This window comes from Chironomus tepperi, unplaced genomic scaffold (genome assembly GCF_022539635.2).
Source record: "Chironomus tepperi strain 1889 unplaced genomic scaffold, CSIRO-AGI_Ctep_v1 contig_85, whole genome shotgun sequence".
NCBI lineage: Eukaryota > Metazoa > Arthropoda > Insecta > Diptera > Chironomidae > Chironomus > Chironomus tepperi.
The window spans coordinates 5,282,725-5,408,446 of NW_027226207.1; the positions used below are offsets into that span (position 1 = coordinate 5,282,725).

Sequence of the window (125,722 nt, forward strand, 5' to 3'; positions counted from 1 at the left end):
GTAAAGCGAGAGACGAAAAAAAAAAGATGAAAGCAATAAGAATAAGTAACTTAATAAGAAGTTTTCATTCCCTTAGCTTCCATTCCCAGAAGTGTAAACAAAAAAGTTTTGCTCTTTCTTATGCTAGATGTGCTTACTTTTCTTATACTGAAGTTGATAAAAATTAAAAAGAGAAGATTGGGAAGAAATTTTTCTATTTTTCTGGAAGTTTAAGAATTGTTATGAATCAGGGATGCAGTTAGGGGTAAGCAAAAGACGCATACATATGGCTGTTTAGGTCACACACTTCGAAATCTTACTTTGTATAGTGTTGTAGCTGGAGGTGGGATACAAGCTTGTTTTACCGCTCTTGGCTGGTAACCATAAAAGAAAATGCGTTCAGGTGCTCTAAAAGCAACATGGCGTAGGGCGATAATGAATGAATGCTAGCATTGAAGACAGATGGAAAGCCTTTTGTAGCAACTTAGGCTGTAACAACCTAGGCAACCTAGAGTATGGTTCCAGTAAGTATTTAAGTAAGCAAAAGAAGTACAACAGTTCTGTAAGGACGGTTATTTGTCATATTTTAGGTTAAGAAGCCAAAAAAAAAAACACCTACATATTTTCTAAAATCCTATTTTTGGAAATGAGATTCGAACTCACATTATTATGAAGATCGCGAGCGCAATTCTCAATCTTAATTAAATTTGTATCAAATATTGCCAATTTTCACTATATAAATAAACATTAATATTACTAGTATCAACAACCAAACTTCATCTCTGACATCCAGCAACAGCTAAACTTTCTCATTCCATTTTTTAATTGAAAATGATACAAAAGAAATTATAAAAGAAAAATCCAGCAATTCAATATCTCAATTAATGTTACACTTTATAAACAATGACTGTGTATTAAACACAACATTAGTAGATTGGAAAATTAAACAATAACAGCAAATGTAGTTACATTAAAAAGCTCAAAAGTAAAGCTTTCATTGTTGAGTAAACACAAGACTCAGCAGTGCTTATTCTTCTCTGTTCACAAACAGTGCACTTATTTTTAAACTCAAATTACACTTAAAACTACTTACTCACAACACAAATATGCATATAAAAATTGCACATGATAAAGTTATATAACAAGTGGGGAAAAAAATTGGAATAAAGAAGGAAGGATTGGGGGTTGATTTGGATGTTGTGTGATGGTTTTGAGGGGGTTTGAAGGATTAAGGGATGATTGGTAAGTCAGGACCCATGCTGGATATATTTGGCATGTGGTTCATGGCATTGCCCAAAAATGTGGCGACACACTCGTGTACCGTGACACATAGGTTGTCCACCACTGGGTTATGAAGTGAAATGAGTCATAAAAATAGAAGTCAAGGATATTTAACTTGTTTTTGAACATTTTAATTAGTCCAGAATATTTTTTTTTTTTGAGCTTACAAAACGATTGAAATGGCGTTTATGATTCAGGATCCTCCCACTTGTCCTTTAAACCAGGAATAGGATGAAATCTTTGATAAAAATCCTAAAAAAAACTCTAAAAGGGGCATCAAACTACACTCGTAAATGTATTAAAGCTCCCTTAAAGCAGTGGTGTACAACCTGTCTTGGCACTTTGGTGTGTCTTGGCACTTTGGTGTGCCATGTTGGACGACAAAGTGTACATTACCTCCAAAGTCACCCCATTTATGCAACAAGAAAGACGAAAGAATGGCAAAAAAAATTCAAACAGAAGAAAAAAAAAATCCTTTGCATAAATTTTCATTAATTTCAGCCATGCATAATTTTGCAACAATTCTCAATGCTGGTGCGCTTTTGAAAAAAAAAAATTCATTTCTTCAAGTAGAAAATAATCAAGTTGCTAGATTCCTACTCTTTTTTTTTGTGTACATGCAACAACAAACTTGTTGATCTAATTCGTTCCACTTCTTTTTTATATTTGTTGCTGTTTCATATGCAATCGTCATCAAACAAACAACAAAACTATGCTGAGAATAGAAAAGTTTCTTATTTGTGAATAAATATAAATACATTAAAATGTATGTAGATACGGCATATAAGTTGAAGATTTGAAGTTGAAGAAAATAGTTTTGGAAAAATATTTCCTCGAGGAAAACGGAAGGGCGATTTAAATGAAATTTCTTGTTTTTTTTTCCTAACTAAAAATTGCAATCGGAATGAAAAAAAAAAAACAAAAGTTTTCTTTTATTCCTTTGTGCACAAAGTTGCATGTAGACACACATTTGTGACCCGAGTCATTCTATAAGGCTGTGTTAAGGTTGAATATAGAGTTAGAATCTAAATGGTGAGATCAGCTTCGAAACTTGGCCAATGATGGCAGGGTCGGTATAGCAATAATTAGGTATTGAAGGACTAAACTATTCCATTACTTGGCCACTTCGACTAATTAAGGGGTATGAAACTACGCAACTATCAATTGTTGTCAAGCTTGCAAGATGTACTTAACTAATTACTTTGCTGACCATGCAGATTATCTGCGATCCATGGCTTCTCTCAGTTGACGTCTAAAGCAGGCTCTATCATTGGCTGAGTTTTGCCAATTGTCAATACCAAACGGTTCGATGTCACTATCAACAGCCTTAGTCTTTAGGTCGACTTTGTGCTATTTTGCAATCTACTAAAGCATGTACAAGCTGTAAAACTGTTGGGAGTGCGTAACTTATATATGGACCTTTGTTGTACAGTGGAATAACCCTCGATAGCTCAGTAGTAACAGCATGCGATCGATAATCGTATGACGTGGGTTCGAGTCCCACTCGGAATCTGTAATTCCAGAATTATAGTTTTTCTGTCAGATCAACAATAACTGATCAAATCAAAATACAAAATCTTAAAGCCAAACAAACCAGCTCCAAAACTAAATCACAATAAGGGAATTCAATCGTAAATTACAAATTTATAGACTAATTTCCCCTCACAATCATACAAATTAAAGGCATTAATCTCCACAAATAATCTCTCAAATGTGTCGCTCGGGACACTAACATAACCACAATGAAGAAAACATTTCTTTTTTTTTTCAAACAAGGAAAAGCGGGAAAAAGTTTTGCACATTGCGGAAAAACCGCAAGCTTTTTAGCGCATTTTTGAAACTTGTTTTCAAAAAGGTAGCTTAATAAATCACTTTGTCTGTTCGGCTGACGATAAAAACTTTTTATCTAGACATCGTAGAGAGCTCGGAATGGTTTTAAAAGATCAGTTCCATAAAGTTATTGCGGCCACGGGCATTTAAAAGTTTCAAATCAACGCATAAATGCTATAATTAACAATTTTTCATTTTCATATATAACAACAACAAAAACAACAACACGTTTTTTCATTGTTTTGCAGTGTTTTTCAATGTTCTTCGATGTTTTAACAGTGTTTGCTTAAAGAAGTTTGAATTTTTTTTTTGACCGTTATGAGATTTAAATTATGAAAATCCGTTAAATTATGAAATTCTTAAAAATCTAGTAGGATGACTTGGAATTTACTGGACCTTGTTTTGCGGGTCTGGAAGTGACTTGGATCCTACTGAATCTTGTTTTGTGGATCTGGAAGTGACCTAGATCATACTGGATCTTGTTTTGTGGATCTGGAAGTTAATTTTTAATCAATTGCTGATCGCTGGGACAAAAATGCGCTTAAGTCCCTCGATCAATAACACGAGGACTTTTGTAATTTTTTTTGAAAAGGAACAAAAATGAAATGGAGAGAAAGGGAAACATAATCAGCAAAAAAAAAGAAAATAAAGTTTTCATAGAAAATAAAATATCATAAGGAGGAAATCTACATATTTTCCTATTTATTTCTCTCGTTTAAAAAAAAGTTTTTCCTTACCGCACAAACAAATTTTCCACTTCCAATTTTCTTTTTTTTTTTATCGCATAAAATTATATTTTTTTTCTTTCTTTCGTTTCGTCGGATAAAAATTAAACTTTTTATTACTTTTTTACTATACTGAGAAGCTCAACCCAGTCTCACAATTGTGAAAACTCTCATATGTGTGGAATAAGTAGCAAAATATATAAAAAAAAAGTATTTAAAAAGAAATTGAGATGAAATCAATGAACACATCACATGACATGGTGGAAGTGGATGGAAGGGAATGAAAAAAAGTTTTTGCCACATTCTTATAACGTTTGCGAAAAAATAAAAAATAAAAAACTTGTAATTGAAAAATTTTTCAACTTCTGTTGCTTAAATTCACTTTTTTTTTGCTCGTTCTGCTTTTGTATGTATACAGTAATAATAATCTTATGGGATTGACGTAGTCTGCGCGAGGAAAATTTTCTATTGAAATTATTCGATTGTAAGCATAAAAATAAAGAGCTTGGAGTTTTCTTTTTTTTTTTTGAAAAAGTTATGCTGCTAGTTTTGGCAAAAAAAGAAGTGGAATGAAATTATTCAACAAAAACTACTAAATTGGGAATGAAATGTGAAAATAATGCAAGTTGGTTATGGCTAGGAAATGGAATTTCTAAGGAAATTCATTAAAAATCGTTAAAAATTTGAATTTTTAAAAACCGGTAGAAAATTTGAATTTTTGGAAATTGTTAAAATTTTGAAAATTTTTGAATCGTGACAAATTTTGAAAATCGTAAAAACGTTAACTTTTTGGAAACTGTTAAAAATTTGAATTTTTGAAAATCAGTAAGAAATTTGAATCTTTGAAAATCGTTAAAAATTTGAATTTTTAAAACTAGTAATGAAGCGGATCACGCTTCATGGGAATATTCACACCATACGTAGATCAGAAAACTGTATCTGTGCAAGAATTAAAAACACAACTTGAACAAAATAATTGATTTATGAAATAAATGTGATAAATAATTATTACTTATAGAGTAACTAAAATTATTTAAATGAATGAACTGTTTCCGAACCATTTCTCTACTCACGGCAACATATATTCATAGATATGCAGTTTCTAGTGCTTGGGAAAATTTTCACGCCTTCACTCGCTTCGCTCCGTTCAGGTCGCAAAAATTTGTGAGCTTCGCTCAACCAAGTCCGAACTGAGTTCGAACAATTAATGTTCGAGCTTCGCTCGAACCGTCTAACTACTCACGGCAACATATATTCATAGATATCCAGTTTCTGGTGCTTGGGAAAATTTTCACGCCTTCACTCGCTTCGCTCCGTCACTATACGAGCCGGGCTGAGCTTTGCTCGCCCGACTTGGGCAGATTACAGTACTTTTATAGATCACTATACGAGCCGGGCTGAGCTTCGCTCGCCCGACTTGGGTAGATTGCAGTACATTTATAGATCACTATACGAGCCAGGCTGAGCTTCGCTCGCCCGACTTGGGTAGATTGCAGTACATTTATAGATCACTATACGAGCCGCTGGGTAGATTACTGTACTTTTATAGATCACTAAACCTTAAAGTCTAGTAGGATCCTTACAACTTCCAGACACATAAAATCAAGATCCATACAACTTCTAGACCCATAAAAATAAGATCCAGTAAGGTCCAGTTCACTTCCAGGCTATCAAAATGAGATCCAGTAGGATCCATATAACTTCCAGACCCATAAAAATAAGATCCAGTAAGATCCAGTTCACTTCCACACCATTAAAATGAGATCCAGTAGGATCCATACAACTTCCAAACCAAAAAAAAACAAGATGCAGTAGGATCCAGTTCACTTCCAGACCATTGAAATGAGATCCAGTAGGATCCATACAACTTCCAGATACATAAAAACAAGATCCAGTAGGATCCAGTTCACTTCCAGACCATTAAAATGAGATCCAGTAAGATTTAGTTCACTTTATTTTTTTGTTTGTTTACAAAAATGTATTTTGCAATAATCGACTATAATTTGGACCAAAAAAAGACAGTTTTTTACATCTTGTGCCTCAATGGAAGCATCTTATGGCTCCAAAAACAATACAGTTCTTGCCATACCCATTCCCTACCAGAAGCAAAAAACCCGAAGTCTTAGTATTGAGTTTGAAGAGAGATATCGTGCTGATTAACTAACTAACTAACTAACTAACTAACTAACTAAATAACAGAAAGTGTTTTTTTGCGATTTCTCGGCACAGGAAGCACCAATCAAGATGCGGTTTTCACTGTTGGATTGGTATTTTCAGGCACAGACTTTCCACCATTGGAAATATTTGTCAATTCTGTAAGCCTGATGCAGCAAATTAAAAAAACTGAAATTTCAAAATACCAAAAGCAATATATTCACCCAAATTGAAAATTTGGTGTGAATATGAAAACCGTTAGAAATTTGAATTTTTAGAAACCGTTAATAATTTGTAGTTTTGGAAATCGTTAAATATTTGAATTTTTGAAAACCGTTCTCAATACAAATCTATTGCCAATTCTTTCCATGATCCTGCCTATGTTTGCATTAAATTACATTCCCAAAAAAATCCTTTTTTCAATCCACAATACCCAAATTTTCATCCAACATCCTTATCCCATTCAAATCAAATGTTTATTCCCAATTCAATGAAATGGAAATCTAAATTTAGCATCCAACTGGAATCCTATCTCCCACAACCACGGACCTCACTTATGTTTCCAATTCAATATTCCCAATATTAGCCACTTATGATGATACACAAGATAGCCGATTACGAAAATCTTGAAGCAATAAAATTTGTAATTCCATTCTTTAAATACCTCACTTGAGAATGTATCAACCCTTATCAATGTATACATTCACACAAAAACCAAACAGGCGGAAAATATGAAAAGCAGGAAGTTATTTTTTAAAAGTTTTCCTTTTTTTTTTCACTTCCACAAGCAGTAATTTTTTATTTTGTCGGCTTAAAAAACAATGAAGATGGAAATGTGAAAGTTTTTGCTGTTTTTCAGCTACGAATAATAAAGTTTTAATATCTCAAATGTCCGTTGATTATAGAATGGCAAGGACAAGGATATGAGGCTTAACTATTGTAGTCAAAAAAAAAAACTTCATAGTCGATTAAAATGCCATAACTGGAATTGATAAAAAAGAAGTCCCCAGTGACTAAGCCAGGGGTGGGCAACCTGTGTGACGCGGTACACCTTAGTGGTAAGCCTCAATTGACATCCACATGTCATACGGTTCATTGCATTTCCAAGAAATGTTGATGAGTCGCGACACACATGTTGTGCAACACTGGACTAAACTTTAATAGAATTCCATGTCATACCTCAAAAATATGTTTTATTTCTGTGTCTAGAAGTTAAAAGAAGAATAAATTTTGAGTGACATTTCGTAATTCACTTTTATTTACTTTTGTTCTATTTTTTTCCTATACAAAAAAAAGTTTCAATTCTGACAGCCTGTCATGCTTTCTCCTCCTTTTCGGATCTAAAATATACTTCATTTTTTTTTTTTGTTCATGTAAATATTAATACTGCTGTAGTCTCAAATTACATCACACTACAATGAAAGAAGTTTTGGATTGTTAACAGTTGTTTATTGTCTGAACGCATATTTTTATTACAAAAGGCTGAATTTTTTTTTTTTGTGGATTTTTTATACGTGTGAAATTTTTATGACGTTTCCTAGTGCACCCTTATTTTTATGATATTCTAATACAGGAAGTGACTGTGATATCTTCCCTGCAAATTGCTTGTTTAGAATTAAGAAGTAACTGTTTCTAGAGGTGCTCTAATCTAAGAATCGTGGTGAAATGGCATCAATGAAGCGTTGGTCTTAGGTGCATACAGGTGCATACAGTTTTGAGGTATTTGGCACATAGTCACGTCTTATGATGTACTTGTGTCTTTGAAATGTCCAGAGCTTGAAAATGGTTTGGGTCCCAGTATAAACTGTAAAGTCACATTCTAAAATATGTGGTACAACAGATTGTTGATCTCAGTGTATCCCCAGCTTATAAGGTTTGGTCCTTCAAGCATTATTTATATAGAGTCTTTTAAAGTATTACAAGCTTTATGCTACGTGAGACATGCTACATATTGCATGCGGCAGACGACTAACGAAGTTCCGACGGTTTAACGGTTTCATCGGTGTGCCATCGACCAAAGGATAGATACTAAACTATAATAACTCTTGTGATTAAAGAAATAATGAGAATTAAACTTTTGTCAGGTTCGTAATTATACGTAATTTACATTGTTCTACCACAAACACGTTGTATTCAATGCACAGAAGCTGTTTAGCTGAATGTCAAGTCAGCAAAGCTTTTCTACATCTACATTCCAAAATGATCCATTTAATCCACAACTCTCTGACGAAACAGATCCAATCAACCTTGAAAATCACACAAAAAAAATCCAATTCTTCATATTCCCAACTGAAAAGAATCTCTAGAACAAAAAAAAATATAATACAATATACCATAGTAACTGCTGTTCTTCATCAACCTGCTTCTATTTAACAAATCTATTCCTGCGGTTTTGTCTCGAGGGAAAATGCTGAACACAAAAAAAAAAATCATTTTTCCAATGCCAAACTTTAACTGCTTCATAGGTTATGAGGCAATTGTGGTGGAAAAAAAAATAAATTTCCTCGACAAGATGAAGTCAAACTAGTTTTTTTGGGGGTAATGAGAAAAGGTGTGAGGAAGTAGTCGGCATGAATGAATAGAATACACTACAATTAAAATATTCCATACAACAGTGATTTGTTAATTAAAAACTTTAAACTTTATATTTTTTTCCATCTCACTCAAATGTGGTTCTATGGATATAATAAATATGTACGTAAAAGTTGTTGTTCATGTGTGTCTATGTCTATGTCTATGTATAGAGTATTGGATCGAAGTAAAACAACTAAAATTGTGGCTTTCAGACAATCATTTGGATTCATTTAGTTTTTTTGATTTATTTTACGTTGAAGCTGTGCAAACATAATCAAAATAACCAACCTCAGAAAATTGCTTGCTACCCTCCTCTCAAAACATACTTGATTCTACGATCTATTGTTGCTTTATTGTGTATACATTTTTCGCTACTCTATAGGGTTTTTTTTTTGTTCTATTTATCAGTGGTGGACAACCTTTTAGTTTTTGTTGCACACCTTAGTCGTTAGGCTCGACCGAAACCGTACAAAGACAAACAGTTCGTGGCGCTAGTGTGCCGTGACACGTAGGTTGTCCACCATGGCTCTATATAAGTTGTGGATCTCTTGGTCATAAGTTTCGACTGAAACTGTATATGGCAAACTGTTCACGACATTTCCGAAAATTTTTGTCGTCACACTAGTCTCGGTACGCAGATGGACAACTGTTGATCAATGTCAGTCTAAATCAGTGGTAGACATCCTACGTGTCACGGTTGTGTTCATGACATTTCCGAATATTTTTGACGTCATACTAGTGTACCGCAGCACACAAGTTGGCCACAATTGCTCTATCTCAGTGGTCTTTCTCAGGACAATCTGGGTGCTACGGTACACTAGTGTGTCGCCAGAAATTAATGAAAATGCCCAATACTCTATATTTTTTGTGGTTTCGATCAACGCTGGTGGTAATATGTGTACAGCTAACAATACTAGGTTGTCCACCACTGCCCTATATAAACGTTATTTAGCCTCGTTTACCTTTGTATTGTTACCTATTGTTATTATTTGTCGAACGAAATTTTTTGAGCATATAAGGGGTTGAGGCTTATATAGAAGAAGAATCAAAAAATCCTCTCCTTATTTTCTCTCGATTGTTTAATCATGCCGGCCCAGGCGATACAGAAATGAGAGTTAGTGAATTATGTATTTAATAAACTAACCCCTTCAATTTATTTATTTATCACCTGGGTTGAAGTTATGCATTATGTACGAAACACAATACAAATAATAAATATGAATTATAAATATTACTTTAGGGTCAGTTCTATAGGTACTTTTTTTTGCCTGCTATCGCTCGCAGCAATAACAATTGATTTTCAATTCATTACGTAGAAGCAAACTTTAATTAAAAATTATGAGCACATGGACCATACATGCAATATGCAATATAAAGAGTATCAGTTAAATTTATTAAATGGCTATGAATGAATGCAAAATATATGAATATTATTTTTTTTTTTTGTCGATATTGGAATGAAAAGTTGAATGTGAAAAACTTGAAAAAAATGTCTGATGCAAAAAATATTAAAAAATTTGATAAATGTAGGGATGAAATTTTGGAGGTATTCACACCTTAAAGGCAATATTGCTCTAGGAGTCATATTGACTCCAATCAACTATCATCTTCATCCATTTTTACTCCATCCAAGATTTAGCAAGCGACAAATCAAACTTCGAGTCACATCTAAGTAACTTACTTCCTTTGCGGCCATAAAGATCAATTTTGATATTTGTCCACTCATGTATTTTAAGGGATTTAATTTGGAAGGGTTTTAAGGATTTATGGACATTCAATCTCTATCGACAGTTGATTCCAAGGATCTTGGACACTTTAATTGGATCTTCAATCCATTTCTTGCTAACAAATGTTCAGCAACACAAAGCCATCTGTTCTCTGATACATTTCTGTGTTGCTCGACATCTAAGTAAGATTGATCAAAATTGATCTTTGTTAAGTAAGGAGGTTTTCAAGCCTTAACCCCCTAGATCAGTGGTAGGCAACCTGTGTGCCGCGCCACACTACTGTGTTGGAAATGCCATAAGCCGAATGTTGTGTATGATTTTAATCGAGGCTCATGACAAATGTTGATGATTATGTTACAGAATAATGGACTTATTTCAAAATAGAAGATGAGCAATTCGACTGTCCCTCATAGTTCGCCCAACGCTGCAGGCCTGCAGTTTTGAACGAGCCCTAGAAATAAGTAAATGGCCCCTAAGAATTGCACCAAATTTTGACAGCACAGTTCATGGTGTGAACACAAAGTACTCAAGAACTGCGCAATTTTAGAATAATTTATTATTATTATAATATATAATGTTCTGAAATTCACATTTATGCATATATATGGAATATTCATTCAGAATGAGCAGCTCAAGACGCATTTTCTTCCAGGTACGTAAGCATTTAATTTCTTCAGGATATTATCGTGACTTTTGATAGGAATTACTCAACCTTAAGAATAACATTTAAAAGAACCTTTAAATCTCCTTCCATTAAATTCTAATAAAAAATTTCAATCCAAATATTTTTGATGGATTTTTAAAAACAGCCTCAAGGCAAGCACACGGCCAGAAATTTTGTTTATTCTCTCAAACATGCCCACAAGAATCTCTTTTTTTATATTAAATTAAATTAGACATAAAATTTAATCTGCTCTAATAAAAAAAGGAAATTTCAAGAAACCAACATCAATAACCCAAGGCGTTCATCAAGCCAAAATGAGCAGATTCATCTTAAATAAACAAGCTAACGAAAAATATTTCAATTTTCGATAATGTGGTGTAATTTATTGTAAATCTATAATGGCTTTTATGTATGCTTGTTACATGTTCATTAAAACCACTTTTTGAATGTTCCACACTGGTGCTTCACACCACTCAGTAAATGTGCTGTTTAGCAATAATAACAATAGATTCTATGTGAATTTTTTGTTAAGTCTTAATTCCCCTCGAGATGAAGAATTTTTCAATTCAATACCCAGTAAAATTAATGTTATTTGAAATTAATCATTGGAAATAGACGCAAAAATCAGACAAGGAAGAATTAAATGTTATTTCATGCTCATCGGATGTTGGGGAATTGTCTTTTGTCTATTTAAAGTTCTTAAGAATTTGAATTTTAATTTCATTCCTATGCACATTTAAAATTTATTTCTCATCCTTGAATAATTTTTATCCTTAAAATTTAATTAAGTGAAGATTGTTGGGGGTTGTTTGTGAGTGATGTCAACTTGAAATTGAGAATTGTGAGGCTGAATTGGTGAGTTGTATCGAAAAGATGGGTTGGATCAACAAATTGTGAGGTAATTGTTTGAAGAGCCTCCAAAATGGAGTTTTGCTGACTGTGTCACAGGGAACACTTTATGTACCAACCATAGAGCATTCATCTGCTTCAACTTCATCAGTTGAATTGACTCCCTGAAAAATTTGAATCAACTTAGAGCTCTAACTCTGCCCGAATAGCACACCGTCTTCACTTGGGCACCGTTGCGTCACCGTATTAATAATAAGATGCAAAGCTGCTCTGATGACATCGGAACAGCATATTTCTGCCCATAAACGGTTATATTATAATTCGTTGACAAGTTATTGTCCAGTCAACGAATTGTAAGCCAGTAATGGAGCCAGTTTCAGGTTACATCTATGGGAGGTCATGGATCACAATTGATCTGTTCAACCCGCGAAGAAAGTAAGTTTTCGGCAAAAACATTCGGTTCGTTACTCTGTGCTTCTCTGACTAAGTACATTTCAGTTCATTATTTCCCATTTTTATGGCTTTTGACTTTTGTCAGACGTCATTCACTAACAACTCCCTAAGAAATTTGAGATTAATTTTTTTTGTTCCTTCCTTGCGATTCTTTTTTGTTTCTTTCTATAATATCAAGAAGATGGCAAAGAGAGCGGATTTACTGATTTATTGTCATGGCCACTGTATGTATGTACTTACATAGAACTGAAAAATCCTGCCAAGCTGTATACTTAAATGCTTATAATGAAAATTAATTTTAAATAGAAGCAAAAAGAATGTAAAGCACTAGAAAAACCCCAACAACGCATAATAGAATATAATTTACGTTTTTTCAAACATTAAGTACATATTTTTTAGAGCCCCAACCATGTGACAGAACAGGCGAGATCTAGTTTTAATGCTTTTTATTTATATTTCATCTTATAGCCTGAAGTGGGTCAAGTATGCTTCAGTTATCACGCAAAAATTTTACAATATAAACAGAAGTCAGTCCTTCCATGACATGAGAAGGACTTGATGTACATTGCAGTGTAAAATGAATGTTTACGGAAGGGATGGTTAGCAATTGACGTAGCATCTAATAGAAAAATCATCAAAATGTGTCAAATAGCTTCATACTTGCAGACGGGAGATTAATGGAACTGACCACTAAGAGATATGATACTAAGGAACAAGCTATAGCCTCACAACTATCAAATCCAACCTCATCTCCAGCATATTAGACGTAACATCCGAATATCCCATAAGTAACCTAAAAAATGTTACGAAACAGTCACCATAGCAGCAATAATACAATGCAGCAGTTTAGATTAAAAGTCTCATATTTCAGATTGTTGTTGGCTGCAGCAGGAACTCAAAAATAATTTTCATTGTATGTCATTACTTGTTTTTGTTGTACATGCTTTGTTCTCTATACTTTTTTTTTCGATTGTTCTCTGATAGTAGATTACTTTTGCTACTGTTGTCGAGCATGTGATGGAACTACGTACAAATGCACTTAATATATACAGCACTTTATTACGAAAGGACATTACAGTATTTAGTGCTTCTCTACTGATCGTTGAGCTACACACAAAAATATTTTTGCAGTTGTATGAACTTAGTCCTTCGAACTTTATTATGAACTCAAGGTGATTCAATCTGTTGGGGATGAACTGATGGTATTTTGGTATTGGAAAATGATATTTGAAGTTCAAAAGTTCAGCATTAATCTTGTTGGACTTAAATGAATGATAAATGTCGATAATGGGAGTTTTGGTTTGATTTTTGAATTTTAGAGGATGTAGATTGGATATTTTGGGTGATTTAAGCTCATTTGGCAATAATTGGATATTCCTTGTTACCACTCATAACTTACCACATCACCAAGGATGTCCACCACTGTTCTAAAGCATTTTCAAAATGCTAAGCTAACGAAAGACTAATGGCAAAAGTTTAACAATATTTCAACATTACAAAGGCTGATAAAATTAGAAACGGAACTGTTACTTAATGAAGTTTAAGCGAGCATCAAAGCCACTTTGTACCGAAAAACCAAAAAGTTATCTCAACAAAGGCATGGAGAACAACATGAATTTCATCAAGTGCAATAACAGCATTGATACAATGACTTTATGCAGTGAGTGGATGTATATAACACGAAAAAGTCATAACAGCAGTAAACTAATGCTGTAAAGTTAGGAACAAAGCGCTTTTTTATGTAAAATTTTAAGGTTTATTGAATCGAATAGGCAAGTCGGTTAATTGATTTAAAATCCGGCATCAGGTTGACTTTACTCTAGCATGACATTGAATCAGGCACTAAGTTTGAGTCACGCCAGCTTTGAGCTTTGAGCATTCTTATTTCTTCATGATGAATGCTCAAATCCTTGCTTCAACAAGCTTCTTTCTTCCCACCATTTATCAAATCGATCAATATATTCTTTGGACATACTGTTCTTGTGATCACCGATGATTCCCTTTCTGATAAAATTGTCACTATCACCTTCCTTACCATCTATAAATTTTTGAAAGTTTCCAATGGTTTTCTTATTATTTGTTGCCATATTTGCTGCGAAAAGTTTGAGATGAAAGTTTTATATTAAAAATTTAAATAAAATACAAAGAATTATCTTAGTTCATGCTTGATTCCGAATTTCCGTCAAGCTCAAACTTTGCACAAAGCATAATATACTCACTCTTCATATTCTCAAATGAAAGATGTTCCTTCAATTTCTGTAAATTTTCACTCGAAACGGATTTACCCAAAAATTTAGCAATCATCAAAATTGTACCCTCAAGATCAGCACACATCGTCTCATAGGTGATGTAGATGATATTCTCATAATTGGGAAGATTTAAATAGTTTTGAACTGATTCTCTATATGGACCAAATAAGATCGTATCATTCAAGAAACAATCAAAATATTCATTAATATCCAGATTATATTTCACATCTATTAAGTTCTTAAAGTGATAGTTTGATATTGCTACATCCTTAACTTCTCTGGATATGTAAATTATTTTAGGCTTTTTTGTCCACACTTGATCAGGTAGAAGTTGAACGGGTAAATGAGATTTTAAGATTCTTGGACTTGGCATTTCATCCAAAGAAGAATATAAGGTATTGTCATGAAAAGGAAGGTCGGCAATGGATGACTAAATTAAAATGGAAAATTAGTTTAAAATCAAAATTAACAATTTTAGACTTACTCAAAGTTTGGACATCGAACCTCCGAATCATGCTTCAAAGCAGTCTCAAAATCACAATCATTTGCAATAAGCCACGCCATTTCTTGAGTCCGTGTTGTTCCTGAACGTTGAAATCCAACAACAAATATGTCATCCTCGCGAACCTCAAAATCCTTGTAATCGTGGATGAAAAAATTGAATTCTGGATAAAAATAAGTTTCGGGAAAGTTCTTCCATTTCTCATCTGTACTTTTCACGATCATAAAGGGCTGCTTTTTTGAAGATACTTGTTGGAATCGCTTTTCAAAATTATTGGAATTTAATGTAATTAAGCGACGATGCATTTTTGATTTGATTTTCATGTCTGCATCGAATATTACAAATAGGAAATTTTCAATGATTATTCCGATCATCTGTAAAAAACAGTGGCTTATCCAGTATGGGGTCAATCTCTTCTTTTTACAAAATGTTTAAAAACTTACATCAAAAAGCTTCGATATATTTGGATTAAAATATCCACGAAATTTTATTAAACTGCTCCATTCTTCCAAATTAGGTCCGCAAAACACTGATACTTTTACATTCTTGAATTTGATGCATAACCATTTTTTGTACGATTTATTGAAGAGTTTGCTGTTGAGGCTAATCTCTGCGAATGACTATAAGGAATTCGTTTTAAATTCAAAAATTTGTTTCAGCGCTCGAAGTTGACTTGAGTCGGATTTACTCGGATGTTGTGTGGAAGAGTCGACTCGACTCCATATAAAATTCAAGTCGACTTCGAGCTCTGGTTTATTTAAAATAATTTTCAGTTCTCACCAATTCAACATTTCTCCATTTTATATTGAAATCGTGAACAGATGCACTTAATAACTTCACTGCTCCTAAGTTTATCTTTATTCCATAAAGGTTTTCCAATAAATATGTAAATACTCTTGGAATCAATCTGAAATTGACATTTTTTAAGATTAATTAATCCAGATTTGACAATCGACTGTCTTCGGCCAATATTTATCTTCTACAATCGGCAGTCAACGGCTGCTTGCCAGCTTCCCGTGAAAGAAGTCTCCTGTCATTGATGGCGGCCAGTCACCGTTGACTGCTGATGGTAGATGATATTCGAGGAACATTTGCCGCTTGCTTTAGGTCAATTGCCAACTCTGTCGAGTTTAATAATATGTAATTTTTCCTACCGGCACTTACTTTATAATAGCTAAATAAGTAACTAAAATATTTAAGAAAACGTTAAGGTAGTTCATGATTGTGCCATGAATGAATATGAACTGAACACAAATAATGAAATTTGGATCGCACAAAAAAGTCTGGAAATTCAAAAACTAAAAAGAAAAATTTTCAATTTCAATATAATATTTGTACAGCTGCAGCGCAAGCATAATATCAAATTTATTTATATAACAGGTAAATAGCGTTACGAATTTTCGTACTTAACACCACATACTTACTTGCATACTTACTTTGCTGGCCTACCAGATCAATTGATCCATGTTTCGTTTACCAAAGCAACCAGTCAATTTAACTTTCTTCACAATACAGCTACAACAGACAATCCAACAAATTAAGTTGGGTACACGAGAGTGCAACTTTTTAATTTATAACGATAATCTTCCTTACAGTTTTTGTTTTGCAATAATATTACAGTCAAGTCAAACATTGTTTTCAATTTTTAGTGCCAACATTCTTCCTTTTTATGTTTATCAACGTACATAAACAACATTGTCCCTTTTTTGCAATATATACTCGCAGGATATGTGAATATCACTAGAATAGCTGACAATATTAAAACTACAAATTATAAACTCGAGACAATAAATTTCATACGTAAAGAATGCAAAACTCGTCTCTGTACAGTCTACAGTTCTTTATTGCCCTTTTAACTCTATCTCACTCTCGCATTTTATCATTTCATTTCTTATGCTCGCTTTTTACTTCCTACACAACATCCGGAATTCATGAAAATTCCTTCATATCCAAATGGGGGGATCGTTTGTTTGTTACGATTTAGGAAGGACTGTTGACTACTCGACGCCTGGTCATAATATACTGTCTTTTATTTGGTAAACGACACATACGATCTATAAGGTCTAGAATGTATAAGCTGGCTGGTAATTAATTTCATTTATTGATGGCATTCTTGATGTAAGTTGTATTGTCTTTGTTTAATAAAGGAACTGCATGATGAGGTCTATTGGCGCACCAATGTATTAGAGTAGCAATGGTGTAGACAACAGGTTTACCATTGAAGAATTGAAGAGTAAGTCAGGAGGTAAGTCAGGAGATAAGTTATGGTTGAGGTTTGTATACCTGTGGAAGATCGGATGTGCCGCAATTCTGCGAACGTCAAGGTCGCCGTCACATATACGTCGACTAATATACTCACTTTTTACGGACAGGAGGATGGGATAAAGCAGGGGTTAAATTTGATTCAAGCAATTAAAATTCTGGGAATTTCAATATTCTGTAACGTAATAAGTGAACAGTCCCAAACGACACAACAGAATCACTGGGACAACACTACGTCGCCATGAGGATCTTATTTTGGACGGACTATTTACTTCATCTTTTCGATAACTACACAATGTTATCCTTAGGAAAGGAACATGCAACTCTCGATATTTTGTTGTTCATTTACATGACAACCAAACAACTCCCAACAGTTCCTTTTTCATTTTTATCCATCTTCCGAAAAATAAAATCATTGTAGTCAACTTTTAATGTCAGTATATCCGTGCATATACAGTACAGAGACGAAGCAAGAGACATATTTTAATTTAATTATCCGTTAGGAATTTTTTAATAGAACTTTGAAGGATTTATATCCATTTTTGTAGCTATGATAATATTTTATGAATGTCGCATTAATTTATATTTCTAGCATATCCGCAAATAAATATATTTTTTGGATCATAAATCGAGATGAGAGAGTTCCGCAAAATATTTTTTGATATCCCATCGGTATGATTGTCATCTACGTCATCCGGTAGCTTTTTTTTCCAAGGGAACGAAGCTTTTATTGTGCTGAAGAGCTTATCGGTGTGTGTGAATCGTCGTATCCTGATTAGTCACATTCATCCTCTTTCCTGCTTATGAATTAAGGTCAAAAAAATGTTCAACTTTAATTATTTAGCATAACCTTTAACGCCAACTCATCACTGAGAATTTCATCCTCATAACTTTTTATATATATTCTAAAATATATATGTATATGCAAGGCAACAACCTGTTGTATATAGCAATTAAGTTCACCTATATTTATGCTATATATTGTACATAAAAAAAAAGTTTTTGGGCTCGGCATCCCAATTAAATTTTATTAAATCAGCATTTTATTGTACTCTCGGCTTCTCTTCCTTACCTTGTGTATTAAGTCCACAGAATTATATTCATGAGTATCAAGTTGCTATGCTTTTAATTTATATATTTTTTTAAATCCAAAATTTCTGGGTAACATGAGCTTAATGTGAGATAATTGGAATATTATCGGATAAACTTGGATTTTTTCATCATTTTTAAGGTTTCAATTAGGTTTTGTTTTTGAAAAGTTTAGGTATGTTTTGCTTATTTCAGGGTATTTGCCAAGTATTTGTTTACTTTTCGGATTTTAAATCATGAATTATTTTGTTTTTTGTAAAAGCAGCATCCTTGAATGTGGATTAATTGTTAAGGACATTTGTATATAGTGTCAAACAGGATTGTAACGTAAGTAGAACAGGAGAAATTCATCGGAATATAGTGTCAAGCATTGTACCGTAATTCGGAACTTCGTTCGGCACTTAAATGTTATTCGTTGACATTTGCTTTTTCAATACCCGAGCGACACAATGCACAGTGCACTGAATTTTTCACGTTTAAAATGGGTCAAGAGCACATCAGCGTAACTTTGCGTCTTTCCGTTAATACGACGAGGTAGCGATGCCTTAGTGGACACGATGTGCTGTTCAGGATAGCATCTTTGTTAGTCTGAATGTATATACCTAGAAAATGCTCTTTGCTAGGGAAACTTATAGATCTGAACAGCAAACGGATCCTTTTGAGATTCATACTTGACAGTGACTGGGATTTTAAGATTTGGTGGGAATCGAACCTATAATTAACATCTGATTTATAAACAATTGAAATCATGACTTCAAAGTTGCGATTCCAAGGTGTATTTAATTAGGTATTGTAGAAACTATGCCTTTACATTGCCATCCGTCTTATTAATGCTGAATAAAAGACACAATTCCTTTTCCAAATTCTTACCCATATAACTTACCCAAAATCAAATTCTCACTAAATCTTGAATGCATATTATCCTCATCATTACACCTTCCAATTACTAATCCATTCTAATCCTTAGACACCTACCTTAAAAGCATCTCACTGCAACATGCAATAATTTTCTATCACCAATTTTCTATTGTTTCATTACATAATGTTGATAAAATAGAGCACAACCCATGCATGCACTAATAAATAATTTCAGGAAGTCATGGTGAACAAAATTAATGTCATAAGGAGATGGGTAGGAATTAAGACAGAAAAGCTACCAAGTATGCAATTAAAAGATGTTTCATGAAAAATGAGTTGTTATTGAACAACAGATGATAAAAATTAATTTTCATAACAACAATATATAGATGCTGACCAGCATAGGAAGAAGATGGTTTAATGGATGCATAAAATTTGAGAAATGATAGAAGATAAAGGGATAAATTATAGTGTAATTTCCTCCTCATCACTATAACAATTTTTATGTATGTACATGTATGTATGTATGTGACCATAAAAATTAATCATTGGAAGCATAATATTTATGTTATTACGGATTTTAATTAAAAAATAACAAATTGGGTTAGTAAAGTGTGACTTTTTTTTTATTCAGGTTAAAGTCAACCATACCTCCTTCCATTTTATGATGTTTACATAACGTCATTTATGCAATGACTGGTCAGATTTTTTCACCATACATCATCATCATCATCGGTCGTCATGAAAAAAAGGGGTTATGGATGCATGTATATGGATTTCTATTTCCATTTCCTCAAGGTTGCTTGAAAGTGAAACCTTTCAACATTATTATTTAAACTTCCTCCGCATATCCACAATTTTTTGTGTGTGCTTGATTAAAAATAGAATGTTGTGCATGGATTTTTGAGAATTGGGAGGTGTGTTTGAGGCTGTTTGTCATGAAGGACTGGAGGTTAGTGACATTTGTACGTCAATATTGTGCGAATCAATAGCATAATTGAATGAAAATGTTCAGTTGGTGTTACTACAGTGGCAAAATATAGAAAATCATATTTTTGCAGTACATAAGGATCATGTTGAGGTATTTTTACATTTATATGACTTTTGACCTTTAATAAGGTGACTTTAAGAGCATCTAGGTGATATACATTCAAATCTTGTCTAAATTGGGTCCAAATCATCATTTCAATTGAAGGCAGAACTCGGATTTTGTGGATTTTGGAAAAGTTGAGTCAAGTCGACCCGACTCCATACAAGCTAAGAGTCATTTTCCTATCAAGGACTTCCTAAGCAACCTTCAATTGATTGCTAAGTGGACGTAGTTTAGTTTAAATGGTATTGACTGCTTTGACGCCTCATTGACAGCATTTATGAACTACTTTTTGAGTACTGAACATATAATGATCAGCACATAGCCTTTAATAACAAGATTATGTCACTTAATATCCCGAAAATTCAAATATCTTCTACACCAGGGTTTCATGCATCTCAAACATGTTGAATTAACAAAGTAGGACGAGTCAGCTGTCCAAAACCTTCCATTCTCCTCAAAAATGCGCCCTAAACACCAAAACTAAATCCTCTATCAATTCTCCTGCACTCGTATACGAAAATGTGCCAAAAAAGCCACTTCCGGATTTCGTTTCTCTCCTTATTCACTCATTCTCATTTTAAGCCACAACCGAATGTTGTTAGAATCGCACGTATGAAGACACAGATATGAAAAAATATGAAATATAAACTATCATTCGTCATTCACAATTACCAAACAACTTCTTACGCCTTTAAACTGTCTATCAAAAATGTTTTCTTCATGCTTGCGGTAGATATAGTAACAGGAAGCAGGAAAGACGAATCATTTCTCGCAATATGATGGAATTTAGGTAGTTCATGTATGTTTTGTATATTTGACTTAAGTTTCTGTTAGGCAAAAAGGATTTCGTGTACACAAAAAATTAAGGAAAAAGTTGAAGAAAAATTTCTTTTTCGTCCCTTTTTTTCCCCAACCCCCGCATGCCATAACTATTTGTACATGCTCCGATGTTAGAGGAATTAGAATTTATAGTCCCTTATAGCAATTTAACTAATAAAGTGAACAGTGCTCTTTTCCATTCCTTTTAATTTCCTTTCCTCATCCATAAAAGCAGTGGATTTTCTTCCTCATCCTTCAACTTGCCTATTTATTTCTACATTGTGTGCACCCACAGCATCAGGCTCATTCCAGCGTGATGAAAAAAAGAAATATTTCTGATCCCCAAAAAAATGTCACTTTCCTTTCTCTTTTTTTGCTTTAATCTCCTGTACATTTTTTTGGTGCTGGATTTAGTTTTTCCATTTCGAAGGTCATTTGCCACATGAATGTCTATCCGTCCATTTAGAAAGAAGAAGTGAAAAATTTTTCTAAACAAGATAAAAGGATTTTTGAAGGGTAGGAAAGAATTTTATGCATGAACATTCCTTACTTGGATATTAAATTTTTAGGAGGGGTCGTTCGTAAATGACGTCAGTTGGCTAAGTGATGAGGATAGGGTTTAAGGAACTTGAATTCAGTTTAGAGGGTTGTGTTTGGTACTAAGGTTCAGATTAGAGAGTTTATGCTTGTTTAATAGATTTTAGCTTAAGCTATACTTCCTTGACATGAGCCTGGGTATGAAAAATGACAGTTCCTTACACCAGTATTGCAAACTTGCTTCGCACAGACAGTTTGGCGTATTACGAGCTTCCAAGTGTCCCAATTGGATTGAAGCTAATGGTCATCAACTTAGACGTAGTCTAGAGCTCCTCAGTGTCATCCATCATGCCATCCCTTACCTGACATCACTCACAAATCATCCCCAACATCCTCGTCTCCCTTCATTCCGACAAAACAAAGCCCATAAAATATCCTTTAGAGAGTAAAATTTTCATTCTCATTCCAATTTTTTTTGGTAGAAAATTCTTTCATCCTCTACATCCCGTGATTTAGCAAGAACAAAGGGAAAAGAAATAAAGAAAAGGATCGTCGAAAACCAAAATGATAGGTCATGTGAAATGAATAAATCTCACACTTATGCTTTATTTTTTTACTGCCTCAAAGAATCTCTTTTTATTCCATTTTATTTAGCATTGGAGTTGTATGGTTATGACGTTAGCATTCCAGTAAGGAAGGGGGTTTGGTCAACTGGGTGACACTTCGTTATAAGAAGTTGGTTGAATTGTGTGAAAAGGAATTTAAGTGGATAGGTCTGTATTTGAAAAGTTTGTCACAACACGCATGATTGCAGTAGTTCTTAGAACTAGGGATCACTTACTTCCTTGGCAAAGGGCAAATTCCTATTTCCATGCGCCTAAGCATTTGAAGTCGATTCCATACCTGAAAACCTCTGGTCATTCAGGATATGCAGCATTTTAGCTATACCGTCCTCTCCTACACATCTTCGTAAGACAGACTTGCCAACTTGAATCATATCTAATCAGCCAATAAGTGACCTTCATCCAGCCCATTAGAGTCCACAGACGTCACTAACAAACAATCCAATTTAAAAAAAAAAAGTTAGGAAAATGACAGTAGCAAAAAAAACAGTCACTTCATAGCTTAAACGATGATAACCATTGTAATGGTTTGTGGACATGAGAAGATGAGATATGTGGCATGTTATGAAGTGAGCACATAATTATAATTAAAGAATTTTTATGGTAAGATAATGCCTTTCATTTTTTTATATTTAAACATTCCTGTGGAAATTTTCATTTAAATGCTTAAATTTTTATGAGTCATAAAAGTATGTGGATAAAGGATTGTTTGTGCTGTAGTCAGTCAAAATGGACACAATGTATTCTAAATTGTGAGTTTATTTTAATTGTAATTTGTTGTGAAATTGACAGTCCTCGACCACCGGAAGTTGTCAGCTACTTGTGCCTTGTCATAGCCTATTAATGAGTATTGACAGTCTGCAATATGAAGTTAAATCTGAGCAATGATGTCATTATCATCTGAAATCCCTGTCAAATCTCTTATTCTGCTTGCAAATTGTACTTCTACCTGCATCTACCACCAATCCCCATTCCTGCTCATCCCAATACACTTCCAAATTCATTAAAGACACAAAATACTTCAAGAATAATTTTCATTCCATAATTGTTGGTCAAGATGTGGACAAAATCTCCCATTACTTCTCCTTCTCTCTTACTTATGTAATGTATTAAATTCCATCCTCCCATATCATCCAAATTTAGATTTCTAAGTGTCCTCATCACATCATTTATGACATCCAATTTCATAATTTAATAACTAGATAGAAGAAAATGTTCTGTGTGAAGTACATTAACCCAGAAAAAAAAACTTAAATTGCTTTTCTGGTAAGTAAATATGTTTGGGTGCATATGACCTTATATCTTTATACAGTCATAAGTATAAAAGAAATGGAAGCAGCACCTAGTGACACAAGAAAAAAAGAGTATTATCTTAAATATCATTTAGCACATACTGGGATAATTTTGTGTCACATGTTTTAACACATCAGCTTTTACGAATTATGGTTACTGTACCACACATTGAGAGGAAAGGATTAGAGATGTACACTTAAAGGAGTCGAGTGAAAAAGATGTGATGGAAATGGTAAGGAAAGCTGTTTGTTGGGTGGGTATGATTGAGTTCATTTTAAGCGCATATCTTTCGGTCGATGAATTTTGTCAAGATGTTAAGTTATCAAAGGAGTTAGAATTGGAACTAAACTACTTTTTTTGTGGACTTAATGTAAACAGATAAAAGTGGAACACAGAATTTAAAATGGACTCACAGTTTGTTTGGAGAAGTTGACACAAGACGACTCGATTTTGTAGAAAATTCAATCTTCAAGCTCAGCTTGGAACTCAACAGTACGATGCCACAAATTCCATATTTCTCAAACAACAAAAATGGAATTCGACAACATGATACCACAAATTCCATTTTTAATCAATTTTACAATGATAACAGCAGTCACGATGCCATCAGGACACCTTCTCATTTTACTGTCAATGCAGCAACGTAGCAGAGCCCTAGTAACTACAATGAGCTTCTCAGGCAAGTACATTTTTATCGGTGATAAGCACAGCCTCAGCTGAGATTGTTTGACAGTGTAGCATTTGATATTGGCAATTAGCAAAAGAGCCAGCTTCAGACGCCAACTAAGAAAGCACATGGATCACAGTTGATCCAAATGGTACAGCATGCCCTCGCAAACAAGCAGTCTTTAGGTACAATAGCTTGAATTATTAACCACAAATTGCTTGACACCCTCAAAATTCCAGCTATATGGGGTGGATGCTCCCCTTTGACATTCTCTAGTGTTAAAACAACGTCCAAATGAAGAAAGGCTTACTTCCCCATAAATACATAAGCATAAAGAGTCAGTCAGTTAGTTTTTTTTCTTTATTTTTATGAATTTTCAGATATGAGTAGGATAGAACAGCAACAAAAAAAATATTATTATATTAAATGAATGTTGGGGATCTTTGTAATAGATTCAGAATGGTGCTAGCTGGATGGCAGCATCAGTAGAAATGAAAAGATTTATCATTAAACCCCATTTTGCTGTTATTTAATAAATGAAAAGGGATCTTTATTCATTTTTTGTTCTACTTCCTTTTTTTTCTTCACTTCCCATTAAGCTTTACTTTTTTTGTGGATAGAATAAGATATCTAATTTTTATATCATCTTGAAGTGGGCTTGAAGAGATTTTCATCCTCATGGGATAAGCCATTTTGCGCCATTGTTAGTTACAATGTTGGAAAAGTGAGGATTTTTTTTTTTGCTGCTGCCTTCCTTTACATTTTTTTTCTATGTCCATATTACAATTGTAATGAGAGAAAGCGTAACATAAAATTTAATTGATTCACTCAACGCTCATCTCATTTGCCTTTTTTGTTCTGTTCCATCTTCGTCGTTAAATCGGAAGGAAGAACTTTTTTTTTTCTTCACTTCCTTTTTGTATTACTGCTGAAAATGGTCCTCTTAAAAAAATTATGATAAAATCTTGTTTTATAATATTAAAAAAATAATTTGGCATGAGAATTGTACACAGAAAATATCTTTTGAGAATTTATGGATGGTGAAGGAGGAATTACAATATGAAAATTGTTGGGTTGTCCATGGAGTATTTTGTTGGTTCATAAAGATTCTTTTGTTGGATATGAGACATTAGTTAGGTGAGGACGTTGACTAACATCTATGCAGAGTATACTTCAACATTCCATATCTAATTCAATCTGACGAGGATCTAGCTGGGCTTCCTAATTTGAAGAATCAAGTGAGTTCTTGAAGATTCATCTAAAGTTGGAATTAGATTCTTGTAATGTCCTTTCAACGGTTTATCATTGTAAGCCTAGTGTTAAGGTGAATACAGTAAATGAACCATTTATATACAGTAGCGTGCAAAAGTTTGAAAACACCTTAATTTTTTCAGTTTTTTGGCTATATCTTTTACAATAACGTCTAATATTAACTGAAATTTTTACTAATTATGCTTCTTAATTAGTTAAATAAATAAAATAACAAAACTTAAACTTTAATTGTAACGGTTTTCAAAAATTCAGATTTTATTAAAATCACTGCCGTGCAAAAGTTTGAAAACAGTATAATTTCTTTCAAAAAATTAGTAAAAGAAAGACAAAATTGTCATTTTTGCGTATTAATTGTGCTTAATTATAAGAGATAGTTTAGTTTTTGATATATTAGAAGTAAGAAAAATATGGGAAAGACAAAGGAATTGTCAGAAGTTATAAAAAAGTTGGTGATAAAAGCTGTTCAGGATAAAATTGCTTATCGAAAGATTTCTGAGCTCTATAACATCTCAAAACCAGGAATTAGTCTGCTTTATAAGAGATTTCGGCAAGAGAATACAGTTGAGAACAATCCACGTTCAGGAAGACCAAGTATAATGAGTTAAAAGTCTGAAAGAATGTTGGTAAGATACAGTAAGAACGATCCTCAAAATTCTGCAGTTCAATTAAATCAAATAATGAGCAAATATCATGGAGTAAATTGCAGTGTTGACACCGTTAAACGTCGCCTACGTAAGAACAATTTATTTGGAAGACGTCCAGTTAAGAAACCACTGATATCTGCTAAGAACCGAAAAGCCAGAGTTCAATTTGCGAAGGAACACTTAAACTGGACTGCAAAAGAATGGTCGAAAGCTCTTTTTAGTGATGAATCGAAATTTATGTTATTTGGCTCTGATGGTGTGAAGTTCGTGCGACGTCCAGCAGGTACTCGTTTTGATTCTAAATACCAACTTCCAACTGTAAAACATGGTGGAGGTAACGTGATGATTTGAGGCTGCTTTAGCCGTGATTGTATTGGTCCTATTCACCGCATAGAAGGCATAATGGATCAGCAGGTATATTTGGACATTATGAAGGACGTAATGTTACCTCATGCGAAGAATAAAATGCCTCGTGGCTGGATATACCAGCAAGACAATGACCCAAAGCATACTGCAAAATCTGTAAAACAGTTCTTTACAATTAAAAAAGTCAGACTACTCGATTGGCCTTCACAAAGTCCTGACATTAATCCAATTAAGCATTTGTGGGAGCAGACTAATTCCTGGTTTTGAGATGTTATAGAGCTCAGAAATCTTTCGATAAGCAATTTTATCCTGAACAGCTTTTATCACCAACTTTTTTATAACTTCTGACAATTCCTTTGTCTTTCCCATATTTTTCTCACTTCTAATATATCAAAAACTAAACTATCTCTTATAATTAAGCACAATTAATACGCAAAAATGACAATTTTGTCTTTTTTTTACTAATTTTTTGAAAGAAATTATACTGTTTTCAAACTTTTGCACGGCAGTGATTTTAATAAAATCTGAATTTTTGAAAACCGTTACAGTTAAAGTTTAAGTTTTGTTATTTTATTTATTTAACTAATTAAGAAGCATAATTAGTAAAAATTTCAGTTAATATTAGACGTTATTGTAAAAGATATAGCCAAAAAACTGAAAAAATTAAGGTGTTTTCAAACTTTTGCACGCTACTGTATATACACTTTCTTATAGTCGAGTAACCTCTGCTAACTCAGAAGTAGAAGCATTCGATTGGAAATTGTAGAACATTAGTTAGAGTATCATTCGAGATCCGTTATTCTGAATCATATTTTTCTGTCATATCAACAGATTTTAAATCAGTTGTATATATAATAATATACAGCACATTCAGCAATGTATCCATTCAAATCCAGGTTCAAGTCTCCAAAGAACACTTTGTCATCCCTAGTGATTAGCCGAAGTCTTGGTTTCGGCTACTATTCGAGATCGATACCACGACTACAAGGAAACCCTTTAGGGTTTGACAGCATGCGTCCACTTACATACATGTTTTAGCATATACATGCGGATAGCATATACATGTAAATGTAATTACAGCGAATCCTAGAATTATACAAAGTCTCGACAAGTTTCGAAACCGATACTGAGAAACCTTAATCTCAATCTCAAGAAATCTTAAGCACAGTCTCTAGAAGTCTTAGTTTCAGTGTCAATAATCTTAGTCTCAGTCTCGCAAAGTCTTAGTCCTCGGTCAGTCGTACCCAATTCCATTCTATTTCTTTCTCTATAATATTCCCTTTCGTTACTGCATCGCTTAGAAAATATGCATGAACATCTGATTACATAATATCCTTAGTTACTAGGACAAAAAGTTGAACAATTTAAATATTCAACTGGATTCTCATCTAACAACAAAGCCATTCCTACTATTATGTTACAAGCAATATTACATCATATTTCACAAAAAAAAATTTATCTTCTGTAAAAGTTCAAAAATTTTTCTTAAAGCAAGAACGTGAAGTATGAAACTCAAGAAGCATCATCGCATAAAATTATTGTAAGCATACTCATTCTGAAGAATCTAAAAAGAAAGTCTATAGCTTCATACTACAAAAAATAAAGAATATGAAAATGAAATAAAATATTTTTCCAGAATATTGAAGCATTCTTTGATAGTCTTCAATACTTTTTCAAGAAAATTCTTTCTTTTTTTCCCTTTTTTTGCGCAGATAAAAAATGCTTGCAATAATCATAATTTGAGATGATGAAAAATTTTCTCATGCTTCAGCAAGTTATTTAAACTTTTTGAGTCCATTTGTATAGGAATTGATGTTATTGGCTGTGTTTTGTCTGTTTGTCGTATTTTCTGTTGGTCACTGTACCCGATCGGCAAATCCGGTTGTTTTCACCAAGTGGCAGCCACTTGGCTTTAAGTATACTGCCACCTCGTCGCCGTGGTGGCAACATTTCAATATGTGCCGATCGGGGTAGTGTCTGAGAAGAGTCGAATCTAGTCTCGAGTGGGTATCGAACTATTTATATCCGAATCTGTCAGTTCAAGAGTATGGTCTCTGTGGCCCAATGGTTAGGCAAGCAATCAGATGTCTGTATTACTCTTTTGTGGATACGTAGGTTCGATTCCCACCTGAGATCAATCCGACCAATCATTTTATAGAATGTTAACGATTTACACAATGCTCACGACATTTCAGATTGCCTAACTACCTCCCCGTTGTAGAACTTTCAGGAACAATCCAGAATTTACTTGGTCAAGAGTTAGTCGTGTCTTAATAGAATCCACTAGTTCAAGAGTGTCCATAGAATCAATTAAAGGACTGTTGTGAACTGTTTAGTCTACCAAGGGTCAATAAAGTCAAGTAAGAGACTATAATGTCAGTCAGACAGTCTACACAAAGTCAAATTTCCTTCTCCGAGTAATAAAATTGGGGTAATGGTTGCTAAGTGACCCACCTAGGGTATTATGAAAGACCAACAATATCGAAGATGCCCAAGAAAGAGTACTCAATATCCAGAAGAAGGCTTCAATGCTAAAGTATTCGCTTTTAATCCTTATACCCCAAGACTTTACTTCCAATTCTCTTTTTTCATAAAAGAAAAGAAAAAGAAGGATGAAAAACTTCTGATTTCTTTTACCTCTCTATCGCTTTATCTTGTAGATTGTTAGATGTGCTTAGTTATTTTTTTTTCTGCTGTACACAGCTTCTTAGTGGCATGTTTTTTGCAACTCACAGAAATAGTTTTCTATCTACTAGATTAAAATTGAAGGAAAAAAAAGGAAGGAATGTTGCAGCTGAAAATTATTTGCATAATTTTTTTTTTGTTCCTTCATCCTCAAGAGAAAGTTGATGATCCACTGCAAAAACCGTAAAGATAAATTTTATTTAATGACGCATTTTTCATTCAGACATAAAACAGTCATAGAACTTCCCTCCAGATGAGTTGCGGTTATTCATGAATTTAATTTCATCATACCTGATGTAAATTTTCTTATTATTCCAATCATCAAGTGCTAACGGGCAAATTAAGCAACAAAGTATGCTAACTTTTCAAGTTTTTCATCCCGTCTTATTTGCTAGAAATTCACTTAATTTTTGAATAAAATATATTACAAAGTAGATGCATGCGATACTCTATTATGCACAACAAAATTACATTCCAAGAATATCTCAACAAAACTCATCGTCAAGTGCATCATAAACTTTCCCTTGAGCCACTGCCATGGTGATGAATACAACACCGTTGTAGTGCTAAGTACAATTATTCTTTTTTCCGGACAGAGTTGATGTCGGGATGTATTGCTGATCTAGATTGAGTTTGGTTCAGAGTTGTGGATGGCATGGATGACATGGAAACATCTGGTTCCGATAATAGTTCAAGATTTGAGACATTTGAACTTAGTTCACCGTGATACTTTGTTAGCCTTGATGCAAAGTCATCAAGATTCAATATACCCAAATCTCAAGGATGTCAAGACACAAAAGTCATATTCCCATCCAGAAGCCTTAATCCAGACAATGTCTTTGTAATAGAAATAATGTCTAAACAACCATAATCATTATTAATGTCAGTGATCTTTGTCGTGTCTTAACATCGAGACTAACACCACTGCCTGCACAATAGCATCAAACCATTCATTCCAGAAATATCTCATTCTCGTTCCACGTCTTAAATTTCCACACTTATTGTGTTGTTGATACTTAAAATCTATTTGTGCATATTCATATATGAATTTTCTTGAATATTTTTCCAGCACAAGCTACTCACATTTCGTTGTATCGTACATTCACATAAAACTTCCTTATGCCTTGTACTTAATTTATTGAAAAAGACAATAAGCACACACATGCAGAGTGAAACATGGAACCGTATGCAACTTTTTGTTCATAACAATTTCCTTGAAAGACACAAGGAAGAACAAGCAAATGAAGACAATTTTCTATGCTATATTCATTAAATATTATTCAAACGAGTTGAAGCATGTTCTTTAATATATATTTAATTGTCTAATGCATGTTATTCATACATTTTATGAGGATATGAATGTATGTGCGGTTCCTAAGGAACTATCTCTTCGTTTTTTGTTCCATCACATATGAATATGAAAGTTCTTTAGATTCATTTCCTTTAAAAGAATTTTAAAGGATAATGGAACATTGTGCTAAAGATTGATTGCTACAGTCTGGCTATTGATTTGGTTTTGTTATCAACAATCTTCAACGGACAATCATGTTACAGTCATGTGGCAACCATGAAGCAGTCATGTGGCAATAGTGTCACTATCATGTGGCAATCATGTCATTGCTATGTGTCAACCATGTCGCAGTCATGTGTAAATTATTTCGCAGTCATGTGGCAATCATGTCGCTGAAATATGGCAACCATGTCACAATCATGTGGCACTCATGAGACTGCCACTTGGTTCTATCTATATGTGCAGATCGGGAAATAACTGTAAATGACCCAGTTTCCATGCAAATTAACGGTTGGATTTATACAAGGATCACCACTCAAAACATCAAAGCTTTGTGTTAATTTGATGAATTTTTACTCATTAAAAACACAAATTTAAAAGCTAAAAGAACTCATGCGTTATCAAGTATAGCTTCAGAATTTTATAGAACTCTAGCTCTACTTCAGAGCAAAACAGTCTAAAATCAAGGTTAGCAATTGCAAAACTGCGCCCATAAACCAAGTTTCATCATCAAAATTCCAAAACTCGTCTTGTTTTTTTTTTGTACTTCCAATTTTGCTTATCCACCCACTATATATAGTACTTGCCATTTTATTTATTTGTCACAAGCTATATAAAAGGATTAAATTGTATGATGATATTCATAAGACAAGTTTCCGCATTCACTCACTCTCTCTCTACACAGATATTATCTTATTCCTTTATCCATCTCTCTTGACTCTATACGTTCTGCATACATACATATAGTTGCTCTTCTTGATTGCTATCATCGTCATCTTATAAGAGAGTTATAAAGATAAGTACAAGCAGGGATTTTGAAAAGGAAGGAATTCTCTATGGGCAGGGATGTAGTTGGGAGATGGTTTCTGGATTATACCAAGGTTGTCCCTGTTATAAGCTCAGATGATGCCAACAATAGCTCAATTATGAATAGGTTAGGCGAGGACACCGACATGGCTAATTTATATCCAAGAAACTGTCATATACTCTAGAATTGGTAGCCCATACCCAAGAAACAAGTTCCATCAATCTCATATTGAGATAAGAGTTAGTCCTTATGCTAGACTAGATCAGCGTTGCTCTACTAAGGCTGCATTAACCTACCAACCCTTCTTCATACTCCCCTGAATACCTCCCAAGCCTTTATGTGTGGTTAAAAGTGATACTACAAGGAAGAAAAAAGGAAGAAATGATGCATCAACGAATATGAAAATGAGTAAAGGAATAATAATAAGAACGATAATAATAATTAGAGTAAAAGCAATTAAATGAAAGAAGAAAATTTTCCCTTTGAGCTCAAGTATAAGATCATGAAACAGCAATGACAATCTTTCTTTTATAACGTTGATACGTAAAGCTCTTACTATGCTGCACATGTACGTATAGTTAAAGGAAAATGAGGGTAAGGTGTGTGCTATTAAAAGGCATGAAAGTTTAAGACTTTGATTTTACGGCAATTAAAATGAAAATTATTAGACATTTCAAAGTACAAAGGAGACAAAATACCTCAAAAAGTGAGAGGAAATTATTTTTAATGGAAAGTGCATTGAGGTGAATGGAAGGATGATAATTAGAAATTTTTTTTATTTTGACATTCGTGCATGAAGAATATTTAAAAATTTATTTTTAATTACAATTTATGTGAACGTTAATTTTTCATATAACTTTGAAATGAGGAAATGTTAATGATAATTCTTTTTTGTTGTTTCGCATGTTTATATGCTTAAACATTAATAAAGTTCATAATGTGATATGTGAGTTGGAAAGGTTGAACTTTTAAGTATTAGGGATTTTGACGCATATTTTGGAGCTTATTTAATGTTTGTGAATATTTAACACAACTTACTTGAAATGGAAGCAATGTTATGAGTTTTGTGCGTCTCCTTTTCATATCGACAGCACTCTACGAACTCATTAAAGAGTGATACAAATTTCCGGTTCTGTTGTCTAATCTTTCGGTCACGGAGCCCTTGTTCTCACTGAGAAATGGCAGATCAGCTTGTATATGGCTCGATACCCACAATTCTACTCTACTCTTACACCACACATCTAAAAATGGATCGAACTCAGCTAGTGGTGTCATCAGGGCAACATTGTACCCTAATACGACAGCTAAGGCATCTTTTCGAAAGTGATGTGCTTTTTGGAAAGTATTCACGAATCTGAGGACAACTCCTACATTTGTACATCTAAATTTGTTCAACATTTGCTATCAATTCTCGCGAAACACCGAAGTCGCGAAACACCGAATATCGCGAAACACCGAATAAACTCGCGAAACACCGAATAAACCACAACATAAATTAAAGCAAAACAATTTCAAAATAAAATCAAAAACTAAGTGATGAATGCGATAAGCCAGAATCCTTTAAAAATTTAAATACAAATAAAATGTATCCAAACTTTGTACATAATTAAGTTAAAAATTTAATGAATAAAAAGTTTATTTTAAAAAAAAAAAAAACTTATTTGCTATCAATTCAACCCCAATTTCTTAGATCTTCAAAAATCCATAAAGAGACAAAATGACATCAACATCAAATGATAATTGCGTCATAAAAAATGTAAAAATTATTCCTGCATAAGACCCGAATGAAAAATCATTAAAAATTTACTCGCTTTTGACTTTAATAAGATTATCCTTGAACATTTAAAAAAATTGTAGCATAAATGAACACAACAGACAGAGAGCAGCAAAAAAAGCGAATAGTAAAATGTAAAAAGGATATTAAGGGATAAAAAAAAATAACTAAAAGGACGAGAATCGCTTTACATTAAATGTTTTGAAAAAAAATGTATAAAATAACGAGAGAACCAGATTAAATCGTTCGCTTATGCATGCTATGGCTTTGTGAGAGATTCTCATGCTTTGTCAAATAGAAAGATCTAATAAAAGTTGTCTATTTTTCGGAAAGGTACATAAAAAGTTACATCTCTGTATGATTTTTTATATCCATTATTATAAAAAATATTGTATGTCGACCAGTAAGGAAGAGAGGAAGGAAAAAGGTAATATAAATATGTAGCAGCATACACAAAACAAAAAAGAGTAACAAGCAGACAGAAGGAATTAAAAATTATGCTGTATGTAAGTCGTAGAATCAAATTTTTTAGAGCAAAACGAAATGAAAGTTTATTTTTTAGATATTATTCCTTAATCCTTTTATGCCTAATTTAAAGCATTTTCTATTTTAATTCTGACTATGAATATCCCACCATCGGAATCATATTCAAGGCAGCCAGTCACTCAGGAAGGATGTTAATGTCTGAAATGCGGATTAAAAATTATATTCTCTTCTGCCTCAGCATCGGACCGATTCATTTCTTTCATACTCCTTTCTCTCTATTAAACTGACACAAAAGGGTGGCGTATGTATAGATTTAGTGCTGTTGTCTAGATGGATGAGATGCTGCTGGTCGTAATTTGTCTGATTGTTTATGATCGTAACTGGGAGTTAATGTACTTGATGTTTATTCTTTGGAGTTTAAAAGCAGACTCAATTTTTGTATGAAAAGGGGTTTTCAACTATGTACAATAAATATTATTCAAATCTAAAATAAACATTAAAAAAGTAGATCAATTCAGAACCATGTCCTGCAGTATACTTCCTAAAATGTGTCCTATTCAACCCTACTTTCAATCTGTTGATCTTGATGGCTTCATATGCAATCCATCTCGATATCAACAGATGCGTCTTACTTCCATTAATTCCTCAAACCTATACTCATTTAAACTAGCTGCAATCACAGTATGAGCCATAAAATAAATGAAGAGTAAGTGCGGCATGTGTTTGTGTGTTTATTTAAAGTTTTAATTTTTTTTCCATCTTTTCTTTCCTTCCTTTTATTTCGCTATAATAAAATCAGTTAATGATACATGATTTGCCATTTAATGTAGTGTTGTGCAATCGAGCGCAAGGCCATAAAAGGGGTTTAGAGAATATCTCTTATTTTATTTTTTATGATAATCGGAAATTGTTATGTATTTGTTCCTCTTTTTTAAAAAGGGACAATCCTTACTTATTTTAAAAAAAATCTACTATTATAACTAGTTTAACAAATTTAAATGTAGCTTAATGCTAAAAAGACGAACAAAAAAAAATTCAACTAATGGACTTTACTCGTCATGCATTCGCTCGTATCCCTCTTACATTCACTTATTCACTCCTTTTTGAGAAAATATTTACTTAAAAACTTAATAAATTTTCATAATAATGTAAAAAGATTTAGACTGAACATAAAATTGGCACAGAACATTCACATCTGACATGCATACATACAATCTGGATGACTGAATAAAAGTATCATAATGAATTGTTCACAAAATAATTTTAAATTCGTGGTATTAAAAACTACAATTATCGTTAAATGTTAATGATGTCTCCTAGTGGAAGAAGCGTACTTTCTGGGTTGGCTGGCAGTTTCATACTGCAATATCAATGTCAATCTGAACTGCACAACATTCACACAAACACGCTATTAAGGAGAGTGAGCATACAATGTGCCATTAAAAAGTAGAACACAATACGATATAAAGTAAGAATATAAGCCGTAACGTAAACATTATAAATTGAATCTAATTAATTAATGAATGTTGATTCATAAGTCGGTACAAGATATTTAATGTTAATGAATGCATCTTCGCCACCGTATTTTTCGAGTACTTGAAGGGTTTCGTCAATTAAATCGCCCAAATTTAAGTTATTCTTTTGTGCGTAGTCGATACAATCGCCAAGATTAACTAGAAAAGCAACAACAAAAAAAAGAAAGAAAAATGGAATTAGTTTTAATTGACGTGATGATAATGTTAACTGTTATTGACTGGGAATGTTGACACATTGAATTAAATTATTTACGATTATTGGAATAGTCTCGAATTACAAGTGTGTAGAGAAATCGAGAAGTATACAGCATATGGTACCAATATGACCTCCCGTTTAATCCTTTAATTATAATTTTTTTTGCTCTCTTCCATTTCTCTTTCCAGTAATTTCACAGACACATCACATGTGCCAATATTCTGTGTTTTTTTTTGCGCTAGAATAAATACAGACACACACGACTTACTGTTTCTCGTTTTATATGCATTAAATATAGGCAACAGCTGCCGATAGAATGGAACCATTGCTGGACCGACAAGATCTGACGCAGTGACCAACTGTTGAATTACTTTCATAATTGTGCACATGACTTCAATATTCTTCGTATTAAGTGCATTTTTAATTGGAATTATTAATTGCGGTATAATCGGAAAGATTTTATCGCCTCCATTAGACAAAAGATCCTGTACACCTTGACGCGCGAACGTTTTATAGGGATGTTGTGTTTCCGATAATCCATCAAAGAACAACGGCAGGTATAATGTGTAATCGAGCTTATCTATATCAACAGTCCATGATATTTTCTCGCCACCAATTAGATATTCCATTTTTATGGGCAAATCACCTCGATCGTAATACATACGAAATGATGTGGCTGGTTTCGAGAAGTTGTGTCGATCGATAATGACTGAAATTAGAAGGAAGGAGGTTTTAGTTTATATTCCTGAAGGTTTTGTTTTAGATTCTAATAATATGACAAGAGCTTAGTCAAGCTACCCCTCAATCAATTTAAAACACTAGCAAATCAGCAATAATGATTATTAAACTAAATATTGACAGTAATTCCGCAACAAAATAACAGCACACAAAGGAACTAAATTCCATGTCACAGCAAAAAATCAATTATTCTCCTAACAAAGAAAACGAGCCATTTAATCCACAATATTAAACAACTACTTACACTTTTTGGCAAATTTAGGTTCCAACACGAGGGTATTCTTTTGCAGCGATTGAATCGAGAATGGTGGAACAATCTAAATTAAAAAAAGATAAAATCACAAATTTTTGTCAATAAACATTTAATAATCACATCAATTTTTACTCTTTTTGAGCAATTTGCTGTGTACGGTCTCCGATGTAATGTGTATTTTGCACCACTTCCTTTTTTGAGGAAATTCGATGAAGCTGACATTGCAATTTGTGTAGCACAGATTAATTGGCAATGGAATTTAATTTAAAAAATTTTGATACACAAATTGCTGCTAAAAAAGTCCACTGAAAAATTCTTTTATCAACAAAATTGTTGTTTTGTTCCTTAGCAACACTAAAAATAGGATCATTTGTTCATTTTTTGGGGGATTTGACGATTAGAATTTACATGACAAATTTCGGTACATAAAATTTTAATAAGCACTTTTGTCACGTATTTTAATCATTAAATTTTACATACCTAGTCCTCATTTAAAAAGACAATTTATTAGCAAAAGGTATTGCCTTTTTGAAAATGTGAGGGTAAGCATACAGCGACATCTACATGTCAAAGCTTTGTTGCTTCCTTTTATTTAAATCTTAACGATTTTATCCTCGGTAGTCTAGTGGTGAGTATCTAACTCTAATTAAAACTATCTCTTTCCATTTGCGTATTTAGACTTTATTTCTAATCATCAAAAATAATTTTAATTAAGAAAATGATTTCTACAAACTCAAAACTTACAGTCGATCATTAATTTCACATACATGATTATAAAAAAGTTTATCGAGTTGCTTAAACTACCATCAATCTTGGTGCAATGTTCATTGCCATCAGTTCTTGGAACAATAATTTTGCAGCATAAGGGAGTTTAACTTGGGAAATCTGTAAGAAAAGTTCAACGTGTTAATGCATGACTTCACATGTAATCTTCCATAAATCTTCTTACCTGTGTCTTATTCTTGCATCCTTTACACTCGAATGTATTATTACGGAGATTTGCAATAGCTATCAAACCACAAAAGTTACAAACATGTATACGATAAGGATCTGATACTTCGAATAAACGTTCACGTAAGAATTGTGCTGCACCATGAGATATTTGACAATCACGTTCCATCTCACCGAAACGTAAACCACCATCACGAGCACGACCTTCCATAGGTTGTCGGACGAGAATCTGTACTGGACCACGAGCTCTCGAGTGAATCTTGTCATCTACCATATGCTTAAGACGTTGATAGTATGTTGGACCTGTAAAAGCAATAAATCTTCAATTAATATAAATAATTCTAAAATTGATTAGATAAGATAAATTTACCTAAGAAAACTTGAGCATTGATTTTACGTCCAGTATGTCCATTATACATGACTTCATTTCCTCTCAAATGGTAACCATATTCTTGTAAGAATGTCGAAATTTTCTGTACATTGACAGCATCATTAAATGGTGTTGCATCACCAATTTCTCCCTTATTCGATCCCAATTTTCCTTGAATGCACTCAATTAAATGCCCAATTGTCATACGAGATGGAATAGCGTGAGGATTAATAATAATATCAGGTGTAAGTCCTTCACATGTGAATGGCATATCCTCTTGTCTATATTGAATACCGCAAGTACCTTTCTGTCCGTGACGAGAAGCAAATTTATCTCCAATTTGTGGAATTCTTACTGAACGTACACGAATCTTACAAAACTTATATCCTTCACTATTTAATGTCAACATGACTTGATCGACAATACCAGTTTCTGAATTACGTAAGAATGTCGATGCGTCTCTTTTTGTGAATTTTGCAGTTGTTCCTTCCAAGTCATCATCATTTTCTGGTAAAGTAATAGTCTTTCCAATAACAACATCATCACCAGATACACGAAGACCCGGTGCAATAATTCCATCATCATCCAATTTGTCATATAAAGCATTTCTCATACCTTGACATGTTTGTCGATTTGGCTTTTCAAATTGCTCTTCCTGATCGCCAATACGTTTGCATTCAGAATCTTTATATGAACGGTAGAAAACTGACCGGAAGAATCCTCGTTCGACAGCTGATGCATTCAAAATAACAGAATCTTCTTGATTGTATCCAGTATAACAAAGGATAGCAACAATTGAATTAATTCCAGCAGGTAATTCACGGAAACGTAGATATTCCATAGAACGTGTTGTGACTAATGGTTTCATTGGATAATAAAGGACGTGTGCAAGTGTGTCCATTCTAACGTGGAAATTTGTAATATAGACTCCCATAGCTTGCTTACCCATAGCACTTTGATAAGTATTACGTGGAGATTGATTATGATCAGGAAATGGAATAATTGATGCACAAACGCCAAGAATCATAGCTGGATGAATTTCACAATGTGTATATGTTGTACAATATGCAAGTTCCTTTTCTTGTTTTAAATCACTTACAGTCATTGCAATCATAACTGTTTCTTCTTCTAATGTATCAATATATTCAACAACACCACTAGCAACTAATACTTGCCAACCATAATTTGTCTCATAACGTTCCTTCAAATTGTCAATGTGACTACGTTTCAATAAAAGACTTCCATTTTCAACAATAAGAAGTGGACGACAAATACGTCCAGCATCTGTATAGATACGAATTTCACGATCACGAATGTCACGAATCATGGATACTTCTGATACAATGATATCCATCTGACGACGCAATTTTCTTAAAGTTGACATCAATTGTTCTGGATCACGATGAATACCAACCCAGCATCCATTGACGAAAATTTTTGTGGCATCAGCGATGGCTGAAGGTGCAATTTCCTCAAGATTTTCCATGGACCATTCTTCCAAGAACTCCAAAATAGGCACAGGTTGTGAACCGACGGAAATATAAGCCATCAAAGCAAGATTCTTGACCAAACCGACAGCAGCACCTTCAGGTGTCTCTGCAGGACATAACATTCCCCATAAAGTATTGTGTAATTGACGAGGTTTAGCTAATTTTCCATCACGTCCAATTGGAGAGTTGACACGACGTAAATGAGATAATGTTGATGCAAAAGTCAAACGATTTAAGACCTGAGATACTCCAGCACGAGCCTGATGAGCTTTCTTTTGATCTCCCCAATTTCCTGTAGCCAAACTATATCTTAATCCATCAGTAATGATTTTTGTCTTTATAGCTAATTCAAGATTAAAGTCCTTTCCACGATCAATAAACTTTTGAGCATACATTCGTACTTCCTTCATTAAATTTTTGAATAATCCTCTGAATAAAAATGCTAAAAGTGGACCAGCAAGATCCAAACGTTTATTTCCGTAGTGATCACGATCGTCCAACTCACGACGTCCAAGAGATGCCAATAATAATCGATGGACCATATATCCGAGGAAATAAGCTTTCTTTGTCTCACAGAAATCAGATATACCGACATGAGGCAACATTTCTCTTTGTAAAATTTCCTTTGCATACTTTATACGCTTTTCTTTTGTTACACCAGGACGAGCACCACGAGAACCGATGAAATTAAGAGCAACATTCTGTTCTTGTACTACGAAAGCTTCATCTAAAGAAGGCTTGACCATTTCCATCATTTCTGGATCATCAAAATCATAAATAATATGTTCAAGAATATCTCGGTCAGCGACGAAACCAAGAGCACGGAAAACAATCATAATTGGAATTTCTTGTTTGATGTATGGCAAAATAGCAATAATTCTCTGTCCAATTGCTGATCTTTTTGCATTACTTCCTCCACGAGCAAACATATTCACCCATAAAGTTGATGTTGGACGTGAACTGTGCTCTAAACATGATCTAATTTCAGCTTTATATGCATACTTTCCATCCTTCATACTGAAAACGTAGACAGTATTTGTTGCCATTTTCTCTTGGGCAATTAATACTTTTTCTGATCCGTTAATGATGAAATAACCGCCAGGATCCAATGGACATTCGTTTAATTCTGTCAAATCACGATCAGATAAGTTATTGAGGAGGCAATAAGCTGATCGAAGCATAATTGGAATCTTTCCAATAAAAGTCTTTTGATGTTGTGTCTCAACTGGTTTTCCTGTTTCTATATGCTTTGTTTTAGTGATATCTACATAAAGTGGTGCTGAATATGTTAAATTTCTTAAACGAGCTTGATTTGGCATCATAGGACTTGGTGCACCGTCTTTCTCCCAATGAGTCGGTTTGGAAAGGTAAATTTGTTCGAATTTAAGGACATATCTAGGCTGAAAATGAAAATTACTTTGTTAATATGCAAAATAATTAATAACTTAAGTAATCCAACATACTGGATTCTCAATTTCTCCAGATATATGCTGAGCTTCTGCTTGTAATTCAATAGCCGGAGATTCAGCGACTATACTTTGCACAGACATCTGAATGAATTCATCGAAACTGTCCAATTGCTGTCTGACAAGACCTTTGTCGTCAAAATAGGCGTTAATAACAATCCAGCAAGCTTCTTGCCATAATTCATCCGAAATCTCTTGATCTTCTTCATCATTGTATGCTACAAAAAAATGGAAGCGGAAAACAAATTTCAACTTTTTATGAAATTTCATTGAAATAATGCTTTTCCTTACCATCGTCGTTGTCATACATCTTTACTAGGTCCTTATATTACTGTTTATATTGAATTAATTTACTTAAAAGCTCTAAAAACTACTAAAATTAAATATTTTTCTTGATGACTTTCTAAATGTGTTTGTAACAATCGGCAATCGAAGCAACAACATGGAATTGAGATTCAAAAAAATACGTTAAGAAAGTAACTATTTTTTGTTTATGAGATTTCACAATTTATAACTTATTTAAAGAGTTTCTGAAGATGAGAATTGCTCAGTAATAGAATTAGTCGTGCAACTGATAAGATCTAAATAGCAGTCATCAAGGAATATTGCATAAAATAATTAAATACTATTTTTCAAGAAATTAAAATAACGGTAAGTAAAAATTTAAATTTTTCATTCGAAAATCAGGGAATGTTTTCCGAAACAAGAAGTCTTAAAATAAAAAGATTTCATTGAGTGGTGAAAGATGTGAAAATTTGTTAACTTAACTAAATTATTAAATCAATTAATATATGTGAGCGTGTTAAAAGACATTCAAAGATAAAGAAAAACGTGAAGTATTGTCCAAAATAAGCTTATAAAGCATTTAAAAATTAGAAAAATTTTGTGGAAGTCTTTTTGTTAATTAAAGTACATAAATCTACGTTAAAAAGTTATTAAATCATCACAAATAGAACAGGTAAGTCGATAATAATGTATTAGAAAGTCTAATTAATTGGAAAATAGTGAGACTTTTGAGTTAATAGTAAATCACGTAGTCACATTCTGTATTTCATTATGAGTTGTCCATTTTGCATGTCTAATTCCTTATTTTAATACTTTTACTCAGCAAAACTCACTTTAACCTTGATGTGAACTTTCGATTTGCTTGATAAGCATTAAATACTCTAAAAATATTATAATACTTTCATTAGAGATTGTACAAAAATTAAGGAATGTCCAATGAATCATCATGAAATCCAGAATACTTTTCTTCTTCCTACCTTTCCAAATACTCCATAATAATTTGTTATAAAATCATAAAATGCCCTTATAACATAGTCCATTTATCCTAAAAACGCATTAAAAATCAATAATTATTTTAATTCACAGATTATCATTAAGTATGGACGATCCGACGCTAAAGATTCAAACCTTCCGACCTACGTGGGAAGAGTTCAAAGATTTTAAAAATTACATCAAATATATCGAGTCACAAGGAGCTCATCGGGCTGGACTTGCAAAAGTAAGTAAATCCAAAAATTCTCAAAAAGTCTTAAAAAGTTTCACAACTCTTTAAAAACATCAACAATAACAAGCCTAGTCATGACAACAAATCTTCGGAAATGTTCGGCTATGCCATGTGCGTTTTCGGGTCGTTCGGGTTTTGATGTTCGAAAAACCTATTTTTGCAAAAATGGCATTTAAATTATTAATTATAGTAGATTTATAGTCTAATTAAATTTTTTAAATGATTTTTATCACAAAAAAATCAAAAAACATGAAAAAAATTAAAAACACAGAACTTATCATACATATATAGCTTGCACGAGTTTTCTCCATACAAGCGTCGATGTCGCGTCGGATTTATATTTTCGTTTGAATTATGCTTTATTCTCGTTTTCTCGTTATTCTCTTGCTAAAATTAATTAATTTTGTTGATATTGAGATTTTTTGATGCCAATTTATAGAATTGTATACTAAAAATTCCGACGTTCAGCTGTGCCGGTTGAAATCAGCTGTTTTGGGTCATTGACCTAATTTTCTTTGTTTTTGTCCATTTGTTTGCATTATTTTTGGACATGGACGTAAAATTTGATGAAATTTCGCAAAGGTTACTTAAATTAACTATTTTTGTTGGATTTTTATGATTTTTAGTCCAAAAATTTTAATATCAATTTTCCGACATGGGATATGTCCATGAATCACGTCACTAGTGATTTTGACGATTTTCTACATGAAAACTCATTTTAACTAAATTTTTCCAACTTTTCATCTAAAAATCTTTCAAAAAATTCACAAAAGAAAATTTCTAAATTTTAAGAAAATTTTATTCACTTTTTTCCGTGCAGCCAACACAGTCCCCATATTATTTTTTTCCGTACTCATGTACACATAAGCAAGATGTCTACCGCGACAAGCTATGTGTAGCATACTACATTGCAGTCTATTTTTTACTCATACTACATTTCATTCCATTTTCTCATTTTAGATTATACCACCGAAAGAGTTTGTTCCTCGTAAGCAAGGCTATTCAGATTTGACGAAACTAAAAGTGACTATAAAGAAGCCATTATGTCAAGTTGTGGCTAAAGTAAAAGGCAAAGGAGATGGCGTTTATCAGCAAGTTAATGTTCCAATGAAGTCAATGACTGTTACAGATTTTAAGAATCTTGCAAATTCACCCAAGTATTGTACACCACCACATAGAAGCTATGCTGAATTAGAGCAAATTTATTGGAGTCGAATGACATCACATTTTGGTATTTATGGTGCTGATGTTTGTGGCTCAATTACAGATCCAGATTATGAATATTGGAATATTAATAAATTAGATACAATCTTAGATTATGTTGGAAAGGATTATGACATTTCTATTGACGGTGTCAATACAGCATATTTGTATTTCGGTATGTGGAAGACAACATTCGGTTGGCATACTGAAGATATGGATTTATATAGTATTAATTTACTACATTTTGGTGCACCAAAAAGTTGGTACACAATTCCTCCATGTTATGGACGTAAATTTGAGAAATTGACTGTTGCATTATTTGAAAAGTCTCATGAGATTTGTCCTGCATTTTTGCGTCATAAAATGACAGCAATTCATCCAAAATGGCTTGATGACTATGATATACCATACGACAGAATTACACAAGAGGCTGGCGAAATTATGATTACTTTCCCATATGGATATCATGCTGGTTTCAATCATGGATTTAATTGTGCTGAATCAACAAATTTTACAACAGAACGTTGGATTGAATATGGCAAGCATGCAGTTTTATGTCATTGTTGTCCAGATTCAGTTAAATTTCCAATGGACACATTTGTTCAGCGATTCCAGCCATCAATTTTTGAAGATTGGAAATCAGGCAAATTAAAGACTCCACATCCAGAATATGCTGCTAATTTGGCTGATAATAATAAGCCTACATACAGTCATAAAATGTCATTTGTCGAACGTAATCCTGATTTGGATATTCAGTTTATTTTGGACAATCCACATGTGTCTGATGAAATTAAAGAGGATATTCGTGCAACTTATTTTGTGTCTGCTGAAGATGAAGTTGCAGGCATGGAAGCTGATTATGATGAACGTGAAGCAGCAAAGCGTAAGATGATAATTGATGATTTATCAAGCGAGGAAGAAAGTGAAGATGAAAGACCAAAACGTGGCAAGAGAAAGAAGCACGATTCAGACTATGATGATGACTGGTTCGAATCTAAAGGACATAAACTTGTCACACAAGATGGTAAAGTTAAGAAGCTAGGAAGACCACCAGGTAGACGAGGCAGGCCACCAGCAAACAGAAAAGAAAAGGAAAAGTCAGACTCACCAGTCACAACTAAGGAACGTGATCCATTAAGTACTTCGAAGGCACTACCTAAGCCTGTTGCTAAAAAGCCAGTTCAAAAAGAAATTCCAAAATCTAATGGAACTCCTTTAAACAAGCCGTTGACGGCGAAACCAGTAAACAATATTAATAAGGAGAGTCCAAAGACGATTAATGGAAGCAATGGCAACAATGCAAAAGGTAAGAATCGTAAATATAATTCAAATTAAATTTGGCAGTTAAAAGAATTTGTCAGTTCCTGAAATATTTATTCAAAATTGGAAATTATTTAAATATTCAGCATCAAAATAAAAATTTAATTTATTTTCTACTTTTCCAATTGAATTTTCTGCGGTACGGAGTAGGAACAGCCAAAAAGAAGGTCAAGCGTTGCTCAGCAAAATCAACTAACATCTGAAGAATCGAAAGTTCGCAATAATTGTGTACAAAGTTTTGATCATCAATTGAATTAAGCAATAAAATTGCAACTGTACAGAATATATAATATTTTAAGGTATTGAATTTTTGATTCTTCAGATAAATTAGTTATTTTGATAATTTTTTTGTCGCTGAGCAATGCTTGAATTATAATTTTCGTATGCTGTATTGTTTCCATAGCTTCAAGCTTTGTTAATTTGACATTAGTAGTTTGCATGACCTTGAAATGATTTCAAATCAGTTTAAAATAATAATGCTTACATTTTCAGTTACAGTAATTGAAAAGTCAGATAAAAAAGGAACAGTAATGTCGGGAAAGCCATTGGACATACAATTACCCCAGCCTAAAATACCCACAATACCTATAGTCAATGCTTCTCGTGGTCCATCTTATAATGATGCATTTGCACAGTTCCTACAGTCTAGTTCAAAGCCTAAAACTCCTGAAAATGTAAAGACTAATATTTTGAGGAAGGAACCAGCTGTTCAGCATACGAGTGTCATTCAGCAAGCTCCAACTAAACCAATTTCACCACAAGTGATGCGAAATCAACAAAAGAATAATCTTGACATGATTTTGGAGCAACAATTACTTCAACAGCAGCAGATACAACAATATCAGCAATACCAAATGCAGCAACAAAATAGTTATGTTGTGGATCAGAATCAGAGGGTTAAGACAGAAAGGATACCACAGAATTTACAAAATCAAGGATATGCCGTACAAGAAAATACAGTTTTAGCACAGGACGGTGAACAGCAGAAGCTTTATTATACAATATTAGACTCGAATGCACCGACATTAAACGATGTATGGAGGATGGGTAATGGACAATATTACGGACAGCAACAGCAAAGTTTTTAAATATAATTTAAGTTGATCTTAATGGATTTATGTGCAAATCCGATAAAAATGCACCGATAAGAACTGTACATATTAATTTTATTTGCTTAACTTTTTAATATTTATAGTGTTTAATTCGTATTTGTATCTGTCAAAAAAATACAATAACTATGACTATAAATTATAAGTTTCATGATTTTTGAAGATAAATTAATTAAAAATAAAAGTCTTTAAGAACGTACACGTGAGTTGAGTTTTAATTCTACTATCTAAAGAAGGTCTAAGCATAGAGGAAAAAAGTAAATAAATTCTATAAAACGTTGATCAGAGTAATTGTATTATATGGATCTGAGACCTGGAACACAACGGCTGCAGATGAAGAAGCGCTTGGTGTCTTCGAGAGACGTGTATTGAGAACGATTTATGGTCCCATCAAAGATGGCGATGAATTTAGAAGCAGATATAATAATGAATTTTGTGAGTTATTTAAAGAGGCTGATATAGTTCAGTTCTGCGAATAAATCTGTTAAAATGGGCTGGTTATTTCAAAAGAAGAACAGATGATGCCTCAACTGGTGTCTTTCTGGATGAAAAGAGATTTCGAGATAGGAAGTAAGTAAGAAATTACATTCAAGAATTCAGGAAAGAAAAAAGAACTAACCCCAATATCTCTTCCACACCTCCGTTACACGATGTACGTCATGAATCGTACATCTTCTTACATACAAAATGTTTCCTCCTTAATTCACATTAGTCAACCACAAATACAGGTGTACAAAGCTAATTAATCGACACACAATGTTGTTATCAGCAACACGAAAGCCTTCATTCATATCGCATTGCATTTTATCAAGCAGCGCTGTATTATCTATGTTTTTTTTTTTGTATCGACACATTCATTTGAGATTTAGTTTTCGAATAGGTCGGTTCGCAATGCCTAAAATTCGTCCATTATCAGAAGCTTTACAAAAAGTAGCAATTGAAGAATTAAATGAAGTTCCAGAAAGAATACAAGATGATATAGAAGCAATACGATCGTGGATTAAGAAAATGCCACATTTAAAATCCCGCGATGACGATCAATTCATTATCACTTTTCTTCGTGGCTGTAAGTTTAGCCTTGAAAAAGCTAAAAAGAAAATTGAAAGTTTTTATAGAGTCCGAGCTGAAACTCCTGAATTTTTTGCAAATCGGGATGTTTGTGATAAGACACTGAGTGAAATTATGAACTTTGGATTTATCATCCCAATGCCTGTAGACGAAAATAAGCCTGAACCGCGAGTTGTCTTAACTCAACTAGGAGATTACGATCCAAATAAATATACATTTGTGGATATCATGAAAGTGACTTACTTCTTTGGAGATTTGTAAGTCATTTACTTCTTTTTTAATGATAAGCACAAAGATAATTTATAATTTAATTTTAGATCAATGTTCGAGTCTGATGTGACCATTGTTATAGGAACAATCAATGTTGTTGATTTACGTGGCTGTGGTATGAATTTGCTGACTCAAGTCACTCCAACATTAATCAAAAAATTGTCTGGATTATTGGAACCATTCCCAGTTCGTGTTAAGGCAATACATTTAGTATATCCACCAAAGGCACTTGATATGGCATTCAGCATTCTAAATAGTGTGTGTCATGAAAAGCTTAGAAATCGAATTTATGTCCATGACAACTTTGAAAAAATGTATGAGCAACTACCACATTTAAAGCATCATTTACCATCGGATTTAGGTGGAACAAATTCATCTTTAGATAAAATTAGAGTAGATTTGAAAAATCTGGCAATGGATAGACGTGAATGGTTCCTTGATGATGAAAAGCAATTCCGTTATATTCCACCAAAAGACTCTGAAAATTCAAACGGCCTTTTTGGTGTTGGAGGAAGTTTTCGTTCATTAAACATTGATTAGTCATTGTGATAACAAGTATATAAGATTACTTTGCCATATTTTTATCATTAATAAAAATGTCGATTATAATCAAATACTCTTACTTGTTGTAGTAGACACTTACTTAGGGATAACTATGTATATAAAAGCTTCAGACATCTTATCATTTGCACTAAAATTCAGTATCTTTAATTAATTTTATCAATTTTTTTTATTTCGTGTATTTGGAAATTGATTTAATTCAGGGATGTAGTCAGGTAGCTAGTTTATTATAAAGCGTGAATCTATAACTTGAGTATACCTAGTATTAGAGTGCACCTAGCAGTATACATTTAGTACTAGAGTGTACCTAGTAGACTTCATATAGGGCCCGACTGCACCCTGTAGTAGACTACATCTAGGACTCGACTGCACCCTGCAGGAGACTGCATCTAGAACTAAATCACACCTAGTATTAGGATTGGCCCCGTACTAGACTACACCTAGTTGTATACTACATCTAGGACTAGAATACACCAGAACTTGCTTACTGTATAACAAGTAAGGATTTTTGCTACGCCACTGGATTTATCTCAGACAAATTCTCATTACACTCCTGCACTTATTTGTTTACAAGCTAACATATTCGGCTTCAGTTTACTAGTTTCATACACCTTCCTAACCTAAAACACTTTCTAAGTTTACCAAATCTAATGAATCATCATCAATCTTTTACTATCGAAATTCCCCAATTAGTAATCCAATTATTCACTTAGATTTCTTTATCAAACGATTGCTTAACAACAAATGATATGATTAAGGCAGATGTTCTGTCAGAAATAATTAATCAGCCTATGCCTAATCTGATTCACTAAAAAGTGAACTTTGATCAATAATTTGCAGTAAAAGGTAAATGAAACTTGAGTAAAATTACGAGAAATAAAAGAGTTTATAAACAAAACTTCCATGATTCTTAGAAGTATATTCGCACAGACACAGCTATACACGTTATCTTATCTTATCAAAAAAAGTACTTAGAAATAATACGAATCAAACAGAAATAAGAAATTTGTTCAGATAATTATTGATATCTTATACTATACATTTGATGAAAAAAATCGCTTAACTCGTGAGTATAATAATAAATTTTGAAGAGGAAAGATGCAGTCTAGCATACGTAAAATATCACAGTCATTGCAATTTAAAGCTATACAAGAATTAAATGAAAATCCTAAAAATATTGCGCACGAAATTGAGGAGCTTAAAAAATGGGTACAACGAACACCGCATCTAAATGCAAGAACAGATGATCAATTTTTACTAACATTTCTGCGCGGATCAAAACATAATTTGCTAAAGGCAAAGACTAAAATTGAAATGTTTTACACGTGCCGAACGGCTATGCCTGAAATAATGGTTAATAGAGATCCATTGGATCCACATTTGAGAGAAGTTATCAGATTAGGGTGAGCATTAAATGATGTTAATTTTAATTGAATATTAACAATCATAAAATTAGTGTTGGATTGCCACTTCCATTGACTGAGACACCTGATAGTGGTCGAATAATTTTAATTCGTCCTGGTAGTTACGATGCCACAAGATACAGCATTATTGATATTATGAAGGTAAGTAAGTCATATAATTCAAGTGCACATTGTTATTAAGTACAATTATGTAGGTAGCAAATATGATTTGCGATATCTTACTGATCGAGGACGATAATCTAGTCATATCTGGAGAGATTGCAATCGTTGACTTTGAGAACGTCACAAAGAGTCATTTGCTACAACTTGAACCATTATTGGTGAAAAAACTCGCACTTTTGAACCAAGAAGGCTCTCCGCTACATCAAAATGCCATTCGTAAGTAACTTCGCAGCAAAAATTTCTTATAATCTAAAGAACGAGAAGTGATAAGAATTTATCAAAAATAATTTCGTATTCCATTTAAGCAATAATCAGAGGCACGTCAGTAATAAATGACATTTCATATTTTATTATTAGACTATGTCCATACGCCACCTGGATTTGATGTTGTTTTCAATCTATTCAAAACAATTACACAATCAAGAAATATGCAAACTGAAGAATATCCAGCAGAGATTTTCATTCATCCTACATCGAGTGCCACCTTAAGTGATCACATATCCAGAAGCATATTACCATTAGAGTACGGTGGAGAATCAGGTCCATTAGAGGCTATAATTCAATTCTGGGAAAATAAATTGATTGAATACAGAGATTATTTCATCCAAGATGCTGTTTATGGAACACTTGAAGCTATTAGACCACCTGAATATAGACACTATCATGCTGATTTCCTAGCAGCTACTTCGTCATATAATCTTTATTATAACCAATGACAGTCTTTCTTACTAATACACAAATGCTATGAATTAAAAGTTTTCTCTTTTTTATTATTTTTGTTATCTTATCAAATAGGGTCTAGTCAGTTCTCACTCATTTAGTTGATATTTTTTTGTGAGTTATGAACATAATATTTTCTTGTTCAGCTCGTTACTTCTCTCTGAACAGTTGACAGAGACAGTCGTGTTAACTTATCATATTACATATTAATTGACCTTTCTCAAATAATTTCATAGTGTGTTAAGTTTTAGGAAATCATTCATTATGACAAAATTACGTACGCTACATAATGAGTTGGCAAAGGTGGCAATAGATGAGATCAATGAAGTTCCAAGTAGAATACAATCAGATCTTGAAGCATTAAAGAGTTGGCTTAAGCATACACCACATTTAAAAACTAGAACTGATGATCAATTTTTATTAGCTTTTTTGAGAGGTTGCAAGTACAGTCTTGAAAAAACTAAACACAAATTAGATTTGTTTTACTCAGTTCGTCAAAATACGCCTGAAGTAATAAGAAATCGAGACCCAAATAATCAATATTTAATGGGAATGATAAGACAAGGGTGAGCTTACTTTATAACGCATAATTTTTTTTATCAGAAAATGATTCTATGAATCATGTATCTGTTTCAGCTTTGGACTTCCTTTGCCAATATTAGAAAGTCCTGCATCACCAAGAATCATTTTAGTCCGTCCAGGAATTTTTGATCCAGCAAAATATACTATTCAAGATGCTATGAAAGTGACAACAATGATGCTTGACATTATGCTGAATGAGGATGATAACTTTGTTATTGTGGGACAGCTTTGTATTTTGGATTTAGCTGGAGTTACATTGCAGCACTTCCTTCAATACACACCGACGTTTATTAAGAAGATGATTATTATTACACAAGATGCAGCACCAGGAAGGTTGAAGGGGATTCATTGGGTAAATTGCCCTAAAGGATTCGATCAAGTATTTAATCTGTTTACATCATTTATGAACGAGAAGAATCGATCAAGAGTGAGTATTGAATCTCAATTGAGGTTAGAACTTCAATTCTGGGTCAAGCTTTAAATATTTAACTAGTTCACATGATAAAGGCAAGCACTAACGTTATTAAATCAATTTACAGCTCTTCGTTCACAACAGTTTGGATTCATTACATAAAATAATCCCACAAAAGCTACTTCCAACAGGTTAGTTCTCATTACAAATCTTCATAAACAATCCAAATCTAACTTATTCTTACTTTTTAGAGTACGGAGGTGAAATTGGATCAGTAGAAAGTATTATTGACATTTGGGAAAAGCGGATCCTTAGCTACAGAGATTACTTCAAGGAGGAAGAAAAGTATGGAACAATTGAAAGTAAAAGAGTAGGTGCTCAAGACAATTCAAGTACCTTTTTTGGTGCTGAAGGTTCATTCCGTCAATTAAATATTGATTGATTTGATAAAGTGTAACTAATTTATTATAAACTGCATAATAAAACTCTATAGATATTGGAGTGCGTATATCTGATATGAAATTCACAAGATTAGTGTTCAAAGTTCATGAGATTCACCAAATTGTAATAGCAAAATAAACAGTTTGTTTACCAATGAGAGAACTTTCACGTGTTGCGATGTGATTAAGAGTGTGAAAGGTATGATATATCCATGTAAGCCAAAAGTAAACCTATTAAGCTTTTCCTTTAATCTTATCAAAATTTGCTGATAATTTGGCTTGATAAGACTTGACAAAAATCGAGAAACCGATTTTGAGAACACATTTGAGTTTCAGGAAACCAAAGTACAAGAAGTATGTCTGTAAATATTAGAGCTTTATCTCCAGAACTGCAATTGATTGCAAAACAGGAATTACATGAGGAATCATCACAAATGCCACAAATGCTCGAGCAATTTCGAGAATGGATTAAGAAGTCACCGCATTTAAAGTCACGAATAGACGATCAGTTTTTGATAATGTTTCTGAGAGGATGTAAATACAGCCTAGAAAGAGCAAAACAAAAACTTGACATGTATTATACTGTTCGGACACATGCACCTGAGTTAGTAGGAAAGAGAGATGGTTTGGATGCAAGGACATTGGAAATTTTAAGGCTGGGGTAAGGTTTTTGAAGGATATTGGTAGATTCCATGAATAATTAAGTGGCAAAATTACAGAGTTATGATTCCAATATCCAAATCACAACCTGGTGGACCATTAATTATTGTCGTTCGTCCAGGCTCATATGATGCTGAAAAGTTCCATATTGAAGAAATTATACGAGTATTTATGCTTATCAATGACTTACTGTTAATTGAGAATGACAATATAACTGTTGCTGGGTCATTAAGCATTATCGATTTGAAAAATGTTACTTTGGGCCATTTGCTTCAAATGCAGCCATCCATCATCAAAAAGATGACAATGCTTTCGCAAGAAGGTTCTCCAATTCGTCAAAAAGGCATCCACTATGTAAATACACCTCCTGGATTCGACAAGGTCTTCAACATATTCGTATCCTTCATGAATGAGAAAATGAAGAAAAGGGTAATGACTTCCATATCATTTTAAGTTAAAGCTTGAAGTTGATTTATGATTCATTTTAGGTTTTTGTCCATGGAAACGATATGGAATCGCTTTTTAAGTCGGGAATTCCAAAAGACATTTTACCAAAGGAATATGGAGGAGAATGTGAGACAATTGATGCGATTGTTCAGCATTGGGAGCAAAAAATCAAAGATAACTATGAAAGGCTAGTTGAAGACGCCAAAGTGTACAAAGTTGACGAAAGAAAAAGAATTGGAAAGACCAAAAATCCTGAAAATTTGTTTGGGGTTGATGGAACATTCAGAAAACTTGAAATTGATTAATAAAGGCCTGAATTCCATTTTCAATTTATTCCTAGTTTTTCTAATCATAACACAAATTCCTTAATCTTATCGTACACAGTGCACCCACCATAAACATTCATCGATAAGATATAGATTTTGCCAATCATTACACATTTTATCATTATGGACTTATTAGTAGCCTTCAAACATTTGACAAATAAGGATGGCTCTTAATATCAGACCTCTAAGTCCAGCACTTGAGAAGATTGCAAAGGATGAGCTTAACGAGGATCCAACACAGATTCCTCAAATGCTCGAGCAATTTCGAGAATGGATTAGAAAGTCACCACATTTACGAGCAAGAACTGATGATCAATTTTTGGTCTCATTTTTAAGATGCAGCAAATACAGCCTTGAAAGAGCAAAACACAAATTGGATTTGTATTACACAATTCGAGAGCATTCTCCAGAGTTTTTTAAGGATCGTGATCCAGAAAAATTAAACGTCCGAGAGCTTATGAAGATAAGGTAAATTGATACAAAGTTATAAAATTATTTAGTGGCATTAATCAGCTGTTTAACAAAGTTCAATGGTTCCAATACCAACAACATGGTCTGAAGGATCACCGCGTGTTATTATAGGACGTCCAGGAACTTTCGATCCTGATAAATATAAAATGGAACAAATGATGAAATCTTTCTTGCTGATCAATGACTTACTTCATGAAGAAGACGACCAAATGATAATTGCAGGTCAAATAAACATTGTAGATTTAAAGGGTGCATCACTGGCGCATTTTACATCATTTACTCCACAGCTTATGAAGAAAATGACTATGATGATGCAAGAGGTAAGTGAAATAATGCAAGGAAGACATCAAGTCTCTGAAAGCTTTCTTCCTAGGCTAGTCCATTTAGATTGAAAGCCATTCATTATATCAACGTACCATCATTTTTTGACAAAGTCTTCAGCGTCATCAGACAGTTCTTGAATGAAAAAATTCGGTCAAGGGTAATGAACTTGCATATATTTAGAATTTAGATCATTACTTTCATATCTTTAACAGATTCACTTCCACGGAGATTTTGAATCATTGACTAAAGTCATTCCTAAGAGCATCCTACCCAAAGATTATGGAGGCGATGGTGACTCAATGGAAATCATAGCAAAATATTGGGAAGATAAAATTTACGCTAACCGACAATTCTTAATAGACGCGACCACAAAGTATGGTGTGGATGAAAAGAAAAGAATTGGGCGGCCTAAAAATCCTGAAAGTTTATTCGGAATCGATGGAACATTCAGAAAACTAGAAATTGATTAATAAAGTTCAACATTTCATTTTCGAATCAGTTCCATTTTTTTTCAATTCTGACGACAATAATAATATAATCTTATCAAGAACTTTGGAAGAACTTATAAAAAAATCAATGATAAGATAGCCTTTTTTGCCAATCATTATTAATTTAGTAGCCTTCCAACATCGGATAAGTCAATATGTCTTTGAATATTAGGGAAATCAATCCAACGTTGCAAAAAATCGCACGAGATGAACTTAATGAAGATCCATCGCAGATTCCTCAAATGCTTGAGCAATTTCGAGAATGGATAAGGAAATCACCGCATTTGAGGGCAAGGACAGATGATCAGTTTTTAGTGTCATTTTTAAGAGGTAGTAAATACAGTTTAGAAAGAGCAAAACAGAAATTGGATATGTTTTATACTGTCCGTGAGCACTCACCTGAATTTTTCAAGGATCGTGATCCAGCTAAAATGAATGTACGTGAATATATGCAGATAAAGTAAGCTGAACAGCAACAAAACCTTTCCAAAAATCAATTAAAATGTAATTTTCCTTAAAGTGCGATGTTTGCATTGCCAACAAGTTGGTCTGAAGGTGCGCCACGTGTAATCTTTAGTCGGTCAGGTGGATATGATCCTTCGAAATATAAATTAGAAGACATTATGAAGTGTTTTACGCTTATTGGTGACTTACTTCACGAGGAAGATGATCAAATGATAATTTCCGGTCAAATTAATGTTGTCGATTTGAAGCATGCATCTATAGCTCATTTTACAGCCTTTACACCACAGATGATGAAGAAAATGACAGTTATGATGCAGGATGCTTCGCCATTTCGGTAGATTTTGGTGACATTCATCAATGACATCCTTTATTTATTAATTCCTTTTAGGTTAAAGGCTATCCATTACATTAATGTGCCGTCATTTTTCGAGAAAATGTTCGCTGTTTTTAAGCAATTTTTGAACGAAAAAACCAAATCAAGGGTAGGCTTATCTTTATGACTATATTGGACTATATATTTGTTTATAGCTTTATGGAAACCTTTTTTAATAGATTCACATTCATGGCAGTGATTTGGAATCACTTTACAAATTCATTCCAAAGCATATTCTTCCAAAAGAATATGGAGGTGATGGAGATACAGTAGACAATATTATGAAGTATTGGGAAGACAAAATCTATGCTAATCGACAACTCCTGGTCGACCAGACAACAAAATATGGCGTGGATGAGAAGAAAAGAATCGGAAGACCCAAAAATCCTGAAAGCTTATTTGGCATCGATGGAACATTCAGACAATTGCAAATTGATTGAGTATCTTATTATCTGTGAAGTTTTCATTAATAATTGTGAAATAACTATGACTTGTTAGTAAAATGCTAAACTTAACCGATAAGCACTGCTTATTACGATACCTAATCTAATCGATTTCATTGTCGTATTGATAACTTACCTATCTAGTGATAAAAAAGTGTTTTCAGCTCATTTTTAATCAAGTTTTGTGTCAGAAAGGTTGTAAAATGGTTCAAATTCGTCCATTAAATCAAGAACTTCAAAAGAAGGCTATAGATGAGTTGTTTGAAGATCCCAACCGAATTGAAAAGGATCTTGAAGCTTTCAGAGAATGGATTAAGAAATCTCCTCATATTAAAGGTCGTACTGATGATCAATTTTTAATTGCCTTCTTACGTGGCTGTAAATACAGCATTGAGAAAGCAAAACAGAAGTATGACACATACTACACGCTTAAAACGCATGTCCCAGAATTATGTAGAGATCGTGATCCAATGAATCCCAAAGTTCTAGGTGCAATTAGACAAGGGTAAGCTCATTTCTCTTATCTCAATATTTTCTACTGATAACATTTCATCAACTGTTAGTGTTGGATTGTTCCTACCGAAAAGCGATAAGCCTGATGGACCACGATATTTTCTGATAAGACCAGGTGCATATAATCCTTCGGAATATAGCATTCAAGAAATAATGAAAGTCTCAACAATGCTTATGGATGCAATGATGATGGAAGACGACAGTTTTATTGTTGCTGGACAAGTTGGAATTCTTGATTTTACTGGAGTGTCTTTAAACCATTTTGTTCAATTCAATCCAACATTCATTAAGAAAATGACTATGCTACAACAAGATGCAGCTCCAGTGCGCAATAAAGCTAGTCATTTTGTTAAAATGCCACAGTTTGCATTGGCTGTCTTTAACATCTTCCAGTCATTTACAAATGAGAAGAATAAGAAACGAGTAAGTCAATTTCTATGAATGTTTTAGACTGTTCCTGAATTTTTTATCTGCTTTTACAGACCTACGTTTATGGTGACAATTTCGAAGAGTTGTACAAAGTAGTTCCAAAGCATTTGCTTCCAGAAGGTAAGTTGAACTAAGACTTGTCATTCTATGGTCCGCAAAACACTTGTGTGTCATGATGTCTTCTCAGTCTTTGTGAAGAAAATGTCAGAAATGGATGACAATCTAATTTCTTTTATTTTCGTGCCTTTATATTGTAACCTGGGCTTTATACTATATTTACCTTCCAGAATATGGTGGCGAAGCAGGCTCCATTCCATCCTTAATAGAAGCCAGTGAGAAATTGCTCATGTCTTATCGAGATTTCTTCCTCGAAGATGAAAAGTACGGTGTTGACGAAAAGAAACGAGTCGGCAGACCTAAAAATCCTGAAAGTTTATTTGGTGTTGATGGAACATTCAGAAAACTTGATATTGATTAAAGCTTTTGCAGTATATTTTCAATGTTTCTTTAATCATTTGTTGCTGATAAGATATAATAAAGAATTTTAAAGCCCTTCTACAGAAGTATTGGTTAAAAACATAACACGCGTTTTAAAACATTTTCTACCAGAAAGCTGATCAGACGTCTTTTTTCTAGTTGTTCATTGAATATAAAAATAAAAAAGAAAACAAAGTCTTGCGACTAAACTAACAATTATTTTCGTACATAACAGCACGTGTCTTGATCATCAACGTAAATAATATTGTGATAGGACCAGCACTAGTAAATATAATCGTTCTGTTATCATATTGGGTAGTTGAATATTTCGCTTCAAGACTGATAAGTTTAGTTCTACGCCAATAATGCTCGATATAAGACCACTTAATAGCGAGTTGCAAAAAATTGCAACGGAAATATTACAAGAAACTCAGGAAAAAGTGGAAAAGGAAGTGCCTGCACTTAAGGACTGGATAAGAAATTCACCACATTTAAGGGCGAGGACGGACGAGCAATTTTTAATTGCTTTCTTAAGGTTTTGTCATTATGATCTCGAAAAGGCAAAGGAACAAATTGATGCATTCTATACACTTAGAACTAGCATACCTGAAATTATAAATGGTAACTCAGTGGATATAATTTTAAAGCTCATATCAGTGTTTAAACAAATTTTTTTGGTGTGCAGATAGAAATCCCGTAAATTCGAGACTAAGATCGTTGATAAGAATCGGGTAAAAATAATATTTTTTTTGGGAAATTTTGGAATCATTTACTTATCATGTCCAAGTCTAAATATGTTACACTATCTTGTGCCATTTTCAAGGCATTCCAGATCCGAATTCCTTTTCTTAATCAGATAGACATCATAAGTAAATGACATCATTTATGTACAATTCCTAATCAAAATTCTCATATCAGTTTCGGACTTCCGCTGCCATATACCGCAACAGAAGGTGGTCCACGATACATTTTAATACGACCGCAAGTTTGGAATCCAAATAAATATTCCATGCAAGATGTATTTAAAGTCTCAACAATGATAAATGATATCCAGCTTAGATGTGATGACAATTGGGTTGTTGCCGGTCAAGTTGGAATTTTAGACCTTACAGGAATAACACGTGAACATTTAATGCAATTAAATCCTGACCTAGTCAATAAAATGATAATGCTCAGTCAAGATACATATCCGATTAGACAACAGGCGGTAATTATAGAGAAATGGAAATGAAATAATATTCATAATCATGATTTTGGATTTTAGTTCCATTACATAAATGCACCAAAAGGATTTGAGCAAGTGTTTAGTGTATTTCTATCCTGCATGAATGATGAAAACAAATCAAAGGTGAATATCCTTAATTTTATATTGATTGACATGATAAACTTGTAATTTTACATCCCTAGATTCACATGCATGCAAGCGATCTCGAAAGTTTCTACAAAATGGTCCCACGTCACCTAATGCCGATAGGTAAGTTCTCGAAAAATCTTCAAAATTATCCGATTAACAAAAAAAACATAAATAAATATTTTCGTCATAGAATACGGCGGAGACCTGTACACAATAAATGGTATGACAATGATAAACAAGAAGTATGTATGCACAGTAATGAACGAAAATAAAATTTTCTTTATCAGAAGTGATTCGTGAATGGGAAGAGAGGATATTCTATTTCCGACAATATTTTGAGGAAGAGGAGCAACAGTTTGGCGTTGACGAATCAAAAAGATCTTCAAAAGCAGTCACACCTAGTAAATTTTTTGAGGTCGATGATATCGAAAACTTCCTGAAAAGTAACACGAGCGGCGAGAGCAGCACGTGTACGAGAAACAGTTCACAATAACTTAGCGTCACCATAACAAATTAAGTCATTGAAGTCATTATCTTATCTTGTATTGAGTGAGACAACGATATGTTTGTGCATATCACATAGTTAGCACCTATGTAATTCTGTACACACGCGTCTCATTATATATTTCCGAAAAAAAATCCTTAATAAAAATTTTAACTCCAGCCGTTCTTTATCTCGATTATGTCAAAAATTGTATTCGCAACGCATGCTTTTCAGCTGTCCAATTTCACTTCTAGCGTTCATTCACAGGTACTCTATCTTATCACTAAATGCGATAAATTTCTGATAAGAAATTGATACAAAAAATTAGTAAAATAAAAACTCTCTGAGCATTAAACATGTGCGATTTAGTTTGTGTTGTGCTGACAAGTGGAAAACATCAAAAAATTTAGTTCCTCCGTGGGGTTTTGTTTAAGGAAATCAATATCTTATCTCTTTTTCCCTGTCGATTACGGAAATTTCACTTTTAAGGCAATTTTTTGTGAGTTTTTTTAAACGTCATTGACTTATTATCGCTTATAACCATTACCTTAATTAGTAAAGACATCATATTATCAAATTTTGTGGATATACTTTATGGAAATTAGAGGAAAATGAAAGTTTTTATCAAATTATCAGATAAATTCAGGAACAAATAAAAGCAAGCATGAGTAATTTGTGTAGAAAAGTGGCTATGAGTCATACTTATCTAGACATTGTTACAGACGATTGGCTGTTTCCAATGCGATAGCTTTTTCTAGTGCAATGATTCGCAGATTTTCAATTAATTTGTGGATTTTTCGTCAAGAACCTCAAAGAGTCGAGTAAAAATTGATTAAATCTCAAATATTCTGAAGAGTTCAGTAACAATTCTCGTGAACGACACATGCTGCAATGTTGTGGAAACGATAAAGTAGCGAATAGTTTGACTTGAGCCAAGTAATCACGGCAAAGAGTCCGCATCGTAGTATCAATATCTTCATCTTAGTGCTGAAATACATATATCGAAAGGAATCAAGTGTCCATCCTTTGATATCAAGTTCAGAGATTCTGATTACCCACTCGACTTAAACTGTCTTAATCTTGATGAATAATCGAGCAATATACATGACTAATCAAGTTTCATAACTTGGCAACAAAATATCAAACTCATTCCAAAATTTCAATGTCCAATTATTTGACCAAATTCCAAAATCGCCATCATATTAAACCCTGATCCACCTTACTTTAAATCAATAAATCCAAAAATCTTATCATCCATGAATCACGCACCTATATTATCAATTTTCTTCCCTCATACGATTTACCTAAAAATATCAAAGAGAGAAATGTTTTGCTTTCATGAAAGGGATTAGCCAGGTGCCGATAAGACCTCGTTATCAAATTTCATAACCATTTTGTTGCATTAAAAATTAGATAAAATAAATTAATACGTAACTTTATTTTTAGTAGACGGTTTGTAATCAGTGGCACCATGAAAGGTACAATAATAAATAATGTAAGACCATTGACACCTGCGCTTCAAGCACTTGCTGCCGAAGAATTAAATGAAACACCTGATAGAATCGTATCTGATCTTCAATTATTAAAGAACTGGATAAGTCAATGTCCACATTTAAGAGTTCGCACAGATGATCAATTCCTAGTGACATTTTTGCGTGGATGTAAATTTAGTTTAGAGAAAGCCAAACAGAAATTTGATCTGTATTATACAGTCAGAAGTCATTTACCTGAAGTTATGCTTAATAGAGATCCTTATGATGATAAACTTAGGAAGCTCATTCGGCTGGGGTAAGTTATCCATAAGAATTGAACGAATATTCGAATTCCAATGAAGTTTGTCCTAAATTGGCTCAATTTTAGAGTTGGACTTCCACTTCCACTAACAGAGAAACTAGATGGTCCAAGAATAATATTAATCAGACCAGGAGCATATGATGCATCAGTCTATACGGTCGCAGATGTTATCAAAATCAGTAATATGATTCAAGACATACTTATGAATGAAGGTATGAATCACTTAATGACTCTTATTGATTTTTCAAAATAAAAACTTACAGCTCATAATTGTTCTGTTCAATAGATGACAATTACGTAGTCGCAGGTCAAATTGGAATTCTTGATTGTGCAAATGTAACGATGGCTCACTTTAAACAGTTCAATCCAAGCTTTATCAAAAAGATAACAATTATGAGTCAAGAGGCTAGTCCAACACGTCAGAAAGGATTCCATTTCATCAATACACCGCGAGGCTTTGAATCAGTTTTCAATATTTTTAAGACATTCATCAATGACAAAAACAAAACAAAGGTACGATGATAACAAATTAGACTACTTAGATAGTTGCTTTATCAATAATTTTGTTTACGCAGCTCTACGTACACGGAAGCAATTTAAAATCACTCTACAAAGTCATTCCAAGACGATTAATGCCAACTGAGTACGGTGGAGAAGCTGGAAGTTTAGATAGTGTCATTGAGACATGGGAAAAGAAGATCATATCTTATCGGGATTACTATAAGCAAGAAGAGCAATATGGAGTTGAAGAGAGTAAGAGACCTCCTGCAAATGCATCAAAGATGAATGACTTATTTTATGGTACAAGTGGATCTTTCCGAAAATTAGATTTTGATTAAGTTTGTGTTCAAATTAATTAATTTATAAAAATAAAAATATCTCAAGGAATTGAGGCTACAAATTTGTATATTTCATAACTGTCATTTATTTTTTGAATTACTCGAATGTATACTTTTCAGGATAGTATACTATACGCGGTGTAACTCATCAAAACAAAAATAGTCAACAAATAAATAAAATTATAAAAATTATTGTTTTGCAGTGAGTTATAGACTATATTAAGCTATTTATCAGTGAAAAGTGCAAAGTAATGGATGTTTCATTGAATCAAACCGATGACACATGCCGATGTTGTCTTAAAAACGGTCATTTGATATCATTGTTTGATGAAACAATTTTTGAGGAAGTTGAGATATATAAAGCTGTTACACAAATAGTTCCGATCACAATAAACAGGCATGATGGATATTCTCAAAATATATGTAATGATTGTAAGAAGCAAGTTGAAGAATTTTACAATTTCCGTCAAATGTGTATCAGTTCAGATGAGTTCCTTAAATCAAATCGTCGTCCAATAAGTCGGAATAATGAGCATGATTACTCAACGTTAATTGATGAGTATGACATGGATTTGTCTGAATATCTCATTGAAGGATCCGCACTCAAAGATGAAACAACCGCTGAAGAACTAATATTAGAAACAGAAGTGATAGATAATTGTAATCCTCCCGTACCAGTCATAGATGAAACTCAATTGAATTTTAGTGGACCATCAAGTAAGTCAATGAAAAGAAAGAGTTATGCCTGTCCAATTTGTAATAAATTATGGATAACTCCATCGAAACTTAAGCGTCACATGAGCAGTCACAAAAATATTGAAAAGCAGCATTCTCAAATATATCATTGCGCAATCTGTAATTCCATCCAAGATTCACCATTAAAATTAGCTCAGCATATGACAACTCATGTAAACCCTTCAGAAAGTTCCAGTACCCAATCAGGAGACAAATTCAACTGTAAAGTTTGTGGATTAGAATTTTTGTCAATGCCTAAGCTACAGAATCATATGAAAGCCCAGCACCTGCGCAATATTTCAATCATCTCAACTCACAGCATATCCAATGAAGTGCCTGACAAAATGAAAACATCTCTAGAGACTAGAAGAAGTGAAATTGGAGACGTCAACACAACATGCTTTGAGTGTGGCAAGCAGTTTGCAACTTCCTCAAAACTACGAAGACATACGAAGATTCACACGAGATCTGACAAGAAGCCACCACCTAGACCTGCAAGACCAAGGAGATATGGTAAGTTTTGCTAGAATTGACTCTAAATAATCATCTAATTCCTCAAAATCTACTTAAAACTGTCACAGAATGCGTCCATTGTGGAAAAAAGTTTGAATCACCATCAAAGCTCATGCGTCATATGTCGGTTCATCGTGATATGGCAAAAAGCACTACACCATCGGAAACAGCCTTAGAAATCTCAACGGTAACATCAATTCTAGGAGATTAACATGCGTAAACATCAGATAACAATGAGATAAAGACTGTGTGAATGAATAATCAAGTCATTAGCAATAAAATAATAAGTAGATAAAGTAAAAATCACGGGTTCATGTTCAAATTAATTGATAGGTCGTGTCTGATAACAAATGCATTTAGCGAAAAAATATTGATAAGGAAGAGAGTATTAGAATATTTTCCCATGATAATATCATTAAACTGTTCCAGATTTTCATACTACACACAAGTAAAATTTGCGTAGAATGAATCTAACATCAATAGTAAGTGCAATTTATTCAATTAGTATTATTTCTGTAGTTGCATAGTAAGGATCTAGAATTATATCATGGATTACGATGTGAGAATTTAAAAATCTAATCTTGTTCCTGATTATATCCAATTCTTGTTCAACAGGTGGATTTTTCGTGCTTTGACTTTCCATCAGTAATTTGGGGAGTTTTACCGCCAGCTGAAATCATAATCAAAGTATCAATTGTGGCACCATTAGCTATATTTGGAATTATTGGGAATGTCCTGCTGATTTGTACAATTCTTGGAGATCGATCATTGAAATCTCCAACAAATTATTTGATTGCCAATATGTCAATATCAGATTTATGTACCTTATTGTTCTCACCTGCTTTAGTTCTGTTTCATGAAATATTCCAAAACTACAAATTAGGGATTGTTGGATGTAAAGTTGAAGCTACAATTGAAGTTTCATTTTTGATTACTTCTGTTATCACCTTATGTTTTGTTAGGTAAGTTTGTTTGGGGTTGCTGGCATATGATGAACATGCTGATGTCACATCTTCTATGGAGTTCATTATATGCTAGCAATCCTATGCATCAACATCTCCATCAACATATTCATTTTCATCCAATCAGCTACGAACGACTAACAGCAATAGCATTTCCAATGCAAGCCAGGCTAACACTTCATGACACAAAGGTCGTCATTGTTGCTTCCTGGATTTGTGGATTGATTCTGTCATCGCCATTAGCAATTTTCAAAAACTATACAGAACGGCAATGGAGAAACTTCTTGGAAGCATTTTGTTCTGAGAATGTCAATGTCCTGCCACTCTACTGGCATGTGATTATCGTTGCATTGGTTTGGATACCGTTGGTGGTTCTGATTTTCTGTTATACAACAATATTCATCAAGCTTGATCAATACGAAAGAGTTCGTAAAAGGAGAGATCATCCGCTGACAATCAGCTATAAAAGGAAGTTTGCCAAAACTTTGTTCATTGTCGTTGTGACTTTCTTCGTCCTGAGAATCCCGTTCACAACTTTTGTATTCATGCGATCATATCGACTTCAAAGTTCTGAGATTAATTCTGTGGATGGAATTCAGAGGATTCATTGGTACATCTCACGTTACTTAATATTCCTCAACTGTGCATTAACACCTTGTGTCTATGGACTAACAAATGAGAACTTCCGAAGAGCATTTCGTCGATCAAAGTGTCATAAATATTTCTGCATGTGTGCACCAGGAAGTATATCCAAAACAGTTGCTGTTTATTCAATTAATCATCAAGATCCACAGTCTCACATGCAAGAACCAAGAACAAGAAATCCAATAAGTGATAAGAAAATATTCAGTCAAGGCTGGTTCAAAAGTGGAAAGTTGTCGAAATTTTCAACATCCAAAAATCAAAATGCAGCAACAAGAAGTCAAGATAGATTTCATACAACGGATGCATACATGTGAATATTTCCCCTTAAAGTTATGCTAAGGATGAAGAAGGAATAGATTTAAATTTCAAAAATCCGTTACAATCACTTGCTGTTCATGCACTAAAAATCATTTTAGAACAAGGAAAATGGAAAAATCGATAAAGGCTTAATGTTTTCTTTTACTTCTTTCTAAAGGCGTAGATTATTTTATTTCCTTAGAGAAAATTTAATATTTCCGTATTTCCTCGTCCGTAAATTTACTTTATAATCCTGTCATCATCTAATAATGGAAGGCACATACGAATACGAGTTAGAACGTGCAGAATTGCTTGGTGTTACTCCACCGGATAGAGAACAATGGGAAGAACAAATGAAAGCTCGAAAAGAGGCCGAGGTTGAGCAGGAACAAAATGAGATTGCACAAGTAGTAGAAGGTGAAGGTGAGCAGGCTAAAAGAACTCATGGCAAAATGGATGAACTTAACAGCATATTGTCAGCAACTCAAGTTAAAATCAACAAATTTAAGGTGACAATTAGTCTCGTATATCCAATGTTATTGTACTAAAAACATTTTTCTCCTATAGAGTGTTTGCGGAAGCTTTACAAATCTTCTCAGAAGCCGAACATCAAGTCCCGCACCACCTGATAATCGCCAAGCTCAAGACAACCAACCAGCTCCAAATGGCGATGCACCATCAACTTCTATCAACGATGCACTAGAGACTCTTGATCAAATGAAGGAAGTCAACAACCAATCAGATGCTGAATTTGCCAAGAATCAAAAAATTGACATTGCATCAAAAGTGTCTAAGAATATGGATGCACTTGACTCATTGTTGGCCAAAAGTGAGAGAGCTGAGATGTCATTGCAGCATCAAAATAAGCAAATGTCTAAATTTTTACGTTAAACTGTCGCTCAACTATGCTTACTTTAACTTCTGTCTCTTTTGAGCTTCCACTTTTACTTCATCAGCTCTATTCTTAATGCTAAATTTTGGTGGGGTTGTTCATGTATGGCGTCGAGATTTTAAGGATGAGGTTAACTATCCCGTTCTATATACCAGAGGGTAGCAAGCGTTTTCCAGTGGACAGTAACGCCACTTGAATGCTGTCAACTTGGTTACCGTGTAGCAAGCAATTGCATGTGTGTCGATCGGGTAACAGTGAACAATTTGTGATGTAGTAATGCAAGCATCGCTGAGCATCAAGAGTATACATAAGGAAAAGTAACTAGGCTTGAGGCATCAGTTGCCTTACACAACGAACTGGTAGTTTATTGATTTAACCCTAGAATACCCTAGTTGCCAAATACCCTTGATATACTCTTTAGATAGTTAGAAAGATACAAAATCGTAATATTGTACATAATTCATGAACGACCCCAAATGTGAAAAAAGAACATTTTTAATGAATCCGTCTAATGAAGGATGTTTTTTTGGAATCTTAATGTTGATAACATTGTAGTTTATAGAACTTTGTATTTTATTCTATTTTGTTAACAGTATTCTCATAACTTATTGTCAGGCAATCAACAGATTTATACAATCGACAAAACTTAAAAGGCTAAGTGAATAGCAATATACCATTTATAAATTTTTAAAGCTTGTACAATTTCTGTTGGTTGCAATACCTATAAAATTATTATAATAAGCTACTTATGATATTTATAGCCTGTATACATATTCTAATATCTATATACATAAAGGATACAAAAAAATCAATAAAAGAATTAATTTTCCGGATAACAGCCTAATTTTTGTGTCATGCATGGCATGCTGTGTTTATATCAACAGGTTAAATATTTTCAAACCATTCAAATTTTTAAAAACCGTTAAGAAAAATTCAATTGAAATCAAAGTTTTGTTTGCTCATGCAATGTTTACAGACATACTACCTATTTACCTAGTAAGTAAACACAAGAGAGAAAATTAGCTATCAATGCCTACCCTCACAATTTCCCTGCCTAATTCTAATGATAAAAATTGTTGAAATTCTTTAGCTCACGAAAATTTATTTACACTTGACTGTTGGCGCGACACAAAAGATTTTCTTTCATCATGCAATAATAATAACACACATAGTCTCTCTCTCTCTCTCTGGATATGGTTTGTTTAAAAGAACTCAGCTATTATAAACAAATAAAAATCATGTAAACATATTATAATGAGAAAGATATAAGGAATGGTGATGATGCGAGAAATTTAATTGTACTTACCGATTAACGACATGAATATCAGCATTTGCTGCAAGTTATGTCCAATTCCTTACAGAATCCTATCACTGGAATCACCAACTCCCCAAAAAATCTCAAAAGCTTCCTTTTCCAATAGCAAAAAATCTCATGAAAATGTGTTGACAGCGAATTGGAAGCGCTCACAGACCCAAGATTAAGTTTTACGTTCATATAAAATGTATGAAACATTAAACTCGTTTTTCCTTCCATTGCCTCAGTCGTCAATTGAACGCCGCGTCGATATGAAGTAAATCGTGGGGCTTGAAAAGTTTCGCAGTTGAATATAAAAATTCTGCCCTAAAAATTTTTGAAACTTTTTGGAATTTTTGCAACTTTAAAGTTAAGTTGACCGTGGAAAGTTTAAATTCCGTCCATAAAGCTGGTCCAAAAATTGGATGCAAATAATTTTGCAGTGACTTCATCGAGTGGAAGTACGTAGGAAGATCCATACACACATAGTTTGATCTAAAGTAGTGTTTTGCTAATAACTACACTTGTATAGACCTAAGAAGCACATACAATCGAATAAATCTTCAAACATTTCCAATTTTTCATCTTTCCAAAAATTACAACAATAAAAAAATCAAAATGGACAGCCATTAGAAGCTAGTTTTAATACTAGAAAAAATATTAATAATTTTGTAACACATTTTAAAGGAAGTGATCGAATTACACAAGCTTTAATTATTGCAAATGTCAAAGCCAACTTGAATCGAATAAATTAAAAGGTGAAATAGAAACGATCAGAGTTAATAAAGTCGATTTCTTTGTGGTCCATTAATTTCGCGATCATCTAAATCATCTAAAATACTCCAAAATGGAGAATTGATTTTTAAATGTGCAAAGATTTGGCGTTATCTAGGATTTGATAACCTCTAAGCTACAGCTTGATTAGATTTTTCTTGGAAAAAAGTGACCAAAATAACAAGGAGTGATTTAATTAAAATTTTGCTAAATTTAAAAGCTTACTTTGAACTGTCAAATGGCCATGATCTTGAAACTTTGAAAAAATTAAATTCATATTCAAAGCTTACTTTGAATTCAAAATAATTTGGTATCAGCAATAATTCTAGAAATATGCGGGGAGAATTATGTAAAATAGTGAAAAAAATCAAGAATAATGACAAATTTTAAAGAATTTAAAAACATGGCAAGAGTGTGAAATAGAATTTTTGGAAAGGAGGAAACAAAAATTCTTCCAACTAAAGCAAATTGAAATTTGCAGTGATTTTGAAAATTCAATCAAATTTAGAAATCAAAGTGGGCATTGAAATTAGAAAAAATATTTTAAAAATCAATATGGGTCGTTCAAAAATGATGTCAAAAATTAATTTTGCAACTGTTAATCTAAATTACAATTTGCAATATAAGAATATACAAGGTGCAGAACTGATCAATTAATTTTTTATCATTCTTAATTGAGTTCATCAGTTCCAAATCCTTGAAGAAAATTGGAATAAAAATTTTGCAAATACCGTCATTTTTGAACGATCACAACCCAAACAGCATAATTTGGAGAGTCGCATTTTCGCCGTAAAATAGGTCAAAATACGGCGACGTGGCGTTGCTAATGCCAAGTTGTACTGTTCGGGCAAACTTTCATTAAATTAATCTATAATTTCAAACGAACGCCCCTCCAGCTATACTTAGAATTCAAAACTATTCGCACACATGCTCACGATTATTCAGATTTCGGAAATAAAATGGTCCACGGAAAAAAAACTAATTCATCCAATTATTTCTGCCTTCAGATTTAAGCGGTCCAAAATCCAAAAGACATGCACAAATTATTTCCAAGAATTACGGTCATCCCAAATCAAAAATCACTCAACAAATGTCTATGTGCAATCATTTTATGTGACCTATAATTGGATAATCTCTTTGCCATAGTCAAATTTCATTCTCTACGCTGTTCTGTCCGAAAAAAATAATAAAAAATACGAGAAACAGAACTATAGAAATTTACATACGTAATAAAAGAATTATTCATGCATAAGTGGATGATACTTTTTTTCAAATTCGAGATAAATAATGCCTTGACAACTAATTGAAATTGTAATCTCACATGAAAGTGGACAAATGAGTGACTGTATGGATGAATAATATGCAGTTTCTCATCGCATCTAGACTGGAAATTGACGTTTTTGAGGCTTTTTTATCTGAATTGAAATTTGAGCTGCTTGTTTTGTTTATGGCTGGATGTAATTAAAAACAATATATGCAAAGCTTCCAAAATAGCTGTTTCTGTGATTATCAGTGATTAAAGCATTTTTGAGGTGATATTCGGATTGTTTATTTATTGAGGAAATCAACGAATTTAACTAAATCAATAAATAACTTATGGATTAATAAAGTGAATCATTAGAAATTTAATTGATGCTCATTCGCGATACGATCTTTTCGCTCAGTGCGTTTATTTGTTTAATTTAATAGTGAAAATACAATTTTTAAGCTTACAAAATTTTGTTTTTCTCGTTTTAGTGCAGAATTTGGATCTTTTTGAGACCAAGAATGTGAATGTTGTGTGCATTAATTTATTAAATTTATATCTCGATCTTGAGAACTTGTCGAAGTCAAGGCCTCAAAAAAGGACGTTTACCACATAGTCCCGATCAATGCATATTGATATTGTACAAAACAGACACCTGTCACAGACAAAACCCATACAATTTCTAGATAATCTGTATGGACTCTGATTGCCACTACGATGACGAGGCGGCAGAATACTTAAAAACCAAATGACAGTCACTTGACGAGAGCAACTGAATTTATCAATTGGATGCTACTTGGTTGAATACTGCCGTCTAGTCATCGTGGTGGCAACAATGTGTGCTGATCGGGAAAAGTCAAAGATGGTCAAGAAAGGTCATCGTAAATTCGTGATAACTACAAGATGTTCTAGGACAAATACATGAAACCGTTCCATTTAACCAAAATATTTTATATGTATTAGATTGATGATTCATAAGAACATCATGGAGATATAGGTTAATTGCATTCAAACTCTCAACTTGATAACAATGTTATTCCTAACTGTTCTTAACTAGAATTCTGAGATTGGAATATTTTCTCCTAGCTACTAATGTAGATATTTACACCTGTTATCTCATAGTAATATAGACCTGCTAAATTTGCAAAGAAATGTGTTTGCCTTAAAGCCTAGAAAGTAATAAGTCTTAGCCATTACCTTCAAGAAATTCAAAATACCTAAATTAAAATTAAAATTAATTATTGCATGATTCAGTCTGAAAACTCCAAATTGAGTCACAGATGTTAAAACAGCTATAACATCCAACGTAATAACCAAAAATCAAAGAACCTCTTAAAAATTTCAATAATTAGTTCTTTTCATCACGAAATATACATCCAACACATTTGCAGATTCCTACTCTCAAAAGAATGAACCTCAAAACGAACAATAAGCCTCCGGTCTCAAGTATTGAATCAGTGAAAATATAAATGTATAATGCAGAAAATTGCACCGCAAAAAGAGACGTAAGAGTCGTAAACAAAAACAAGTTCTTAAATTGCATGGTAATGCAACTCTCTCGACTATATATGATCTGCAGCCTTCAGCAAAATACTATATAGGAATGAATGAATGGTGAAGAAAAAGAAGAGAATTGTGCATGAAAAGGAAAAGTAAAGCTTCGACTTGTTGATAATTTTTTAGTGACTATGACTAAAACAAAGTGTGGGAATGTATCAAGTGATATTACAAAAAAATCGATCAAAAAGTAAATATTCGTGATTGGATTAAAGGAATGGAAGTAAAATTAACCCACATATTGGGTGTTATAGACATTAAAATTAACAGCATCAAGGCATTTTATCGGTCATGATGTCATTAATATCAAATCATTTTCGACAAAAAACAACTAAATGATCTCTTGACAATGGAGAAATTAACAGCAATACAAAGGCATAATGAGTAACAAATTTGACTGTGGCTGTGGCATTTAATAATACATGCAGAGGAAGGCGAAAAAGCTAATTAATTACAAGAGAATTTCAAACAAAAATTATCGTTAAATACACAATGAATCATGAAGGAACAAGAAGGGGGTTGTGCCTTAGTGATGTGAATGATTGATGAAGCTATGAATCACTTCTGTTGTGTTAGTTTGAAGAATTTTAAGTTTCAACGGTTTTCTGAAATTCAAATTTCTTAACCGCAGCCAACTTCAAGTTTGTTAGAAAATTTAAATTTTTATTTAACGGAAATTTCACAAAATCAATTTTTGGACTTGAAATGCATTCATTAAGGCTTAGTATGCTTGACAGCATTTATTGACCAACCCCAGCAAGTAATTTAAGTGAAAATTATTCATTGCATAAACAAAAATCTGATATTTTCCAATAAACAATTGCCGTTTGCTAAAAAATACTTTTTATGACTCTCGACACCTTCAGTAAGCTTAAATATTTCTTTTTCTCACCATACATAATTTTTTATTATCATCATAAAACTATGATGGGCTTGATAATAGACATGAGTAGAAAGACAATTTGATTTATCACAAATTTTTAACAACTTGACAGTCGAAGCTACTCATCGCGTGAATACCTTTCATAATAATTTCGTTTCCCATCCCATCAAATTCAGTTTCTTGTCAGCGATCACAGCAGGTTGTGTTAATGAATGGATTGAATGAAGATGAGACTTTGACAGAAAGTTTCAAAAAAAAATCTGAAGAAGTTATGTTCATTAATAATAATAATATTCATCATATTTTAAAGTATTTCTTCATCGTGTGGCCATTTATGGAACTCTACTTATAGTGACACACTGTCCTTATAAAGAACGTCGTTATTTCCACGATTGTGTGACGTAAAACAAATGCGCGGTGTTGTTTCTTCATTGGAGTTGTCACCTGGATATTAAAGTAAATTTGAATTCAATTGCGGGGCTTATTGTCTTAGCTGTGTAATTGAATTGAATTAAGAGTGAATGTTGAATGAAGATTAAGCTAACTTAATTAATGTCTGTTTTCTTTTGGATGTTTCAATGGCATTTAATTCATGAGATAGAGATTTCAGTCATATTTTGGAATTTGAGGGGAATTTTAACGAATTTTTGAAATTTGAATTCAAATTTTAGCTGTTAATTTTCGAATGCTTCTACTAAAACCGTACAACAGCAAAATTAGAAATTTTAATCAAGATTTAAAACCCTACAACAGCATTGTTATACAAACAAAACCATGATTCAGCCTGTTAATTCCCAATTTTCATGCAGTAATCAACAATCCTTATTGGACTGCACGGCAAATACAAATTATTATTGCATAGATATGACTTATGTCATCATCATTAAACTGTCATGTAAATTATGTGGAGTAAAATATGATTATTACACAGTAGTCACTTTCACGCATATGTCCACACATGTAATGTTTCAAATATTCTTATCATGCTTAATAGATCTCTTTTTAATATCGATTAAAGAATTAGAAGTAATTTGAATTAATTGAAAAATTTATGAGCAGCCAAAGAAGTTCGTGAGTCAATGCCAGACTGCTTAGGATTTTTTTGTCCAAAAAATGTTTTTGTCGGAAGTTATTGTCAACTTCCCACGCATACACACAGAAAATAGTTTAAAACATATATTTTGAGTGTGCGTTAAATGAGTTCCATTAATTATGCATATACATTTCCAATTCCAATTGTTGCTTTACAGCACAACGGTATAGCATTTATTCTCAAAATTCACTATAAAAATTTTCACTGAAAGAGATTTTAATGCGCGTCCGGTTAAAGTCATTACAATGACTTCATGATGGCAATGATGATGAAAGTTGTGAATTAACAAAATGACTTGACCATGTCAAATAAACTTGCACGAAGAATTTTTATACTCAAAAGAGCTGTGCTGAAAAGGACAATCAGTAATATTTTTAATATAAATGTTACTTGTTGCCTCGCTGCGCCCGAAAAAACTTTGGCAAATATATTTACATTATCTTTGTTCAATATTTTAACACATTTTTAATGATTTTCAAATAATTCCGATTGGTTGGTAAGCGATGTGAATTGAAAATGTGTGAGAAAATGAATATTTGCCGATTGATATTAATTTGAATGAAATTTAATTAAATTTGTATAATTTTAAGTGTTGTAAGGGTTTTAGGAATCTGTTGTATGGTTTTAAATTCAAAATTTAGCTGTTATATTGTTCTATGAATTGCTTGTGTATGGTTTCAATCCAAAATTCAAGTTATATATTGTTTGAAATTGACTGTTGTAGGGTTTTATCTTCTTGGATTGCTGTTGTACGGTTTTAGTCCACGCAACTCAAATTGAACCCATTAAAATTTAAGAAAATAAATCAAACAACATTGTCAAGTGATTTCCAATAATGTCGAACAAATTTCTCAAGTGGTATACCTTACTACAATAATGGTATTGCTTTAACAACACCTCTCATCTTTCCTACCTAATCATAAACATCTTCACTCGCTTTTATTACATATCGGTAAATAGAGAAAGATGAATTACCATCGAAATGCCATCAATTAACAATTACACGATTTTAAGTTCCATTGTTGCTTAATCAAGCATGAAATCACGATTCTCACTTATAGGGCCATCAACCAAACATGCTATTTAGACGTTTAACAAACGAACTCACATATTTATGTGCCATCATCATATGGCAATCAGATGTTTCTTTCACTCTCTTTTGGAGGCAATTTTCATTTTTGTGGACAGTCGAACGGAAGTGAATATGTGTTTGTGAATAGCAAAATAGCGAACATAGTTTTTATGGGAATTTTGTGGAAATAAGAAATTTATTGGATAGATTATGACGTCACATTTGTGTATATTGGAAATTTAGATAAATTAGTCATGTCCAGTTGCATGGCGCAGATATTTACATTGACACACGTATGATATTAATATTAGCTCCAAAATTCATAGTAAAACCCACTCGATTCCATGTTATTACACATGATGAAGTTAGTAATCTGTTCAGGAGAAAAAGATGCGATTAACGGTTTGGAATATGACTCAGTGGATTAGTTGTGTGTTTGTTTATTTATTCAAAATCCTTGAACAGATTGTTATGTGCAATTTTGCGAAAGTGATCTTAAAAGTTGGAAATTCTGAAGATCTTATTCGATTTTAGAATTTGTGCTTATTTTTGACATATTTTGATACTAAATCGTCATTTTCTGTATCTGTATTATTATTTTCCTTCTGATCTATCTATCATCCACACTCCAAAGTCTATTTATGACTTCATCCCTTCACCCTTATCTCAATTCCTTCATTTCAACTTCTGTTTCTATTTTTAACAGTAAATCCTATTTGTATGCTGTAAAATAAACATATGTAAATCCTTCACACTCTCCGTTTGTTGCATATCTGTTTCAGTATAACCACAGACATTGAACAGTTAAGACAAAAACTTACCAATCGTCTTTCTCTTCCTACAGCTAAAAACAAAAACATAATTTTGTTTTGGGAACCAAATACAAAGCATTTCGTGACTGATCCAAATTGTTGTCAACTTCTATTGTATAATTAATTAGACAGAATACAGTGGAGACAACCATGACAACATCAATTAACATACCATCTTGTTTTGACAATCCACAGGTAATTAACAGATTAAACATAATTAATTTGAAATGAATTAAAGGTTCCATTGTTTGTCTAATCATTTAGAGTGCCTTAAGAAGTGCCTTTTATCGCCGAAATGTTGACGCTTTTAAAAATGCTTTGGAGCAAGGCGGAGATCCGAATTCGAGAGATTCAAATGATAGATCTGTGTTTGAGGATGTTCTAACAAAACAAAATACAGAGCAATTTGTGCAGTTGTGCATTGATAATGGTGCTGATATGTATTCGGTAAGATATTAGTCATTAGTATGAGTCATTTTAGCGCATTTTTCTGAATGAAAATACGGTTTTTTGTTGGAACTATGACAAATCATCGATTTTTTGATGATGATTCTTGCTTGACACTTGTGCTCCGAGATCAACAAGTATTTTCTAAAATGATCTTTAAAATTCGTTGTTCCATTTGCTGGAGATTACTTAAACAATTCGTGAAGTGAACTACGTAATTCCTACGTTACGTAAAAATACGTAAGCAAATTTACGTAGACATAGAATCTTATTAGACAATTTAACCAGAAAAATGCGCTCTCATCAGTCAAACTGACCTCATATTTACTAATTCCATTCCTTTTTGTCCAATTTTAGAGAAATTCACATGGAAAATATCCACTTCATTATGCCATTGACTCATTATCACCTCAAAATCTTCGTGCCTTTCTCAGCAATTACGATTTGAAGAAAATTAATGTCAGATATGGATTTAAAAACTCACTTCACATGCTGATGGAAATTTTCACAAATAAGAACCTTGATCAAGAAGCCACAACTGAATGTATCAAAATATTGATTGAGAATGGATGCAGCATCAATATGCCGAACGAAAAATCTCGAACTCCACTATTTATGCTGTTTAGAGCACCAGAAATGAGATATAAACGGGAAGTTCTAGACTTCATACTAGAAAAAGAAATTGATATGGATTTATATACTTATAAAAGTAAGGAGATGATTGATCTGTTCAAGAAGAACTTTCCAAATGTCGATATTCCAGCACATATCAATAAAATCGTTGATGTAGACTACATGAGAAGTCTATTGCTGCAAAGAAATGAAGAAAAATTCATATCCAATTTCAAACTCTTTAAAGAAAATGAGACTAATAAGCATAAGTCACAAGAAAATGATCAAAATAAATCAAATACATATGCTGAAGATTGCGCAAGATTTCTTTATACAGCTGTCTCTGAAAATTTGGAGAATGTTGTTGATCATTTAGTTGATGAAGGGATTGATGTGAATAGGAAACCTGCGGACATAAATCAACGTCATGGAATGGCACATCTAGCATGTTCACATGGTAATTATCGTATTTTGGAAGCACTATTTAGAGCTGATCCGAAGCCAGAGGTCGTCAATGAAAAGGGCAAGAACTTGCTACATATCGCAACTGAACATTTTGGAATGGATCCAAGTAGAAATCCAAGTTTCAGCTATGAGAAATGTTTCTATTTGGCATTAGATTACTGTGATGTAAATCAACAAGATGAGATTGGATTTACACCTTTACATTATGCATCAAGATATAGGAACGATAAAGCAGTTGTTGAACTATTAAGGAAAGGAAGTTACATCGGAACTAAAAGCTATTTGAATAATGAAACTCCAGTTGACAGTATAAGCTATGAAGCACTTGAAGCCTACCTCAATGACTGTATAACCACGAATATCCGAAGACATGGCGATGACGAACAGGAAATAATCGTCGACTATAACTTTTTAATGGCACCAAAGAAGAAAACTGAAGAATTTGGACCGGAAATTGCAGTATTACAGAATATTGCTATGCAACCTGAGTTGCGTCCATTGATTAGAAATCCAGTTTTGTCAAGCTTCCTGTTCCTTAAATGGTCAAAGTTGGCAGTTCTGTTTCATTTGAATTTAGCAATGTTTTCAATATTCATGGTATCGCTCATTTACTATATTGTCATGTGCCAGACATTGACATTGGAAGAACAGAAAGACAGTTTCTGGTTTAGCATATTTTGGCTTCTATCCGCAATATCTATCATCATGCTTGCAGTCCGTGAAGCATTTCAGCTGTTCTTATCTCCAATAAACTACCTCAAGAGCGTCGTCAACATCTTTGAGATAATTTTGATTGTTCTCGGCTGTGCCTTAATATTTGTGTATAATAAGGAACAAGATTCGACCGATACATTCTTAAGAGTTTTGAGAGCAGTTACGATTCTATTTGCGGCATATGAATTTTTGCAACTTGTTGGGACATTGCCATATTTGTCTATATCCACACATATGGTCATTTTGAAAAAAGTTGCTCTAACATTCTTCAAGTCTCTGTTGCTTTATTCCATTCTTCTTCTTTCCTTTGCATTGTCGTTCTTCTCGTTGTTTGGTGGACAAAATCATGAGAAATCTGAAGCCTCTAACTCAACAGATTCTAACAATGATGAAGCTGAGGAAGAACAAGACAATTTCAATTCTTTTGGATATCCAGGCATTGCAATCATCAAGACATTTGTCATGTTGACTGGAGAGTTTGATGCTTCATCTCTTGCATTGGAGAAGAGTGGTGCTTACAGCATCATATTCCTGCTTTTCGTGTTCCTGATCACTATTGTGCTGTTCAACTTACTTAATGCCTTAGCCATTGATGACACTCAGCAGATTAGAATTGAAGGAGAACTTGTTGACTTTTGTGAACGAATTAATGTCCTTTACAAGTATGAACGGATGATTTTGGGAAGGGATTGGAGATGGCTGAAGAAGATGATCAGTGTCTTCCCGTACACAATTCCTCATGGAAAGATTGTCATTCATCCAGACAAGAATAATGAAATTTTGACATATAAAGTATCAAACTCCAATAAGGATATCAGTATTAACATGGGAGATGAGCAGGAACTGCAGAATCTCAACAATAACATTGCACTAAAGCGAATCATTCCCAATAAAGCAATATCTGATAAATTACAGAAATATTCAAGTGGAATGGATAATAAAATCATGAAGAAGATCAGAATCATATTAGAGGAAAGGAAGCAAGCTAAGAATGATGATGATAGTGCCTTACTTAATCGTATATCGTCCATGGAATCTGAAATTAAGATTTTAAAGTCAACTATTATTAAATTATGTGACTTGATTGAAGAAAAGAAAAGTTCTTAAATTATATTAACCATACGAATGTAAAAATTAAGATTTTTATGAGCTATTTAATAAATATTTTATTCATAAAGTTATGTCTTTCTGTATTTTCTTCTGTTTTTATCCGTAAAAGTTAACGGTTTTGAAAAATTCAAATTTCAGAATTTGTGGTTTCGATTTTCCATTGTTGTCTCGATTATCCGCTAAATATTTGTTTTCATCCATAAAATATCAATATTTGCACAATTCAGTATAATTAAGCTGTTCTAAACACCAATCCACAATTGAATCTTTAGGTAAGTGACGGCTAACATCATTCCACATCATACAGCATCAAAATTCATTGCATAAACCCTTTATTTCATAGAAATTCAAAACCAGTGAATCATCAACAAAAATATCTCGACTTCTTAAATTATGGAAGCCTTAGATTTATTAGAAAAGCGAATTGATGCCTTGACAAATGTTCTTGGCATCGACAGCAACAACGAAGAGAATAGACTCAACGAGAATCTCACAGATTCAATCCTGTCAGCAAATACTTTAATCACGTCCGCGACTAGTGGACGAGAGAAAGTAGGCGAAATGATGAAAAGAACTAAGGAATTAGAGACATATTTAGATCCAGACTACTTAAACGATCAACAGAGTATTAAAATGAAGGAAGCATACATCAACACAGTCGCAAATGATCTTGCATCCAATTTTGAGATGCTTCAAAAGATCAAGTCATTGGAAACGACACTTGGTGCTGAATATTTTAGCAACATTCCTGATGTCTCTCCAAAAGTAAGAGACATGAATGAAGCATTATCAACAAGTCAACAGCAGAATGATTTAATTGAAGAAAGTTTAATGCTGTCCATGCAAAGATACAGTGAGATCCAGTCAAACTTAAGAGATTCCTTACAGCAACTCAACGATCGTCTAGACAAATTTGAAGACAAGGTAGAAGGCATTAAAAAGAAGGCAATCAGCGAATAAGGTCAATGATCAAATTATTTATATCCATTTACTCATATATTCCTCTCTGGAAATAAATCACGATTTATGCTAGACTTACTCTTCCTTATTAATTTATTGCTGCTTAAAATAAAATAATTCATGCTGGTCAAAATAATATTTTGGATATATTTGTGCTGTTTATTATAATTCATAAATTAGCATTAGTGCTGAGTATTAGGACCTTAATAATGGTAATACATAGATTCAGGCATACAGCCAATACTTAACAATTAAAAGCATTTCAAAAAAGTTAAATAAATTAAGTAGGATGTCAAATATTTCATTGCTTAATGTTCATCCTCTTTATATCCTGCAGGACATTCCTATAGACATCACTGTTGTCATTGTTCTGCATTTTGATGCTGATCATGTCCCTTAATATTTTCTCGTCCATTTTCTTACGATATGCTTCCTTTTCCTCTTCCTTACTGCGAATTTTCTTTTCTTCCAGGACGTGCTTGATGGATTTCATAATTTTTGGATCCATAACTGCTGGCTTTTGGAACTTCGCTGGTAACCATTCATTAACAATAATATTCTCATATTTTGGTGATTTGGCACTTCCAGAATTATTGTTATTCAATGTCTGCATCTCTTCATCTCCAATGTCGCGTGGTGCCTTTACTGGATTCTTAATTGTTCGGATCTCATTCTGTTCATTTGTGAAAACGACTACTTGACCTGTTGGGATCCACTTTTGGAAGACATTTGTTGTTCCTTCAAGCAGTCTTGTCAGCCATCCACAGCAGAGGTACAGCGGCGAATTTCCAGTTGTTATGACTTTCTCATACTTATTAAGGACGGAGATGCGCTGAATCAAGTCAATCAATTGACCTTCAGACTTGATTTGCTGGGTGCTGGATGAATAGAAAGAGAAATTTAAGGAACTGAATTTTAGATTGCCAATAAAGTCACTACTTACTCTGACACAGCAAGAGCATTCAACAGGTTGAATAACACGATTGTGATCAGGAATACGAATAAGACGAAAATGATATAATTTGTGTAGTCATGTAGTTCCAAATTGCCAAACTCAAATTCACCAGTAAGCATGACCTGTCAAAAAGAAAGAAGAAAATGTTAATTAACACTCAGCTATGCTCTACAGGTATCCAAAAGCACCAAAATTATAATTTGGTATGAAGACTACTGTAGGCTTCTGTAATGAGGTTTGGGATGTGGATGAGTCTTGAATATGCTAGCATCTAGCAATTCCAAATCCCAAGTCAGTTTAAATACTCACAAATGTCTTAATAATTGCAATTCCTGGATGATAAAATGAAGGATTTGCAGCAGCTTGTCCATCATTTTCAGACACAGTCGTTGAATTTCCACGTGCATTTTGTGACGGATCATATCCAAATAGTGTGAAGAAGCATAAAGCGAATCCAAAAAGCAGAATTGAATATAAAGCAATTGACTTCAAGAAAGTCAGTATGACTGTCCTTAAGATCACCATGTGTGTTGATATTGAGAGATTTGGAAGTGCACCAGCGAGTGTCAAAAATTCAGTTGCTGCAAATAAGATTGTTATGCCTCTAAGGATTCGCTGGAAGTTCTCTTCAAAGCTTCCAAAAAGAACCAAGAAGGACAGAACAATCAGCACAATCTCGAACCAGTTCATCTTGCTTTTAAAGTAATATTTGATAGAAAACAGGCACTGCATCACTTCCCGGAAAGTCAGCATAATGACAAAGACAATGGATATGCCGTAGAAGAACATGTAGTAAGGATTTGATCGACGTTCATCAAGTTCAATTGACTGGCATAGGACGATGTAGAATATGAAGCTAAGCAGGAACAACGAGAACATGATAAAGTTGATCATGAATAGAAGACTCAATTTCGACCATTTGATGTACAGGAAGCTGAACAGCACTGGATGTTTGATCAACTTCCTTAGTTCCGTATTCTTTGTGATTCTTCTCAGTGGAGTGATCTCACTGTGTCCTGAATTCTTAGGTGGCATCAAGAATGAGTAATCAATATGCAGTTCCTGCTTATCATATCCATAGACATACATATGAGTTTGCTGAACACGTCGAGTTAGTGGAACTAAACATTCATCTAGGAAGTTCTCAAATGTATCCTTGTTCATGTCATCAAGTGCTGTCTTGCCTAGATTATTAGGTGTACAGATGTATGCTGACTTTTTCAATAAAGCCATTGTTGCTGCTTCATTCTTATACCTTGTTGAATAATGCAATGGTGTGCAGCCATAAGGATCCTTTGAATTTATTACTGTATCTCTGTCACATCGTGGATCATTGATGAGTAAATCAAAGCATTTTTGGAAGTCAACATTGTCGTCATCACTCTTTTCAGCACCAAATCTGAGACAGACTTCATGTAGCATGGTTGTTGCTGTATTTGTCTCTAGCACAAATAATGGATCTTTTGGCTTTTCATAGCAGAAAATTACATTTGGCTGCTTGAGGAATAATTCAAGGATCTTGTAATGTCCTTTCATGCAGGCAATAAATGATGGTGGATACAACCATGTTGCTTGCTTACATCTGACATTTATGTCTATTGGGACATTCTGAAGTATAATATCAACAATATTTGTTCCTCCTTTAATTGTTCCCATTTCAAGAAGTTTGGCACATTCATCCTGGAAGCTCTCTTCATTATTGTAGCATGACTCCTTAAATGCCTTAAAATATCCTTCAAATTCTGTTTCTTTTGAATTTACTGCCAATTTCATCATGAATTTTGGATCAATGTTCTGCACTTGTTGTGATAAAGATGGCAATCTAAGTCGTTTATACTTGCTGACCATTTCATCTTGTCTGTAGGTGTAAATGTCAATTTCTGCATTATTTACGAAATATCGGAGCAATTCTTCAACATTTAGAGTAGCATTCTTGTTCATAAGCTGATGAAATGGAGTCTCGTCACTATCATTTGGATAGTTTGGATTACATCCGTGATTTAGGAGAATTTTCAGGCATTCTATGACTTTATCATAATTTTCAGTGTTTAGCTTTTCAATTAGCAAGTGGAGGGAGTTTTTGTCATTAAACTTTGCATTTACTTTGGATGAGTCATGGTATTTAAGGAATTGCTGCAAATTTCTTGGACACTGAGATTCTAGAACTAAATGGAGCGGGTAGCGATCATCTGCTGTTTTCTAGAAATGGAAGGAGAAAATATTAATTTTTAACTGTTAAAAAATATTTGAAAAATTAGTCGAGACACAAACTGTTATAAAGATGCAAAGAATGTAATAAAGATTCATGACAAAGAAGCAAATTTCAATAAAATGACGCAAATTCATATTTTAGATGCAAAACTGTTATAAAGATGCGAAATAACTTCCATCAAATTTCAAAATTTATTTATAACGATTCTTCTAGTCATGACACATGACTTAAAACAAAACATCATCTTCATGCCAGAAAATCTTCATGCTGGGCATGCAAGGTCGGCATATTTCATCAAAATAAGTTGTAAAGATGAAATTCAATACTCTCTGAGTCATGCTCCTTATGAACTCATTGTTTGATCAGTGAAGATGAGAGTCTTGAAATAAAGTTACTTTATTGACCGTTTCGTAACTAGTGACAATAATGCCATTAATGCGTAGTATTCTGCGTCTGTAAAACTTTTGTTTTGGCGTGAAATTAGTCAATCAACTTAAAATTTGCATTAAGGCACAATTGACATGATTCATAGGCGTTCCACTCATTTCAATATCCTGGTTAATTACATCTTTTTGTGCCATCCCCAATTGTATCGAATTAATGGAAAGTGGGATGACAATTACAATAATTTTTGGTCCACAGCAGCAGTCAACAACACTACAATACAGTCAATTTAAGAGTTCTTTATATTCTTGACATTATCTCGTTTCTATTTACTTCTCGATCATCTTATGTCTATTATTATTGGACTTAATGAAGACAAAAACACACACAACATAAAAACATCGCGCATTATTTTGATGAAATACGTCCATTCAGGTCTTAAAAAATCAATTTTCTTAATGATCGCTGTTTTGGTGATCACAAAAGAAAATTTTTAACAATTTGTTTGAGCTTTTGTGAGCAATTTAAGGTAGATTTGTTAGACATCATATGTGACTAATGTACATGCTTAACAAGCAAAAGCATGTCTATCAATTAACAAAAAATATAATTTTTCAACTGTCATTTAATTTTTAAAATTTCAAAGGTTTCTGAGATCAATTTTTGAACTTTAAATCCGAATTATTTTTGACCGTTAGAATTTGAATTATTTTTGACCGTTAAAATTTAAACTTAATCAATTTAAAATTAACAGATATCAATGTTATTTCTATCAATGAATCATGAATAAACTTATCCATCCGATAAAAAAAATCAAAAATAAATTCTTTCATCACCAATCAAGCTTGCTGTCTAGAAATTGCTAATTATGAAAATGATATGTAATTTTTATTTTAAAAAATCAAATCTTACCGCATAACATTCAGCTCCATTCTCTATACATAATCGAATATACTCAGCAGAGTTTGGCTTTGTTAAAATCTTCTGAAACAATGTACGTCCCGCGATGTCCGATTCATGATTTGGGTTCGCATTTAGAAATTCGAGCGTATACATAAAATCTGATAGATTACGATCACGAAAGGCATTCGATAGCAGTTTCTGTTTTATATATTTTAATTGATGATACGTCGAATGTAAATAGTGGAATCGAATGTAAATTGTGAAATCAGCGGTGTATCCAGGTATGCAATCTCATTTAAAATTTCTAACTTAAAACGTCATTTCTAACTGTCAGTTTTTATTTGAATTACTTGAAGTTCAATTTGAACTTTAAATTCAAAATTCTTTTATACGTTAAAATTGAAGACTTATTCTTTGATCATCATCTGGATACACCTCTTGATATCCACTTAGTACTTACTTGAGGATCAGGCATCTTATGTATGTATGTGCTTACTGTTCCGTTGATTTCACTTGACTATTTTATTGTTATTTTCTCTAATCTTCTTCCGTTCCAAAGAAGAAGCTACAGAAGACACAGAACCAAGGTCGTATATGGAATTTTTTGTTAGAAAAAGAACACTAAGCAGTCATAAAAGACTGCTTTTAGCACAATAAATAAACGCGACGATCGGTTTCGTTGTCAAATAATTTTTTAATTTACACAGTCTTGACAAATTTTAATCAGCATGTATGAGTCTTAATAGACGATTATCAAGCCTATATGCTTCCGATAAAAAAAAATTTAATTTAATTAACTTTAATTGAATCAATAATATGTGCTGAGAAATTCAGCACCGCTAGAAAGAGACTTTTGTGTATGACATCATCAAGATTTTTTTATTGGACGGAAGCTGCACTTTTAATTTATTAATAAAATTTCTCTTCACACTTATGCATCACCATAAAATTTCTATAGCTCTATTATAGTCTAAAAATCCACTTCCACGATCTACGCAGAAACAAAAAAAAAATCCTTAAAAAAATTCCACAAAGGCACAACGTCTTGATGGAAAGCGCAAAAGAGACTGAAGAGTTCACTTGCTCGATCTTTCACGCTCCTCTCAAAAAAATGTGACTAAACATAGATTTTTCGATCAGGGCCTTCAGCTGTGCTTCTCCATTCGCACACTCAAAAATAAATAAATATCAACATGTCATCGACGACGCAGTGGATAATGAGTAACAGGTTTTTATTTTGGTAAATAAATTTGCTTGACGTCTTGCTCCCCTGATGTTATATCTATTTATAAGATATATACAGCAACAAAAAAATATGCCGGCTAATCGAGATATGTATGAATCAGGGATTGAGAAAATGAATGTTTGTGTCGCACACATGCACAATTATAAAAACATGAATATTAAGCTTCCTATTTATATTCAAAATTCATAAAGATTTTTTAATGGATAAATATTAATTTACATAATTAAATTTAACCAGTTGCGTTCATTGAGACGACTGGACTGGGTGCATTCACAATTACTGATGCTGCTGCTGTTGCTGGAACGTGGAAAAAGTAGAGCATAAATCCAGCAGCTAGTACGAAATGTGCTGATGCAATTCCAACAATCAAGAATATTGAATACTTGGACAGCTTCAAGGATGGCATCAAGACGTTGATGAGAACAGATCCAGATAAAAATGCTCCAGTCATTACAAGTAGCCATTGTAAGACTGATAGTGGTATAGTCCAAAGTACACTGACTGGTATATAAACAGCTAACGAATATCCGTACAAACAGATAAGAGATAAAAGACTTGGAATGTATGGTGCCTGAAAAGAGGAAATGATGTTTTGATAAATAATTAATCTCAACTGTCAACTGTATTTTGAAAATTCAAATATTTTGAAGTTCAATTTTTGAACTTTCGATTTGAAATTTTTAAATACGTTAAATTTTTAATTATTTTAACCACTAGCTACTTACACTTTCCAAATCAGGATTAGTATCATCATTTAGATCCACAGAATACTTGAGCACTGACCAGATTAGAAACGGCATGAGAGAAGTATAGAGAATAATACATGTCGATGCATAAGATACTAAATGAAAATTGTAGTGCCAATGAAATTTGCTGCTATGATCATGTTGAAAGAAATTAGCTAAATTTCCAGAGATAGCAATTGTAAAAATTAATGTAGTCGTAACCCAGAATGGTCCATAAAGATCAGGATTAACTTCCAGTTTAGTCTTCAAGTACGAGGCACTAGCTCTTTTTGGTATCATTGAATTTATTATTCTCTCGACCACGTCATTTGTGTCTATGTTGAAGAACTGTTGATAGTATTCAATTTGAAACATTGACAGTTTTGGTGAGCTGGACGGCGATTCTGGAAGTTTGAAAAATTTATAAGCAAAAACAAGTCACGACAAAAATGAAATTTTTCTTACCATCTTCTATCACTTTTTTCGGTTGACTTACGGCGATATCGTCAAAGTCTTTGAATCCTAACAAGTCATCTGCTGCAGTTGACATGATTAATATTTAATTAACCACTTTTGATTTTGTATACAATTAAATATTCTTAAAATTGGAAAATAAAATTTAAGTTTTGAATACGTAAACAAAATGTGAGCAAACGTCAATAATGTATGATACTCACTTTGTACGGCTGTCTAATGATGAAGTGTGTTAACTCTGATATCAGAATTTAATTAAATTTAGCAATGAATGAAAATGAGGGAAATTTCAACAAACTGTTGAATACTTTTTCAAATCTTTCAAATTTTATAACAGTTTTAAATTTCAAAAGTTCGTTATATTTTCGCATCAATAAAAAAGACGCGAAAATTCAAAACTCAAAATATCGTTTTTTTCCAAAAAAAAAAAATTCTAAACTTGTTATCAACAAATGCGTCATATTTAAAATCTTGTATTACTTTTTGAAGTCCCTATTCCTTTCTTGAGTACGTAAACAATAAGCCCTTGTTGCAAAAGTAAGCAAAGATTGCTGATTTGTAAGAATAAAAATCTCTTTTGTTTTAGTAAAAAAGTTTTCATTGAAAATTTAATTAAAAATATAGTTAAAATGAGTAATTTAGCACATACAGCGAAAGAAGCGGTAGAAGAAAATCAGATGAAATGGGGAATGCAATTATCCGAGATCTATCGATTATCATTAAAGTTTTATAAAGGTAAAATTTGATCGAAAAAATTATTAATCATAAAATTTGATAAGCAACTTTATTATCTAGATAAGAGTGGCAAGGCAGTACATTTAAGCTATGAGGATAACTTAAAATTAGTTGCATTAACACTGCAAGCCAGTCACGGACCAATAAATCAACAGAAATTGGAGCCTTTAGGTAAAATTCGGTAACTCCAATTAATGTTCTTAAATAATTAAGCAATGATCCATTTTATAGGCGTATTTGACGTGATTGGAAGAGATAGACGAAATCAATGGACATTACTTGGTGACATGACTAAATTACAATCAATGGAAGGATTCATTGACTTACTGGATCGCTTATGTCCATCATTTAAGCCATATATCGAGGCAATTAAACAAGATCGTGAGGAAAAAAAGCGAATTGAGGAAGTAGAGAATGCAAAGAAGAAGGAATTAATGGAAGCACAACAAAAACGTGAGGAAGAACAAAGACTGCTCGAGAATGAAATTCATCGTGAAGAGATCCAAAGACGAAAATTACAGGATGCTCTAAATGAGCAAACATTTTATCAATTTAAAGAATATGCCGAAAAACAATTTCCTGGAAATCCCGACCAACAAGCTGTTCTGATAAAGCAGCTACAAACTGAACATTATCATCAGTATTTACAACAATTACAGTCACAACTACAAAATGTTGATTTAGACTTGGATGCAACGTTAGGAGAGTCCAAACTTAGTGAATCATGCAGTAAAGAACAGGAAACGTGTCTAGTTGAAGAAAAAGATCGCTGTGAGTCAGATAATGAATCTGATGAGTTTGCAGTCGTACAGCCAGCAAATATGTGGACTCGAAGTGATTTGAAAGAATTTAAATTAGATGTGACAAAAGAGAATGGCCAAGGTGTCATTCGTGTAGGACATGGAGATACAGTAACTATAAGAGTACCTACGTTAGAAGGAGGTTCGAGTCTCTTTTGGGAATTTGCAACAGATAGTTATGATATTGGATTTGGTGTCTATTTTGAATGGAAGCGACCAACAACAACGGAAGTTACTGTACATGTAAGTGAAACTGATGATGAATTGGACGAGAATGAATTAGGTGAGAATGATGAAGATGAGGAGATAACATGTGGTACTGATGATTTAGAATGCGGTACCCAAATTCCACTTAAACCATCGTCAATGCTTGATCGTCCTCCACTATCAATTATAGTTCCAGTTTATAGACGCGAATGTCACACTGATGTTTATTGTGGATCACACAATTATCCAGGTGAAGGAACTTATCTACTTAAATTCGACAATTCCTTCAGTCTATGGCGTAGTAAAACTGTGTATTATCGAATATTTTATACACGATAAAATCATGACGGATCATTAATTACAATATAGGTTTAAATATAAATTCAATATAAAATATATCTATTATACCTAATTGGGTCGTTCATAAATGACGTCTGATAGTGTATGACACTCCAGTGAAAACTGAGGTAGACGCAGTTACTCGTGATTAGTTAAAACAAATTCATTTGAATTTAACGGTTAAAGATTATTTGAAAAATAACGAACAAAATATATTTGAAATTTTAAGTTCAAAAAGTGAACCATAATTTTCAAATAATTTTAGATCGTTATTTTTCAAATTATTTTTTTCCGTTAAATATCAATTGAATTTGTAATTCTTTAATTGCACTTCAATATTATTATTAGATATTTATTCCATAAATGGATGATATGCCAATGAGTGACTGCGTCTATAAATCGTTTTTATAAAAAGATTTGATGACACACAAGGATGATCTGTCATCAAATCTAATTATTAAGATGTCACTTATGAGCGACCTCAAAACGCATGCATAGATGATGCAGCGCACACCTAAATCAAGTCAATGTTACTACAAAAAAAAAGTCTAATTCTATTAACAGACACAAAAAAAGATGTTAAAGTCTACTTAGCGCAAAAAATACATTTTTTTTCTGTTGAACATAAACGAATTTTTTCATTGAGATTGACGTCGTGTTGTTCTGGATAAAAACAAGATTTTGGAATGCATGAAAGATGAGAACATTCCAATAACAAAAAAACTTCATTTATTTAAAAGAAATTTTATGGAAAATTGATGTTTTCATGGAAACAAAAAAAATAAAAAGAATATTAATGTAACTAAATAAAAAAAGAATATGAAAAATGTTAAGTGGCGTAACTGTTTGAATAATTTTGCAGCAGAATCAATTATTCGCGACAAATGTAGTTAATTTAACTTATTCAAATTTTCCGCTCAATAATTTATGTGAAAAAGTTTTCATTTTCATTTCAAATTCTTCCGACATCCATCAGAAGCATTAACGCCCGTCTGTGTCGATCTACTTTGAAGCATTTCTAATATTCTTTTTCGCAAAAATAATGAGATTACTTCACTTATTATATAGAAAAAAGAAGAAACATGTTTTAAAAAAACGTTTTTCTGATTCACTAGAATAAAAATTGGATTTACCGCTACAGCTTCTGATTTGTAGAAAACTAACATATCAAACAAGGGGATTTTATATTTTTTGTCACGCATTTAATTTCTTTAATTTGAATTTTTTATCTTAATTGATGTTATAGAGCTTGACGATGACGACAACAACGACAAGTAATGGCGAAGAGCATTTAAATCATTTGTTTCGATAAATTTTCTTTAATTATGATGAGTCATGTGCTTCTTCATAAAGAGAAAGTTTGATAAACATTCGGGAATTTTTTTATTATTTTGCTGATGCCTCTTCCTAGAGAGCGTGTGTCCGTTTCACGCAAAAACATCTTATTAATTCATCATTAGATGGCAAAAAATATACGAAATTTACAGTTCGAGATGGCTTTTACTTATCGTTGAGTCATTATGTGATTGTTTTGGCTATTTGACTAATTATAGTTGTAGCCGGTCGGAGTATGATCTAGAAATGTGCAGGAAATGGAATAATGTGCTTAATTCTTGGCTATTTTTGACTTTATTAAGAAGATTTTGATGTTATTCGTCAAGATTGTAGTAAAATTATCGCGAATTCAATTAAATGCATCCTGAAAAACTTCATGTCATTCAAAGTTCCTAAATTCGTCTTTGAAAACAATACAATATCCAAAAATTTCTGTTGAACTGATTTGAGAAACATTTGTACATCTTTGAAACATTTTAGTCCAAAAGAAAACATTTGAATTGTTTCAAACAAAAAACATTTGTAGAGTTTTGAAACATCCTTGTAAAGAAACATTTGTAAGGTTTTAAATTCCTTTTAAAATGAAATATTTGAAATTTTATAACGTTTTTCAAAATTTTGAATGAAATAACATTTGTATGGATCTCAAATTTATTAAATAATTTGTATGATTCTCGACATTCAAATTCTGAAAATTCGTTAAAATTTACAAATCTTCAACAAAATTTATATGAAACTTAAAAATTGTCAAAAAAATTTAAATAAGAATTGAAAAAATGCGTCAAAAATTCACTAAAATCTACAATTTAAAGCAACTTTCTATCTCCAAAAATAGCCGAGAACAAGCATAAATGAGACAAAAGCTCTCTCACAATTTAAAAAGAATGCACAGTAATAGCCGTTGGATTGATAATTACCAATAATTACAATGATGACTAAGTAAAAGTATACATCCACACACCGCTGTGTTGTCCAGGTTACGGGGACGCAAAAGTAAGTGGTTTCTAATTAAATTGTTATTTAAAGTATTCAGATCTCTTCGCGGCCCGAAATGTTGTGTTTTCTTTTATGCTGTATGTTTTTATTTTGGAAGATTCTCTTCTTAATGAAAATTTTATATTATGTTATGTCTTAAAATGTAGCTTAATATAAAATTTTCTTTCTTATTATTTTAAGAAGAAATTTCTTCTTTTGTACTTCTTCTTTTGTTCATTTGCTCAACATTTCATTTCATACTCCACTGTATGTATATGAGCAGAAAAGAAATATTGTTGAGATGTAGACAGAATTTGGATAATTGTGAGAAGATGGCTGTTTTTCAGTGTTTTTGAAGTTTATTTATTAAATTCTGAAGTTGAAAGTTGTGGAATTTTAAATTTTCTCAAAAAATGGGTTTTCGGTGTTTAAATTAGACAAAAAATCAGTTCTAAGTACTAAGTAAGCCTAGATAAACAGCATTGACATTTAGAAAACATGAAAAATTAAAGAAAAAGCACAATTTTCGTAATTTTATTTAAATCTTTCTGAACATAACCTAGACAATATGGAATTTTCAGCAACAGATTAAAGAAGACAGAGCTAATCAGCTACAGATTAAGGAATCGATTCTTAAGCACAGCGATAGAACACAATTGAAATATTATCAGTGAGATCTAAATCTGACACAAAATAGAAGCAAAATTGAATTAATATGACCAAGTAAACAAAAGTCATTTTAACGAGATTGATGCATTATTTTCTAAATATCCAATCACAACTTTCCTCAAAAGTCACTAAATATTGTTGCTTTTCTCTTGCCAAAAAGCCTGAAAGACAATCAACATCTCAAATACCTAACGAATCTCAAAGCAAATTAAGCAAATCAAATTTAATCAAGAATCATTAAAGCATCAACCTTTATGCTCAACACATCACTATGCATTAATTCCGATAATTTTCCTCCCATCCCACCTCGAAAAATAAAGAAATGAAGATAGAAAGAGCAGAAAAATAGAACTTGAGCGAAGCAAGTCTTTTTTAAGTTACCAGGTAATGTGTTACTGTCAGTTTATTTTCAACAGTTGAAGACATCGGATGTGCTCTCAAGAAACACAAAGAGAGAAAGGCACAGAAGTGAAATAATAAAAGATTGTTTAATCACAGAAGTAAAAGCTTCTTTTTTGGTCTAGAATTAAAGAAAAAAAAAGCTACAGAAAAAAGAGAGAACAAATAAAGAAAGAATTAATTAACAGTTCTGATAACCAAAATTGGAAACGAAAAGAAAAACTAGAAACACGCATAACGGTAAGAATCAAGAATGAAGACTACTGACTTGATACTAAATCAATATTGAATTTGTGAAATATCTATTCCAACGGATCTTGTTGTGTATGGATGTGAGAGAATTTCTTTTACAATTTATGTTCTATCCAGTGGTGTGGTCAGGGGAACTTCCGATCTAGTTGTCAATAAATCTCGAAATTTCTAGGCATTTCCACCCAAAATTCATCAATTCAACCTCAAACCCCTTATTACATCGCTGATTCTATGGTGATTATAGTTGATGACTGAACAGAAGATGATGTCCAAGACATAACAGTTTATTCAGTTTTGTGATATTTTTATTTTGTGGAAATAACGAAACAAGAAATGCGAAAGAGACAAATTCTCAAGTGTGTGACCAAGAAAAATTAAGTCAAGAGTCAATGAACCAAATGAGACATTTTTCTTCTGTTGGAGTCATGCTTAAGTGACGTACGGCAGTTAGAGTGGTTCCTTAAGTAGATTTTGTGTGTCTGAAGTTCTGTTTACTTGATAGTTGAGTTGTTGGCTGTACAGATCGATTGTGATCGATGATCTTCCATAGGTTGATCAAAGTTAGTTCTATCGATGGTTACTGCTTGTCAATTCCTAATACCAAGTGCAATACTGTCCATGAAATGTTAAATCTATTTAAAAGCAAATTTTGAGGTTAGGACAGTAAGTTAAGTCAAATGATAACGTTAGCTTAGAATTAAATAACAATCTACTCCTTTGAATCAAGAATCAGTAACTAGTCAATAATAAAGCTCCTTAAAATTGTCAAAATTGACGTACAATTCCCAAACAGCACTTTCCGGAAAATGTAAATCATCAAATTCGTTTGTCCGTGTACTGAGTGACTCAACACGTTTACTCCATTATTCTTCTCCATTTCTTGTTCTTAAATGTCCGTGGACTTGATGAACTTGACCTAGATTTATTGGAGAAATGAAGAAAAAAAAACCGCTAAGAATGTAAGAAAAGGAATCTGATGATGAGAATGTGAGGATCGAAATTCTTTCCGTTCGTACCTTTATGAATAAAATCTTTAATAATTTTACGGTTTTTTTCACAACTTTTTTACTGTGAATTGACTTGCTAGATATTCTATAATAGACCATACACAATAAATTATAACTTTCCATGCATATTCAATTCATTCATCGATTTATTTTTATGACCCATATTTGGATCTTCTTGAAGATTCTTTCCCAGCATGATCGTGAGTGCTGATTATTTATGAGAAATTTAATTAAACTCTTTTTTTGGGGAAATGTAGTGCTTTAGGCTTTATGAAAAATCATGATTTTATTTATGGATAAGAGTCAAAGTTCTCATTCCCACATTCTATATTTGCTTTCTTTTTTATAAGTCCAATAAAAAGCCTTGTGTAATTTGGGTCTTAAATAAACATCGGTTTGTCACTTAATTGAGGTTCATGACTTTCAAAAAAATTAAAATATTAATTAACGGTCATTTAAAATTCAAATTTCATAAAACGGTCATTTGAGATTCAAATTTTATAACAGTTTTAATCAAAGACTCAAACCATTTTGATTTGTTTTGATTGAAAATTCTAAATTAAAAACTACAATTATTCAACATTAGAAGTCTATCCAGCACGATCTTGCATAACAGCATTATAACATACACCGATAACCACAACTCAATCCCCATTCATATGCTGTAATTGAATAAATAATCGTGATTCTTTATTTTAACACATCCAGTCAATACAAAACGCAGTATTCAGCACGTTGTCCGAAGAAATATGCACTAAAAAAATTAAACACTCTTATGCTAATTATTGACCGAGATTTGTTAAAAAAGGAAATTTTTTTTACACATTTCTTCTCGTCTACTTCTTGCTTATTTCAAGAGACAAATTTAATGCTTGTAAATTATGAAGAACGACAATTGTCTTCCGTCATTTCTCTATTTACTATTTTCTTTTACACACAATGTGCACTTACAAGTAGTTCCTACATAAATTTTATGTGATTACAAGAATCATTTGCGTCTTCTTTTGGCACTATAAAATGAGTGATAATGTGCTTTAATTAGAATACGGTCAGAAATCGAGGGAAATTTACTTTTCTTGATAGAATGTATTCAATGTTCCGTTTGTATGCCCACACGACTAGTGTCTATTTAAAGAATTTAGTCTTTTATTTGTGGCTTAGTCAGGGATGTAGTTGGGGTTGTGAAGAATTTTGGGATGTTTAAGATTTTATCAATTCTTAAGCCTACTAAGCTTAGAATGATTCCTAGAGTTGACCAAAATAGGTTAGAACTAGACATTAAATAGCCATCAACTAATTAAGTCTTACTTGTGTCCACTATGGTACAGTTCAAGAAATAAGAGACATGGCATGCTGTGGACTGAGCAAGATTGTGTTTCAGATCAATTGTGATTCATGTTCGTCCTAAGATTGTCGTCCTGAGCTGGTTACACTTGCCAATTTACGAAATACAGAGGAATCTGTCCCGAATGGACAAAAATACGTTAAGAATCGTTAAGAATAGTCATCAACTGAACATTACCTTCCATCAACCAGTCCACTCGGTGCTTCTACAAAAATCAAGTTCTAGCTCATCTCAATTACCTTGACATTCAATTGCGTCTTGTTAACCAGCCAATGCTTGATTCTAAAAATGCCTTAGAATTGTCCGACGTGTGGACAGCAATTAAACAAGTCTCGATATTCCAGTTCTAATATTCCAAGTAATAATCGCAGTAAGATTCTAATCATCAACATTTCTACTCCTCCTGACTACAAACCTGATCTGAATCAATGTATTGCAAAAATAAAGCACAACAAACAACAAAAACATGATGTAAAGCAAGAGAGAAATGCTTGTTTCTATGACACAGATATTATTTTAATGACAATATTCGTTTCACTGTGCCTTAAAGACGATATAAATAAAAAAAAAATCATTTACATTTCTTCTATCGCTATTTTTGATGATGCGGAGGTACAGTGAACTTTAAAAAACAAAAGTTTCACTCTTTACGATCAGCTGAATAATGTAAGAAGGTGATTATGTCGAAAAATAGTGCAGTGAATAAGATATAATCAATTTTGGAAACTCTTTCTGGCTGTGCTTGTCTAGTTTTCACTCTCAACTTCCTTCTAATTGACTTTTAAGTGTCATTAACATTTTTTATGGGAAAAATTTTAATTCTGACAATGAGAAATGATTATTCTGCAGTTGTTAAGGTGCGACGGCGGGTACAACGACATGGTCAGGAATTAATTTTCATCTTATTTCCATCGAACATCAATGACTTTTGATTGTCTTTGTCTGTCTATAGATATGGCAAGAACAAAACAATGAGAATAATAAGATTTTCTAATTTGGAATTCAAGTTTTTGCGCGTCGTTAAAGCAAGCCGGCTTTGGTTATGTGACTACATATAAGTCATAATAATTCAAAAATTTGCTTTTGTTGAAATGGAAAGACAGAACCAAGAATGAATTTTTAATTAAGTTATAAGTGAGAATCAACCTAAATAGTTCCTCAAGCTTGAATTCTATGTGGAATTTCCATAACGTAAATAAAATCTCTGTGCATATTAAAAGAAGTTAAGGAGAGGAAAGATATAGCTACAAATCTGATTACCGACTAACGGTAAAGTATTCTATATTCAGTGACGTAAAATATTTTTTATGGCTATATTGAACACTTTTGGAATTTCTCTCTCATTTGTCATAATCTTGAAAATCTATAGCCTTATTTATATCCACAAATTCTTACAATTTAAAAACAATAAATCGACAAATTGAATTATGACCATAAACTGTTCCTGAATTTTAAGGAGTCAAGCCATAATTCACTAATCAAATTATCCATTCAACAGCGGTTGTAACTTCTTTGACCTCTAAATAAATCAGTAAGCAGCAAGACATCAGCACTATTAAGTTCAGAGTTGTTTAGAGATGTGCATCGCTGGATTTGATTTAATCTGATTTGTTATTGCTTATGATTAGATATATTTAGTTCTCTAGTATGTTTCTTAGACATTTGATACTCTAGAGTTGAATATAGGCATTATCACTTCCTGTCTGAGTCTAACAAGAATGAAAGTTTGTGTATTACTAGTTAATGTAGGATTGAATTTCACAGAACTTGGCATCCTCGGTGCCGAACTGATAACTTTGCATTTTACTGTTAATTCGGTGACGAAGCTTTTGAGGATTTACATAGAAATCGAGTACTTAGACTCCTTATCTTCTGTTTTAAAGCTTCCAATCAAAAAATGACGCTGACCCAATGGTGATTTCATCAAGGCAATTACATTTCTTTTTGCTACTTTGTATGTCTTTCAGTTACATTGTACTGTTCGAGAGATTTTAAAATGAGGAAAGTGTCACAAGATATTTGCCTTAACATGCACAAATAGAGACATAGTCTTGCAGTTTCTAGAGCGATTCTGGATGTTTATTAAAAAGTAACAAAAATTGTATGATCATCTTAAAATTGAATTGATACTAAGATTTTGGTACTCTTAATGCCTAAGATACCGAGAATATCGATTTGTACTACCTTAACTTGACCTAATTTAAGAAAATTAAGAACATATGTTACAAAATCAATCCCAAGTAGACTATTAATCATTTGAAATAACTATACATTTACTAGCATTTAACTGGTACTAATCTATTCCATTAGGGAATACGTAAGCATCAACTCTGAATCCAAATCACTTCAAAGCCTGCTGCAAAGAAATGAACTTAAAAAAAAAGAAAACAAAAGCAAATTCAATAATAATTCAGAACACGAACTTCTTCGTCAAGATGCTTAAAAAAGAAATAAGCTTTTAAAGTAGTAAACAGAGTTACAGGTATAATCACCATAAAGAAGAATCTATAGATTAAATCAGCTCACGTAACTATTTATTTGAACTAAATTAAACTTAATTTACTTGCTAAAAGAAAAGAAATAAACAAAGAAGTTTAATTGAGATGAGAAACAATCATAAAACGGTTTTAGAGAATAAAGGCACGAAGATAGCGGCTATGATGTGAAAGAAGTTGCATCATCAAATCATCAAAATAACCATCAAGTTCATTGTTTTACTTCACGCCTCCTCATGCATTCAAGTGTGAGATCTTTTATTGCATTATGCTAATAATAATTTATGCCTGCATTGAATAATTTATGGAGGAACTAGATATAAGAATTATACCGCTTATTTTCCATTCATATCTTCACATAATAATAATAATTCTATTCTTTTATGTTCTATTTTTAAGTGTCTCGCAAAGATGAACTGGATGTTGTTATTGCTCACATTAGCTCTTATCCTTGGGATATCAGCGCGACCTGCTGATGACAATTCACAAGAGACATCGACATTGAAGATTCTAAAAGAGACAACAAACCTTACAGAGCGACCGACAATTGTAACAGATTCACCAATAGAAATTGTAACAAAGAGAATCACAAAGACTGTAGAAAAAGTTCCAGTTAGCGATTCAATCGCAACATCGCATGTTCCCACGACAACAAGCAGGTATTTAGCAAGTCAAAGTTTGCAGACTAAACCAAATACTAATGCTAAAATGAAATATGCTAACAATTATGATAAACTTATAACAAAGCATACCCTTAACAGTCATAAAATTAACAATAAAATGCCTAACATAACAGTAGATGAGAATCTTACAAAAAATAATGATGAAATTAATCTTAATTATTATATAAGTAGTGATAGTAGTTCTAGTTTTATTAACCATCTAGTACTTAATGATTTTGTTAAAAATATAACATCTAATAAGAAGCAATCGATTCCAATTCCAACAATTTCATCGCCAACAACATCAAATTCTTCGTCAAAACCGCTCGTTTTTGTTGATGCGGACGCGTCATATCCACATTTTACAGAAATATCACAACTATCAACCACAAAACGAGCATTTGTTCAATTAGGTGATAATCCACAAATTGGTGGTTGGTCTAACTATAATCTAGAGGAAACCAGTCCGCAACCATTGACGACGACACGAAAGAAGCCTGTTATACATAAAATCATATCCAAATGGTCTGATAATCCAAATGATGTGTTTAGTTATGGACATGAGTCAAAGCCCATTATTCCAGCACAACAAGCACAACTTAATGAATTAAAGAATCAAATAGTTCAAAGTGCTTATAAGCAACAGCAGAAATATCAGACACAGGAATTGCCACGTCCACAGCCATTTCTACCATCAGTTACAAGCTTTGATAATTTACCGACAATTGTAGGGCAGCAATTGCTTCATCAACAACAGCATATGTCTACAATCAGGCCAATTCCTTCAATCAAACCTGTAGCTCCAATTAAAAAGCCAGCAATTAATGATCTTTTGTTGCTTAACAGACCTAACAGCTATGAATCATTGAAAGATTACTGCAAGAATGTCAGAATTAAATTAGGAAATAATAAATATAGTCCAAATATAGACAGTATGGAGCAATGTAAAGGACTTAATATATTTATTGACAATAAGATTGAAAATCAACAGCATTCAACAGCTGACTATGAAGTTCCAGGTAATGATAAATATGAAGAGATTCCAGATGAAGAAGAACTTTATGAAAATTTGAGTCATCAAATTGAGACAGAACCTGATGTTATAGAAGCTCCACTGGTTGGCTCTCCAACTGCAATTACAACTGGAACCACAAAAATTGGACACAGTGGAGTTAAAAAGAAGAAGAGTAAGAAGAAGCAAGGAGTAGTTGAAGAAGAAGGCACAGATTTTGGATCTGTGGCATGGTCAGCTCTCACAATGATGGCAGTCTTTAATCCATTGAATTTTGGTGTATGGGGAATGCTACTCTCACCTGTTGCTGCAATTACACTTGGCGGGATGTGCTTTGTAATGTATAAAGTATTACATAAAGAAAAGCATGAACATGAACATGAACATGGTGGCGGACATGGACATCATCATCATCATTCCCAAATTCATCATCATCATGGTGGTGGTGGTGGCGGCGGAGAGCATCATAAGCCTCATGAGATTATAATTAAGAACAAGATTAATCATGACGCGATTCCAATAAAAATTGAGCATGTTCATAAGCAAATTCCAGCAGTTCATAAGCTCGTATATTCTCATTATTCACATCATCATAAAGCACCACATAAGCAACATCATCATCCACCGATGATGCATGAAGCTCCAATGGAACATGAAGCTCCAGTCCATGAATATGCACCTCCATGGCATTCAAGTACAGGCAAACAATCTTATGGAGAACCACCTGTTGATAGTTACTTCCCGACATCTCATGAAGGTGGACCATACAAGAGAAAATCAATGTATAAGCACAAAACCCGTAAACATAATCCATTCAAGTATAAGCTGCTCTAAAGAAATTAAAACTTCCGTTCTTTTTGTTTTCTTCCATCTACTTCCATAATTCTTGATTTCATCAAGTGTATGTGTAAATGTGACTGCCCGAAAGTAGATAGGTACTAATAAATCGTGAACAAAGCATTCAAGTGCCATCAATTCCAATTTATTGTGTCTGATGTTGTTGGTTGATGAAATGTTGCTATTTTATTTTGGAGTTGTTTGTTAATGACGTTCATTGTTTATTGTGGTGGTTGAGGTTGGGGTAGACATGGAGAATTGGATTACATTTATTATAGTGTATGGCTACTTCAAGTATTTAAAGCTAGTATCCAGAGCTGAGTAGACAAAAATACATCATAACTGGCTAATGGTAAACAGGATGGTAAGTCTTGTCTATGTCCAGATGATATCGCTTAGTTCCAGAGTTGCAAAACAGGCAGCTTTTGTAAGAAAAACCATACACATTATTAAGAAATTGTACGGTTTTTACCTGTGACAGGTGCCTGTTTTGCAATTCTGTTTAGTTCTAACGTATTTTTGTCCAACGGGAGGTTCATATGTGCAGATCTGACGATATGGAGCTCTAATTTTCATGTAAAACCAAATAACCTGAACAGACAAGAGCTATGCTTCAAAATTTGAGCATTCTTAATTCTATCAATTGAGTATACTCAAAAACATGCTCATTGCCTGTGTATGCTCATTGCCTGTGTATGTCCGTTAAAAGAATCGACACAAAAATGCATTTTATGAAGACATCATGACTCCAATACATCACGAAAACAATTAACATACCATAATATTCCGTAAACTTGAATCGTGACCTAGAATTGGTACTTGAATGTCATATCAAAAAATGCATTTTGTGGAGGTGTATTTTGGGTATTTACATGGATTTGTAATGCTTAGTATCTTAGCTGACCCTCCATGATTTTTGATAGGTTCGCTGAGTAGGCTTAGATCGGTAATGTAGACTTAGATGATCCATAATGTATTCCTATGCATGTTCCTAAGGAATGTGCAAGACGATGATTCTTTTTGGGAGCTCTAGCTTTGTTCCAAGCGGTGGGTCAATGATGGTTAATGAGCAGAGTTGTCAGATAAGTGTCTGGATGTAGCATGGTTGCTTTTGAGTTATCCTAGGCAATACTTACCTTTACATAGACAAAAGGTTTCGTCTTTACATAGGCATACCTAGGCAGGTACTTACGCATAGAAAGGTATAATCATACAAACTCACAATGAACATCATTTACGAATGACCCCAAAAAATTTAATTTAATTGGAAAAAAATACTCTGTCGATGCTTCAACTAGAATTAATTAATCTGTAGATGTAAAAAGCTTTTTTTTCTCTCATTGTTGTTATTGTTGATTCTTTCCATTAGTTTGTAGAATGAAATAAAAGCATAGCAATAAATAATATTTAAATGTGACTAATACCTGTGTGTGGATGAGTGTAAATGTATATTAACAGTTAACAGAATTAATTAATGCATTGGTATTCAATAAACATGGCTTCATTCAGCTTTTTTTTATCTTTTTTATTATTATTAATATTATTATTATTATTCTTTAAACTGCTTTTGAAAATGAAAAGAGTTTTGGATATAATATATAATAATAAGTTTCTTAGCTTAGCATACATCTTTAAAAGAAGAAAATTGCATTTTTTTGATGATAAATTTTATTATTATTGGTTGTGAACTGGGGACTTACTTTTTAAATTTTTTTCATTATTTTGTTAAGTATAAAAAGATTTTAGCTTATTCCTATCATCTATAGCCGAAATAATTTAAGCATATCTTATCGACTTATTTAAATTCCTTTATTCTTTTAAATCGCGAAATATTCACTACGCTTATAGAAAGGCTTAGATTTACCCAAAAAGTGAGATATTATCCCGATCGGCACATATTGAGCTGTTGCCATTAAGGCGACGATGTGGCAGTATACTTAGAATCACTTGGCAAATTTGGTTGTTTTCGCCAAGTAGTTACCACTTTGTTCTAAGTATGCTTCGTCGCCGTAATGGAAGCATTTCAATATGTACCGATCGGGGATATAGGTTTGCACTTTGATCTCGTCTGGCTAGTCTCTTTTGGGGTAAATTAATATCGCATACTTTTTGATTTTTTGGTGATAATTCAAGTAATTAATGTAATATTTAGTTACATTGGTACGAAGTTTTAAATCACTGGAAGTTATTTCATAATTATAGAAATCTCGATAGCCAATTGTGCGTTATTTAAGGTTGAACATTAGACTATTTGAGTTAAAGTGGCTCGGTGGCGGTATAATTTAGTACTTAGGTACCTAATTATTACTGCAACACCGATCTAGTGATCATGGGTTCGAGACTCGGCATGGGAAATATTTTCCCATGTCCTTTTTTGAATCGTATGAAATGGAAACGCGGCTCACAGCCTCTCATTGTAGGGTAAGAGACAATAAGCTGAATCCCGAGATTTGAAATGTTGCCCGAACATCACAGTGTTCACTAAGGCATTGTTGCTTCTCCGTTTAACCGGTAAAACACGAAGTTGCCCTCATGGAACCGTGATGACGGATTTCAACACTCAGTTCTCGAATGCTGGAAGATTAATTGAGTACAGAATAGCAAAACATGCTCCTGTGACAGACAAAACCGTACAATTTCGAATTTGTATGGTTTTTGTATGTCACAGTTGCCTAATTTGCAACTCTGATTGAGTATCAATCCCTAAATCCATAGAATTGCCCTCAAGAAGTTCTTATTATCTCCAGTCTAATATTCAACTTAATATCCTAATTTCATAAATAATTTTAATAAAAACACACGTAAGGTAACTAAAAATATCTTGCAATTAGCAATAGATCTGGTAATGTGAATACTATAACTAACCAATAATCAAGTTATTGGCACCAACTAATAAGAAAAATCATAATTAACACGCTAACTCCATTATTAAATCGATTAATTTACTAATCCCAAGATGCGCCATTTAAAAAAGATCCAACTTAATTTATTTATTTTTGGAAAATTTTGCTGACATGCGAATTTGCTACTCGGACAACGCACCGACCTAGATTAAACATTCTTTACTTTTGTGCAAAACAAAATTGTTTAAATATCTAGGCTTACGTACGTCTGAATAACAAACGCGGATTTAATTAATTTTGTCTAATTATTATCTAATTGAAATTTACTCGCTTAATTACGTCCATTTGTCGAAAAAACATTAATTAATCTTTTGTAGTAAAAATCGATTATTATATCAAGTCGAAGATACACATATAATCTTATTTATCAGCTTAAACTCTATCTTCGATCTGATGGTGGGTTTCTTGGGTGTACTCAGTGTCTACGTGAGTTTAGATGTGCCTAGGTTATGAGATGTACCTAGGTTATCCAACTGGTTTGTCTTAGGTGCACATAGAATGAATCTGGATTGTATAACTAGAATCTACACATAATAGGTACAGATCTTAGGTGTATTGTGCAAATATTCAGTAAAGATCTGTATCCGAAAGGCAAATAGTGCTATCAGGACAGCTTTATGTCTTGGCGTCATCGCGGTGACTAAGCGGCGCCCTGACAACTTCATTGCGCTGCTTGGCTGTAGACTCTTAAAACTACAACTGTAAATCTTAAGAGTACAGCTATAGATCTTAAGAGCACAGGTATAGATCTTAATCAGTCCTGATTGATTCCAATCCAGCACTAAGTGCTCCAAGTACCACCCAAGAAATCCACCACAAATCTCATTATCTTCATCTAATATCCATTCTTATCTATGTCAATCAGCTTTTAACCGTAATCCACATTCAAAAAGTTCTATTTCAAAAAGTTCAAAATAGTTTTTCAGTCGCCAAATTTCACATGCTCTCTTCATGTTCCTCTTCAAAATTCTTTTTTTATACCCTCAATGTATGTATTGCCATTTATTTTGTTTTGTATCCAATTTTCTTCTTCACATTATTATTTTTTGTTTATTTATTATTATTATTGTTTCCCACTTTGGGGAACTGCTTTATTTGACAGTTTAATGAGTAAAGAACAATAATCTTCTTCATATATATTTTTTAAACATATATCACAACTTATTTAAGGACTATTTTCGAATATGATAAATTTTTTTATTCACTCACTGTTGTTGATGATATTTTTGATTTAAGAGTGACTATAAAGGTTCAGAAAGTCAGTCAAGAGCAAGTCGAAATAATAATTTTGATGATATTTGACTGGTATTTTGTAATAAATAAGGTCGAGGTAGGAATTAAAAACTAAAATATTATTTAATTTTAATCCAATGAAATAAATTAAATAACACACGCATTTTAATAATCATGTAACAGAAGTAATTCTTTCACAATTTTTTTTAGAAATTTTTTATCATGAGATCGAAAATATTGCAAAGAGAGTCAGGTTGTGCCAATGGATTCATCTTATTCAATTCCAGATTGAAATATCGCGTGTAATTTAATTGACATGAAAATTGATCGATTTGTCACTAATTTGAGTCTTTTAAGCTCAAATATCAATGCACTGGAATATTTTCGATGTTTTTTTGATGATTCATAGTTATCGAATTTAAAGTATGTCATATTATGATGACCAAAAATTGCTGTTTATTGACAAAATCAGCAAATTCTAAGGACAATCTGAATCACTTGACATGTGACTGGGTAGGCTGTGCATTTTGGTGATTTAGAAGCTATTCTTAATTTTTTACCTAATTTACTTAATTTTTAAGACACAGAAAGGTCTGAATTGCTGCAAACAGCAAAAAATTCCAATTAAATCCAGATCAGCCTACATACAAGTCATGTACCTTAACAATTCTCGCAATTTTCATTTAATATGTCTTTCATTGTATTTAAATCCAGCATCGTAAACAGGATTAAGCAAGAAAAAAAGAAACTTTCTCTTCAATTGGCACTCCCTGATCTACAAATTAAAACTTCCTCATATCCAAGAGTACTATGCATCCATGCTTAGTCAGAATTGTATTTTTATCAATATTTTCATTGTTGAATATAAGAAGAAAAGAGTCATAATTTTAAATAATCATGCAGCATTTAAATGATAAAATGCTTCAAAAAGCATACAAAAATTCAAAATAAACAAGCTAGTCAGTACATTTCATAATAAAATGTCACACACTAAAGTTCCTTATCAATTAAATATTATTTTTTTTTTCGCTTGTTCCTTATGATAATTGTTAATTCAAAAATGTTGTATACTTTTTTAATTCTCTCTGTACGGAGCTACTTATTATTTGTTATTTCTATTGTGAAAGATGATATCGATACTGTGTGTATGCATAAGTGTATGTCAAATATATTCGATAATGGTTTCAGTTTTTTGTTTCTTTAAATTTGAACACGAACCAGAATACTTAGAAGTTCTTCGTACATGAAAAAGTGAAGAGCCGTCGCAATACCGGACTTTATGACTGATGGCAAGAGTCCCTTGAACAAGCCTAGAATGAAAAAGTAAAGATAAGATTTAGTCTGACTGTAAACAAATGAATCATCTCGCATGATTCTCTTTTCGTAGCGCATTTTCATTCTCAGTTGATCAACAAAATACAGTTTTCACGTTTCTTCTGCCTGAAAATTGTTGAATCGGAGTAATTTAACGGTTTTCTTGACTACACACGTAGATTCTATTATTTTTGGTTTTACGCATGTGTTGCTCTTATAATTAGAGCTTTTTTGGCATTTCAATGGATGGGATTGATGATCTATGATGATATGCTGTTAAGAAGGCATTGCAGAAGTTATTAGACATTCCAAAAAAATGTATTAAGAGCTTTGCAATCTAAAATATCCTAAGAATCCAAAGAATCCAGTATCCATTAGCCCATGTCCCCAATAACCTCCAACCCTTGGCTAAGCCATCGCATTAAGGTCATCACATTCAATTAACCCCCAACAGCACAACATTTCAATGGGATGTCTGTCGAAAGACTACTTATTAGCATTTAGAATTACAAAAATAGAATTGAAAGTAAACAACGATAAGTCTTAAATATTGCACAAAGTAAGTGTAAATATTCAATATCAATCAAAAAAAAGTCAATAAAAAAAGATTCATATCTGAGAGTTGACATTGGAAATAATGTCACAAACAAAGATCAAGTATAGATAAAATCCAGTCAATTTCCAATATGAATGACAAAATGTCTTTTATCGGACGTGAAAAGTCACTTTGATAACAACCCTGATTAAAGATGAACTAAATAGTTAGCGCGTCAAAAACGAATACATAATCACGTATATCAACTTGAGGGTAAAATGCGCAAAAAAGAATTGCATATTAACAGTACGTGACAAAAGACATTGATACATTACCTCTATAACCTTCTCTACTGATGGTTCTAGCCAAACAGTCACAAAGACCCTTACAAATGAAATGTTCACCATATGTTGTGCGGGAATTTTGGAATTTTTGAATTTGTAATCGCTTCTTGCACAGATCAAGTGGATAAACAGCTGTCTTTGATACAATACCACCAATAGCGCCAGCAAACAATATTAAGTGGGGTGTCGCTCGACTGGAACAGCAATAATTAAATGATAATGTTAATGATAATGAAACACAAAGTAATGATAATGATAAACTTACTCAGATTTCGTGTAATCTAAAACCGTCTCAATGACTACATTGTATGCCCAAAACTGTATAGCTGTTAATGGTGCAACTTGTAAGACGGAGGGTCCTAAACCTCTAAATAATCCACGAACACCTTCATTGACAAATATTAATCTTAATCCTTCACGCATTGACGTATATCCACGTCCATGATCTTGTGCAATAATTCTTGTTCTGATTACATCAAATGGTGTTGAGACAGTATTTCCAACGGCTCCAGCGATACCGCCACAAATAAAATGACGTGTATCAGAATGTTCATTAAGTAACTTAATATGACGACCATATGTGTTCAATTGATCATATGCAGCAAACTGACCAAGTCCATAAAAGACACTGAGTAATTGTGCTGGAATATGACCTTTCCATAATCCACAAACTCCTTCATCCCGAAATATTGCAAGTAATGTCTGTATTGTGCCAGAATATTTAGCGCCAACAACATTGGCAACAGGTTCAACTTGCAATTGTAATCTTACTTTGGAACAATCCAAAGGTTGAGTAATGGCTCGAGTCACACAACCACTAAAAGCACCAGCCTGATTTAAGACGTATCAAAAATATAAAAATTGGAAAGGAGAAGAAAAAAAGGTGTAAATACGATAAGTAAATGTTTATCGACAGCTAATCTATATCGATTATTACCATTGGTGCTTTTAGATTGCTGAGCCAAGTTAATTTTTGCTCTTGACGTTCCATAATTCACGAAAAAAAAAAATTATATGTCTTAACTTTCTATTAATCGTGTGTTGCTCAATTACTGTTTAAAGTACAAGTAATGATGTCCTGAGTTGACTATTATGTTTTGGGTAGGGGGGTGGTGAATAAATTTTATCACTTCGATTTTTGACTTTGGTTGTCGATTTTTGGTCGACTAATAATAAAATTGAAAACGTGCGTAGGTGCAACGTTTACTTGCTCTTTTAACTACAAAAAGAATAAGACGTGATAAATAATGTGACATATAGAGGCAAAACGAAGAGTGATGGTTAGGTTATTATTAGAGACCGGCAGTTCGACGAAAATAAACATTTTGTGAAATATTTTCTCCTTTCCCTTCATAATGCTGTTGCTTGTCTTATCTTCTCACAGTTTTCGTAACAATGTACCGAGCAGTGTAGGTTGGGAGACTAGAGAGGCGCTAAGTGAAGGTCTATGTGTCTATGTGACCACTACCTGGAGGTTACCTAGATTTAGGAGTTTCATGCGGGGTTATTAGGGTTACCTAAGGGATTGTAAGGGTTACCTACTGGATTATGAGGTTACCCAATAACCTAATGTAGACTTTTTCAAGGTTACTAGATTGCGGCATTCGAAATTGTCTAATTAGAATAGATTTGAGTGTCATATTGCATTTCATGACATACTAGAAGCTTAGAAGAACACAATAAGAGACATATTTTAAGTAGCACTGCCCAAATGTTACAGTGACACTCCTCAACCGGTAGAAAATAATGAAATTCATCACATCATATACTGCTCGGGAGTATTACGATGTAAAATTTATCGGACAGTGCGTTGAGACATGAGAAATTCAAGATTTTTTCACTTTATTTATAAAAAAATAAGCAAAACTTGCTGAATCTTCTCGGTTTCCATACAATATGTGCAAAAAATGGATATATACACATGAAAAAAACACGAAGAAGACATAGGAGGAAGAAGAGAAATAATAATAATAAAACCTCATTCACAATTACTAATACAAATAAGCCAATGTTATTCTGCCTCTTTACAAAATATTTCAAGCATTTTTGTTCTTCTTGCTTATTTATTTTAAAACTTGTAAATATTACGCAATTGATAAAAACTGATCAATTTACCTTTGGAAAACTTTAAATTCGCTTGACTATGTCTAGATAATTTAAATTTTCACTATTAATAATGTAAAAATCCTCAAATAATGAGACGGAGAAGCTTCGAAAATCAAGTTGTGATCGTAAATGATTAATGTGTGAATTATGTTTCATTTCACACATTTAACAGTATCGGAATCTGATAAAAGACTACACTAATAATAATTGATCGATTTTCAGGTTCTTGACCAGAAAAGTTTTTAAGGCTTTTCACTTGTTTTCTTTTTTTATGTTTTTTCTTTCAATTCTCTTTGAAAATTTTTATTTTTATCTTGCACTCAATTTTTATATGTCTGTACTGAGTCACGTAGAAAAATCGACTGAAATGTATATATATATTTTTAATAATAGACTATTTTCTCTCACCGCGCTTGTTTTGATTTTTAACTTCGATATAACGGATCGCATAGATTTTCTAGAGCGCCTCATTTCGTGTTTTGCGCAGTAACTTAATCGTGTCTTTTACATTCTCTTTTTTTAATGACTTTGTTTACTTCAACTTGATATTCGTGGAATTTTGAATTTTACCGTTACTTTAAGTAGGCATTACCTACCCCACCCTAAATTCCCCTAACCTTGAAATGTCATCAGAATCATTCTAGATCCATTTACTCTATGCGTAAAGATTTTAATGACAAAATACACAATATCGAGACTCAAAACATAATAAGGTCATTAAAGAGAGTAAAACAGAAGTGTGAGAGGATAGGCAAGAGAAACACTCGCAGAAGCGTGTTTACGTGACTATTTCATATCTGCGTGTTTGGATTTTTTTTTCAAGCTGCAATGTTTACGGAAAATTCCTCGCTATGTTTTTATCTTATATTCGTTAATTTGATGCGATCGTATGGGTTGTAAAAAGCTTTATAATTTAGAGGTTTTTTGAGATTGCATTTAAATAACATGTAGACTTGTTATGAAACTTACTAAGTCGTTGAACTTTGTCAATATAAAAACAATATTTTGTTCTATGACTAATTTCTCAAGGAAATTTCATTATTATTGTATATTATTATGAGATGTTGTGCTAGGTCACTTACTCTTTTCATATCTCCTGTGTGTTCGTACTTTTAAAGCTTGTAAGAATGCCTTAAAATCTATTAATAAAATTTGTGTCTTGTTTACTAAGAAATTGTGCAAAAGCACAGAATTTGGGGAACTAACATAGCAAAAAAAGTATTATTCAATATTGTTTACAACTTTTTCTGTCGCCTTTACAAAAAATCATGGCTGTTTATACAATTTTATTTATTTTTTTATAACTATAGATATGAGGTTGATGAAAAGCCTGCTGACGAAAATCGTGAGTTAAAAGCTGATACTAAAATTCAATTAACGTCAGGCGAATTAACATTAAAAGAATCATTCCATCATGGAGTTGCCGTACCATTGTCCTTAGAAGATTATGAGAAGGAATTAGCAAGAGAAAAAGAACTTGTGACGAAGGCAAAGAAGAAGATTTCAATGGAATCATCGACACCAAAAGAAGGCATTAGCACATGGATTTTATTAAGTGGTAGCAATAACCCAACAACAACAAGTCGCCCGGAAGTAAATAAGCCAGCTTATCGTGTTGATAATGAAAATAAGAAGCCTGTAGTAAAGAGTAACATTAGTAGTACAAATGCTACACAAACTACTAAGAAGCGTACAACCGTTACACAGAGTCCAAAAGTAACCAAAACAACAGCCAAGTACAATAACAACAAATTAGCTACACGAGTCAAGGCAACACCGAATAATGAGCCGAAAATTGTTACAGAAGAGCCACAGCCATCAACAACAATTTCAACAACAAAGAAAGTTCCAACAACAACAAAATCAAAGAAATTTACTACGCAGCGTCCAAAAACAACACAAACAAAGACTACCACTACAGTTGCAACAACGACCGTTGAATCAACAACACCTGCACCGAAGAAAAAGGAAGTTAAAAAAGAAGAAGTCGTAATTTTTGACGAACCGGTGGTAATTGATGACGAAAAGGATGAACCAGAAATTATTGAGACATCAACTTATCTCATTATGGAAGCTAAGGATGATGAATTCAATTTGCCAAATGATCGATCACCTGCAAAGTCTTCCCCGTCAAAGAAAGCTGCAGCAAAGACAACTCCATCATCAAAGAATAAGAAGAAGAAGATTACAACCGCCTTAGGTGCAGCTACAAATAGCACAACAAAGATCAAGAAGAAGTCGGACAAAAAGACAGCAATGACAAAAGTATCGAATAACAAGAAACCAGAAAAGCCAATCACTACACAAATATATAATTATCTTGCTAGAGAAGTCATGCCAACTGTTGGTGTAGGTCTTGTTGGATTAGTTGTAACTGCCGGTCTTGCTACTTACTTCCTTGGTGGACCGTTAACTGCATTGAGACGATCATATGATATTGCAAGTAGACGTGATGATGTTGGTATGTTGGATAGGTCAGATGACTTTGGAAATATGCAAGATGAAGGCGAAATGTTTGGTAAAGTTATTGCTGGTATGCCTGAAAATTCACCATATAGAAATAACATTCGTGTCAATTCTTATCATGTCAAAAATCAACAATATCCAAATTATCCCGGACCACAATATAGAGAACCACCTCAACAAGTAAATAAATATGGAATTGCACCACAAGTAGCTCAGCAACAGCTTAAGCAACAACAATATCAGCAACAAATAGCTCAACAACAAATTCAGCAACAACCACAGGCTCAAGCGTTGCAGCAAAATCAGCAACAATATTTAAGATACCGAGCAGCTGATCCGTACTATAATTCATACCCGAAAAATCAATATTATCCGCAACAAGTTCAACCAAAGTCAAGCAATTATGGTCCACAGGCAATTCAAGCAGCTGAAAATGCTCAAAAATTCAATATTGACGCAGTAGACATGACAACAAGTGAGCCATCATCTTCACCATACAGCATGGATTACGATGAAATCGCACAAAGTTACTTTCCACAACATGATGACGAGCCATCATCAGCCTCACAAATAACCATCGATCAGCAAAAAATGCAGGAAATTGAATCAAAACCACAACCTCAATATGTCCAGCCAATGGAATCGGAAAGATCTGAGAAAGTCACAATAATTAATGCACAATCGGTTCCAACAAATCACAAAAATGAGAATAATCATGAAAATGAACATGAACAAGATGACGATTCCCCTTTACCAACACCGGAAGCACTAAAAATGCCAAATCTTGACGAGGAATATCAAAATTCAATCGCAAATGCTATATTAAGTCAAAATCAAAAGAAATTTGTTGTCGGTTCGGTAATTGCTGATAATTTTGAGGAAAATGCTGCAGGCAGTGTTCCTGAGCATGGACCCCGTCGCCGTAGAAAGCGTGAAGCGTCAAAGAAGCCTGCAGCTAAGAGTTTAGACAACAATGAAATTGACGATGATGAACGTGTCGACAAGCCTAAGCGTGATACAGAAGCAGAAACAGAAACAGAAATCGTAACGACAACATTATCAAATAATTTACACGAAACTGCCACCCATGAATTAGAAAATGAAACCACGGTTGAAGCTGATAAAGCAGAAGAAACGACATTTTCGACATCAACACCTACTTATGATATCAGTCCGGGACAAAATAACATTTTCAATTTATTCCGTCGAATAATTGAATTGAAATTGCGATTGGGTCTGAATTTCTTACAAAATGCCACCGTTGCATTCCAAGAGTACTTAAGAGGTGTTGAAGCACGTGTTCAAGCATCTCCATTATTCAATCCATACATGAATTCAACAAATTCTACAGATATGAGTAGAAAATCGAGTAAGCTACAGCGCAAAAGGTTTTCAAATCTTTAAACGTTAAGCACAACGAAATATTTATCCAACATTCTTGACGATGACATATGAGGAACAATAAATTTTCATCATTTATTCAGGCAGAATATTTAGTGAAAATTTTCGATATCATTATTTTATCTCAAGGATATCCTTTAATTTTAATACATTCCCAATTTAATAGAATAGAATCGATAATTATCAAGTGATTTAATGTGACTAGAGGATATGAAACTAAAAATAAAATGAAACAAGATTCTTAAAATTTTGATTGAATTTTCTCTCATAACACTGTGAATCCATTTCCATTTCACATTACTTTTTTTATTGTATTTGGTATAAATTAATGGTAATTTTTTATAAAAAAAAAAGAGAAAAATAAATTAAGTATAAAATTAAAATAATTTATAATACTTTCACTTTCACTTAAACATAATTTATTTATTTGCCTAGAACCATGGGAGCAATTAGTCCGAGCGACGCGGGTAATAATGATGCACCGACTGCAGCAATCACAGCACTACTATCAGAATTTCCAGCATTTTTACGCATTAAGTAATTTTTGAGTACCTTTCGCTTTTTCTTCGGCTTATTTACAAGAACTGGTGTTGCGACTGCAACTGCACTTGATTCATTAGCTACACTTTCTTCCACAGTTTGACTACCTTGATCAGTTTCGATTAATCCATTGTATGCTGAAGGTCTGAATACATCCATTGCTACATCATTATTATTATTTTGATAACCTTGTGTTCCTGGCTCATTAACATACAGTGGCAATACTGTCAATTTGACTTGTTGTTGTGTCATCTTTGTAGGTCCTGTACGACGATGTGGTCTAACTACAGATTCAACTTTTGAGATTCAGCTGTGATGATTCCTTTATTATCAGTATATTTCGAGTCACTATTTACACCATTTGTTGCTATAAAAGACATGGCACGTTGACCATTACGTTTGGGGAATTGATAACCTGGAAAATGTATAATTTGTTTATTAAAGCTTTATTAAATTGTCCATCCATCTACCTTTAGTTGTTGAAACTAAAACCCATTCTCCATCCCCTAGAAATATTTCATTATTCAATTTTGAATTTTTTGATCGAAATTTAATTAAGTTAATTAACTTTACCGCTATGAGGATAAGTTGGTGGATGTTTGTTCTCCTTGTACGAATAATACGAATTTCCACCATGATAGCTGTAATCGTTTTGTTGAGGACGATTATAGGATGGTCTACTACTGTGTGTGCTTTGACTGCTTTGACTATGATATTCTTCCTGTGAATGATGAGGTGGGAAGTTTGATGGACGATTATCTGTTATAATATCAGACTGATATGGTCTCTGAGGATTTTCTGGTCTTTCGAAATTATAAACGGATGAGCTATGATGATTTACTGAAGATGGTTGATAGAAGCTATCTTGAGGTGGTCTATGGTTTGGTTGATTTTGATTCTGATGTCCACCGCCATAAAACTGATTATTGTGATATGTGGGACGACTTGGTTTCGGTGGCGAATAATAATCATCATTATTATTATTTCCATTGTAATCAAAATCATAATCATTTGTTGGACGATATGGAGGTCTCTGCTGATTATTATTATTTTGATAATTATTTTGATTGGGGTAATTGTAATTGCTCTGACTTCCATATTTATTTGCGTTATGACTCTGCCATTTGCTTACTTTACTTTTACTCCATGGAACGGCATCTAATGTTACCCATCCATTATTCTGATTGTATGGATGATTACCATTATAATTTCCATTTGGTCGATAGTTTTTCCGTTGTTGGATATCATTAAGATCATCTGAATCATTTTTGTCATCTTCATTTATACTTGATACTCGTCGATTTCCATCATCAGATGTTCCTGTATCTTCACCTGTCTCAATCGATGCATATTTGTCACCTTTTGTTCCTTCATTACTACTTGGATTCAACTCAATGCTTCCACTTGCATGTTCAAGCTGTTCATACCTTTTATCATTGTTATGATAGTTTTGACTAACTGCCTCATTACTCGTCGATGACGACGAAGATGATGTATGAATTTTGTTTGCGTAATCCTTTAGAAATTTTTGTAAAAGTTCAGGTGAATAGACTGTTTTCATTGTATTTCTATTACGATGACGTTCAGGTGACAGATTACTATAATCATTTGTAACACTTTCTTCATCGCTCGCCGCCGCTGAATTTTCATATTCATCGTGATAATTATTATTTGGAGTAACTGTCATGCTTAATGAAGTTTCTAGATCCACAACTTGCTTATTTCTATCATGATGTATTGAGTATTTTGCTGGATTTTCTACATGATTAAACTTGATTTTCTTATCAATTAATGGTGTATTAGCTTCAATTATCGTGATTGGGTCACCATTCGGAACTTCCACTTTGTATGTCGTATAATTATTAGCTTTAAGTATTTTTCTAGGTGAGTTTGTAAAATGAACTGTCTCTAAAAGGCTCACTTGTATTATCGAAAGGATATTCACACAAATAAATAGTTTTTGTCTTGGCGATGCCATCACAGATAATTTTTTATTCAAACTTTTGTCAAAATTTAATTAAGATCCTTAAATTGTCATAATACTGTAACTTTTAAATAATTTCAAGTCACTTCACTAAGCACTGTAAACAATTCTACTGTTGAATATCGACTGAGACTCTTTCACACTCTCTACCCTACTAATATAGTTTTCCCATCCGTCTCGAAACAGTGGAATAGAAAGAAAAATTAAGAGAGAAATGGCAACAAAACAAAAAAAATCAAAGAAAAAGTTTTCTTTCTTCTTTCATTTTTCATTCGCTTATTCTCGTCATAGAGACTTCAATATATGATGCCTATACATTGAGCGACAAGTACACAGCATGCTTCAAATTATCTGATAATGACGGCTCTTAAAAATCAGATGAGAATTTTCCTTATCCATATAAACAATGAAATTACGCAGTTATGAGATTTTCATATTCTCACAATTAATGTAATTTGATAGGCTTAAACACGCCTAATACTTTAATTCACTAAAAAAACAAAAACTTTCATTCCCAAAAAAATAAAAATTTGGAAAATTGGCAGATAGATAAGAAAAGTATAAATAATTAACGAAACAAGACGCATTCATTTGATCATGGCACAAAACCATTAATCATTTACCGTGAATTAATAGAATTAAAGTTCATAAAACTTTTGCTTTCGATCGGCGACGAAGCAATAAAAAATCATAATTTTCTATTAAATGCTTACAGCGGTGCTTAATAAAAAATAGCTAAATGAAAGTATGTGATTAGTGATACTTCTTATCGTGGCTGCAATTTTGCATTTAGAAGGCAATAGACATAACAAGGAAAGGAGAAAATAATCGTAAACAATCATTCTAGCTACGAATTATTTTAAATATTAAATTTAATGATCTCTGCATTCATTCATTAATTTTCGATTATAGACACTATTGTACTTACCTTTTCACAATTACAGTAGTCATCGGAGTTGTTTAATTTAATTAAATCACTAATTTACATTTCCTGTTCACCATTTTTTGATTTGTTTACCTTTTGCCTTTGAGACAAGATGTGGAAACTTTCAAATTTTCTTTAACTGTTTTCGAAAGTGATTGTGAAGCTCCTGTGTCTTTTAAAATTGAAACAATTGATTGATCTGGTGAATATCAAAGCATACTGAGTGAGTAATATGTTTTAAAATACTTAAATTTGCTTAAATTTAATTTTTATATCAAGTTCAAAAGTTACATTACCTTGATTTATCTTTTGAATTTTGAACTTTCCGTTAAAAAGCATTCATTTTGAATTTTAAATTTCCGTTACACTCCAACTCAATAAAACAAGCTTTCTACAAAATTCTAAGACATTTCCCATTACACTGATGTATCAAATTAGCATAAAACAATGTTGATAATACCAATAATTAATTAGAAATTTACTATTAAATCACGTCAACTCAAAGATAACATTTATGGAGATGGAAGATAACATTTATGACAAGCATTTAATTCTATTCATATTTTACGCACAGTTTATTGTTAAGGAATGGGGAAATGCTCAATAATATGGTGTTAAAATGTATAGCGATGATAATTGCAGATCAAGAAGAGAAAAGAGTTATAAAACATTTATGCTTGAACTTGAAACAAGACAGAAGAGAAACAAAGAAGAAAAAGCATTATGAAAGAATGTGAGCAAAAAAAAATATCAAGGCATGAATTTATTTACGCGAGATTGGCATTATCAGTAATTATGTAACATTGAAATTTATTGTTCTTGGCAGTAAAAAATATTGCTTCCGTAAATAAGATAGAAGTCTAGTGCCTTATTGACACAGAAAATAAATGTATTATGATACATTGTTGGATTTCTTGGGATTCTAAGCCTGCTTATTGATTGTTCGGAATCTTGTTAAAGGCTTACTAACAGTTTATTGTAGTATGAGTATGAATTTTATAGTTGCATGCGCATGCTCGATAAATCACCAGACATAACGTATTTAATTGGAATAATTTAGGTGTAACGTAGCTTTAAGGCGAGATTAAGGTGGTAGGAAGAGAAATTCTCGAGACAATCTGAGAAGTCTCGGTCTCGGTCTAGGCTTCGGCATCGGGAATCCTTTGCGATCAATCTGAGTTTAATTGTACTTATATTATAGCAAGAAAAGAGTGATCGGACAATGATCTAAAGCGACAAAATGTTTGCATGTGACAAACAAAGAAAATGACAAGACAGACGAAAATTTATTCCTTTTAAATTCATCCCGAACAGCAAATGTCAATTTTTCGCTGTAAAAATGGACTCCAGTCATCTTTTTAGATTTCATCAAACTTTCTACGAGTCTTGTCTCCAATAATGATTGTTTAACCTGATCACCTTCGAGTCTAATCTCCAATACAATGACATAGCAATGTTCAAGGAACTTAAATGAACTATTCCGGCATTCAATATCCCGAATCCTATTATAAGAATCCTTATTATCAATCCAAATCATCCAGATTCTCAGAAATGAACACATTCTTCCCTCCATAACATCCAAATAATCCCATTATGACTTTTAAATCTACTTTACTCAATACATATTGTAGTTACAGTAACACGTGCCTCTATGAGTACATACGAAAGTCAATGGAACGAATCGTAGTGAATGCTTTTTTTGTTTCTGTTTCGCAATTTCATACTGATAACAAAGGTGCCTTATAAGATTTAAATCTAAATTTACTTTGTTTATGTTTGTTTATAAACCTGATTTATATTTTGGTATCATCACCTGAGCTCCTTGAAATCAATTATTCGAAGATTATCTAGAATGTCAGTTCCTGTAATATTTATCAAATAAACAACACAAATTGTTCAAAATTCACGAACAACTTTTCTTCTTTTCATTCCATTTCAATGTCCAAACTCGAGAGCATCATGTGTAATCGACAAGAACACACACGAATACATGCTCTTACAAATTTTGAGTAGTTTGCGTTACCAAGAGAAAATTTCTTGATAAGAGCAACAACTTTTTTCGTTGCTTCTGATTGAGTTTTTGCTATGAAACTTTTTATCATCAACACCTTTATCTAAATGATACTAAGGGCAATAACACGTGTAGTAAAAACTTTATATCTCTGTTTTGATCTCAATTTCTGTCAAAACGTAGAAAATGTCATAACAATGCGCAAACATTGATTAGATAAGATTTATCTTCGTTGCAGATTTTTGACCTCAAATGTGATTTTTGACGTAGATTTTCTTTTTCTAGAGTAGAAAACTGATTTAGGTCAGAGGGGAATTTAGATAACTAGTGACATAGATGTGATCATGTGATTGAGGAGACTAGATGTAATGACGTGGGTATTGTTGCGAATTTTTGGATGTATCGACAACACATACAATATGATGATTGAGAAAATCGGTCTCTGATAGGAATCGAACCTGCGTACTCTCAAAATAGTGATACAGATTCCTGATTTGGTGTCTAGTCACTCGACCACAGAGGCTACTCTCGAATTAGTAGATTTAACAATCCAAGGCTCAATACTACAGATTTAACTCCGCTCAGACACCAAAGATAGGTAGCTATTTTAGGATTTATGATGCAAATCATTTCAATTGTAATCTCAAGTGCAGTCAAGTGAATTATTGCATGCTTTATATGTATTTATTGTCTGGTTAATAATCCATGGTTTGCTAAGAGATTTTAAGATTTATTAGAAAAATTCTCAATCTTGACGCTTCTCATCATGATCATCTTAATCTAGAGTATAGAGCCGCATCTAACTGACCGGTTAATGACATAATAAAGATTTCGTAACTAAGGCTTGATGACATTTAAATCAGAGACTGTAAATCACAGATAAAATGTTTATTTTCTCTCAAAATTGTTCTTTAGCCAACAAAACAAATCTTTTTTGTGATTTTTCTATGTCATCAACTAATTTATGTCCATTAGAACTGATGATCAAATATTTTCATTCATTCTTCAAATATTTAAACTGTCTACTTTAAAAATTTCACAATCTCCTTGAAGTTATGCAACAAAAACATCAATGTAGCGTGAAATTGTATAACAACTATGATGAGAACTATGATCAGATTGAGGAATACTTAAGATAGAATATCCTGAATCTATTTTCATGATTCTAGATGGTTTGTAACATTTTTATATAATTTTAACCCAATTTCTTAACTTTATTAAATAATTTTATTACATTATGATGAGCATTATACAATATATTGAGCAAGTTCTGACTATATAAGCCTATAACATGGTAATAACAATGATGCGAAGGAACTAAGAGATCAATTTGTAAATTTGTAATAACAAGTGACAATGGTAACCCAGTTACTTCAAATTTAGCACGATAGTTATGAGTTTAAATGATTTTGCATGGTTGGGGGGACGTTCATAAGTGACGTCAAAGATTTAAATTTGAACAATAAAATTTGAAATTTCTAAGATTTTTTAAAATTTTGATTTTTCAAAAAATTCAAAATTTTGAAAACCTTTGAAATTCAAACTTTTGAAAACCGTTAAAATTCAAATTTTGAGAAACCGTTAAAATTCAAAATTTAAAAAATCGTTAAAATTTCGAATTATTAGAACTTGATAAACGGCAATGATCAAAAGACGTCACCTACGAACGATCCCCCAATACATCTAGTCATCACAAAAAGGTAATTTTTCACGCTTTAAATATAAAAGCAGTATAGTTGGTTCAACGTGTTTTATGCACTATGCGTTAATGATTATGATTCAACAATAGCAATTCTTTAATACATATCACATACTACCTCTTTTATATGACAATTGCATGGGCGTCAGCATAAAAATTAAAAACAAAAAAAAAATCACTCATTTTACGCAATTCTAATATAAAAACTGAAGAATAGCAGTAAAATTTTTCATTTTATTGAGGATTTTTGATGAGCTTACAAGTAAAGGCAAATAGTGAAAAGTCTGTGATGTAGGTTGTGCGGTAATTAAAGCCAAAACCAAAAAAAGTTATTAAAATATTTTCATTATTGATAAATTAAAAAAAAAATATATACACAAAAAAATGAAAGCGAAATTGGCATTTCTGGTGCTTTATGCAATTTTATTGACTTCAGTGAATTGTATTAAAGTTGTTGATAACCCAGATGAAAATAATACAACAACGGTAATACCTCCAAGTGTAGTTGAGATTGTAAATGAAAGTAATACAACAGAAAGTGAGAATTTAGACAAGGAAGTAAGAACAATTGAAGATAATAATAATGATGATAAATTGGAGGAATCAATAGTGACTACGCCGAGTGCTGTGCATAAGATTCCACCTACTCTACCAAATGTGATGAAAGTTGAACCTTTATTGAAGGAAAAGAAGGCTGATAAATCTTTTAAGGATTATACGTAAGTTATTGTTTGTGCTTTTAAAGCTTTTAGTAGTTTTTAAACCAGAATCGATATCTTTGGTGTTATTCAAAGCTTGGGGACTTGTTAAATATTTGATTCTGTACGTCCCCATCCGTCAAGTGCTTTGTCGTTAACTCTCCAAACTATGATAAAGTATTCAAAATTAGGTACTGTAGTGGTATTTCTGGATCATGATGTTGGCTTTGCCTGTTACGGATACTTAATCGAAAATTAATTGATCGGTCTCAATAAGGAATCGAACCCACCACCTGATACACAAGCAAATTCTGATTTCCGTTCTGTTGCTCAATCATTCGGTCAAAGAACCGTTAGTTTTTGTTTTTATTGATTTGCATACATATTGCTCGGTATCCAAAATTCTAGTATACTCTTAAACAACACCTTAATATTCCTTAATGTTTTTAAATCCCAATGATTAGCCAGTTGAATCAGTTCTATCATTTGCTTCACCGTTAATACACTTCATTACGACTCTATCTTCCCTTTTCTCCTGTTCCAATGGTATTGATCATTGGTGAACAACCTGTTTGGAGCAGCACACAAGTGTATAATTGCCATGAACCGTATGTCATATACGGTTTCAGTCGATGCTTACTACAAAACTTTGGTATAGATCCCCAAATTCCCTTCAAGATTCATTGATTACAATAATAACGACAATATTAATCCACAGCAATCCGACACCAGCACCAATTGTCAACCAAAATGCCCTTCGCGACGAAAAGTTAAAACAAGCCATTATTCATAGTAAGCAGCAATCATTTAAATATATCAATGATAAATCTGTAAAGTTAAAAGATCAAATTGCACGACCAGCTGAAGTCCAACCAGATATTGCAGTACAGACACCACCCAGATCGTCGTCATCAAGTCAGTTCATACCATCGCAGGAGCTCAGTCCTATATATACACCAGAAAATAATATCCAAAGTCACTTTCATCCAATGAATACATATTATAGACCTCCAACGAAGCAAGACACTCACTTTCCACAAGACAATTCATTTAATTTTCCACAACAAATTGAAACAAAATGGTTTGGCGGTAATCGATCTCCAAGTGATAATCTTAATCCAAATGATGCCAATTCTCATTTTATGCAGCAGCATGGACAATATAGAAATACTCTTGTTGATTATTCGCACCAACATGCTGATCGTAATGCACATTTTCATAATGTCCATAATCCACATGATTATCATCATCAGCATCATTATCATCATCAGTTTAATCATTTTGATCATGGTAATGCTAATACTGGTGAAAGGATGGTCTTTCCAAATGAACAGAGCCCGTTTAGTAATGAAGATGCTTTAAAGTCAACTCCAAGTATTCCGACGTGGCCAACGAAACTTCCAGAGATTAATAAACAGGAATTGAAACCTAAAGGCTCATGGAAATGGGTACCAGAAGATGATGGAATAGATGAAATTGCAACATTCCCACCAGACGTAAAGTTCAATACATTCCATCCACCAGGGCACTTCTATGACTCACATAAGCCACAAACAGTAAGAGATCGTCCATATTCATTCGAATCCAGTGAGTTATTCAGTCATCATACAACACCACCAACAGGACCAGCATCAACTGGATTTGGAGCTACTGCAGAAGCTTTAACATCTGAGGATACTTCACCAAAAGAACAGGAAGGTGATGAAAAGGAAGGTAAACTTGATATTAAGCATCTGAGGTAAGCATACATAAAGAATCACTGGAACTGCTAATTAATTATCAATTCCCAACAGACATAAATCACCATGGAAGCGATTCCTATCCATAATGACAGCTGCAATACCAATTGGAATGATCAGTTGAGTTTATTTAGAGCTTTAAACCTTTTTGCAATATTTACATCATGTAATTCCATTCAGTTTCAGCATTGACACCCCGCATTGTTTATATCCATCCAAATGCGACTGCGTAAGTTGACAATTTTAGTCTTTCTCTTTACTTTTTATTGTTATTATTATCATCATTGCCATTAACTCAAGTTTGAGTAATATTGTGCCTTTACATTACTTCTTCTTCATCTTTCTTATTGCTGTTAATAAATATATTATATATATTTTTAAAATGCATTTCGGTTCCGGTTGAGAGTAGCATGAAATTTCTCATTGTTATTGCTAATAATGTGCTGCATTTGAGAGAAGAGATTGTTTTAAGGACGTAAACAGCACAGCAGTTATTGAACTTTTTAGTGAGGGATTTTGGAATTAAAAATTGATTCATGGGTTTTTTATTGATACTCAATGTCTAATGGAAATCATGGTAGATGATCATAAATCTGTATGGTGATCCAGTGATTATCGTGAGAAGCATATCTGCTGCAAATTGATATTTTCAATTAAGTTGGCTGAGTGAATGTTTAGATCAGTGATGGGCAACCTGTGTGTCGCGGCACATTAGTGAACCGACAAAGAAATTTGGAAATGCCATCGTTTGTCATGTGCAATTACAGCCAAGGCTTACCACATTTTGCCATGACACAAAAAAAGGTTGCGCATCACTGATTTAGATTGTAATTGACTTTGACTAGTATATGTATTTGATTGATATTAAGTACTGAACCTGAGTTTAATGAACGATAAAGAAGTCAATAGATATGAATGCATAAGTAGGAAGACCTTCAAGAGTAGTTTATTATCTATGCAAGTTCAAGTCAGGTCATGTAATTAGTCAGTAGACATACAATTTAGGTAAATAAATATGCTGCATAGATATTGAAATTGAGTATCTATTAACTAATTTTATGGTTATCGTCAGCAAAATGTCAACTTAATTGACTCTGTACAAACTCTGAGCAACAAATGACTGCAAATGATAAAAAGACCTTTAGCTATTCAGATCATTAAGATCGAGAGCTGCACTGGTGCTGCGATTTGCGGATAGTAATTGTTTGACTGTGGTTGCGCCAGATCTTTGCATTCCAAACAGATGTATCCCAAATATTGATTGAGTTAATTCATGAACACGCTTATTTTAGTGGGTATGCTCATTTTCTGTTAAATAAGCCAGTTTAAAATGGAATCAGAGTAAATCCCTTAATGACATTGCTGCTTGTAGTCTACAAAGGAAGACTATGAGCCGCATTTCCTTTGAATAAGATTCCAAAAAAGAGAAGGAGAAAGCTTCTCCGCCCAGTCCTCAATCCATGATCAAAGGGTCGGTGCATTGCAATAATTAGATACCAAAGTATTGAACCTTGACTGAACCATTCAGTCACTGAACCACTTCGACTCACCAACAGCAACAAGAGACCAACATACCAATTAACTCATCCCTTTCATCGCCCAATTTCCACACTTAAAATCAAAAATTAATCCATCAGCCATAACTTACAAGCATTCAAAATATTTACTCGATGCTCATTAATTACACACACAAAAAAGCCATGAAAAAAACTTTTTCTTCCCCTTCATGAAGACCAAAAAAAGCTATTTTTATCCAAATAACCTCACACCGTATGTCTTAAACAGCTTCAAACAGGTGAACTCTATAATTTAATGAAAGCTATCGTTTTTTAATGAGATTATCATAAGTCATAATCATTAACTTAACTTCATATCTCTTTCGTTTCTACCTCTTAACTCTTTGAACTTATCAAACAACGGTGCCGGTAACAAGCAAATGAGTAAATTGAAAAGTGAATTAAGTAAAAAAGATTATTTAATATACATAGGTGTATGTACAGCGTACGATGCAGAGAAAAGTGATTAAAGTCATCCACAAAAAATATATACCAACAACTTAATGATTCATGTGAAATTTTTTTGTTCAATAAATAAGCTGTATGCAATTGCACTATGGCATTCATTAATTTTCCAATTGCACTGACAGGTTTTTATGCGATTAAATTTTATATTATTTTGGGGAAACGACAAAAAAATGTACGAAAAAGGCAATCTTGCCAATGCTTCGTTATGTCTCATAAGGAGATAAATCGACGATCGTAAAGTATGCTTGATGGCAGGGAAGTAGGTTGAGAAATTCTTTTGGTTTTGGAATGGGGAGAGCAATGGTTAAATGATGAGAGTCAATTACTAGCTACCTAATGAAGATTTGGAAGCAAAGCTTGAAGTCGATTTGAATATGCAGTCTACTTGACTAGATTTGTCTGTTTCATTCAAAATCTAAGTAGACTTGGAGGATTTTATATGAACAAGTCGATTCGACTCCATAAAAAATTTTTGCCGACTTCTAGCTACTCTCTTGAATCTGAGTTATGTAGAATTCTCAGAATTTTGGAAGAATTGGATATTGGTTAAGGGTTAGTCCTCCAAAGGGTAGTTTAAATGCAAAGTAAGACATATGTGTCCAGAACAAGTCATTTCTGGTTTACCGAGTAGAATTGGAGAACAAGACAATCTTGACAAATGTTCAACTCTGCCAAATGCATGACCCAGTATTTATCAATGCACTGTACCGTACCTTAAGCACTACTTCTTATGTGTCGCGAATACACAAACTGAGTTGTTCTGACAAAAAATAGAGTAAAAGCATTCGAATTCTAATTTGAATTTACATGGAATCGAACCAGGGTCGTTAACGTAGGAGGCCGACACTCTACCACTCGGCCACCACTACTGATTTTCTGTCTTAAACTGTATTGAAATCTGACGTTTAAGAATCCTTCATTTTTCATATATAATTGCTTGAAGCTGCTTTTAGAAAATCAAACCAAACTCTATATCCATTCAAGCAAGTTACCTCGCAAATGTCATCCTCATTACATCCCTGCTCTCATGATATATATGCAATAAAAGTCGACCTTTACGGCAACAATATCAGACTAACAAGTGTATAACTTTCTTTATTATTCATTCATCTCTTTTTTATTTTCGCGCTGCTAAACACGAAATGACATTGCATGTAAAATTGTAAAGATCACATGAAAGTTCATAAAGAATTTTTTTTATGGCTTCTTGTGAATTTTGTTTATGATTATGTTAATTAAAATTGAAATATGAGACAATCTTTATCGATGAATTTCATTTTTTATGTCAAGTTTTTCGCCATAATTTGTGCCTCTTTTGATGCCGAAAAATAATTTTAACCTGCAAAACAAAGTGGTGCATTTTACATTGGGGCAAGAATTAAGGTGATTGTGTTGATGCTTGGGTGGCTGGAACGCATTCAAAAATTGATTTTTTAATAGAAATTCTAAAATTTGAAGCAAAAAGTTTCGCATCTATTGATGCAAAAGAGCTAAAATTAAAGCATTGCTTTAATATTTTGATGCAAAGCTTTAATTTGAGCTCTTTAGCATCAAAAGATGCAAAACAAAAAGAAGCAAATCTTAAAATTAATATAATTTCAAATTGATTAATCTCAATATCATGATTAGATGCTTAAAGCTACTTTTTGACATTTTATACCACAAACTTTCCACACAGAAGGTCTCAAAATGTTCCTCTAACAATTAATCCATCACTTTCGCAGCTTAATAAGTCTAAACATTTATCAAAACGATAAAAATCAACAAAATCAGTGCAAATAAATACCCAAAAGATTAAACATTCTAAATCTTCTTAAAAGCCCACCCAATGTGATCACTCTCTTTATGACAAAATTTAGTGCCAAATATTGCATAGTTTGACCAGTTTGAATTTTAAATTAACCGGCATTTTTCGGCAATTCAACTTGTTGTCTTATGTCTTATTCGTGCCGCTTAAACAAATCGTTTCGTTCGAGTACAAAAAGAACGCACCAGACATTAAGAAAATAAAGTATAAAGACTGTGTTGTAAAGGAAACTTTCACTTTTCTTTTCTTTTACGTTTCTCTCGTGAGCTTCTTTTCTTTAAATATGAACAGACAATAGCATTTAGTATTACGTACATTTTGTTGACTTTAACTAAAAATTGACTTCATTTTACGCAATTTTCTCATTTGAATTGAATTAAAGACCTGTGCATGTGATGCTCTTTTGTTCATTTAATTATATCAATTCCTACATAATTTCTATTTTATAATTTTCACTTCTTCTTCATTCAATTACTTAATTGTAGACCGACATTAGCACCACCATTTTCACAGCAACCATTCCAACCTCCTCCACCGATATTACCTCCTTCACCACAGTCACCAAGTGCGCAGTTCCAAACAGGGCCAAATGCACCATTTCCGCTGCGTCAGCGTGCAGTCATCGACAATCGCTTTATTAGTAATGGTGTAAATGATTCATTAGCGGAATTTGTAAAGTTCATGGAATCAACGTATCGAGAGAATCATGGAAAAGTTGACGGCACGTGCGAGGATAGACTTTTCTGTGAAATGGCATTACTTGGTGCTGATCCAGATGCCGAACTGATGCATAGAACAATGTATAAAGTAGCAATTGAGTGAGTAATTTGAATGACTAATGATTCTAGTTAAGTGAAATTTTTTCTACTTCCATTGCAGAACCCCAAAAGCACAAGCTGAGAAAAGTGGACTGAAAGAAATTTTCACTGCAATAAAGCGTCACAATTGTGGAGTTTTTAAATGCAAACGAACGTAAATAACTCAATTATACACTTACTCATCCATCCGTTTCGTACATGCATAGATGCAATATTATTGTACAGATCTCACTTCTCTAATATAATGAAATTCATATGTTTCTTGTTTTCCTTTTTCCTTCTTCTTTGATAGTTTTTAATAAAAATGTAATAAAACATGGAAAAATGTTATTTCATCAAGTCTTTATATAGTTATTCAATTATCTCATTAAGAAGAGATTTCTAAATACATGTCTTATCGAACTGCGGACGGGCAATGACTCAAGAAAAATGTGGCAAAAAAATTATAAGTAAACTGGAAATGCAAAGAAAAAAAAATAATATTAAAATACAGCGTAACTCATAAAAATGCCAATAAAATAGCAGACATTCGTTACCTGTTGTAAACTTTCTACCGCGATCAACACTAAATGCCTCATTTGAAATTGCTGTGTATAGTGAAAAAAAAATTAATCTATTTGCTCGAAATAATTCAAAGCGTAAATCGATTCATGTTTTCTTCAGATTTTTTTAGCTCAATTTTGA

General features: G+C 33.0%; 22 protein-coding genes across 26 annotated transcripts; 15 read left to right on the forward strand and 7 right to left on the reverse strand.

Moving 5' to 3' along the window:
• Window positions 1-14,125: 14,125 nt before the first annotated feature.
• LOC139086508 (luciferin sulfotransferase-like) lies at window positions 14,126-15,292 on the reverse strand. The gene is made up of 3 exons (XM_070634973.1): window positions 14,970-15,292; window positions 14,456-14,763; window positions 14,126-14,328 (listed from the first exon to the last, which is right to left on the reverse strand). The coding sequence occupies exons 1-3, from the start codon at window positions 15,290-15,292 to the stop codon at window positions 14,126-14,128; spliced, it is 834 nt and encodes a 277-aa protein (XP_070491074.1).
• A 19,993-nt stretch (window positions 15,293-35,285) lies between these two features.
• On the reverse strand, window positions 35,286-36,740 carry LOC139086522 (parkin coregulated gene protein homolog). The gene is made up of 4 exons (XM_070634986.1): window positions 36,628-36,740; window positions 36,487-36,559; window positions 35,773-36,213; window positions 35,286-35,446 (listed from the first exon to the last, which is right to left on the reverse strand). Exons 1-4 carry the CDS (start codon window positions 36,715-36,717, stop codon window positions 35,286-35,288), a joined length of 765 nt encoding a protein of 254 aa, XP_070491087.1. The 5' UTR covers window positions 36,718-36,740.
• A 414-nt stretch (window positions 36,741-37,154) lies between these two features.
• Window positions 37,155-41,204, reverse strand: Polr2B (RNA polymerase II subunit RpII140). The gene is made up of 5 exons (XM_070634304.1): window positions 41,064-41,204; window positions 40,770-40,990; window positions 37,817-40,706; window positions 37,445-37,749; window positions 37,155-37,380 (listed from the first exon to the last, which is right to left on the reverse strand). The coding sequence occupies exons 1-5, from the start codon at window positions 41,080-41,082 to the stop codon at window positions 37,291-37,293; spliced, it is 3,525 nt and encodes a 1,174-aa protein (XP_070490405.1). The 5' UTR covers window positions 41,083-41,204; the 3' UTR covers window positions 37,155-37,290.
• A 266-nt stretch (window positions 41,205-41,470) lies between these two features.
• Window positions 41,471-46,113, forward strand: LOC139085956 (probable lysine-specific demethylase 4B). The gene is made up of 4 exons (XM_070634193.1): window positions 41,471-41,730; window positions 42,144-42,276; window positions 43,243-44,791; window positions 45,298-46,113. The coding sequence occupies exons 2-4, from the start codon at window positions 42,157-42,159 to the stop codon at window positions 45,891-45,893; spliced, it is 2,265 nt and encodes a 754-aa protein (XP_070490294.1). The 5' UTR covers window positions 41,471-41,730; window positions 42,144-42,156; the 3' UTR covers window positions 45,894-46,113.
• A 648-nt stretch (window positions 46,114-46,761) lies between these two features.
• Window positions 46,762-51,642, forward strand: LOC139086509 (uncharacterized). Its single transcript, XM_070634974.1, has 6 exons — window positions 46,762-47,239; window positions 47,300-47,791; window positions 50,353-50,685; window positions 50,756-51,128; window positions 51,241-51,304; window positions 51,365-51,642. The coding sequence occupies exons 1-6, from the start codon at window positions 46,806-46,808 to the stop codon at window positions 51,553-51,555; spliced, it is 1,887 nt and encodes a 628-aa protein (XP_070491075.1). The 5' UTR covers window positions 46,762-46,805; the 3' UTR covers window positions 51,556-51,642.
• LOC139085967 (retinol-binding protein pinta-like) lies at window positions 48,875-50,154 on the forward strand. Its single transcript, XM_070634209.1, has 4 exons — window positions 48,875-49,216; window positions 49,270-49,378; window positions 49,432-49,615; window positions 49,757-50,154. Exons 1-4 carry the CDS (start codon window positions 48,912-48,914, stop codon window positions 50,113-50,115), a joined length of 957 nt encoding a protein of 318 aa, XP_070490310.1. The 5' UTR covers window positions 48,875-48,911; the 3' UTR covers window positions 50,116-50,154.
• On the forward strand, window positions 51,616-52,985 carry LOC139085971 (alpha-tocopherol transfer protein-like). 2 transcript variants are annotated; one of them, XM_070634213.1, is made up of 4 exons: window positions 51,616-51,752; window positions 51,890-52,214; window positions 52,273-52,642; window positions 52,702-52,985. In XM_070634213.1, exons 2-4 carry the CDS (start codon window positions 51,910-51,912, stop codon window positions 52,963-52,965), a joined length of 939 nt encoding a protein of 312 aa, XP_070490314.1. In that variant the 5' UTR covers window positions 51,616-51,752; window positions 51,890-51,909; the 3' UTR covers window positions 52,966-52,985. The 2 variants fall into 2 exon arrangements, with proteins under 2 accessions (XP_070490314.1, XP_070490315.1); XM_070634214.1 differs by lacking the exon at window positions 51,616-51,752 and having other exon boundaries at window positions 51,759-52,214.
• Window positions 52,986-53,065: 80 nt separating this feature from the next.
• On the forward strand, window positions 53,066-54,279 carry LOC139085972 (alpha-tocopherol transfer protein-like). The gene is made up of 4 exons (XM_070634215.1): window positions 53,066-53,454; window positions 53,513-53,777; window positions 53,831-53,938; window positions 53,994-54,279. The coding sequence occupies exons 1-4, from the start codon at window positions 53,150-53,152 to the stop codon at window positions 54,249-54,251; spliced, it is 936 nt and encodes a 311-aa protein (XP_070490316.1). The 5' UTR covers window positions 53,066-53,149; the 3' UTR covers window positions 54,252-54,279.
• Window positions 54,280-54,388: 109 nt separating this feature from the next.
• LOC139086512 (uncharacterized) lies at window positions 54,389-57,074 on the forward strand. The gene is made up of 8 exons (XM_070634978.1): window positions 54,389-54,729; window positions 54,790-55,068; window positions 55,123-55,216; window positions 55,287-55,541; window positions 55,694-56,055; window positions 56,114-56,486; window positions 56,546-56,612; window positions 56,780-57,074. The coding sequence occupies exons 1-8, from the start codon at window positions 54,425-54,427 to the stop codon at window positions 56,968-56,970; spliced, it is 1,926 nt and encodes a 641-aa protein (XP_070491079.1). The 5' UTR covers window positions 54,389-54,424; the 3' UTR covers window positions 56,971-57,074.
• A 44-nt stretch (window positions 57,075-57,118) lies between these two features.
• LOC139085966 (retinol-binding protein pinta-like) lies at window positions 57,119-58,986 on the forward strand. The gene is made up of 7 exons (XM_070634208.1): window positions 57,119-57,590; window positions 57,655-57,700; window positions 57,888-58,176; window positions 58,234-58,317; window positions 58,377-58,443; window positions 58,514-58,543; window positions 58,611-58,986. Exons 1-7 carry the CDS (start codon window positions 57,335-57,337, stop codon window positions 58,814-58,816), a joined length of 978 nt encoding a protein of 325 aa, XP_070490309.1. The 5' UTR covers window positions 57,119-57,334; the 3' UTR covers window positions 58,817-58,986.
• Window positions 58,987-59,176: 190 nt separating this feature from the next.
• On the forward strand, window positions 59,177-61,508 carry LOC139085968 (retinol-binding protein pinta-like). 2 transcript variants are annotated; one of them, XM_070634210.1, is made up of 5 exons: window positions 59,177-59,306; window positions 60,254-60,595; window positions 60,668-60,813; window positions 60,888-61,114; window positions 61,177-61,508. In XM_070634210.1, exons 2-5 carry the CDS (start codon window positions 60,279-60,281, stop codon window positions 61,438-61,440), a joined length of 954 nt encoding a protein of 317 aa, XP_070490311.1. In that variant the 5' UTR covers window positions 59,177-59,306; window positions 60,254-60,278; the 3' UTR covers window positions 61,441-61,508. The 2 variants fall into 2 exon arrangements, with proteins under 2 accessions (XP_070490311.1, XP_070490312.1); XM_070634211.1 differs by having other exon boundaries at window positions 59,185-59,306; window positions 60,257-60,595.
• Window positions 61,509-61,588: 80 nt separating this feature from the next.
• Window positions 61,589-62,994, forward strand: LOC139085965 (zinc finger protein Paris-like). The gene is made up of 2 exons (XM_070634207.1): window positions 61,589-62,688; window positions 62,757-62,994. The coding sequence occupies exons 1-2, from the start codon at window positions 61,692-61,694 to the stop codon at window positions 62,897-62,899; spliced, it is 1,140 nt and encodes a 379-aa protein (XP_070490308.1). The 5' UTR covers window positions 61,589-61,691; the 3' UTR covers window positions 62,900-62,994.
• A 241-nt stretch (window positions 62,995-63,235) lies between these two features.
• On the forward strand, window positions 63,236-64,630 carry LOC139086514 (substance-K receptor). The gene is made up of 3 exons (XM_070634979.1): window positions 63,236-63,247; window positions 63,304-63,650; window positions 63,778-64,630. Exons 1-3 carry the CDS (start codon window positions 63,236-63,238, stop codon window positions 64,607-64,609), a joined length of 1,191 nt encoding a protein of 396 aa, XP_070491080.1. The 3' UTR covers window positions 64,610-64,630.
• Window positions 64,631-64,742: 112 nt separating this feature from the next.
• LOC139085977 (uncharacterized) lies at window positions 64,743-66,320 on the forward strand. The gene is made up of 2 exons (XM_070634221.1): window positions 64,743-65,101; window positions 65,160-66,320. The coding sequence occupies exons 1-2, from the start codon at window positions 64,862-64,864 to the stop codon at window positions 65,481-65,483; spliced, it is 564 nt and encodes a 187-aa protein (XP_070490322.1). The 5' UTR covers window positions 64,743-64,861; the 3' UTR covers window positions 65,484-66,320.
• A 716-nt stretch (window positions 66,321-67,036) lies between these two features.
• Window positions 67,037-77,634, forward strand: pain (transient receptor potential cation channel family member painless). The gene is made up of 4 exons (XM_070634192.1): window positions 67,037-67,239; window positions 74,248-74,410; window positions 74,480-74,662; window positions 75,020-77,634. Exons 2-4 carry the CDS (start codon window positions 74,366-74,368, stop codon window positions 77,558-77,560), a joined length of 2,769 nt encoding a protein of 922 aa, XP_070490293.1. The 5' UTR covers window positions 67,037-67,239; window positions 74,248-74,365; the 3' UTR covers window positions 77,561-77,634.
• An 81-nt stretch (window positions 77,635-77,715) lies between these two features.
• DCTN3-p24 (Dynactin 3, p24 subunit) lies at window positions 77,716-78,827 on the forward strand. The gene is made up of 2 exons (XM_070634220.1): window positions 77,716-77,835; window positions 77,907-78,827. Exon 2 carries the CDS (start codon window positions 77,957-77,959, stop codon window positions 78,521-78,523), a length of 567 nt encoding a protein of 188 aa, XP_070490321.1. The 5' UTR covers window positions 77,716-77,835; window positions 77,907-77,956; the 3' UTR covers window positions 78,524-78,827.
• Window positions 78,651-84,055, reverse strand: LOC139085954 (transient receptor potential cation channel protein painless-like). 2 transcript variants are annotated; one of them, XM_070634191.1, is made up of 6 exons: window positions 83,909-84,034; window positions 83,438-83,743; window positions 82,987-83,175; window positions 79,788-81,677; window positions 79,467-79,600; window positions 78,651-79,401 (listed from the first exon to the last, which is right to left on the reverse strand). In XM_070634191.1, the coding sequence occupies exons 2-6, from the start codon at window positions 83,450-83,452 to the stop codon at window positions 78,825-78,827; spliced, it is 2,805 nt and encodes a 934-aa protein (XP_070490292.1). In that variant the 5' UTR covers window positions 83,453-83,743; window positions 83,909-84,034; the 3' UTR covers window positions 78,651-78,824. The 2 variants fall into 2 exon arrangements, with proteins under 2 accessions (XP_070490292.1, XP_070490291.1); XM_070634190.1 differs by having other exon boundaries at window positions 83,438-84,055.
• Window positions 84,056-84,380: 325 nt separating this feature from the next.
• On the reverse strand, window positions 84,381-85,603 carry LOC139085974 (protein YIPF1). The gene is made up of 3 exons (XM_070634218.1): window positions 85,414-85,603; window positions 84,949-85,352; window positions 84,381-84,794 (listed from the first exon to the last, which is right to left on the reverse strand). Exons 1-3 carry the CDS (start codon window positions 85,496-85,498, stop codon window positions 84,453-84,455), a joined length of 831 nt encoding a protein of 276 aa, XP_070490319.1. The 5' UTR covers window positions 85,499-85,603; the 3' UTR covers window positions 84,381-84,452.
• A 369-nt stretch (window positions 85,604-85,972) lies between these two features.
• On the forward strand, window positions 85,973-88,336 carry LOC139085962 (Golgi resident protein GCP60). Its single transcript, XM_070634202.1, has 3 exons — window positions 85,973-86,157; window positions 86,218-86,328; window positions 86,389-88,336. The coding sequence occupies exons 1-3, from the start codon at window positions 86,052-86,054 to the stop codon at window positions 87,501-87,503; spliced, it is 1,332 nt and encodes a 443-aa protein (XP_070490303.1). The 5' UTR covers window positions 85,973-86,051; the 3' UTR covers window positions 87,504-88,336.
• Window positions 88,337-90,903: 2,567 nt separating this feature from the next.
• Window positions 90,904-111,038, forward strand: LOC139085952 (uncharacterized). 2 transcript variants are annotated; one of them, XM_070634188.1, is made up of 3 exons: window positions 90,904-91,121; window positions 96,380-96,639; window positions 108,237-111,038. In XM_070634188.1, exons 2-3 carry the CDS (start codon window positions 96,392-96,394, stop codon window positions 110,794-110,796), a joined length of 2,808 nt encoding a protein of 935 aa, XP_070490289.1. In that variant the 5' UTR covers window positions 90,904-91,121; window positions 96,380-96,391; the 3' UTR covers window positions 110,797-111,038. The 2 variants fall into 2 exon arrangements, with proteins under 2 accessions (XP_070490289.1, XP_070490290.1); XM_070634189.1 differs by lacking the exons at window positions 90,904-91,121; window positions 96,380-96,639 and adding an exon at window positions 107,959-108,144 and having other exon boundaries at window positions 108,237-111,036.
• LOC139085973 (mitochondrial thiamine pyrophosphate carrier-like) lies at window positions 103,716-107,294 on the reverse strand. Its single transcript, XM_070634217.1, has 5 exons — window positions 106,936-107,294; window positions 105,758-106,039; window positions 105,086-105,651; window positions 104,812-105,014; window positions 103,716-103,937 (listed from the first exon to the last, which is right to left on the reverse strand). Exons 2-5 carry the CDS (start codon window positions 105,809-105,811, stop codon window positions 103,828-103,830), a joined length of 933 nt encoding a protein of 310 aa, XP_070490318.1. The 5' UTR covers window positions 105,812-106,039; window positions 106,936-107,294; the 3' UTR covers window positions 103,716-103,827.
• Window positions 111,039-111,216: 178 nt separating the features above from the next.
• LOC139086515 (uncharacterized) lies at window positions 111,217-113,311 on the reverse strand. The gene is made up of 4 exons (XM_070634980.1): window positions 111,907-113,311; window positions 111,804-111,839; window positions 111,645-111,748; window positions 111,217-111,585 (listed from the first exon to the last, which is right to left on the reverse strand). Exons 1-4 carry the CDS (start codon window positions 113,309-113,311, stop codon window positions 111,217-111,219), a joined length of 1,914 nt encoding a protein of 637 aa, XP_070491081.1.
• Between the last annotated feature and the right edge of the window lie 12,411 nt (window positions 113,312-125,722).

Coding starts and splice junctions, on each gene's coding strand:
- LOC139086512 (XM_070634978.1), top strand. CDS start 54,425: ATGTCTTTGAATATTAGGGAAATCAATCCAACGTTGCAAAAAATCGCA. Junction 55,542..55,693: donor CATTCAGACAATTGCAAATT/GATTGAGTATCT, acceptor CTTACCTATCTA/GTGATAAAAAAGTGTTTTCA. Junction 56,056..56,113: donor CTAGGTGCAATTAGACAAGG/GTAAGCTCATTT, acceptor ATCAACTGTTAG/TGTTGGATTGTTCCTACCGA.
- LOC139085962 (XM_070634202.1), top strand. CDS start 86,052: ATGAGTAATTTAGCACATACAGCGAAAGAAGCGGTAGAAGAAAATCAG. Junction 86,158..86,217: donor ATCATTAAAGTTTTATAAAG/GTAAAATTTGAT, acceptor TTTATTATCTAG/ATAAGAGTGGCAAGGCAGTA. Junction 86,329..86,388: donor ACAGAAATTGGAGCCTTTAG/GTAAAATTCGGT, acceptor TCCATTTTATAG/GCGTATTTGACGTGATTGGA.
- LOC139085971 (XM_070634213.1), top strand. CDS start 51,910: ATGTCTGTAAATATTAGAGCTTTATCTCCAGAACTGCAATTGATTGCA. Junction 52,215..52,272: donor TTGGAAATTTTAAGGCTGGG/GTAAGGTTTTTG, acceptor GCAAAATTACAG/AGTTATGATTCCAATATCCA. Junction 52,643..52,701: donor ATGAGAAAATGAAGAAAAGG/GTAATGACTTCC, acceptor GATTCATTTTAG/GTTTTTGTCCATGGAAACGA.
- LOC139085956 (XM_070634193.1), top strand. CDS start 42,157: ATGGACGATCCGACGCTAAAGATTCAAACCTTCCGACCTACGTGGGAA. Junction 42,277..43,242: donor ATCGGGCTGGACTTGCAAAA/GTAAGTAAATCC, acceptor TTCTCATTTTAG/ATTATACCACCGAAAGAGTT. Junction 44,792..45,297: donor CAATGGCAACAATGCAAAAG/GTAAGAATCGTA, acceptor TTACATTTTCAG/TTACAGTAATTGAAAAGTCA.
- Polr2B (XM_070634304.1), bottom strand. Junction 37,750..37,816: donor CAATGCTCAAGTTTTCTTAG/GTAAATTTATCT, acceptor TTGCTTTTACAG/GTCCAACATACTATCAACGT. Junction 37,381..37,444: donor GATGCAAGAATAAGACACAG/GTAAGAAGATTT, acceptor CTTTTCTTACAG/ATTTCCCAAGTTAAACTCCC.
- LOC139086514 (XM_070634979.1), top strand. Junction 63,651..63,777: donor ATCACCTTATGTTTTGTTAG/GTAAGTTTGTTT, acceptor TCATCCAATCAG/CTACGAACGACTAACAGCAA.
- LOC139085966 (XM_070634208.1), top strand. CDS start 57,335: ATGCTCGATATAAGACCACTTAATAGCGAGTTGCAAAAAATTGCAACG. Junction 57,591..57,654: donor CATACCTGAAATTATAAATG/GTAACTCAGTGG, acceptor TTTGGTGTGCAG/ATAGAAATCCCGTAAATTCG. Junction 58,318..58,376: donor ATGATGAAAACAAATCAAAG/GTGAATATCCTT, acceptor TTACATCCCTAG/ATTCACATGCATGCAAGCGA.
- LOC139085968 (XM_070634210.1), top strand. CDS start 60,279: ATGAAAGGTACAATAATAAATAATGTAAGACCATTGACACCTGCGCTT. Junction 60,814..60,887: donor AGACATACTTATGAATGAAG/GTATGAATCACT, acceptor TCTGTTCAATAG/ATGACAATTACGTAGTCGCA. Junction 61,115..61,176: donor ATGACAAAAACAAAACAAAG/GTACGATGATAA, acceptor TTGTTTACGCAG/CTCTACGTACACGGAAGCAA.
- LOC139086515 (XM_070634980.1), bottom strand. CDS start 113,311: ATGGCATCGCCAAGACAAAAACTATTTATTTGTGTGAATATCCTTTCG. Junction 111,840..111,906: donor ACCAACTTATCCTCATAGCG/GTAAAGTTAATT, acceptor AAATATTTCTAG/GGGATGGAGAATGGGTTTTA. Junction 111,586..111,644: donor ATAATAAAGGAATCATCACA/GCTGAATCTCAA, acceptor GGACCTACAAAG/ATGACACAACAACAAGTCAA.
- LOC139085974 (XM_070634218.1), bottom strand. CDS start 85,498: ATGTCAACTGCAGCAGATGACTTGTTAGGATTCAAAGACTTTGACGAT. Junction 85,353..85,413: donor GAAAAAAGTGATAGAAGATG/GTAAGAAAAATT, acceptor TCAAACTTCCAG/AATCGCCGTCCAGCTCACCA. Junction 84,795..84,948: donor CTAATCCTGATTTGGAAAGT/GTAAGTAGCTAG, acceptor TCCTCTTTTCAG/GCACCATACATTCCAAGTCT.
- LOC139085967 (XM_070634209.1), top strand. CDS start 48,912: ATGCAGTCTAGCATACGTAAAATATCACAGTCATTGCAATTTAAAGCT. Junction 49,217..49,269: donor AGAGAAGTTATCAGATTAGG/GTGAGCATTAAA, acceptor TCATAAAATTAG/TGTTGGATTGCCACTTCCAT. Junction 49,379..49,431: donor GCATTATTGATATTATGAAG/GTAAGTAAGTCA, acceptor ACAATTATGTAG/GTAGCAAATATGATTTGCGA.
- LOC139085954 (XM_070634190.1), bottom strand. Junction 79,601..79,787: donor TTGCAATTATTAAGACATTT/GTGAGTATTTAA, acceptor TCTTTTTGACAG/GTCATGCTTACTGGTGAATT. Junction 79,402..79,466: donor AATGCTCTTGCTGTGTCAGA/GTAAGTAGTGAC, acceptor CTATTCATCCAG/CACCCAGCAAATCAAGTCTG.
- LOC139085977 (XM_070634221.1), top strand. CDS start 64,862: ATGGAAGGCACATACGAATACGAGTTAGAACGTGCAGAATTGCTTGGT. Junction 65,102..65,159: donor TTAAAATCAACAAATTTAAG/GTGACAATTAGT, acceptor TTTCTCCTATAG/AGTGTTTGCGGAAGCTTTAC.
- pain (XM_070634192.1), top strand. CDS start 74,366: ATGACAACATCAATTAACATACCATCTTGTTTTGACAATCCACAG. Junction 74,411..74,479: donor CTTGTTTTGACAATCCACAG/GTAATTAACAGA, acceptor CTAATCATTTAG/AGTGCCTTAAGAAGTGCCTT. Junction 74,663..75,019: donor ATGGTGCTGATATGTATTCG/GTAAGATATTAG, acceptor GTCCAATTTTAG/AGAAATTCACATGGAAAATA.
- LOC139085952 (XM_070634188.1), top strand. CDS start 96,392: ATGAACTGGATGTTGTTATTGCTCACATTAGCTCTTATCCTTGGGATA. Junction 96,640..108,236: donor GTTCCCACGACAACAAGCAG/GTATTTAGCAAG, acceptor TTATAACTATAG/ATATGAGGTTGATGAAAAGC.
- LOC139086509 (XM_070634974.1), top strand. CDS start 46,806: ATGCCTAAAATTCGTCCATTATCAGAAGCTTTACAAAAAGTAGCAATT. Junction 50,686..50,755: donor ATGGGAATGATAAGACAAGG/GTGAGCTTACTT, acceptor TATCTGTTTCAG/CTTTGGACTTCCTTTGCCAA. Junction 51,305..51,364: donor ACAAAAGCTACTTCCAACAG/GTTAGTTCTCAT, acceptor CTTACTTTTTAG/AGTACGGAGGTGAAATTGGA.
- LOC139086508 (XM_070634973.1), bottom strand. CDS start 15,292: ATGCATCGTCGCTTAATTACATTAAATTCCAATAATTTTGAAAAGCGA. Junction 14,764..14,969: donor GTTCGATGTCCAAACTTTGA/GTAAGTCTAAAA, acceptor TTACATATCCAG/AGAAGTTAAGGATGTAGCAA. Junction 14,329..14,455: donor TTCATTTGAGAATATGAAGA/GTGAGTATATTA, acceptor AACTTTTCGCAG/CAAATATGGCAACAAATAAT.
- LOC139085965 (XM_070634207.1), top strand. CDS start 61,692: ATGGATGTTTCATTGAATCAAACCGATGACACATGCCGATGTTGTCTT. Junction 62,689..62,756: donor TGCAAGACCAAGGAGATATG/GTAAGTTTTGCT, acceptor AAACTGTCACAG/AATGCGTCCATTGTGGAAAA.
- LOC139085972 (XM_070634215.1), top strand. CDS start 53,150: ATGGCTCTTAATATCAGACCTCTAAGTCCAGCACTTGAGAAGATTGCA. Junction 53,778..53,830: donor TGACTATGATGATGCAAGAG/GTAAGTGAAATA, acceptor CTTTCTTCCTAG/GCTAGTCCATTTAGATTGAA. Junction 53,939..53,993: donor ATGAAAAAATTCGGTCAAGG/GTAATGAACTTG, acceptor TATCTTTAACAG/ATTCACTTCCACGGAGATTT.
- LOC139086522 (XM_070634986.1), bottom strand. CDS start 36,717: ATGTCAGCTTCATCGAATTTCCTCAAAAAAGGAAGTGGTGCAAAATAC. Junction 36,560..36,627: donor CAGCAAATTGCTCAAAAAGA/GTAAAAATTGAT, acceptor TTTTTAATTTAG/ATTGTTCCACCATTCTCGAT. Junction 35,447..35,772: donor TGCATATAAAACGAGAAACA/GTAAGTCGTGTG, acceptor TTGCTTTTCTAG/TTAATCTTGGCGATTGTATC.
- DCTN3-p24 (XM_070634220.1), top strand. CDS start 77,957: ATGGAAGCCTTAGATTTATTAGAAAAGCGAATTGATGCCTTGACAAAT.
- LOC139085973 (XM_070634217.1), bottom strand. CDS start 105,811: ATGGAACGTCAAGAGCAAAAATTAACTTGGCTCAGCAATCTAAAAGCA. Junction 105,652..105,757: donor GCAATCTAAAAGCACCAATG/GTAATAATCGAT, acceptor GTCTTAAATCAG/GCTGGTGCTTTTAGTGGTTG. Junction 103,938..104,811: donor CAGTAGAGAAGGTTATAGAG/GTAATGTATCAA, acceptor TTTTCATTCTAG/GCTTGTTCAAGGGACTCTTG.